At 44.8% G+C, this 140,884-nt stretch overlaps 12 protein-coding genes and 1 pseudogene across 15 annotated transcripts in view; 9 read left to right on the top strand and 4 right to left on the bottom strand.

Annotated features, from left to right (window-relative positions):
- LOC131272460 (transcription factor MafK) overlaps positions 1–1,019 on the top strand; it is a 1,369-nt gene extending 350 nt beyond the window's left edge. For 2 of the 3 annotated variants that reach the window (XM_058274196.1, XM_058274197.1), the window contains exons 2-4: positions 1–181; positions 368–403; positions 522–1,019. The exon at positions 1–181 is cut by the window's left edge and continues 49 nt beyond it. In XM_058274196.1, coding sequence (XP_058130179.1) covers positions 143–181; positions 368–403; positions 522–887 — 441 coding nt within the window. In that variant the 5' untranslated portion in view covers positions 1–142 and the 3' untranslated portion in view covers positions 888–1,019. The remainder of the gene's footprint in view (positions 182–367; positions 404–521) is intronic. The other variant, XM_058274198.1, reaches the window with a different exon arrangement.
- Positions 1,020–2,504: 1,485 nt separating this feature from the next.
- On the top strand, positions 2,505–7,203 carry LOC131264581 (glutathione S-transferase). The gene is made up of 7 exons (XM_058266863.1): positions 2,505–2,628; positions 3,295–3,452; positions 4,548–4,715; positions 5,235–5,377; positions 5,502–5,664; positions 6,434–6,601; positions 6,673–7,203. The coding sequence occupies exons 2-7, from the start codon at positions 3,320–3,322 to the stop codon at positions 6,981–6,983; spliced, it is 1,086 nt and encodes a 361-aa protein (XP_058122846.1). The 5' UTR covers positions 2,505–2,628; positions 3,295–3,319; the 3' UTR covers positions 6,984–7,203.
- A 309-nt stretch (positions 7,204–7,512) lies between these two features.
- On the top strand, positions 7,513–8,616 carry LOC131259411 (enoyl-CoA hydratase domain-containing protein 3, mitochondrial). The gene is made up of 3 exons (XM_058260894.1): positions 7,513–7,597; positions 7,657–8,081; positions 8,141–8,616. The coding sequence occupies exons 1-3, from the start codon at positions 7,568–7,570 to the stop codon at positions 8,520–8,522; spliced, it is 837 nt and encodes a 278-aa protein (XP_058116877.1). The 5' UTR covers positions 7,513–7,567; the 3' UTR covers positions 8,523–8,616.
- Positions 8,617–9,468: 852 nt separating this feature from the next.
- LOC131258573 (trimethylguanosine synthase) lies at positions 9,469–13,701 on the top strand. Its single transcript, XM_058259922.1, has 2 exons — positions 9,469–9,609; positions 9,806–13,701. The coding sequence occupies exon 2, from the start codon at positions 9,834–9,836 to the stop codon at positions 12,975–12,977; it is 3,144 nt and encodes a 1,047-aa protein (XP_058115905.1). The 5' UTR covers positions 9,469–9,609; positions 9,806–9,833; the 3' UTR covers positions 12,978–13,701.
- A 5,595-nt stretch (positions 13,702–19,296) lies between these two features.
- On the bottom strand, positions 19,297–23,097 carry LOC131264570 (uncharacterized protein K02A2.6-like). Its single transcript, XM_058266853.1, has 2 exons — positions 19,632–23,097; positions 19,297–19,581 (listed from the first exon to the last, which is right to left on the bottom strand). Exons 1-2 carry the CDS (start codon positions 22,770–22,772, stop codon positions 19,297–19,299), a joined length of 3,426 nt encoding a protein of 1,141 aa, XP_058122836.1. The 5' UTR covers positions 22,773–23,097.
- Positions 23,098–45,060: 21,963 nt separating this feature from the next.
- On the top strand, positions 45,061–61,282 carry LOC131272880 (probable serine/threonine-protein kinase DDB_G0282963). Its single transcript, XM_058274753.1, has 7 exons — positions 45,061–45,538; positions 53,736–54,055; positions 55,044–55,360; positions 55,434–55,565; positions 55,777–56,250; positions 57,109–59,847; positions 60,611–61,282. Exons 1-7 carry the CDS (start codon positions 45,061–45,063, stop codon positions 60,963–60,965), a joined length of 4,815 nt encoding a protein of 1,604 aa, XP_058130736.1. The 3' UTR covers positions 60,966–61,282.
- Positions 61,283–64,584: 3,302 nt separating this feature from the next.
- On the bottom strand, positions 64,585–67,826 carry LOC131272882 (general transcription factor 3C polypeptide 3). Its single transcript, XM_058274754.1, has 2 exons — positions 66,307–67,826; positions 64,585–66,239 (listed from the first exon to the last, which is right to left on the bottom strand). The coding sequence occupies exons 1-2, from the start codon at positions 67,756–67,758 to the stop codon at positions 65,070–65,072; spliced, it is 2,622 nt and encodes an 873-aa protein (XP_058130737.1). The 5' UTR covers positions 67,759–67,826; the 3' UTR covers positions 64,585–65,069.
- A 476-nt stretch (positions 67,827–68,302) lies between these two features.
- LOC131261299 (serine palmitoyltransferase 1) lies at positions 68,303–75,382 on the top strand. 2 transcript variants are annotated; one of them, XM_058263300.1, is made up of 7 exons: positions 68,303–68,643; positions 72,779–72,873; positions 73,008–73,507; positions 73,585–73,912; positions 73,987–74,222; positions 74,410–74,539; positions 74,605–75,382. In XM_058263300.1, exons 2-7 carry the CDS (start codon positions 72,823–72,825, stop codon positions 74,779–74,781), a joined length of 1,422 nt encoding a protein of 473 aa, XP_058119283.1. In that variant the 5' UTR covers positions 68,303–68,643; positions 72,779–72,822; the 3' UTR covers positions 74,782–75,382. The 2 variants fall into 2 exon arrangements, with proteins under 2 accessions (XP_058119283.1, XP_058119284.1); XM_058263301.1 differs by lacking the exon at positions 68,303–68,643 and adding an exon at positions 68,771–68,965.
- A 993-nt stretch (positions 75,383–76,375) lies between these two features.
- Positions 76,376–80,733, bottom strand: LOC131261298 (1,4-alpha-glucan-branching enzyme). Its single transcript, XM_058263299.1, has 4 exons — positions 80,385–80,733; positions 79,767–79,936; positions 78,508–79,198; positions 76,376–77,735 (listed from the first exon to the last, which is right to left on the bottom strand). Exons 1-4 carry the CDS (start codon positions 80,468–80,470, stop codon positions 76,634–76,636), a joined length of 2,049 nt encoding a protein of 682 aa, XP_058119282.1. The 5' UTR covers positions 80,471–80,733; the 3' UTR covers positions 76,376–76,633.
- Positions 80,734–81,176: 443 nt separating this feature from the next.
- Positions 81,177–85,326, top strand: LOC131260542 (succinate dehydrogenase [ubiquinone] flavoprotein subunit, mitochondrial). Its single transcript, XM_058262293.1, has 4 exons — positions 81,177–81,281; positions 81,697–83,442; positions 83,999–84,383; positions 84,601–85,326. The coding sequence occupies exons 1-3, from the start codon at positions 81,228–81,230 to the stop codon at positions 84,176–84,178; spliced, it is 1,980 nt and encodes a 659-aa protein (XP_058118276.1). The 5' UTR covers positions 81,177–81,227; the 3' UTR covers positions 84,179–84,383; positions 84,601–85,326.
- A 1,109-nt stretch (positions 85,327–86,435) lies between these two features.
- On the bottom strand, positions 86,436–88,772 carry LOC131264549 (sodium channel protein Nach-like). The gene is made up of 6 exons (XM_058266837.1): positions 88,333–88,772; positions 87,814–88,252; positions 87,405–87,750; positions 86,892–87,006; positions 86,701–86,810; positions 86,436–86,635 (listed from the first exon to the last, which is right to left on the bottom strand). The coding sequence occupies exons 1-6, from the start codon at positions 88,770–88,772 to the stop codon at positions 86,436–86,438; spliced, it is 1,650 nt and encodes a 549-aa protein (XP_058122820.1).
- Positions 88,773–107,239: 18,467 nt separating this feature from the next.
- Positions 107,240–108,181, top strand: LOC131264540 (uncharacterized). The gene is made up of 2 exons (XM_058266828.1): positions 107,240–107,245; positions 107,477–108,181. The coding sequence occupies exons 1-2, from the start codon at positions 107,240–107,242 to the stop codon at positions 108,179–108,181; spliced, it is 711 nt and encodes a 236-aa protein (XP_058122811.1).
- Positions 108,182–135,259: 27,078 nt separating this feature from the next.
- Positions 135,260–138,266, top strand: LOC131264511 (histone H4-like; annotated as a pseudogene).
- The last annotated feature ends 2,618 nt before the right edge of the window (positions 138,267–140,884 follow it).

The following is a 140,884-nucleotide window of genomic DNA, read 5'->3' as shown; positions in this document are numbered from 1 at the left end:
GAAAATTTGTCGTGCAGTGTTTCGTGGAACAGCGAACGTCCAATAGCGCAGTTTGAGTGGTCATAGTTTCGGTTTTGGATGCAAGGCGCGACTTCATTCTCTCCTTCTGGATAAACAATTTGAGTGCGAACAGATTACTGCTATGCCACAAGAGATTAAACGTGAACGAAAAAACACTCAGGTAACTATGATCACTAGTCTGAACTGTTGTGCTGCTAGATTCGATACATGATACGCGAACGACCTTCTAAACGAAAACCACTCGCGTGTGTTGTTTAACAGTGAATGCGCAACGCGTCTGCATTTCTGTGTTTTAGTATTAATCACACATCCTTCCCGACCCTTGTCCTCCTTTCTGTATTTGTAGTCAATGATGCGCCCGAAATCAATTCACTGGAATGAAGTAATTATCCGAACCACCGCGACATCCATCGAAAGCGAACCCGGCTGTCTGAGGCCGGGTTCGTCACATCTCTATGGGTCATGCTAATCGCGGTTTATGGTTCAATGTTTGTTTTCAGGCCCCGTTGTCTCCGTGCCCGATACCGGACATCAGTGACGATGAGCTGGTCTCGATTACGGTGCGGGATCTTAACCGCACGCTGAAAATGCGTGGTCTTACACGCGAAGAAATAGTCCGTATGAAGCAACGCCGCCGCACTCTTAAGAATCGGGGCTACGCGGCCAGCTGTCGCATCAAGCGCATCGAGCAGAAGGATGAATTGGAAACGGAAAAGTCGCAGGAATGGCGCGACATGGAGCTGATGCACGAGGAAACTGGCCGGCTGCAGGAAGAGGTCGATTCACTACGCAACAAGTACGAAGCCCTGCGGAAATTTGCCATTTCGAAAAAGATTCCCCTTCCACCAGAGTTGGACGTGCTATGAACCGCGTCAACGTTACCATGGTGGGATTAAATGATGTGATTTGTGTTTATCATTAGTATTTGTATGTATAGATGAAAAAATATTCCTTTAGCTATAAACGTTCATATAACTAATAAAATATGTGAACTTTTAACCCAATCGTTGTCCTCTTGTCGAAGAGTAAATCTTCATAGTGATAAAATCAATTCCGCAAAAACATGATGAACCGGTATTGCACAATGCTAAAGTAGTATATTTTTAATAGATTATGGAACATCTTATGGGTGACGTCACAATATAGTGTTTGTATGGCTCTAGTACCTAAATATAAAACGTTACCTTCTGATATCATGTTGCCTGATATGGTATCAATATATGATAAGCACATCATGCCACACGGCGTGGGGGTGCTTTGAATTTAACTAGCATTACTTTTTTTGCTGAAGGAATGGAGGGCTTCAAGTCTCCCGCAAATAAAATTGCTTCATACGCAAGAACTACGATTACTATTTACTTAGACGTCATTTGTATTATTCAACATATAAATGTCACTGGAAAATTGAATTAAATCAACTGCTCTTTTGGTAATTTCATATTATTAGCTGTATGTAAGCGTATATTACATAATAACACGGCATATTCATCACCGAACTGCGAGTTAGAACTTTGAGCATGAAGATGACCCAGCCACAGCAAAGTCCTAGCAGGCTTTGCTTCGGACTGAGAGTGTGTAAAATGATGTGCAAAAATAAAATACCACAAAAAGCGCAGGATGCGCCTCACGACATGACGTGTGCTAGGATGCGAAATCTGTTTCACGATCATCGCAGCAAGCCGATACGCACAGTCGATGGTCCTATTGGCACAAGAGCTAGTTGGTTTCTTTTTTTTTGTATGTTCGGCTGTGCAAATTTCTTCTGCTTTCTGTTCAGGTCGTGACCGCTTAAACTAACCGACGCCAGCATTCGTACTTCACTATTCGCCGTTCGTATTGAGGTTTGTTTTTTCATCAACCAATGTCGCACGCCGATTCAGATGACTAAAATAGGTCTAGGAAAATGAATAGTTAGTCATTTTTTCGTATCTGCAGAATTTTGTTGGGCATACTGGGGTTCTCGTTCATTTAATAAATCGATAATCTTCAACTTAGTTCAAATGACCAACGAAACATATAATGCTTGTTCGTATTTTTATAATACTTCCAAACACGGCCACGTGACATTTTTCAAATCAATAATATAATTTTTTATTTTTGTTACCTGATGATGTTGATTGTATTAGTTTAGTATTTTATGTTTTAATCGTGCTAAATTTTCAAAATTAATCCATAATAAATATACATGTACTGTAGGCTAAACAAGTTCGTTTAAATTATTGTTTACATTTTACGTCAATTGTTCAACGTAGGATTTAATTCATATTATCATTGAAGCATTATTTCTTTCGTGTAGTAAAACATTATAGTTGCTGATCACGCATCGTGCAAGTACATTGTCCGATAGCTAGAGCAAACAATCAAGAGCTTTCGGTAGGAAGAAGAAGCTACAACACTAGATGATAAGCCGGCCACATACATACATACCGCGCTGGGACGGTTACATCCGCGGGAACATCGTCGTCGTCATCTACGAGTTGCGAGTAAATACCCGAATGCATACGAACACCACGGTCCGCTCGTACCGGTTCCGGACAATATAAATAACCGCGGCGCACGCACGCAATTTTAGTCTGACCGTACTCTTAGCAGAAGTTTGATCAACAGGTAAGTTTGCTCATCATCGCAAGATCATCAACTTGGAAAATACTTGAGGAGGTCCCTGCACATAAGCATACCGGCCGGTGTTTTTCGGTGAAAAGTGCGAGGCGGCAGTGGAGTGAAAATTGTTGGTTGGCTCCATCCGTAGGGCGTACCGTGAATTGGATTCGTGCGTATGTTTTCGTATCGATAGCAAGTTAGCACAAGTGTTTGGTGAACGCCATAACCTAGACTCCATTGGTCAAGTGGAAAAAAGGAATATAAAAATAAGTTTTCATTCAGTGAGCCCGATAGCATGAGAAGCAATGTCCTATAGGGTGTTACTAGCATCAAGCACATATTATATGCTTTTAAACTCCACATGCGTTCTTTGGTGCCGAAATACGTAGTTAGAAAGTTCAAGGTTAAATCAATTTCGTTCTTTGGGGTAATCCGCCCAGTGATAGTTTGTCCATAGCTGGTGTCGTCGATGAAGTTTTATTTTTTTAAATCTGTAATTGTATTAGTATGCCGTTGTAAAATACAACGCGTTTATTTGATTGATAGACACTTATTTAATTTACATGTCAAAATATCCACGCCCAAAATAAGAGAATCAAATACTGTACATAGTGACACATATTCATTTCAATTAAATATTCTCACAAATCAATTATTCTTTCTTTCACATAGCATCTTACTAACCGCCTCCATCAAAATGCCGGACTACAAGGTGTACTACTTCAATGTGAAGGCCCTGGGAGAGCCTCTGCGCTTTCTGCTGTCCTACGGAAATCTTCCCTTCGATGATGTGAGGATCACCCGCGAAGAATGGCCAGCCCTGAAACCAAGTGAGTCCATCTGAAAAAAATATATTACTATCGATCGATAACGATGCTTGCACGAACGCACATCTTGGCGATTTCATGTTTATGTTCACTTGTCTCATAAAAATAATCCAAAATAAAATTACATAATCCAATTTGTTCACCCTACATACTATTCCGCAGAGTATTCTTTCCTCATTGCATGTATACCACTCGTCTCCGCATCCCCAATGTGACGCATAACACGTGCCGGTAACGCCTTCATGATTCCGCCCGACCTGCATACTCGTGATGAAACCACCGATGATTGAATCACGATCTGGTGACCTTCTAACCGAGATAGCTAGAATGTTATCGAAGTGACTCGCGGTCACCGTTGCCGCCATTGTCGTGCATTGAATTGATATAATTTTAGCGATCGATTGATCCGTCTCACCGATCCCTTACCGATGGCGATCATCACGATCACCAACATGCTGATGTTTAAAATAACCGCAGAGATCACGCGGAATGTGATTAACCTGAATTTGTTGTATCTGTCGACATGTGTTTTATGTGCTGTGAGCCTAATACTTCTTTCTCAAATGCAGCAATGAAAACAGTTTATTTTCGATTCATTTTCAATTAAGACGTTTTTACCATTATGAATATTTTTTCAGCGAATGTTATAGATATTTTTAGCTTAAGACTCATTTTTAATTTAATATTGGCTGGATTTTGATCACGACTTTTGGAATAATTTTTTGGCCAAATACGTTTACTCGCACACCCAACTACACACTTTCACGATAAAGCACGACGAATACCACATGACGCAGCTGCATCCGAATCCTTTGCGCTATCCTTGGGGTTGTAGGAAACGAGTGTCGAATGTTTTCTTTTTTCCACCCCTCTATCGAGCTCGCAAAGTGCATCGCTATTATCTATCAATCATTATTATCCTTCTCATTATCGACTGCATACGACTCTTCCATCGTTGGGTCTGCAGCCTATCGCGATTGCAAAGCCTTTTCGTAGCCTATTTCACACGCCCACCATTCGAAACCGCCCTCCGATCGTCCGTCGCGATCGGTTACCATTGCAGTTGCCATGAACAAACCATTCCATCTTTCGTTTCAGCAATGCCGATGGGCCAGATGCCGGTGCTGCAGGTGGACGGCAAAAAAGTCCACCAGTCGGTCGCAATGTCCCGCTATCTGGCCAAGCAGGTCGGATTGGCCGGTGCCGACGATTGGGAGAACTTGATGATCGATACCGTGGTCGATACCGTGAACGATTTCCGTCTAAGTAAGCGTCCACTCGCACGATATCCCTCTTTTGATTTTTGGCCACGGCACGTCGATGCGCTACGGTCCCGTTGGTTCTATCGGCCATATTTTTGCAATCCTTTCACTGCAAGGTTGTCGCCTATATTTAAAATGGGACACTTCGAACTTCGATAATTTATGTTGACGATGATTTCAAAATCAATGATCTATTCGAAAAATCGCTGGTTATGCGTAGAGCATGACATGTGCGATAAAGTATTAGTTCTTGGTAGAGAAGCAAATGAATGCGATAAGGGGTGTCCTGTTCTGAATATAAGCGATTGTAAAATGATATATTGTAAAGGGTGTATGGCACACTTAGTAGAACTGCCAAGCTGGCTAAAAATATAACTTGCTCTAAAGTGAGTTATTTCAATCCTACTCTAAACGAAAAGGATTCAAAAATGTTTGCCGATAGATCCCGGCTTAAAAAACGGGGGGATTTAATCTTGGCATAAACTCTGAGCAGTTCAATAAACCATTGGTTGTAACATTCTAGAGATTGCCGTGGTCTCGTACGAGCCGGACGATGAAATCAAGGAGAAGAAATTGGTTACGTTGAACAACGAGGTCATTCCATTCTATCTGGAGAAGCTGGACGATATTGCGCGCGAAAACAATGGATACCTGGCCAATTCCAAAGTAATATGCTCGTTCCGAATGGATCGTGCCGAAACGCTATCGGCGATCGCCGATGGACAGGCGATAAAGAAACCGGACAACGTTCACCATTATCATATGCTTTCTTGTGTTTAATATTTTCCAGTTGAGCTGGGCCGACGTTTACTTCACCGCCATTCTGGACTATCTGAACTACATGACCAAGACCGATTTGGTTGCCAACACCCCGAACCTGCAGAAGGTGGTCGACAACGTGACGTCGATCGAATCGATTCGTAACTGGATCGACAAACGACCAAAGACTGAAATCTAAACCGGGTGACAAAATCATCTCCCGTACGGTCAAGATTGCGTGACGAAACTTCGACGTTATGTTTAAACGCAAGCGATTACATTCAAACACTCATCGATATCGCTAGTGCACCATCGCAGTTTTCTGAACAGCCGAACAACATCAAAATGAAAAATTATAATAAAAACAGTCCGTGGTAGCACGGAAAAATAATACCAAAAAACTTAATCGCTCTGCTCTCGTGGAGGGCAAATGTCTGCAGAAAAAGAAAAAACATACTCCTGTTTTCCTTGCTGCATCCTAGTCCCAGCCCCCTTTATGCTTGCGTTCATGAAATAATCTTATCTACTAACCATTCAAGTTTAGACAGTTGTGCCAAGTCATACCCCTCCTCTACCTGGGGGGGCGCCAGGAAGTGCTGGCAATATAATGAATGTTTTCCACCGAAGTTGTTGCTGTGTGTTGTTACCGATTGTGTCACCTCCAAACGTTCTTCAAATAACTAAACAGATAACGAACTCTTCTCCAGTTTACTTTTTTGGAGAACCGAGGGCGGCAGATGCAGCTGCTTATCAAAGACCACCCGAACACAAAACCGAAACAAAACCAAAACCTGACCAATGTCGAAACAGTGGAGCAAAATCTCTGTGCCACAAAAAGAAAAGCATAGAAAATTTCCTATCATGCAAATCCAGCTTCTATTAAAATTTAACACAAATGTTTCTCTTTTTTCTCTCCCTCCCCGTCAACCTTATCCCGTGCGTGGTCCACATTTCTCTTTCTAGCAATGCCCATGGGCCAGATGCCGGTGCTGGAGGTCGACGGTAAGCGTGTTCATCAATCGCTAGCCATGTGCCGGTACGTTGCCAAGCAGATTAACCTGGCCGGTGACAATGCGCTCGAGTCACTGCAGATCGATGCCATCGTTGATACGATCAATGACTTCCGTCTAAGTAAGTGTTGATAACGATCGTCTGTTCGAATTTGGATTTAATACTTATCGTTTTTTGTTCCGCCCTGCCAGAAATTGCCATCGTTGCCTACGAACCGGACGATATGGTCAAGGAGAAGAAGATGATCACCCTGAACAATGAGGTGATCCCGTTCTATCTGACCAAATTGAACGTGATCGCAAAGGAGAACAATGGCCATCTGGTGCTGGGTAAGCCAACTTGGGCCGATGTCTACTTTGCCGGAATCCTGGACTATCTGAACTACCTTACCAAGACCAATCTGCTTGAGAACTTCCCCAACTTGCAGGAGGTGGTCAATAAGGTGCTTGACCACGAAAACATCAAGGCGTACATTGCCAAGAGACCTATCACTGAGGTCTAGGTCGTTTTCAAATGCGCGTTTGATATTTGCCTTTTCATTATCGCATGGATACAGTTTCGTACCCTGGTGAATCGATTTTTTCTCCGTGTTATCCGCAATCCGATCGAACATTTGGCTTCTTTCGTTACTAGTTTTTAAGGGTTAACGAACGATTATCACGCGCGCTAGGAGCGCAACGAGTCTTAATTCCTAGTCTGGGGATTAAGTAATTTTGCCATGACTGTCTTTTAATTTCATATTTTCGTAAGTCTCCACTACAACCATTTAAATCATAATAATCGTTTTATACTATAACCTAAACTAAGCTTAACTACGCATAAGAACAATAAACGGTGGTACAGAATATCGGAACGAATGCTGTATTCCAAAGTTGTTTTGCAAACGGGAGAAAGAAAAAAATATATCAGTCGAGGTAACATGCTTAACAGCTATTTTAAATATGACGTGAACGTGTGCGCGTCGTTTGTAAAGTGAAACTCAAATCCAGTGGAGTAAACGTAACTCTGATCAGCTGGTATTGTCGATTCAAGGGCGATGTTTTTTTATTCTAAAATCAACAAAACATACCTGACTACGCTGGCGCAATGATAGCTACGAAATTTGGAGGAGTTCTGGTGAGTTTTGCTGTTGAGTACATTAGATTCCTTGCGTAATACGAAATCTGTGTTTGCAGAAATCATTTGGCGCAGTCGTCAAACCATATAGATTGCTTTCCACCTACTCTCAAAAGGATGGAGTGGGCACTATTTTATTGGACAACGAAAAGACACGCAATTCGCTCTCCATGGAGATGATGAACAGTGTTTTGAAAAACATTGTAGAAAATCAGAAACATGTTGAGTTGCGCTGCATTGTACTAGCAGCTAAAGGACATGTCTTTTCTGCTGGTCACAACTTGAAAGAGCTTACGGCAGAGCACGGTGCGGATCAGCACAAGCAGGTATTTCATAAATGTTCCGAATTGATCGATGCCATCCGATCTGCACCCATTCCAATCATTGCTAAAGTGGACGGGCTGGCAGCTGCAGCAGGATGTCAGCTGGTAGCGTCTTGTGATATGGCTATCTGTAGCGACAACAGTACCTTCTCCACCCCCGGGTATGGTTGACCACATGCATGCATAGAAAGATTCTCTTAAATACCTATTTCCCTCGTAGGGCCAGCTTTGGAATATTCTGCTCGACGCCAGGGATTGCTGTCGTGCGTGCTGTTCCACGAATGAAGGCAGCCTACATGCTCTTTACCGGACTTCCCATTAGTGCTGCGGAGGCATTAGAGGCCGGTCTTGTGAGCAAAGTTGTCCCGAAAGACAGTCTAGATGAGGAACTCGATAAAATTTGCAAAGCAATCGCATCGAAAAGCCGCTCAGTGATTGCATTAGGGAAGAAGTTTTTCTATGAACAAATGGCAATGGATGTTCCTACGGCTTATGCTCGAGGAGAGCAAATTATGGTGGATAATTTAGCTACGATCGACGGACGGGAAGGCATTAAGAGTTTTGTTGAGAAGCGAAAACCATTGTGGAAACATACGGACTGAATATTTCAGTACGCATTTCAAAAACTATTGCAAAAATAAGGCTTGAAAGTATATAATATTGAATTTCAAAATAATGATTTCTGCCATATTTTAATTTCAACTATAAAAATATAAAATTTATTTTTCAATGTTTCTTTTGTTTCAGGTTCATTTCATAGTTAACAAATTGATCTTAAAGTTCGTATTTGATCCTAGTTAGCGCTTCTTAAGCTTTATCATTGTTCATATGACGTAATTACACATTTCAATTGGGTAATGGGCTAATTAATTCTTTGACAAAATCTTTCTCGTAGAGTTTTATCTCTTTCCCCCACACATAATTTTCTCAAAAACCAGAAAGGAAGAAAAATCTTTTTGGCTTTGGAAGAAACACAAATGTGAGTGTTATAAAAAGATTAATTGGTATCGTATACGGAAAAGGTGAATTTTAACGCACGTTTAAAAAAACGTACGTCAAATTTCATCAACCTGGGATTATTTCAAATTATGACCAAGGTATTTGAGGCTTGTTTCATTAGCCTTCATCAAAAGATAAATCTTTAGGCTCCGCCAGACGAACGCAATATTTATTGGCAATGTTGACGTTTACTGTATTCGTACACGATTTCGTTGATAGTGTGGGCAATGTTGATGGCGTTCCACATGACATTCCACAAACTGACCAAACCTATATCATGTACGATCCTGAAGCTGGTAGAATACGAATGTAATGTTTCACTGCAATGAAATAAAATATGACAATGCAGGTGGAATTGACAGTCATTGCATTATTTCTATTTTAAGTCAAATAATAACTTCAACGAACCAGTTACATTTGGGCAAGTATTGGTTAGGTTTTTCTACGATTCCGCTAATTAATTTCACTTGTGTACATACAAGTTACCATTTGTTGTTGCTATCTATGGATACATATTTTACCAAGATAACTATAAGCCATGACAATTATTTAGTAATCTTGAACATTGAGGGAAAAGATTGTCATCGTACGGCAAGGCCTAGTCGAAGCGAGCTCTGGAAGACGAATGTGAAACAAAAATGTCGACTTGAAGAACGAAAACGGAATCCCCTCCCAGTGGAGTTTTTGATGGTAAGTCGAGTTTTCCATGATATATTGCTGGCAATCCCCTAACAACTTTGTGCGGGGGATTTGTAAGTGTAGGATAACTAGTTTTAACACACCATATACTGCTGCAATGCTTCGAGCTTGGCGTACTTGGTATTGTGTGTTGGAAGAGGAGTGATTTAATGCATGTGGATTTTTTCCCTCATTGCTTTCATTGCAGCGCCTAGCACCCCTTGTGCACACGAAACATGATGAGTGCTTCGGAAGGCCACTGGGAACCGCTGGCAGAGATCTATCTGTCGCATCCATCGGTGAAGGATAAGAAAAAGTGCATCTACTGTCTGTGCAGTCGTGTGTTTATCAAAAACTACTACGATGTGTATGTTTCCACACTGGAGCGTGGCGATTCCGTACCCTTGATTTCATCGATGGATCCTGCCGTAGGCACCGAGCAGTTGAACTCTCCGATAGCAATAGGGACGCTAGCCGCCAGTACTGGCACTGTTGCTGTTGATAGTGTTGCTGGAGCTATCGAAAAGCAAACCCAACCTTCGGAAGGAGCTTTCAGCGAAGAACCACTGGACGTGCTGGATCGTGCCGAGGTGGACGATGTGTTCATTGAGGAGCCGTTGGTGAAGCAGCTGAGCTTCGGACGGGATGGTTCACGTAAACTTCCCTCCAAGTGGGGTGTTGAGCGGGATGCAGGGGCATTCAGTGATGCCAGCTGCTACTTCAGCGCCAGCGCTAGCCACTCCGATACCAACTACTGCAGTACGGACGAGCACGAGCATGTATTTTTCGGAACTGGAGGTCAGACTACCTCCGCAGGGGCAGTTGGTGGGGGTTCCGGGGCAGCCATTGCCTCTTCCGGACTGCATTCGAGTGACAGTGGGGCGGACTTGTCGGAACGGATTCACGAGCGAAAATTTTCCTTAAAAGATGAACTGCTGGAAGGTGGAAGAAGCAACAACGATGCCGAAGAACGCAGATGCACGTTGGGTGGTAATTCCGGAACGGCATCGGTCGAACGTAACAACAGTCTTCCGGAGGCGTTCGGTAGGGAAGACTTACATGAAGCATGGGAAACGTACTGGAGTAAGCATGGTGAAGGTATTATATGGGCCTCGTGGATCGAAAAGTACAGCGATTACATAAATCCTAGCTACCTGGAAGCTGAGGACCAAGATCAAGCGACTGGAACGAACACACCGCATGATAAAAGTGAAGCTACGCCCGGGGCAGCCACCGAGGCTGATAAAGATTTTTCCTTCGATAGCGATGCCGTTGCGGCAACGCGCACAGAAATCGTAGTGTCGGCTTGTTCGCCTCATCCGTACACGAAAACGACGTATCAGACGGCATTGTGGCCTCTTCCCGGTCAACAGCCTAGCGGCGATGAGTTGCTGTGGAATACCCATCGATCCGGCAGCTACGAGAATGAAGCTTTGCTTAGTCCCCGGTGTGATTCGGTTACCTCCAGCATCCCGCTAACGATCGGCACAACCGACTCGATGACGAACGTCACGCGTATGACCATTTCCAGCTACGATTTTTGTAGCTCTAAGGTGAGCTCGGAAAGCTCAAACCTTAGCGAAAGCCTGAGCTCGGAAGTTACGAGCGATAGCTCGAACAGTTCCGATCTGCTCGAGACGGAGTATTTGGTCGGAGCGGAAAAGACCAATGCGACGGCTCCAGTACCGCCGGACGAAGAGGCTGCTATGGACGGTGAACAGTACTGGCAAATCCTATGGCAGCAACACTTCCAGGAGCTGTATGCAAAGCACTACCACCATTTCATGGCCGAGCACGAGCATGACGAACCGACAACGACCGGTGGCCACTACCAAGCTGCCGGTGCCAGTGGGGAAGCCAACGTAAAGTATCACAGACGCAAACGGAATAGCAATAATGGTGCCAGCGGCAGCAGTGCAGGTGAATCGTATCACTTCCGTACGGAACAGTTGCCCGCAATGGTTGCAGGATTGCGATTGTCGCAAAGTGGTGGCGAGCCGAGTGGTGAACCACAGGATGGTAACGACGACACGGCCGGGAAAGACACCACAAAGGATTCGAACGCGGACGCGCAATTAGCAATCGAGGACCTATCGGGCATGCTGGAATCGTACGGACTTCCGACGGCGTTCGGAAAGCAGGCGCAGTCTCCGGCGGGCGATGGCGACGATCGGCCACCGCCGAATGACAAACCGGTGAATTTGAAGCGAAGCCACGAGAGCGATACCGAAGAAACACCCAAGGAGCGGTTGAAGGCTGCGTTCGAGCTGATGGGTTACTCGTTCTCCGATCCAGCCAACGATACCGAGTCGATAATCAACATCACCGGCGAGGTGGTGTACCGGAAGAAGCATATACGGTTGCATAATCGAGTACTTAAAATGAAGCACCACAAACCGAAGCACACGTACTTTGACGACGACGGTAATGAGCAGTCCGTCGCCGGTGGTAACGATAAGTCCGACCAGGCAGCGCCAGAAGCTCTGCTGCACAGTTCCTCCGACGAGGACGAGGCCAACGCGGGAGCACCGGCGCGACCGAGTGCCCGATCGAGCACCATTTTGGAGTACAGTCAGCTGCAGATCGGTGCCGGGAAGGAGGTGGAATCGCTCGAGAGTGGTGACGCCGGTCCAGATGGTGCAACCGAGACACCGATTGGTGTAGTTTCCGCTCCCAGTGGTGCTGGGGCGAGTGCGAAGAAGGAAAAGAAAAAGAAACGCAAGACCAAGTTTGTGGCCAGCCTGCCGGCGGACATTGCCAACGACAAATCGCTGCTCAAGTACTGGTACAAGCGATTCTCACTGTTCGCGCTGTTCGATTCGGGCATTCGTCTCGACCGTGAGTCGTGGTTTTCGGTCACCCCGGAAAAGGTGGCCGCCCACACGGCCGAACGGTGCCGTGCGGACGTGATCGTCGATGCGTTCTGCGGCTGCGGTGGAAATACAATACAGTTCGCTTTCACCTGTCAGCGAGTGATCGCAATCGATATCGATCCACGCAAGATCGAGATGGCCAAACACAACGCGGCTGTCTACGGCGTGGCGGATCGGATAGAGTTTATCATTGGGGACTTTATGCAGCTGGTCGACAAGCTGCGAGCGGACACGATATTCCTGTCGCCACCGTGGGGCGGTCCAAGCTACCTGAAGGACGAGGTGTACGACTTGGAGCAGTCCCTGCTGCCCGTCCCTGCCACCGAGCTGATGCGTGCTGCCCAGCGAGTGAGCAAAAATGTGGCAATGTATTTGCCGCGCAACTCCAACACCCAACAGCTGACGATGCTGGCCGGACCGAACGGAGCGGTAGAAATAGAACAAAATTTCCTCGACCGTAAACTTATCGCACTAACGGCCTACTATGGCGATCTGATCAACGAATAGATCGGCTGCCAACGATTGCTAGCAGTGCAATGCGGGACAACTCTATCGCTGCATTCCTCGTTCACCGTAAACAACCGTTCTGTTTCGATTTAGCATCGTAACAGCCAGCATAACTTCCGGACGCACAATGCCCCAATGCTTTGATAAATCCTCATCGAAATCGTTCATTTGCCCCACGGTGCAGTTCGATTTTGTTTCATTGCAATTCTGTCTAGATGTAACGTAAGAGATAGATCAATCATTTGAACGTAACACCACCGTACAACGCCAATGTTGTTCGGAACTCTACCGTAAATGTATGTGACATTGAGTTGAGTGAGATATCGTTAGCGCACAATAGTGCTTACACGTGTGCTCGGGACGTGTCTCCTTCAAACTAGACCATTTTCATTAGGACAATCTTTACTATAATTTAGAATATCAATTTACTGCAACACCAGTTGGCTAGGGGTTTTCATCTACCACCTGAACGTTTGTTGATTGCTACAGCTAGTAATTTGTGTTCGTCTTTTACAATATATTTCAAATGCATTTCAATGAGTTGGACGCGATCGGTTTTAGACCACTACGTAATATTAGCCGGTGTCTTGTGTGCACGATCGAATAGGGGGACATCAACCACTTAAAAATGCGTTCTGGTGTAAGTGATTGAATTAAACAAAAGAATCGTGAAGAAAAACACTTTAACTGCAGAAAATAAAAGTTCGATTTTATTTCAATGTAACCGTTTCACTGAGATTTGTTTTACGAGAGAAAAATGAATGAACAATTGCATTTCATACAAATTTAAATCCAAAACAAAATGCACCATTTCTTTACGAATTAATCAAATTTACAAAATTAAGAAAACAATGAAGATCCTTTTTGAGCTTGGCATAAGCTCTTAGTAAAACATTCACCTTATTTCATGTGTTACATTCAACTAAAAAAAAATAGGAATTGCGATAACAAGTAATACCGCCAAAGTACATGTCAATTTTCGTAGAAAGCGGGGTTATTAAGCACAGTGAAAACAAAATTCTTTTATCATACGATCCGAAAACCCTCATGAATTTTATTTAAATGTAATTTGAAGGGGTGAAATGAATTTCTTGTATCCCCGATAACTTATTAAAGCAATGAAATTGTGCCAAGTAAAGCACGCATGTATGTAATAATTTTTTGATTATTTTTGAAAAAAAAACACACATATTGTAATAGATTTTTATTTCATGATAAAAATAAGAAACTTGTGTGGCACATACTAATATGAAAAATTCAAATAAATCCGTCAACGCACAGTGTTTAAAGCAATCTGATCTATTTTTTGCAAAAACTGCAAATGTTTTATTTTCACAGCATAATAAAATCATAGTTGATAAGACAACATACGTATACATTATGTAAACGCGCTCAGTAAGTTTGTAAAAATATTTTTTTTAAATATCCTAAATTATAAACACGCTAGACTCTACTGCAACAAATGATCATCTGCTTTTTTTTTGGGCAATACCTGCTCTGATAACATTAAAATTCATTCAAACGTTTTATTAATGTAGTAATCCTTCAAAGAAGTACAGATAATTGTAGTTCAATGTTTCCGTTCTAGGCGTCTGGGTGTTGCATGTAGCTTCATGTAGCTTCATGAAGAACAATCAATACCAAGTCAATGGCCTATGCACTGTACATACCTACAGTGAAGTGCTGTTTGATTTTATGTGTCTTATTTCAACATTTAATTTGCAAAACTAACACATCACATCAATGTCCTAACGCCTTGACCTATCTTCTGGTTGCGATTAGTGTTGGCTCTCTCATCCGCCTTGTAAATTCCAGCTTCGGCCATCATTTCTCACTGTGGCGACGGAGTGAAGGAAGTTCATGTTCAAGGTTGTAGGTTTGACGCGGTTTCGAAACAGGTTTTAATCGTTGTCGGCTTCTGTCTTTACAACGACTCGTAGTGGTTTTATTTTTCCTGGCTTATTTACTCACTATGTATCCGACAGCCTCACGTCAGCACAGGTTCTTCACCGATGCCAGGACTTTCCGATGCTGTCTTTTTGTTGATGCTAAATTCCTCCGGGGGTGAGTCTCGGGAAAAAATAAACTAAACCGCAAGATGAAATGTGCAGCCAGGCAGGCCCAGCAATGGGTGGCAATTTACTCAAAATCACCGTGGGCGATATGAATCAATCGCATTCCACAACGTTAATCTCATTAAACGCATCTAGGTTGAGTATTGCTTCAAGCATAGATCGATCGCAATTGTTTCTCTTGTTTATAAAAGGTTAACCCGATACCATTCTACGTTACAAATTTAAATAAAAACTCTACTTCGAAGTATTTTCTAAAGGCACCCGAGAGAATGGCTTGGAACCATGTATGGTTCCATGTGAGAAAAGTATAATTAGTTTTTTTTTTATCAAGAATTGCCTTTAATGCAACAGAGAAGAAGGAAAAAGGCGTATTCTGAATAATATTGCAAACGTTGTTTTAACACTGGCATATATTTTTTTAAAGTGAAAGAGCAAGAACATTTTAAATAACTCAAACTTAACTCGTATCCTCAACCATCCCTCTTAAAATAATAACAATTTGGTCCATTTGTTTTAAACTCTCAGTTTATGAGTATCCTGCCAAATGTGTTCAGCAAAATGTACCACATATGGTATTGTTTAACAAATTTGGTCCATTTGTTTTAAACTCTCAGTTTATGAGTATCCTGCCAAATGTGTTCAGCAAAATGTACCACATATGGTATTGTTTAACAAACTGACGTGTTTTTTGGAGACTTTGACATCTAACCAGAGGCTACAGTTGTTTGTTAGGGGTGAACACGTTGCCATGGCGCACTTTATCCCTTCTACTCGCCAGGGACCGAACGGCAGGGCCCGTTGTGACTGGTGACCCAACACAGGCGCAGATCAAAACGGGTTTTGCCCTCGAACACAGCAAACCACACAACATTCGTGGCGTCCGTGTACGTACAGCAAAAAACTCCAATAAAAAAAAGAATCCGGGCGCAAAACACCACTTTAAGCTCTTCGTGCGTATTGATCAATGGGTCGTGAAAACGTGGACAAGCTCGAGCTGCAAGCCGCTCACGATTGATTTGAGTAGGCCGCGGAGAAGAACCGCTGTTCGAGTGTTCGGTGTCGCTGTGGGCAGCGTTTATTTGCCCGGTGGACGATCTGTTTTGCCAGTCAATGGGACACAGTCGGTGCGACACAGTCCGAGCGTCAGAACTGAATCCGTCCAGTCATTCCGAGTCGGTGTAGTTTCTGTCCGTCATGTAAGTCGGTGTTCATATGGTATGTTTTATGGTTAAATTGTGCAATTTAAGAGGATTCGTTTGGTGCAGAATAAATTAGTGCAAATTTAGGGCACAAACCACACAGAAACTATGAAAAATATGTTTAAAAAAGTTGGAATTGTAAAACGTAGCCAGCGTGTAATGTACAGAAGGATCTAGAACTAAACATCCCGATGATGTTTTGGTTTGTAGTGATTTTTATGATTTTAATTTTCATCAATACTCAGAGCACTTGATTAACATTGTTGTGTTTTAGGATTTTGCGTTTTTATATGCAGCATGTTTATGAATCAGAACTTGTGAAGAGAGTTGAAAATGATTTAAAACTAGTTGTTCGTGTGCTCCATTCAAGGAATGTGTGTTAAATTTTCCGAGTGATTCGAACGGTATGCTAAAATCCATCCTTGTGCCACTGCTGGCATGTTTGGCAGGTGTTAATTTAATTAAAATACCCCACACACACGGGGTGTACCTTTCTCAAATAAAGGTGTGCTTGCCTTCCGTCACCGTGTGTACGCTTTGATGTTGGTCAAACATAAGGCCACTGGAACAAAAAAAAGGTGCACAAACAGAAAATAAAAATCCCACCATGGGTTTGCAGTTTTTGCCAAGTTTTGATCCACCAACTGCACGAGCTCTAGTCCTTTCGGCTGTGCCTAAGGGTACGCGATGTGTTTAGTGGTCAGGCAAGTGCTTTACCGTATAATCGATATTGAGGTCACGAATTCGGCGCAGCTGAAAGTATCGAGGCATTGCTCGTAAAGTAGATCGATTATATGGTACATGGTAATGTTTATGCGACACAAGTCTGCCGGTACCCAAAATGGAAAACAAACCATTTCAATCCATCTTTGTTTCGTGAAACAAAAAACTTATCTACGAGTTCAAGATCTTTTTGATCCTTATTTCTCTCTAAAAAACTCCTTCGCCCGAGAGTAGGTTATTTTTTGGCCTTTTTCTCCTAACTACTATGAAGTAGTCAAGCGATGGTCGTGATAAGCGCTTGAATCACTATCAATCATGATTGACCATGGGCGCTTGTAGATATTGTACATGGAGGACATGAAATTTCAATTACAATTTACCTATGTCTTCTTATTTTGTTTTTGGAACAAATTGTGTTTCATGGCAAACCCAATTCCATTTTTTTTAAATAATGATATTATGTAAAAAAACTCTTACGTGCTAAAACTTTATCAAAACTTATGTGATTGTTAACGAACTGATCCCTGTTCCTTTCTTACGTTCACTACCAAGTATCCTAGTTAGTGATGGAAATCGTTAAAGAGAAAATGTTCGTTGAAAGTGAATACTTTAAAACTTTCTGCTACTTTTCGTGCACACATGCTATAAAATTGTTTATTTACCTTTTTTCATTTTTATGCTTCAACTTTTGTTAGAGCTTTTACCCATTGTTTGAAAGGATACCCTATGAATGGAATCGATCAAACAGGGACTCTTACTGCTTCTGCCTGCCTGTTGCCATGGAACCGTGTTTGAAAAGGTGCGTTCCAGTTATACATAAATTACACCGAACCGTTCGTACTTTTCGTTAAAAAAACGTCAGGTTTTATGTCCAAACAACTTCATCCGTATTTCACTAATAGTGCTTTGTTTCTGTGAAGTGGAAACGTGAATTATTTTCAAGTAACTTTTATGTTCTTTCGTGTAGCTCTGGTCTTTTCAATCAGTACACATAAATTACATAATTAACCATTAGAACTATATTTACTATGACGATCACGTACACTTTAAAAACAGAGGTCCTTGGCCTAAAACTTAACGGTACATAAAACAGACGCCACGCGCGGCTCGTCCGTGCCCGATCCTCTACCGATCCCCAGCCGAAGTCAACTGATCGACGGACGCTGCGCATTGACCCCGATGGATAGCAGGAACCCACATCAGCTGATAACGGCGAGTTATCAGTGAGTGGCCCAAAGCTTATCCATCGGGTCAGGTCCTATCACAACATCTCCCCCTTTTAATTTAGACGATACTCGTCGAGCCTACGTGGGGGTCTTCTAGGCCTAGAAGACCGGCGTGGCTCTTGTATCGGCTACCGTCGTCTGCTAGTCACGAAAGGGACTGGACGTGGAGATGCAACCGTATCCGATGCGATGATTTGCTGCCCTGCAGGAGAAATCAGCCTTGTTTCCTGCGGCGCTGGATCGATGAGCAAATCCAACGGCAATCGGTACGGCTCTACGGTATTACTAGGTGCATTAATTGGCGTGGCAGCACCGCGCTCTCTAAGCTGATTCAGGTGACGGCGATGCACCTTGCGATCCTCGGTCTCCACCTCGAACATCACCGTACCTAGTTCTCGTACAATCCGTGCTGGAACCCACCGCCAAGAGTTTCTAGCATACATCTTGGTATAAACGGCGTCACCGCTACCGAACCGTTTATCACCCACTGGCGGTGCTTCCTTTTCTGCGGAGGGAGGTTTCAATAGTTCTAGGGCGGTCCGAACCTTTCGCCCCAGCATAGCCTCCGCCGGAGTTTGGCCATTTCTTACAACCGGGTTGGGAGTCATCCGATAAGATGCAAGGAAAATATCGAGTGATTCCTCTCGTGTGGCTCCACCTTCGTGGATCTTTTGCATTTTTTCTTTTTAGCGTGTCCACGAAACGCTCAGCTTGCCCATTCGATTGAGGATGAAACGGCGCGGTTTTCACGTGGTCTATGCCGTTTCTACAACAGTAATCCTCAAACTCGGACGATACGAACTGGGGCCCATTATCGCTGACCAACGTTTCGGGATAGCCAAATCTTGCGAAGATGCCCCGCATCATCGCAATAGTAGCCTTTGTCGTAGTGCTACGCGTCCTTACCACCTCTGGCCACTTTGTATGCGCATCAACCATTACCAAAAAGTAATCACCGTCAACTGGACCGGCATAATCGATGTGGATGCGCTCCCAGGGCTTCTTGGTAGCTGGCCAGGAAACGGGTTTCTCACGCGGGGAGGACTTCGATGCTACTGCACAGGCGTGGCATGTTTTCACGTACTCGGCAATGTCTCTATCGATGCTTGGCCAGTACACATAACTGCGAGCCACCGCCTTCATCCTTTGGATCCCTGGATGTCCTTCGTGCAGCTGCTCCAAGCAACGCCGCTGTAGCTTTCTTGGGATGACCACCCTCTCCCCGAACAAAATACTTCCCCGGAACGTGGATAAGGCCTCGCTTCTGTGGAAAAAGCGAGCCAAATCTTCGCCGTATGATTTGTCTCGCGGCCAACCTTCCATAATGTATTTTGTTACTTGCCGCAGTACCGGGTCGGATTCCGTTGCCTTCGCGACATCTCTAAAATGAAGCGGAAATAGGTTAATACAGTTTATTACAACGGAACTCACGTCCTCTTCCAACTCAGCGCTTGCAATGATGTACTCTGGATCTGGTTTTGCGTGCTCCCTTATTAGCCTTGAGAGCACGTCCGCGTTGCCAAATTGATCCGTTTTAACATATTCGATGCTAAAATCGTACAGTTGAAGCTGCAGAGCAAAACGCTGTAACCTGTTGGCTGTGTAAACAGGTATACCCTTGTTGGAGCCGAAAATGCGCAACAGTGGTCGATGATCCGTCTGCAACCGGAAATGGCGTCCGTACAGCATTTTATGGAATTTCTTAACGGCAAAAATGATCGCTAGACCTTCACGATCGATCTGACTGTACCCTGCTTCTGCCTTCGTTAGGGCTCGTGAAGCATGCTGCACCACCTTCATCGATCCATCAGCAAATCTATGGCTGATCGTTGCGCCTAGACCAACCGACGAAGCATCCGCAGAAACCACTATTTCCGCGTTGGGGTCGTAATGCGTCAGGAGCAGGTCGGAGGCCAGTATCTCTTTAAATTTCCGAAAGGCATCTTCGCACTCGCGTGTCCATTCAAATTGTGACTCGTTTTTCAGCAGCACATCCAGAGGGTACCGAAGGTCTCTCATCTTTGGAACGAACTTCCCGTAATAATTCACGGCTCCTAAAAAGGATCGTACTTCACTCACATTCCTTGGCGCCGGCAACTCGTGAATTACTGCTATCTTTTCGGGATTCGGTCTGAGACCCTGGCTATCAACGATGAACCCCAAATACTCAATTTGAGTCATTTTGAATGCACACTTTTCCGCGCGGATGGTAAATCCGTAATCTTCGATGCGCCGGAAAAGGTTTAGCAGGTTCTCATCGTGCTCACGCTCTGTTCTTCCTCCCACGACTACGTCGTCCATGTACCCGGATGTACGATTCAATCCGGCGAGCATTGCATCCATCAGCTGCTGGAATGCCGCTGGTGCAATCTTTATCCCGGGTGGCAGGCGGTTGTAATGGTATAGTCCGCGATGCGTATTTATCGTAAGTAACGGACGATACTGCTCATTTATTTCCACCTGCAGGAACGCGTCCGAAAGGTCAATTTTGCTGAAAAACTGGCACTGAGCAAGTGTTGCAAAAATATCCTCTGGAAGTGGTAGTGGATACTCATGGGACTGGAGAGCTGAGTTCAGGCCAGTTGAATAATCTCCACATATTCTTATACTGCCGTTCTGTTTCCTCACTACCACGATTGGGGCTGCCCAATCCGAATAGTCCGTTCTGGTGATAACACCCAAGTCTTGCAGGCGGTCTAGCTCTTTTTCCACAATAGCTTGCATCGCGTATGCAACCGGACGTTTGGGACAAAATACTGAACGGTGATTATCCTTCAGCCGCAGCTGAATATTTGCCTTAGTGCACAATCCACTTCCACTAAACATTTTAGGGAACTTGCTTTCCCATTTTAGCGCTTCTGTGCTTATCGCGTTACAAAAGTGGTCCATTGGCACCGACCCGAGCTGGAACTGCTCGATCGCATCTGCTCCCAGAAGCTGCAAGTCTGCTTGTATGACGCGAATAACGACGACCTTTGTCCTGTCGCCAATCGTTACCCTTGCCGTAAATTCCCCATCCAGCTGCAGCTGCGAGCCAGACGCTGTCCTCGCGCATACTCCTACCGGCTTCAATGTTGGCCTACCCAACTGGTCCCATGCACTCCGTCCAACCACCGTGATGTCCGAACCGGTGTCGAGCTGCATGCGCACCTTCTTGTTGCCGATCAGAAGGTCGACGAATTTCCTTGCTTGCGTCACCTTGCAGACGTTTATCGTAACAAACCTTGTCTCTACCGGAGTGCGCTTGTTCCATTTCTTGGATTTTCGCCGCTGGCGCCTACCGTTTTGTTGGTTGCAGAAACCCTCTCTATGGCCCGTTTTGTTACAGTCACGGCACTTATGTTGGGCATAAGAACAGTTTCTTGCCCAATGGGTACCTCCGCACAACCAACAAGGCCCAGCCGGCCTGTCGCGAGTTTCTCGATACGCGCCACGTTCTTGCCGCCATTTTCCTCCTTGATCTTGACCAGGCGACTGGTATCGCGGTCCTCTGGCCCTTAGCGCCAGGACGCGATCATTAGTTTTTGCTGCAATCATCGCGCTGTCGACTTTAAGACTTGCGATCCGTTGACATTCCGCGGAAAGCTGCTCCAATGTCACGTCGTTTCGCTCCTCGATTCGAGACAGAAGCCTCGTTCGCACTTCAGCGTCGGCTTCATCTTTCAAGCCGCAAACGAGCATTAAACATTTAAACTGCTCTTCGCTCATTGCGGCAAGTTGAAAGTTCACGCAGGAGCGGTTCACTCTGCAGACAAATGAAACCAAATCCTCGTTCCGCGACTTTGTAAGCTGCAAACACGTGTATCGCTTACTAACCAGCGACTCTGCTTTTCCGAAAAGAGCTGTTAACCTTTTTGTAGTATCGACGAACGACAAGTCACGAGGGACCCTCGGCAAGATAAAACTAGTGTACCGCGCGTACTCGGCGGGTCCCAGCTTGCGTATCAGCAAACGCACTTTAGCTGCATCGTCGAGGCGAGAGGCATCCTGCGCAAACAGATCCTCGTATCGTGCAAACCATGCACCGAAAGTTACGTCCGATTCCGCCTCGTAACGAAACTCCGTGATGCTACTCGATAAAGCATCCATAATCACCTCGGGATTGCTGGGAACACTATTTGTCGGCTGGGAAGGCTGTGATGCGGATTTCGGCTGCTGCAGCAATTGGGCGAATAACTGATGCTGTTGTTGCATCTGCTGCTGCTGTTGTTGCATCTGCTGCTGCATCTGCTGCTGCTGTTGCTGCATTTGCTGCTGCATCATCTGCATCATTTGGGACAGCATCGCAAAATCAAAATTCTGCCCAGGCGCTCCGGATGACGCGGCAAAATTATTCTGCAATGGCTGCGCGGATGCACTTTGCGATGGAGGCTGCGTCCATGGCGCTTGGTTTTCGTTGGCGGGCTGCGCGGATGCGCTTTGCAATGGAGCCTGTGGCCATGGCGCTTGGTTTTCGTTGGCGGGCTGCAAATGATGTTGCCCGGGAACAAAACCACCAGAGCGGATCGCGGATGATCGACGCTCGTCCCCTTCCACTGGAAACTCGGATGCACCGCTTCCGTTAACGCTCATCCTTCGCCTTTTTGCCCGTGGACGCGGAATTTTGTTTTCACTGTGCACGCTCGTACCAAAAGTCTTGTGTCTTTAATGCACACGTTCACACCAAGCGATTTTTTTTTTTTTTTTTTTTTTTTTCACTCGTCGCCACTTTTATGTTCTTTCGTGTAGCTCTGGTCTTTTCAATCAGTACACATAAATTACATAATTAACCATTAGAACTATATTTACTATGACGATCACGTACACTTTAAAAACAGAGGTCCTTGGCCTAAAACTTAACGGTACATAAAACAGACGCCACGCGCGGCTCGTCCGTGCCCGATCCTCTACCGATCCCCAGCCGAAGTCAACTGATCGACGGACGCTGCGCATTGACCCCGATGGATAGCAGGAACCCACATCAGCTGATAACGGCGAGTTATCAGTGAGTGGCCCAAAGCTTATCCATCGGGTCAGGTCCTATCACAACAGTAACAATTACAGAAAAAGCAATGAATGCTAGAACGACAAATGCTCTTTTAAATTTGCTACAAAACTTCGTCATGCAAGGTGAAGCTTTAATCCAAAATCTTTGTCGGCCAAACACTTCCAAATAGAATACGAATTCCAACTTGTTTTACAAGAACGATAACATTTTTTCCTGCTTGAGAAACATCATAAAAATTCCTTTCGATCCATGGTCTATGGAGCAATCAGGAAGAACATTGCTTCGTCGATGGTCCCGTGGTCCGCTGTTGAGATTGGGACTCGGGTTTCAAAAACGCTTCTACACGACGAGAAGTTATGCATTGATCACTCCTTCAGTCCAATACGGCACCTACGCACCTATGCCTTGGGTTAGTTCTTGGGCAGCGTACCGGTGGCTGTGTTTCACTAAACTGCATTCAATAGGGCACCTCGAGCCATTGTAGTTCTAGTAAAGATTTCTCGACGCGTGGGAGTTGAGAGTCCGCGGATCGACCGTTGCGTCGTTGAGCAACCTCCACCGTATGGTGGATTGAGCAAATGGCCCTGTTGTGTCTCTGTGGATGGTTGTGTGCGAGCTTGCGATCGGCCGTATACATCTACCGCCTCCAGGACATGGGCTACGGAGATGGGAACGTGGAGTTTGTGATAGGCGATGATGATATCATAGCGCGCCGCTGGTACCTGTCGCGCATACATGTTTTTTGTTTCGCCCTCTCAGCCAGCGCCACCTTCTGCTTCTTCTTCTTCCTGTCCTGCGTGTGTTTCTCTCCCGAGCGGGGGGTAGGTGTTGGTGGTTGTGATACTGCTCCTCCCTGCTAGCGGCTGGAGTATGTGCACGCCGCGGTCCTCCATACTCAACTCCAACCAGGGGGTTGGCAGGGTAAGTTCGTGTATGCGTGGCTGCCACCTTCTCTGATCGATCCCTCTGGGCAGTACGGAAAAAAATGTGCAAGCAGCCAGAGAGCGAGAGGCGAACAGGGTGCAAACAAAAGGTGGAAGAAAAGGAAAAACGAATGGGCTGAACAAATGGAACGCCTAAACGATAGAGTGTGAACGGGAAGCCGCCAGAGTCGGCCGAGTGAGAAAACGCCATTCAAGACTCGTTTTGTTCGGTGGGGCCAAGTCCGGGGCCGTCACCGTGCTGTTTGACTCGGGCAAACAGACCACCGTCAAACGCGCTTATCCACGGTTCGGTTCGCGATAATAGTACTGAGGTACGGAGAAGTTTATTCTCCTAGCAGCGAAAATTTACAGCAAAATGTACCAAGTGTATTAAACCTCTGGAAATACTTGCAATGAGGCAGTAAGCAAATAAATTTACCATCCATTTGTGTCCCCCGTTAACCAGTTTGAAGTGCAATTGCATTGTGTTTAGTGATAAGTGTGTTTGCAGACGCAAGAAAACGAAAACAAATAAGTTAAAATTATCAATCAAATCGTTACAGTGCATAGAATGAGTAATACCCGAAAAAAAGTCACGAAGAAAGAAAATTTGGCAGCCGCAGTGCATTTGTGAACCGTAAAAGTCGTATAATGTGACAGTCGTGGTCAACTGTGTGGCAACTACACATCGAAAATCAATCGCTTCTTCCTCCGTCCCGACGGTTACTTTTTTGTTATCACAAGTAAACAGAACGACGCAACGCGACGCCAGCATGGATAACGATGCCGATTTCGAACGGCACATCAACAGCGCCATGGACGCCTTGGAGAGTGCCATCGACGAGGACTACGACGGCGACTTCAAGGAACGCTACGATCGTAAGTTTTCACTGTCACTATTATTTGATATCGCTCCCATCGGAAACATAAAAAAAAACCTCTGAGCGTTATTTTAAACTTACCGAGAAGTTTTCTAATGTTAAAACTGCTTCACCTATACCTCTGTACACCGACGTTGGGTTCATGCTTTCGCTTACGCAATCGGCTGATAACACCGAAGGTAAACAATAGTATCGAATCCCTCGTGCAGATTTTTTTGCAAAAACAACAGATAGCGCGAGTTAACAGCCGCTCCGCAATCGGAGCGATGTGTTCGTCGCCATTGAATTCAAATACCCAAAGTAGAAACTTACACGTCGGTTTTACGGTTATTGTGAGAAAGTTGTTCTTCACGATCGCAAACCGCGGTGGTAACCGATATTTCTAAACAGTCGTTAGATAATCGTGCCATGTTTTACTTTTCTCAGATTGAAGCTCAAGTTGGGCTGCATAGTGCTGGAGAGGGAAAATCAAATTTTTGCTCAGTCATAGATTGATGGTAATCGTGGACCGTTCCGTTCAAGTGAAATTTGATTCGATAAAAGTCTTCAAATGTAGATAGAAACCATGGTTGAAGGTTTGTTTGTCAATGTTTCATTTTTTTTAAAAGATTAAATGGTTTTTTTTTTAATGTTCTTTAGTTAGTTAGGTAGCCTTAACAATATTAATAAAAGCATTTAAAGAAATGGTAATGTATATCCTAGTTTATATTCTTTTGACTAGAAAAAAAGTTTTGTTAATTTAAGTTTGTTTTTCCATACCGGTCGGCACCATTCCAACCTGTTTTCTACAAGCCTTGCCTTGGAAGTTCATACGACATTGGCGTACAGTTTGCGTATGTAAGAACATAGAAAAAATATATAGAACTAATCAAAACATGCACCAAATCCAAGTTCGTACGATATTATTCTAGAATTTACAAATAAAAATTTTGGAGAAACCCAAAAATTTTGTAAATATGAAACAAACTAGATGCCTCAAACATGTACAATCATTTCATTGACGCAACAAATTGATTTTAGATTAAATGTAGGTTATACTAGAAGTTTAAAAATTGTTCTATCGCACTTTAGAATACAGCGACAAAAAAGTTTTACACACTTTTCTCTGTTATTTTCATGGCAACATATCGTTGGTACGGTTGCATACATGGTTGTTTTATTTTTTCAATTTAAAGATCAGAAATATATTTTTTTATAATGGCAAAAAAAATGTATGTGTGTTGGAATAGATTAATGATAAAGGGTTGGTGATTTACATCTTCGTGAGGATACATATTCCAAACCCCCAATTTTAACAAATTTATGTAGTTTTTTGTTTTATTCATACCTCGTTTATACAGTAATGATAAAAATACGGAGCACCACGTTAATTATTCAACTTCTATGGTATTTTATGGCAGATTTTGCTTTAGCGAGGTCCTTAAAGTTGAAAGTGAAAATTTGCTTTATCCATTTGAGTACGTATGAAACATATAATTCTATTAAAAAAGGGGTTGTTAATTGTTTCAAATGCAGTTTTGCTTATTATAATACCTATATATGTATTTACAATAATAAGGCTCTTTAGAAAATGCGACAGCACAACGTCTATCTCTCCGTACAATACTAAATTCACATCTTTGGTTTATTCATCTTTGTTTGACAACGATTTCCAGTTAGTTTGCTACCATAACCAGTTAATCTGGCAATTCAAATGGCAGTTAAATGTACCAAACGCTTGGAAGGCTAATCTTTCTAACCGTGTGAAACCATGTCACCTAAGCTTGCCATCTTTCATGGCATGGTTTTCACTTCCAAATGTTTTGTTTACTGTTGCCAAAGGTTATCAGTTTCAAATTAACTATTTGATGGTGCCCAAATTAGTCGGTAAAACAATCCATCATTAGTCCAAGGGGGTCTCATGGCTCCCGGATATCATACGCGCAGAAAAGAACCGACGACTAACCTCGGAGCGCTGGCCAAAATTGGGTAGGCCAAGGATAGCACGCGGACAATGATGAAATCTCCCAAACTTTGTCCGGCGGACCACCGTGCCCGGTCGCTTTTACTGGCGCTGGTGTCCGTCTTATGTCTTGCGCATATCGTGCCTTAGCGTCGGTGTCTCACCAGATGATGCTAAGTAGCATAGAGCTGGCGCTGCGAGGGCCACGCGTACCATAAATGGGTGCAATGTTTGCTTTTCCTAACGATATTGTCCATACGGCGGCTCGCAATGGCCAATGTTCTTTTTTGTAGGCAAAGACGGTGGAACCAACCAGCTTGGACGCTTGGGAGAATGGTGATCGATTCGTGCAAAGTCTTCGAACTGATTGCAAGCGAAACGAAGAGTGAAGAGATCGGGCCGTACTCTCGGTTTAGGGAGGTTGTGTTGGGTTTATTTGATTTGATTAATTCCTACACCACCCCACTCAGTCGACCAGCCAAGTTCACCAACATCTGGGGTAAGCCAGCACCTCATAGCGCACGGTCCTGTTTATTTGCACTTTGGTCATAGTCTTGACGTTAATGCCGCCGAGATCTTGGCTTATTTACTAGCACCCTAGTGTGGAACTGAAACGACCTACATCGCTGTAAACCTATGGGTCGCGAGCGCCACAAACATATGGGTGTGATGTGAAATCTCGTTGGTGTCCTTTCCGAGCTGAGCGCGCCTCCTAAGCCCGAATGCTTTGTCAGAACGGCTTTAGCCATTCTACGGGCAAGACTTGCACAACCCCCGCACAAAACATTGGCAACGGTGTGCAATTGGTGTTCGTATCATGTGTGGTACTTCAAATCTAGGCTGGAATGCCATTCGTTAAGCTAAAACGGGTCACTGGTGTGCAGCGGTGTACAAGCTTGGCTTACGTTTTAAAAACTGTTTTGAAGTTATTTCGCTAACGGAAGAGAGTCAGCTCGAGTGTGGGGGCCCTCGTGTTTTATTCGCCCGGCTAAGTAAACAAACCGGCGCACCTGGGAACACCACAAAGACAAGCGAAGAAACGCCAACCAAGGAAGCTGGTTTCTCGCCCAGGTGGGCGTCAGCTGCGCCAAAGAGGTTCGGGAGTGAAATCCGACGCCCGTTGCGCACAAGATTCCGATCCCGGTACTCCCATTCACGATCACGCAGACTTCGAGACGATCTGACGGTCTCCAAACGCTCGAAACGCTTTTGCCCCGGTGCAGAATCGAGCAACGTCTTAGGCGTAGCGTAAAAGAAAACAATTTTTTTAAAGATAGTTGCTCGGTGTTATATGGCACTAATTTATGCGCGCTGGAAAAGGTTGTGTCCGGTTGGACTAAAATATTTACCATCACTACTGCGCCGGGCGAGCAGATTTGGGAAAGTGGGATCCATTTCGTTATTATTGTATATTTTGCATTTCTGCCATTTGGTTGTTGCTGTTCGGGGCTGGTGACGCCAGGGCGAAACTTTCAATTTATGATCTCTGACACAATGCCGGAGTTGCGGTTTACAGTCTGTGTCTTGTTTGGCTTGTTTTGTAAATTTGTCGCGAAACAATTCGCAACCCGAATGATGACATTTTCGAAATGCTTAAAATAAAAAACTTTCACCACAAAACTTAATAATGAGCTTTGCAAATGTCGTTATCTCTGGCCATCATTATAAGCGAATCTGTTGAGGTGATGAAAGGATTTTTTTAAATTTTATGTATTTTTATGCCTTACGGAAGTCAATGGAAATGATAAGCTTATTTTTTAACGTTATCGATACATACTTTATTTGTTAAGCACACCGAAATGCACTTCCATATAGTAAAAATGATTGAACTTTTGCTCTCACCTTCGAATGATTTTCAGTATTACTCATCTTCCATCGTCATAGAGACAAATTTATATGCACAATCATTTTGTGTAATGGTGTTTTAGTCAGTCGAACGTCGGTTTCTACCTTACTACCACACGAGCTCATCAAGACTCATCACTTTTTATTGCTAACCAAATGTTGAGCGCCGGTTTGTACGACGGACGCGTAGGCAGCGGAAGAAGCAAACTGCGTTCGTACGTTCGCGTAGGTCGAGACCTTCCTTCAGTTTTAAGTTCTTGAGCTTTTTCTACCAAAACAAATTCTCGAGTCCCTCTTGGAATACAGCGTGGTTCGCGAAGCCACAAATTAAGTGAAGTGTAAGCAGATAAGCATCGTACGACCATGGGAAGTGTTTATTTGTTTGCACTTTTCACAAGATAAGATAAATCATCCGCATTCGCTGCAGGATGTTATTGCTGACCCCTCCTACCTATGTCGGCCAATGGTCCAAGAGCGTCGGAGATGTCAGCTGGAGAACTAGTGTTTTCCCCCCAATTGACAGGTTTCAACGATGTGGGGTGTGCTAGCGCACGAGCGGTTGACATTGAAGGATGCCACTCGTTGGAATTAATTGCCAATAATTACTAGCACCGTGTGACATCATCAGTTTAAGCTTTCCAACGAAGCAAGTGCTCTGTAGCTGTGCTTGTATCAAAAGCTCTACTGGTGGATCAAAGTCCGGATATTGAGACATTTTAACCTTAAATTGTTTGACTATCGTTATCAAAGTATATCGGCGTACACACCATCCACACAATTCTTATTGATGTTATGCTGCTCAAATGGACATTTATAGTTTGAAGTAAATAATAAACCAAACGTAAAATTGTTAGGTTCTCAATTCGTTAAGAAACAGGAAGCTGGTATTTTTGAGTATTTCTTCATTCCTCCCATGGCTGGCGTCTTCGGCAAAGAATGTCACCTACCGATCCTCGCGAATTCCTAGAACTCGTTTTTGTTTGGAATACAGACAACTGTGTGGCTGTTGGTTTAACCGCGGTTTATTTGTCCCTCAGTCCGCTAATGCTCTAATGAATATTTCAACAGTAATGTGGCTTGAAATTGAGCCGAAGGCAAAGCGCTTCAACACCGTCGCCTGTCGGAGCGGGTTTTCGCGGGATCGCGTCGTGGAGAATCCAAAACGGAGAAGAAGTACTGCGGACAATCACGTCCATTCATTGACTTCAATCAGAGGAAGACGTTGTTTCTTTTCACAACCATTTCAGTAGACCATTTTTCAACTTCCAACGGAACTCTCAAACGGCGTTTTAATGAATTCGAAATCAAATAGCTCGGGTGGATGCGAAGTGCGAAAAAAACGTGCCTCGCAAAAGAAGGGATGAGGATGTACTGGCACCAAATTGGTGGTAATATTAACGTTTGCCTTGAGGCGACCCATCGTAGTCGGTTCTCCGAACGTGACGCTTGTAGAGATTACAATAAAATGTAATGACGCCCAGTACCCAAGATAAAAACTGGACAAATAAATTAATTAACATCTCATTTTCGATGAAGGTCACATGACAAAAGGCGCAATCTAAGAGGTAACAAGAAGGTGTCTCCTATCCATTGGTTGGTAGGCTGATAACTTGTGAATCGATGGGACAATTCTGAGTCTCTGTACCAACAAAATGTTTTTAGTGTCACCCAACGGTTGTGTATGTGTTTGTAGAAGAGTGTGAAATGTAAATTCGTACGCCTTCGTTTAAATCCTACCTTGGCTGCGTTCAGTGTTTGTTACGTAACGACCTAGAAATACGATAGCTAATTTACCTATCGACGAAGTCGGAAGGTAAATACGAGACAGACTACGTTCGATCTTAGTCAGTAAAGCACGTTGCTCGAAAATTATGATGTCAGTAGTAATTGTCTAGGCCAGGGGTGACAAAACCTTTGCTGCCTAGGACCTCATTCTGCTGATTTTTAATAAACCAGTTTAAGAGTTGTTGAGGCAAAAAGGAACTTTTGTAATCATCTAGTGTTCATGCTCTTAAATCTCAAATAATACTTATTGATTATTAATACCGCAATGAAAAATTAACCAAATTCGTTTCGCGAGCCTCAAAAGTTAGCCAACCCTGTTGGAAGACGATGACGGGCCGCCGACGTTTGCCTTCGGCCGTAAATATCCGTCCGAACGTGCACAGCTAATAATTTCCGCTCACAGAACACCGCGACATGGTTTGCAAATTAGATTAGCTGGAAGAAGAATGTCAATGCTATTGCTATCGAAGGGCTGTTTAAAATGTATCGTTTACAAAATAAGATCAACGACTACTCTGGAAGAAGTTTAGACACTTTCGGTGAAGTAGAAGCCTGTTTTGTGGTGTTTGGGAAAATACATTTAACGACATGCAACAAATTCTAAATACATTTTTCAAAAACTTAACGTCAATAACTATGGTAGTAATGGTTGGGTTTTTATTTTTGGAGTGTGTAATAATCTACAAAGAGTTTTCTATTGTTCCAAAATTTTAATGAATCGTTTATGCGAAAGTTAAGCTCATTTCTTTAATGTAGCTGTAGCTTTCTTCAAGCCATCGAGACTCTGAAGCAGCTGACGTGTGATCGATGTGTGTTCTAAAATTTCCCCTATCCACATTTTAAATAAGTGATTCGGTCTGATACATGTTGGATTTAGGACATAAATATAGATTAGTTGATCGTCCAATTGAATTAATGAACTACGTTCAGAAAGCGCTAATTTAATAAGGACTATCAGAATAACTTATCTTTATATGTTTCTAAATTCAAATTATTTTGTAGTAGTTCCCTATTAATTCTTTAACACGTTGACTGCCAAGCGTTTTTAGCACACTTTTTTAGAACAATCTTGTTTAATATAATTTGCTTATAACATTTATTAAACCAACGATTTTTGAAGGCTAAGCAAAAATTTAGCTTCCCAAATAATTGATATAAAATATTACTATAATTTTTATGATGCATTTTCATTTATTAATGGGTCAAAAACTTTTTAGAACTGAGCTTTGCTGTCACCCACTTTTGGGTGACATGGCAGTCAACGTGTTAACGCAATATAAGTTCAATTTACAATTGTACAGTTTTGGTGATCACAAGTACATAAGTATTACGTACGAATAAAAATGAATTTTCTATACGATTAAAATCGGTACTAACTTTCTCTGTGCACAGCTCTTTCGCTCGATACCGAATTAAGGCTTATGCGTGTGGTCAGCATCCCACGAGTATTAAAGTTCTTGCCGCAACTGCTGGACACTGCCAAGTGTCTGGGAGAAAAGCGGTGATGATCGATGCAACGATATTGGAGCCCGCAGCGTAATAATTGAACCTACGCAATTCGTCGGTTATGGAAAGACCGGTTCTGGCGTTAATAGCCACTCTTCGTCTCCAGAGTAAAAGCAGGGGACCAAATCGGTTAGTCAACTTGCTTGCCGCCACAACCACACGCGTATAGGAGATTGAGGTACCGGTTTTGTGGAGTTCGAAAATTGTTCGTCCATTATGCCCAACTAGCCTACATTTTGCCACCGGTTAAGGAACGACCTACGCCGTTTCCGGTATTTCCGAAATAAGGGTAAGAAGGGTGAAGGATTAGTGGTGCAGGAAGTTGTAAACGAGTCTAATGAGTGTACGATTTTGTACTTGATCTAAGTACGTGATTAGCGGACGATTGAGCCGTTATCGCAAGTTTTTTAGGATCCGCGTGAGATGGCGGAAGTTGGAGATGCTATGCAAAAACACTGTATCTTTTGATAGAACGTCGCAACGATTAATACGACTTTTTCTGCTGGTTATTTATATTTTGTTCTTTATTGTCTACTCTTTCATAGTGCAGGAAACACATGCTAATAAACGCGAAAGAGAAAGAAACTACGCTTATGACGTGTTAGACATTTTCAACGGATTGGCTTGGCTCAACACCCACAGTAACGCCTAAAGAAATCTAGTTTCCAATCTGATAAGATGACCTTTCAACATCGTGTCCTCGGGGTTTGCCAATTTTTAATTATGATTGAAAACCGTGAACACACCCCAACCGAGCTGAGTCGATAATCTAATTTTCCTAACAAACAACCGCTCTAATGTGATCCAGTGTGGTCCGGTGGAGTCTGTCGTGTGGTTTTACTTCCTCCACCTCACACACACACAAACCGCACGTGTTTTAAGCATACGCAGTTCGTGAGACGATTGATTGGACGTTTAAACATTGCGTTGACGTGCTTACTTTGCATTAATCGAACGAGCAACATAGGCTAGGGTCTTTTGGGGTCACAAGTGTGCGTCTGTTTGGCTATCCTGACCGGACTGGAGCCAATTGTGCGCAGCAGCAGGGCTTTTGCGGTAGATCCCCACACACGCAGCCAACCGCAAAGGAAGAAAAAGGTGTGGTGTCGGCGGCCAGCTTTGAAGATTTCGTAACTGCCAACAGCTGGCATAAATGGCTCCTGACAGCTTGCCGAGTCAGTCGGGCGGATTATCGCCATCTCCGATTATGCTTGGTTGGACCGACTCAAACTTCTGCTCACGACGACCGAAGTTGAAGTTGCACGATGCGTAATGTCAAGGCTAAGAAATAATAACGATCCGATCGCGATGGTGATATGGAAATAGAGTTTTTTTTTAGCTTTTAGTTATCAATGACGATCAGTTGACGATGTTGATTTTTTTTTTTCCTCAAGTTGGATGAGAATTGAGTGAAGTGATATAGTAAACGTTCGCAAATGATTGAGTCTTATTAATAGGATAATAATGTATCTACAGTGCACATACGACTTTAAGTACACTGCTATAGAGTTATTATTTTGGAATATTTTTAAGAATTCAAATAACTAAATCAACTAGTTCTCTAAATGACTAAATTTACCTAGTAAAATTTATAGTTTAACATTAATAAAGCAAAGTGCTTACGTACTGCGTAAATTGTGATATTTTTTGCAAATTTTTTTTTTTTATATGTAAAAAAATATAATGGCAACCTATTTTACCGTTTTCTCCAAAAACTGAAACTTCGGTTTTTATCGAATTTTTTTTAACCAAACTACAGTTCAGAACTTTGAAAATGTATTGTATGTACTCAAATGAAACTATGCCACTCGATTTTAATGCTTATTATAATTATGTTATAGGGGGTGCCCATGGCGCAACGGTAGCGCGAGGAAATACCACGCCGTAGGATTTATTTCCAGAATCAAGATCTTTCCATCCTGAAAACAAACCTAACTTATATTTACCTCATATAGATCAAGCGTATCCATGTTCTCTAACATACTGCGGTGCTTTGAAATTGTGGCCCTAATGTTTGAAAACAACATCAAACATAAGGGATCCTCTCAGTTGTGATGGCTTAGCATCGTTCAAAAACGTTACTTAGTCGGAATGAAATATACAATGAATGCGTACCAAAGTTTCCCGATCTTCTTTCTTCTAACGACAAAACACATTCATCTAGTTCAGTGGCTGAAGCGCATTTAAGCTCGGTTATAAATGTAATATACATTAACAATGCGCTCGAACTACAGCTAAACGAACAGCTTCCCATCACTCCCCATGACGGACACACACACTATATGCCGTTGAGGTGAATGCGTGCCGACACATTTCCGGCTTTTCGTTAATTGAGGTCGGTCGTAGAGGGAGGAGAAGATTGACTTTTCCTTCCACGATGATGTTGCGCGTCGAGCTTCATCTTCAAGATTGAATTTTTGCGTACCGTCTTAAAAATATATCGATGGCAACGGAAGTGCTCAGGAAGGTCTTCGATCTATAGATCACTGGCTTTTGTTTTTTTCAACTAGCAAATACCTTTTGTCCCTACAATTGACCATGTGATATACTTTAAAGGTGCAAAAAACGAAATATTCTGAGTGTCACTAAACACGCCCTTTAAATTGTAACGCTTGCAATTGCAATAACATCGAAGTTACTAGCCTTCAATTCAGAAGCATATGTTCTGATGCTTGTACTCTGGTTGTTTAATATATTGCACATGCATTAAGGCCAATTGCAGCAGGGCTGGAGAATTTATTTTATGTGATTTTTAAACGCGAAAAGGTTAATTGGATTGACATTGCGAACCATTGATACTGATTTTAAGCGGGTAATTTTAATTTCATGAAGGTTTTACGATGCCGAGGAAGCATAGGTACCTGCTGTTCAACCGCGTCCACAGCAAAAAGCTACATGGCTTCCAGATTTAGCACACTGGTGCGGCTCAGGGCCAGACAAATCTCATCAGTCCTGTCGAAGGTTTGGCCAACCGAGCCTCGGGTCGGAGCTAATCGTCACCGTTCGCTGCAGCATGTCTGGTGTCCTTCGATGAAGCGCTCTACGGGGAGACTACGTGGGCGGTTAATGAGCACAGTGCACCTAGCGATGCTGGATGCGTTGAAAACGTGCATCATTTCCGCCCACTCAATCAGCGTGCACCGGCCAACATCAAACCGGCGTCGGTCCCGCGGCAATCTGCACCGGATCGGGTGATCCGAAACATTCGGTAATGAGACGTAAGATTGCGCGTTCGGGTACACAAACCCGCTCTAGAACGGAGTTCTATTTTCGGGGTTACCTTTCTCTTGCGTTCTGAAGTGTGCCCAGCTCCTCATATAAGCGCTGTGCACCTTCCCACCCGCCTTCCGGTCGGGGCAAACCGGAGGACACTGCTAGGCGGAAAGTGAGTGCACCCTTGTCAATGGATGGATGGAGAAAGTGTCGTCTTGCGCAACGGGCAAAACATAAACAAAAAGTGACACTTTCCGGAGACTTTCGACGACTGTCACCGAGCGTACCGGAGAGAGACCGAATCCAATTAGTTCACCGCCGGGACTACAAAACGATGACGCCGCACAGAGTGGATGTCAAGCGTCTGTCGCTGGTGTACGCTGGTTTGGGGGTTAAAAATAGAAGCCTTAGGATTTTTTTTCTTCAACCTTTGTTGGCCAAGACCGAACTCCCGAATCGGAGACTTGCGATACTCTCGCGCTGCATTATGGATGCACCCGGTCTGTGCGACCGTAATTAGTCCAGTCCGCTTCACCGGGACCCCGTGCGGAAGGGTTTCGAGTGCCGTAAGGATTGTCAAAACCGTTTTCGAAAGCCATACAATGTTTCTGGGTTTGACTGGTATGTCTTCGAATAATGTAAAGGTACACGGATGAGTCGACGTCAAATGAATCGATTAGAAGGCTGTTGTCTATGAGCAGCCATAAATTGCCTCGCAGGATGGATGGATTTAATGGTCTTTCTGAACTTGTGAAACTCATTGGTCCCTGGAGAGGCGTGGAAGGTTTGTAGTACAGGGATTCTTGAATTCTTCACAACGATTTGTTTTCGACGGATAAAAATTAATAAAAGTTAAATTAGTAATATGAAGTTCCAACAAATAAGCTCCAAATTACCTTTAACCTTTTATCGAGTTTACGAACAAAGAATGTTTAGAATCATCAATTCTGGAAATAAACTGAAAAGTTTGTGAAAGTTGACTTTAAAACCCTTTTTTCCAGAACTCATCTGTTCTTATGATGTTGTTTTAAGTTTTGTCTACGTTTTTGACAAAAAATTAACATACAAATTTGAGCATATTAGCATTTTGAAATAATAGAAGGAAAAAAATAGTCACACTCGCGCTATATAGCAATATTTTAATTAGGCAAAATGTAACTGGGTCGATCCATGGAAATGGAGCATAAAATAAAATCTGTAAGTATCATGTTTTCAATTATTCAGGATTTTTTTTATCTTGAAACAGGTTTGCTCATGATAAATTTTGAATATCATTGTGCATTTGCATTTTATTACTTTCCTTTAGATATTAATAACGATTTTCATAGATACAAGAATAATCATCCTAACATTCAGTGTTGTTTGCTATCTTATTAATTTTAGTGTGAGTGAGAAAGAGTGAGTGAGAAAAGTACTGTTAGTAAGTTTTATTTCGTTCTTTTTTTAAAACTATATCTAAAGATATGATAACTTAAAGCAAATTGCGAAAATTAACAAGAATGTTTGAATTATAATTTGATTTTAATTTAAAAAAAGTTACCACACTTCGAAAGATCCATCCGCAGAAGTTAGGGTTTCTGTTTTCTTCTTCTTCTTCTAATTGGCGTAACGACCGTTTTCACTCGTGCCTGTCCGTTAAGGGATTGCTAGTCTTTTCCCAATGTTTTATTTTATGTTGATTTTGATTAAGTTTTTTTTAATGTATTAAATAAAATAAGTAATTGGTAATCACTAACATTATACTTTTCCTTTTGTTTTCAGATCGTTACGAGGGCAGTTGGTCAGGTAAGCCGATAGGATGAAACACAGCCGTCGTGAGGGGGAAACTTTGAAGCAGAAGTTTGAATTAAACATGAATTGATCACACTTGTACGATTGCGATCGGTTGCGCAGAACGCATGCGGAAGTCGTCGTTACGAGTCGTTACTGCCACCGCACGCCAGTCAACACGTGACGCATAAACAGCACATAAAATCTACTCTAACGACATCCGCACAAAAAGCGGCACCGCATGAATCTCACCCGAACTCCTATGCGGTGGGGAAGGAAGGCTAAGACATCAAGGAGACGAGCTTTGAGGGGGGGGTATTAATAGAAGAACGGCAACGGTTTCAAGCGAGAATAGAATTAGATTCGAAGCCGATTCGAACTGTGTCGCGCTCACCACCAACACACATCGAATGGGGAGTGCGATGAGCTCGGAAAAAGTAGGCCTCCTCAATCCGTCCGAGTATTTATAGACAACGCCTAAGATCGCTCAAGTCCGCGATGCACCAGCGTTGCAATCGTTGCATTGCTGCAAATGCCCATCCAAAAGAAGTGAAACCAACCTCCTCCGGGACATGGAGGAGATTAGCATGCGAGATGCGTGCGACACGTGAGCCCTGCCAGAGCCCACAGCAAGAGAAAAAGGCGAAATGCTCCCCAAACGCGCGGGCTACGGCACGTGAGCTTATCGTGTTGCATGGTCAGTGGTCGTTGTCGGTGGTTGCGATGCGTGGGACCCGTTTCGTAACGCCTTCCGGTGGTGGTGGTGGGGGTTTGTCATAGCTATTGTTTCCGCTTGATCCTTTCTCCTTACACTCGATGTTGGTTTTAGCAGAGCGAGTGGCGGCAAATTGGCGAACGATTTTTCTCACACCCGCGCACAAACCCAACCGAGACCCAACGGATCGGGGTGGGCCGGAATTGGAAGGGCGTAAAAAATTGGGAAGAGCGCTGGTGCTGCGGTGCGTCACTTTTACGGTATCATTAAGACTCCCGACCCCGGCCCCGGCCCCGGCGCTCGCTATTAATCGTTCACATCGGATCGCAGATCCGGTCGCTTCGGGATCGCGCAGCAGAATGGTGAGAAAACTGCCGCTTCCCGGGCTCGCTTTTCCAAGTTCGGTAGCAGGTGAAGCAAGGCCTCTTGGTAAGACTTTCGCCATTGCCACCTCGGTGCGGTAATCGTTCATTGGCGGCCGGCGCAAGGTGAGGTTTAGGTCGAGCCGTGTGAGAAGTGGCGCTGGGTCTTCTGCATTTTTCCAGTTTTGTTTTTGCCTATGTGTACAACCTTCTGTTGCCGTTGACTTCCGACCTACGTTTTTTCCCGCCCGGCCAGGCGCAATGGTAAATATTTACGGTCGGTTTTTTTCCCCCGGTTTTCCTCCGGTGAACTCTTGAACTGCCGACCGGCGGTGGAAAGTCGGTGCGCGGTGCAGATTATTTACCATTCGCGGCACGCAGACTTTCCATTGTGGCTGTTTTTCTTCTCTTGTTAGCTGCTGATCATCGCGGGTGCTTGCTTTGTTACTAAATGTCGATAATTGCGTTACACATGTGCCAGGAAGGGGGCTCCCAGGTCAAGTCAATCTTATGCTAGCTTCCCCGATTCTACCGTGTCAAGTTATGCTGCCAACCCGGACCGTGGCCCGGCCGTGATGTTCGTGGGGCGCCCGTGAAGCGGGAAATGTCGACATTGCAGTTCCGTTAGCCGCGCACCACAAAGCCGAGTGGCGTACTGTAACGAGATACAAAAACAAACAGTAAATGAAACATACCGCACCCGAACGTCCGCTTGTTTGCTTGCAGCCCAACGGCAGCTCCAGCGTGCGCGGACACTCATGCAAATTAATGTGGCATGAACGGAAGAACATGTGTTCTTCGGAGAGGCGATAATTTGTATTCGCTTTCGGGGAACATCTTTCTTCGGTTTGTCTTGTTTTGTGGAGCAACGCAGCACGCAACAAGCAGTTGACAGGTCCGGGAAAACCTGCGCGTGAAAGTGTGTTTAAAAAACACCAGTATGCTCCCTCCTGCATCGTTCCGGGGCACACATATGGCTCCTCATTATGGGTATGATTATTGGGCCGTAAGTTGAGATTTTGAAAACGATTTCTTACAGGCAAACCGACACATGTCTGCAAATGACTATCACTTAGGGTAAAATAGGAGCTTCAATATTCAAAACGAAACCAAAACATTATATCTGAGTGTATGCTGCATTAATCATTCCATGCGTTTATTGTAATTATAATCGAAGCAAAGTTTGGATTAGATTTTTTTTATATTTATCAGTTGTTAGTTGTACAATTATAAATTATGTTTTTCAAGTGAAGAGCTTTATAAGAACCTTCATCCAACTCATTATATAAATATTTCTAAGAACGACCAAATCACAAGTTTTTCTAACTATTTCATAGTTTATTTAGGAATTTTGGCTGTTAGGGGTTAAAGATTTTTGTTTATTACGTATTTATAACATGTTTATTATTTCGGCGGGAACCGAATTATTTCACTTTTCATTTCAAGTTTATAGAAAACAGCATACAAGGTTTTCCGTGCAACGGTTGAAACACCAATTTGAATAATTTTGAAATAATTAAAAGAAAACATTGGACTATGTAGAGTAAGTTTCTGAAGCCACGGAGCATAGATTTAGAGATTGTTCTACGAACTGAACTGTAAAGCCGGAAGGTATAATCGAAAATACATCGATAAAACTTGATTCGTTACTTAAAATACTAAGGCGACAAAAAACCAAAAAAAATAATTGGAAGGCGACTCATTTGTTGACTATTGTTTTCATGTAAGTTATTAACATAAATGTAGGAAAATATTTCAATATTTTTCATTTTTTATTTAATTATATTCACTTTTTGTGCGATAAACGAATCTAAACCGCATCCGATTTGAACAGTTTTCCAAATGTTGTTTAACATGAAAAATATTATAAATCAAATTTCGCTTACAAACCTTCTTTTCTTAAATCGATTTGCCATGAGGAAGATTTATTATCCTCTTTTAAACTATTAGCGTGCCAATCCTGTTTGTGCTCGCGCGGTACATAGAACATTTCACTATCCATGTTCCATCCAGTTATGTTACGTAAGTTCAGTAAGTCCAATCGGCGGTAGGGAGTATAAATTGTGCAATAAACTGGTACCAATACTTTGGCATTGTGCTGAAGGCACCGTCGAGCCTGAACCGCTACCGAGACGTCCACTTTGCGGTCCCGGTCAATAGGTCCGGCAGAAAGATTCGCAATCAGTAAGTTATGTGTTCCGCTTTCCGGTCACAGTTCGCTGGCGTGGAGCAGCGGTATCGAGTCGTTCGGTGGATCGCTGACGTTGGAGGTCGTTAGTTCTAGACTCTTTCCTACGGTTCCTCTCGAAGGAAGGTGTGATGCCATCGAAGTGCCTGCTTTTTTGCTGTCTGTCTTTTGCAACACCCAATGGTATTACGCCTCAAACGGGTATTTCGAGACGGTTGACGATGGTCCGGGGGTTCAGGTCAGCGCCATAATTCGAGTTATGATGTTCGTCGATCACGTTCCCGTTCGAGTCGAGTTGAGCGAACTACCCAGAGGCCATGTTCCATGGGGCGGTAAACCGACGCCTCCGCAGAGAACGAAGATTATTGCACTGTTTTTGGCCGTGCTGTGGCCGTTCTATTTCTGTGGCCATGGCTGTGGAACGAGTCCAACAGGGCGCAGGGCACGGTAATGTCATGGGATGCACCGTTTCCCAGAGCCGTACGTCAATCGTCCGGTGCCACTCTCGTGGGCAACACACTTCGAAGCGTAGGAGCGGAGTTGCGCGCTCGCGTGGACTAGAATTTCTTGCAGTACTGGCCTTTTTTATCCTCATCCTCCTCCCCAAAGCGGTGGTAATCCCCCGAGCACGGTTTGTTCTTGGGCTGACGAACGGCAAAATTAACGGGAGACAGGAAAATCAAAACACAACATAAACAAACGAGTCGCAGCATCAGCGTTGCATCGTGGAAATGCCGAAGTTGCGACTAACGGCGCGTAGCGATGTGAGTGAATGCCGGTTTGTCGGAAATAAAACACGATCATCAAGCCTCTAGTGGTAGTGTCACAAGGCAAGCGACGGGTTTTCGAGCCGAGATCTATCTTCGTGAGCAGAAGCAGCGTCTCCAAAAAATGATTTCGATCCGTAATGAGGTGTAATCTGATTTGTTTAACATCTTTCCTGAGTCTTGTTTATAGTTCATGGATAAAAGTGTTTGCGGTTGACACAACGTTTGGGAGTGTCGGTAGGCAAACGAAAACCGAATGATTTCTTTAAACATTAATATATTACACGACGCTCAGCATAATGGTGAATCAAAATGTTACATCGCTTATAATCCCATCCAAAAAAAAAAAGCAAACTTCTTTAGCAGTCAATATCAAAAGTACAATGCATCCGCGCCCGACTGTTGACTAATGTATCGTCCTGCGCCCTCTACATCGTCTCCAAGTGGTGAGATGTGGGAGAACAAACTGGCGAGACGGCGGATCGTGTGTTACGAGTGTTTTATTTACATCAGTCAAACGGAAGACGAACCAAAGTCGAACTGCGGCAAGAAGCTGGGCTGCTCGAGAAGGGCAACGTGTCTAGCATCTTGTAGACCGAAATTCTCAGCGCGCACTTTGAAACATCAAACCCCGTTTCCCATGCTCCGGTTCGACCATCTACAGCACGTGAGAGCGGAACGAAAAACGACGGATGTGTTTTACATCCTGCGCGAATAGTTGATGCCATCACACGAGATCCCGAGTCGCTTTCCGCTGGGGACACGGCCCCATGTTTGAGCATGCAAATCGATAATAAAGACTTCGATTCATCAACTTGTGCACATGTACCGCAACGCAAGAAATGGCAGATAGCCTTGGCATAGGCAGATAGCAGTCTGATCGCGCAATTAAATCAGCAGATGGGGTGAATAAGCACATTGATTATGGAACGACTTAAAAACCACGGTAAGAAAAATCGAACGTACGCAGTTGTGAAATATTCTCTAATTCGCTCCCTGCTCTTGTCTTGTTCCATTTCAGCACTATCGAACCTAACGGGTTTGCGGGCCCCATCCATGACGGGAAGGGTGTTCATCAATTAGATGTCGGATTCAGGAGTTGGTCAAAAAATGCATAAATAATGATACGAATACATAAAACATCAGCACCGCATCAACAAGCAAGAACAGCGTCTCTAAATGCGTCCTGCCTCAGGCGAGAGACGGTCGTGGAACGGAGAAAGCAACACAACATCCATTCGGGTGGCGGGTTATTTTCTTCTTCAGCGCACACACAAAGCCCGCGGGAGTGTCCCGAGGCGAAGATCACCCCTCCGAGCGGATCGGCTCTGGTGCCGCGGCTTCGCGACCGCGAGATTCAGTTGCTGAAGTGCGTGCGCCGCTGCCGGCAGCATAAGATACCCTCCCGGGCCGGACCCGGGTGTAGGATTTCCGTGGATTGGAGAGAAGTCATAGTCGGGCGCATACGTACGTACGTTCAACCGTGGCCGCGAGAGAGCGCGAGATAACGGCACCGAAGTGGATTCGTCCATTTTAGTAACATCGTGACTTTGACGGCGTCAAGATCACCGAGATACGGACTCTCGGAAGCAGCAACCGTAGCGTCAGAATTCAAATGCTGCCGCATTTTGGTGAAGCATGCGCCAACTTATTAATGTTTGAAGTAACCTGCGTGGAGTGTTTTTCTTAAGTTCATATAGAAAATGATACGGTGTATAAAAGCGTTCAGCTGATGAGGTGTGAGAAATGATATGGTTTGTTAGGAACTACCACCATTTGTGCAACCTTATCCAATCACGGAAGTATAGTGCTTGGTTGCCTAACCGGGTGGACATATTGTATCATGTTCTCTCGTCCACATTGGAGTCGTTTGCATAGGAGTCCAAAGACGGAAATAAACATAATACCTGTGAGAAAAAAGTGCAATGCACCAACAGACTGGCCACCGACGATCAATTGTTGAACGTACAGTGTTGAGTGTTGAATATCATTTAGCTGGCTCTGGCCAGACGATGGTTGGGCCCTCGCCGTGCTGCACTCGCCGGAATGTCGGAAGAAGGGGCGCCACAGTACAATGCCATTCATGCAGCGAGTGATTGATGTCTCAGTCCGGCATGAATATTACAGTGATTAGGTACTCCTGCACAGGAATTAAGTTTTCCGAGGTGAAGTTTTTTAGCAACGGGTAAAAGCGTCGAGCGAAAAGGTGGAAAAATTACAGTGAAACGCAAAATTTTCAGAGGTGACCGTTTGGGTTCCAACGCGACCTGGAGAGACTGTGACGTTAGGGATTAAACTTTCCTAACGACTGAACCACTCGACTTAAAACTTGTGCAACGAAATTTCCCTACTGGCGGCGTCCGTGCTAATGCGTGCCGCTGGACAGCGCGGATTTGTGGACATGATCAGACGGCGTTAAACGCCTTTATGAGCGCCAGCGCATCTCGTTGATGGATGGTCGTTAGTGGTGGCTTCCCTTTCGTACACAGTCTCGTTTGTGTGGCTCGGTGTAACCGGCCGCAGCGGATATTGCTTGGCATCCATCAGCACCGAAAATGGAATGCCCTTTCGTGGGATCTCGTGTGCGCTCCCGACGACGTGTCTATGCTTACCGCGTCGCATAATGGCCACGGCCGAAGGGCTGCTAATGCTAAACGAGCGCGAAGTGTTGATGAGACATGATCGCACAACTGCGACGAATTGCCAGAAGAGAAAATATGTTTTTAAATAGGTGCCGTTGGAGTAGCTGCAAAGCAAAAGGACTGACAAAAACAAACACAGTGCAGCTGAAAAATTGACGATCTTGTTCCAAAGCCAACGCCGGCCAACTTGCAGCCTCCGAACAATCGTTGCCCTAGCGATTTGGTTTATCCCATCTCCTTCCTGTCCTTGTGCCAACGAATTACATCGTTCCAAAATAGATGCATATTTAGGGACAATTTCCAATTGTTTTACGCTCGACCATGCAGCGAAACCGATACCGAAATTTCCCTTCACTCGCACTTCGAAAGCATGACGAGATAGCTCATTGCTTTCTACGGCCGTGGTCCGTTTAGTCGTTTAATGGAAATAGGAAAGGAAGCGAAAATTTTCTATTAAGCCGGACCGCAAAAACCCATAAGGAAATTGATTGAAAATTGTGTGCTATAAAGTTTTGGATGAGGTCTACTGGTGTGTGGTGGGTTTTTTTTTCACCCTCCGCTCTTAAAGAGAGGTTTAAAGAACTATGTGTGCGCGCGTTACTGATCAGAGATGGGCGACGGCATCTGGCGGTCGGTGGTGATTTCTCTATCCGCTTCCGAAATCGAAAAACGAAATGAAGGGTGAAATGAGCTGAAAGTAAAGGGAAACGGTTCGGTTTTCGGTGGAGTCGGCGGCGGTGGCGCTCCGGTGCAACATGATTGAAGAAAGGGAAAGGGTGTTGGCTAAGAGCGAGTGAAGGGGAAACGGCATCACGGTTGGATTTTTCGAAACAGTGCTTAATTACCAATTTATTGGTGACAGGTGCCATCGGGTGCGTGACCTTTACCACCGGCCCCGGCAGGAACTTGATAACAAGCTACATTCGGAAAGTAATGTCCGAAAACGTTAGGCTATCCTTAGGGAACAGGGATTTCGTTGGTGTTAGCTAAGATAAAGAATGTGCTCGCAACGTTCAGTTTTTATTGTTTGTTGTGCTTTTCTAAATAGCTCTCGCTTTGTTTCTAATTGGATCCAGGAAAACATGGCCGCTTTAGCAATGTAAATGTTAAACGAGTGAAACGAATCGAATTTTCAACGAAACCGAAAGTGACCGCTGCGAATTTCCCCGTGCATTGCACCGTGCAATACGCGCCGGGTGGAACCGTGTCGAGAAGTCTGAAACAGTGAACGCACACTCCGAAAAGAGCGGATCTGGAGCTGGGACAGCAGTGAAACCGAAAAGATCGCCTGGAGAAAATTTAATCCGACGCCTGACACAAACTAGCCGAAAACCATGTGGAACAAACTGTTCAAAAGCAAATCGAAATCATCGAAAAACCTCTCCAACCGGTCTTGCTCCGGTACGGGATTGTCGGTTGCGGATCCGGCGGCGGCGGGTGGACCGAGCAGCAGCGTCGCCCAGTACGAACAGTATGGCAGCAGCGTTGGGGTGGCACCAGAGCCCGTCCGGATGCGATCGCGGTCTGCCGTGCGTGATCCGGATGCGCTCGATCTGGCCACTTCAGCGGCCGCCAGTCACCGGGACTCGATCGGCGTGCAGATGTGCGGCATTCCGATGCGCCGATCGAAGCTGTCCAGTGCGTTCAAAAGCCTCAGTCTGAAGCGCAGCGCCTCGAAGAGTCGACTGAAGTTGGCACCGCAGGGTTCTACGGGACCCGATGGGTCCAGGCCCCCTGCCGTACCGCTGCTTGCCGACGAGTACGACGTTCTCGTGGCCGGCAAGCGGGCCTCGCTGCGACCTTGCAAATCAGGTACGAATCAGGACCGTACTTCGGGAGCTGTTGGAAGAAGAAGACGGGAACGTGCGCGAGCACGGGCTTTCTACGGAAAAATTAAGACTTCTGCAACCAAGAGGCGGTGTAGAAGAAAGGGAAAATTTAATGATTGCGTAGCAAGATTGGGCATAAAAGCCCGGGCAGATGTGTGCGGAAAGTAACTGTCCATTACCGGAGGAGAAAGCTCATCGGTAGCGACTCCTAAAACCCATCAATCACGCAGTAATTGCTGCGCGGTACTTCATTTGCTTGTGGGTCCAATGAATGGCCTAGCCACGGGAGGATTCCACTGGCTGCCTGGCATTCCGACTCAACATTCAAATCATTTTGCAGGACGCACGAAACGGACGTTCCTAATCCGCGGGTTGATTGGGCGCGCAAAAAATTGCTTCCAATTGAATTCGAGAGTGAGATGGGAAATTTCTAGACTTAGTCATCATAGCGCAACAAAAAATTTAATTAAAATAAAGAGTGACATCAATTCCGTGGGTTTATCAGCTTGCGGTGTCGCGAATGTGACACGCACATGTAGCAGAACTGAGCTCATCGAGTTTTGAAAACGCAAAAACAAACTACATGGCTCGCAAACCGTTGGTCATTTGTGCGCCGTGCTGTTATTTCGCCCGAGATCGAAAATTCCCTCACAATTTCAAATCAATGAAACATTCATATGGCTTCATTGAACGAGCCTGTCTCTCCTTCATAATCACGCCATTGGAACAGGTTGCAGTCGGGGCAGGAGTAATAAAAGGGCCACATTCGTTTGCCGTCCGTAGGGAGACCTTTTTGTACTACTTTAATCTTACCGCCACCTCGCGGACGGCATTGACGGCGGTGTATGCACTATCAAAGGGCACACGGTTTGTGCACGTGTAGAGTAAAGTGGAGCATGGATGTGTATTTAGCGGTGGACGTGAAAAATTACTGAAAACTTTTATTCCTTTAGGTGCTCTTTGCCCGACTTGATACGCTACGGGAAAAAATGTGGAATGTAGAAAAATTTGAGCACTTATCAACTGTGTGGACTTTTGGCTATTAGTCAAATAACCCGGATTTTTGTTAATCATTCCCGATGGTGGAAACTTTTACGCTTAATCATTACTATAGAAGTATTTGCAACTTATGTTGCCATGTTCTCAGCAAGTTTTTAAACCTTCTACAGTTACGTCCACATCCATATCGGATCATTGGGGCAAAGATTCTGATCAATTAAAAATCATGAACCTATTCTCATTTACCGAATAAAAATCAAAAACATATTTTGAAACATATTATAGAAATATTAGATCAAATATTATTAATTTTTTTAATTTTTTTTTTGAAAACAACATTCAAAATTCGTACGCTTTAGTATGTTTTATTTAGCTGAAAATGTATTTATTCTTTGAACAGTTGTCAAAAGTCGTTTTGTCATTGATCTGAACCGACGTACCAAAGAGTGGATCTAGATATAAACACAAATAACCACTATCTCATTGTTGGATTCGAGTTTCCTATAAAAACTTTAACTCTTGCATCAAAAATATAAGAACGTTCCTAAAATATTATCTCTTGAATTCTTTAAAAATAAATGGTGCTCGGGCGAAAATTCACAAAAAAAATCTTTTAGTTACATGATATTTTCAATATTTTCTGCATAGAATCTATCTATCCCTCATTATCTTCATCATCATCATCATCGTCATCTCTTTTAAAAAACCGACGAACAAATACTATGGCACAAGCTCGAGAATTGCACCTCTCATTTGGAATGCTACAAGAAAACTATCAGTGCTCATTTTTGCTCCAGCTTACTCTTTTGCGTTCTCTTTTTTGTTTTCTGTTCAGCTTCCATTCTTAATCGAATTGCAATAATGTGCAAGGTGAAAAGCACGCGAACACGCCAAGTTTTGCCCGAGGATTGCATGAGACATGAAGGCAAATGGGCACGACAGGCCCTCTGTCCTGCGGCACCAGAGCAAGAGGGACAAAGAGATTTAAATTGTAATGGACTCGAAAAAGGTTATGAGGATAAATCAATACCAGTGAACATGCTCCTTTGGATGCGGGATCGCCCAAAAACGCATTACAGGGTCCCGGTGCCGTAAACGGTGCCGAAGGGAATAAAAATCAACACGCTCCGATTAAAAGCCGCTCCCCTGTGCCAGTGGAGTCCTTTGAAGTAATGGGAAGATTGTGCGGAATAAAAACCATTTCCAAAACCCACACAAACACAACGAACCGATTCGGCGGCCAACGAAATGTTCGGCGCCACATGGTGCATTGGACGAGGGCATCATCATTGGGCCACATGCAGCCACATGAGTTGGTTTAAGAACGCGTCGTGAGTGAAGAAGTCAACGGCGCAGAAAACAGTACGAAAACGTGTTTGTTTGTCTGATTATCATGGACCCACCGTTGGACGACGGCCACGACCTCGAGGTTAATGTGAAAAACAGGTTGATATTTGATTGTAGCAAATTGTGGAACAGGAGAAATGTTTCAACAGCAACCAAACAACCATAGGCATAATCAACTGTGGAGCTTAAACCTGCGGTTTGTTGTTACTTAATCCTCCCGGGATGAGATCCGCCTCAAAATATTCCTTTCCATTTCTGCAGATCGGAATCGCTGTTCAATGTTGTTTACTGCCTTTCTGCGATCGTTCAAAAACTGGAACCGATCCGAATTATTGTAATATGCAGATAAGGAAACAAACTCGAGTCGATGTTAATTTAAATACCGCCATGGTCGGTGATATTCACAGAAAGGTAAATGATTCGACTAGCCTCACTTCAACCGGTTTGCTGAAATTTAACCACACATAACGAAGTCTGACACATAATGAGTTTTTTGCTTTACCCCTTCGCAGACGTTGGGGGGCTATGCCTCAAAAAGGGACACTGCTTCACGAACGCCACGACAGCTTATCAGAATGGAAAACAAGATTGTCTCATATTAGCATAATGTATGTTTACGGAGGAGAAAAAAAAATCTTTACGATACCACTTAATTGGGGATATTTTTTGCGACATTCCTCGATGGCATTTAAGCCGATTGGAGATATATTTTTCATTGGATCGGAGCATAGCACAGCATCGATAATATTTACTGATTAGTAAGCATGACAGACAAACGAAAAATTATTGCAGATTAAATTGTAATAATGTGATCAAGAAATGTTGTTGAAAAGTCGTTTCAGTATCAAGTAAATGCACCAAATTTAACTGATTAAGAATTGAGGTAAATGTTTTGTTGGCAACCCTCTTGTTAAGGCGCCAAAGTCGCCGAACCTTTGTGGCCTGCAAACGTAGAAAAACGTCGGTTTCTCGTTCTACGGTATTTCGTAATTGCCCGGGGTGAATGCGTACGGCGCGAACCGGTTAGCCCGTTGCAATGCCAAATAGCTGGAAGTTGCCGTAGCCATAATGTCGCTTTCGTCCATCATCCTCCGCCCCGAGAGCGCGCGATTTCTTGCCGCCGGCCAAAAAAACTCCCCGAAGGAGCGCGCGACGTCGCCTATCCATATTTGATTGACCACTACGCGAATGGTTTTTGTAATTTAAAACTGTAACCCGCGCCGGCTCTGCGCTGCACATGTGTCAGATGTCCACCATGGCCAGCACCCCTCTGTAGCAGGTGACCAGAATGAGACGGGAGCTGGGGCCGATGTTTACGGTCAATTCTGAAACGGGTGGAAAAGGTGAAAAAGGGATAAAAGATGCTAAACTCCCGCGCCGATAAGCGGAGAACCGGCGGGCTGTGGTTGCGGTGATGAAGAAATCTCCCGCGATGGTTGGCGACTGCGAGTCTTTTTCGAGGGTGACATGATGAATTCCGTCGCCTATGCTTCAGTTCTCGCTGAAGTTACGAGCACCGCGGACCAAGTTCCCGTCGAAGGAAGCTTCATCTGTTCAGTTTGTTACAGTTTAATACACCGGGACGTATTCGTGAACAGTTTTTGTTTTCATCAAATGGTATTCTCCGCTGAATTCTTGTGAATAGTGCATGTCAGGTGATGTTTGTGCTGTTGCTACCCATCGTCGTTCCTAATAAGCATTGAAAGAGTACACACCTAAATAAATATCCGCCAGAATCGATTACTCCGAGCCAATGGTGATAACGTGCGAGCCATCATGAAACCGAAAGTTTGAAATTGACGTGTGACTTGACCTAACAGTCGCTTTGTTCTGGAATCCACCAGCACCGATCGACTGATGTCTGTGTTTACGCTGGCACAACCGTTTGTTTCCGTAGCTCCCACGCCAGGGACCCGTGGGTGGCTTACGTGCCTCCTGTGACACATATGCAATCGGCAGAACGACCGAACGAAACAAAGCCAGACAGAGCAAAATGGAGTAATTTGATGTTATTAAAAATGTATCGCCTTCATGTTGTCGCCCGCTTTCCCGCACCCAGTGCGGTCGGGTTTAAGGAGTGTAATTTGAACCTCGTAGATGGTTGTTACTAGCGATGACTTCATTCTCGGCATCGCCACCGTATGGTACTTTGTAGAGTCACTGCAATGGCAGGATGATTCGTTCTTATTCGTTCGGTTGAGCTTCTTCAGGGTTCGGCTACAGCAAAAATCGTATGGAAAATGTATCCCGTCAACACAACTCTCCCGATGGAAACGAATATACGAAACTATGGATGTCGTTGCGCATGCATGCATGCTGTGTGTTAAAAAGAAAAATACTTTTATGGCCTGCGATGTTTGCCAAAGTTGTTTGATCTTTGACAGAGCGGTTGCAGCGACGATCTTCACCCGGATCCGTATGTGAGAAATAGCATTTAAATTAACACGCGCGTATGTGCTGACGATGCTGGGTGGAGGGAGGAATAGAATTCAATTCCAATATTTATTGTTATTGTTCTGTATACGTTGGGGCAGCGAAACTTGCAGATTGGAAAAAGCCGTCAATTTGAGAAACGAAGTAAAAATGAGATGGCAAAAATGCTTATTTAAACATTATTTTTCCAAAATTTTTCTTACTACAAAACCACATATCGTCGAGCGCTTTAGACACGAGAAGGGGACGTTCGCCGTCAAGTCTACATTTATTCGAGCTCATTTTTTCGTTGAGGGATGTTGCGGTCCTGGAAGCTGTGGTTTTTTATGGGATTATCTCAAATATTTCTCTAAAAATGCAAAACTGGTTCTCTGCAATAGCTAAACAGACGCAAGCCACGCCATCGATAGCATGCCTATGGATATGCTTGTAAGAGTACAGTAAAATGTAAAAAACAGTTCGAGTCGTGTTTGTTTATTGGGGACCTCTTGCCTAAATATCATTTTCAAACCGTTCACGTACGTTTTCATCCCACGAAAAAATAAGAACTAATATGACTTTTCAAATCATCAAATTTCTCTGCCTATGATAGTTGAAAGGGTGTTTTCAATACAATGAATGCGCTTTTTAAAGCTAATCTTAGCTGCCATGTTGTCATGGTAAAATTTTTTTTCTAGTTATGTAAGTACAAATTGTTCCGCAGACGAAAACTACATTTATAAATTAAATTGTTTTCCTGTTCATTACTGTTGTAATGAACATGCGATTGAGATAGAAAAAAATTCTTTTAGTCAGTATTATCATTAACAATTTACACAAGAACAATTTACGATCTATAATTCTAAATGATCCTTTCTGAACCCCTGATAGAACAGATCCGTTCGTGGTACTGGCATAATCGACCCTCGTAAATGTGTGTGCTTGTGTACGTACGTGTGTTTGAACTTTTAATGATCCGGCTCCAGTTTGCAGGATGATGTCAGCCGGTAAACATTCGCTGCAACTGTGCGACGAATATGACCATGTTGGAGGCGAGAGAAAACAACGCCTCAGCAAACAGAAGTATGAGCCTTCGTTGTTGGCGACAGAATAATGCCCTCCTCCAGTGCCGCACCGTGAACAATACTGGATCAAGTCTCCAGATGAACTCAAGTTCAAGCGAAGGTTTTTTTGTGTACGGCTGGAAACTCCTCGGCTGTAAAACACTAGCGAAAAAAACCAAGCGGGCGGCACGGCACTAAAAATAACACATTCGGAATATCAATCAGGCGCAGCTCGAAACATGTGACCCAGTGGTTCGAATTCGAGGGCGCACGTGCCCGGAAAATCGGTTGTTGTTCGCCGAGCGGAACCGTCGAGCCTTGCTGACGGCCAACTTGCAGGCAAATCGAATCGGAACCTAATGAACACTAAGCTTACGACGCTCCAGCGACGCCTCACCACTCCCGGGAGCCACATTTGTCTAAGGCCGTGTAAACACTTGTGTTTTCTTGCCATTATACAGTTTTGAGGAAAACGTAGTTTAGCGGTCCGCCGGCCCAATCGTTTGAGTTATTGATTTAAACTACCACATTTTAGCCGCTAATGTGGAACCAACGCCACGCTAATGGTAGCTTATTTGCACAACGTCACGTTGACCATAGGGTGAGGAAAATGATTTACGAACTCAGTTTTGATCAAGTGATGCCAGTATGGAAACATTGTTGAAGTCATGCCTTAATTCGGGAGCCAATTTGCTATATTAATGTATAATAAAAATATATTGCTTGGCATGCGAGAAATGGCGGGTTTATACTTGCTATTAAACTTATTGAGGTTATGGTTCCGAAAGAAGAAAATTAAATGGGCATATCTGATGCACCACACCGAGGGCATTGACCTGTTTTACATTAATTTATGGACAAAGAATAATTAATAAGGTGTAACGTCGACTATAAAACGCGTTAAAGTCTTACATTTCTCTAACGGGTAAGTAAAAACGGCGAGGATTTCTGATTTGTAAAAAGCAGCTTTGCTGTTTTTGCAGTTTCAAAAAACTGTTTTTTTAACATTTCAACATAAATGTAAACATAAAAAGTGTTAATTTACTATGACATGTACGCTTGAAGCTTAACAATCGTAAATAGGTTATGATAGCGATAGTCGTGTTGGACAATCATTTGACCTGTAGATAAAACTTGACACACTTTTCGTCAGGTTCGATAGCAACTGTTGCTTGTCGCTAATGTTATATTCACTGAAACAAGCTGTATTTTTATCTTCAACCTACGACATTGCATAATTCCAAACGAAACAGGCAGATTTTATTGAAGGGATTAGGAGGAAAGATAATTAATCTTAATCATTGGCTTTCATGAAGACCGTATTTTCCAGCGAATGGCGTAAGCAATTACGGGCCAGTCCAACTGAGCGAAGCTTGAAGACGAACCAGTACCAGACTAACGTCTACCGAAGTCGCAAACCAACGACCGGTTCCACGCCTGGCTACTGGATTTGGTCGATCTCCCACAGGCGGCGCGGCCGGTTCCATCCAATTGTAAGGCATCGGATAGCTATATCTTGTCTCAGATTTTAGCCATCCGATACCCAACACCCGCTTTTTGTCTGTCCGCAATAGTCGAACGTTGTTGGCAGGGGCTGGACCCTGCCCGATTTACGGACCGAGACTACGACTGCGATGTCCGACATGGTTGACTGATGTTTTAATCATTTGCACTGAGATCGGCTGGTTTGATTAATAATTCTAGCAACGACGCGCCATAGCCTACATCTCATTCTTCTCCTTCCCGGAGCTTATTAACGGTCTCTTTGGAAGCGGACACCATGCGCCGACAGATGGAAATGCAACGACCCGATGGGGGCTATTTTAAGATCCGCCGCCAGGGTGGTAGTGAATTTGTCAAATGAGATGAAAGTGATTCAGATTTATCTACGTGTGTCCCGATGGTACGTCGGGGGATTTTATGGCACGATCCCAGCTTGGTGGCAGAGTTGGGTGAAATCAAATGTCATCCTCTGACCGCTGTTTCCGCTTCAAACCTTTAGCGATGACTTGTTTTCTTCTATTTTACGTGGGAATATGTTCGCCCCAATCAAGTATGGGTCCATTTGTGGGGGCAATAAATCGTAAGGTACAAGATATGTCCATAAACCTGTGCGCGGTTATTGGAATGATCCATAATTCACTTTCACTTGGTTGGCATACGATTAAAAATATGTAACGGAACTCATACACACCAAGGTTTCAAACTCCTCTGGTGTGCCAATAAACTTCCTGGCTCATGTCGCCTTAAATAATGTAACAAACCCCTCCCTCAAATTGGGCACCATTATCGAATGCTGTTCTTTCCATTGCTTAATTAGCATTAATCATTATCGTCCCCCTTTTTGGATGCTTGCAGATAACAATCTCAACGAAAAGCAGCAGTACACCGAGGCCGAAAAGGAGGAACCGGTCTACATCGAAGAGTGCAAGCCGTACGAACCGTTTGAGGTGTCCAGCGAACCACCGCCGAACCTTGAACTGCAGCCATGCCCCATCTGCTCGCGGAAGTTTGCACCAGCCTCGCTGGCCAAGCACATCGGTATCTGTGAGCGGGTGCAGGCGAAGAAACGGAAACCGTTCGATTCCTCCCGCCAGCGACGGGAGGGCACGGAGCTGGCGTCCTATCTGCCGAAGAACTTTGGGCTTCCTCAAAAGACGGTAAGCAGCTCGAGCGAGGTGAGTTTTGTGGTTTCATTTTTTACTTTGGCAACTCACAACTATACGCTGGACAATTTTACTAAAACAAGGACATTCGTCGAACCCGTTTTACATCGTTTGAAAAGGGTCGTGTAAAATTGTAACACGATGCTTTTACGTGAAAGTGAGACCAGCAGGAGTAAAAATATAAAAAAATATTATTAAATGCCAAAATAAGATCAGCAGGTATATTGTTACGTTTGAATGTGAGAGTATTAAGTTTATGCATCATATTTATTTCCTTTTCATTAGGCTACTTTCAGATCAATTTATAATGTTAGTTTTTGTGGTAACTTGCATGTTTCACAACATTCATTTTATTTTGTACATCAGCAATGATTGAATGAGAAATTAAAAAATCTTTGCATGCTTAACCTTTTATTAATTGCAACGTTTAACCAATGATCTTACATTTTGTGGCGAATTTTGTTTGTGGCGGTTGTTTTATAATATAAAATTTATACGAATAATCAATCTATTTTTACATTAAAGGAACATAAAAATTACACGTTTCAAGTCGCAAATCATGTTTGTGTGCTGTTTTCACATATTTAAACGATTGTTAGAAAAAATTATTATTTTGGTTTACAATTGCTAAAAATGACTTACTAGTTATCTTTACAGCGCTTTTTCATAACATATGGTAGTGTATTGTCGTATGTCAAAAAACTTTCAAAGGTTCTATTTTTTTTTCAAAATACAATACACCTAACATATCTATGAAATGTTTAAGATTTAAATTGAAAAATGTGATTAATAAGAACAAGCATCTTAAAAAAACACCGTTGCATGTTACAAACCATCAACATTTCCCTTTTTGCCCATTGGTTAGCATGGTTCATAAAGACAATATCTTTGTTGTTATAGTTTACCTGCTCATCAACTTTACATTTTGTGACCTAACAGAAACAAACAGCATATTACAAAACGTACCATTCCTAAACTTATGAATACTATTATTTTTCAGGCGATCCCTGTTCGAAAGCTAAGCCTCAGCAAAACACCAACGTTTGAGCGGAAAGAGTTCAGCCCAACGGCGGCCATGTCAACGTCCATGCCGAGCGCCGCAAGTACACCGAAACCAGTGCTAAAGCGCAGTATGTCGCAGCAAAACGAACCCTGTCCGTACTGCGAGCGATGCTTTGGCATGAAGGCATACGACCGCCATGTCGAGTGGTGTCGGGAAAAGGCCCTCTTAAGCAAAAACGCCGGTAACAATCACAGTATTTCGGCTGCCAAGGAACGTCTCCAGGCTAGAATTCAGTACAAAGCCCCCCAAATACGGTACGGATGTCCGGATGGCAATCGGCCGATGGCCCTTAGATTCACGTCTGATCTGCTTACCTTGGAATTTCAGATCGAAACGTGCCTTAAATCGAGAGAAATACTCTGGCAGCTTGAGCTGCGGTGGGTCCACTAACAGTCTCGCGGAACTGGATCTGCATATGCCCCGTCACAACTCCATGAGCTCGTCCGTTTCGAGCGATAAGTAAGTAGGGAATATACGAAGCGGGAATCAACCTTGCTTTAGCTCGCATAAGAACTCTTCCAGAAGATCGCATCCCGCGCAAAGACTAAAACGAGCCGTGCTTTTCTACTCTCTACATTTAACGACTAATATGCATTTCCCATTTTCATCGCTTCTATCTCCTCTCCAAACTGTCCAAACATCCTTTGCCCTGGTAATGCATCGTCCCCAGTAGAAAGCCCCATCCATCATCAACTTCATTGCAGCAACTCTCCTTGAGCATCGGCACTAACGTCGCCAAGGAACCGAAAGCTAACACCAAACGGGAAGAGACGAGGAAAGTCACGAAACGGACCAAGACGTTTACGCTTAGTAGCGACCGACTGCAAAGTGATTCGAACAATAATCATAAACAGACTAATAGTCCTAGTAACACCAACCAAAACGGCAACAACGGCAATAAGCATTTATACCACCCGGCGGCCAGCAGCAACCGCAATGAACTCAGCTGCCGAACACAGTCTAAAACGTTGCTGAGTCGGTCCACCATAGACAACGCGACCGCTGGGCAACGGCAGGACAAAAGTCGACCTACCGAACAGCAACTGAAGGTGGAAAAGTTTGAAATCATCGGCCATGGTCATAGCGAACGGTTGACCCAGCGGCCAGTCCTCACGCAAACCGTGCGATGCACGATGAGCAACAGGTTCGTTGGTCGTTTATCTGTTTCCATGGCCAGGGTTCGTAAGCGAATGTAGTAACTGGCTACGGAGCGCCCGCCATGGCGCCTTCGTGGGTTGTATTGGGGTAGCGTCGTGTTTTGGTTCATTTTGTTTCTAGTGGTTTTATTCCATTGTTCTTGTGATAGTAAGCCAGTGTGTACAATGGAAATTGTATGGTGTTACTTAGTGGTTTGATGGCGGAGTGATAGATGGTCATTATTTCATGATTTAGTCAGAGGATACATTGTCTACCAACGCACGTAGTCCTGTAAAGATGCACCGTTTTCTGCACACCTTGCACCGACGTTTGGATATTGTAACGCCAACAGTTGCTTTTTAAAGAAGACCTAGATGCTACCTTCGGTAATATCAACATTTTATGCTACAATAATTGTGTTACATTTTTGTTTTTGATTAAAACATCCATTATTATAGCTCTGCTAGATTATGAACGATGTTTTTTTTAACACAAAGGACGGTTCCTTATTTACTTGTTTTTTAACAACAGACTAATCGACTGGTAAATTTGTTTCATGAAAACAGAGAACTAATAATTCTTATTCACACTCATTGTATATTCAATAATTTTCCCATGTAGAGCATACCCGTTGATAATATAATGTTGTACGAAATTCTAACAAAAAACTATGCCTATCTGCAACTCAGCACAGAAGCTTTCATTCCAGTACTCGGTGAATGTTGTACAAAATGTTCTATCTTGGCATCTTCTGTTCGATAAAATTATCTAATTTCCCTAATTTTCCTCTTAATCGGCGGAAGTGAGGCATCCTTGACACTACGACTTTGTTTGTTCTCTTTCTTTTGCGCTCGTGCATCACCAGTGGATATAGCCCTGACCGGTATGATCCATTCCTGTCCGCCCGGAGACAGCTTGAGGAGCTGTTTTCGCCGGCCACATCCCTCATCCACGCGAGCTCCCCGGTAACCACGTCCACCAGCACGTCTCGGCTCAACCAAATGGCGTTGAGCGCTGCTACGAACGAGGGCCACAAAGCTTCCAACGACGGTGCCAGCAGAACATCGCCCCACAACTCCAACTTTCGGCGGGCCTACTCGCTCCGGATGCCTCGGAAAGTATCCCGTCCGATGTACGTCGAGAAAGCGAAATCCAACATACAGAAGGGCATCACCGACGATGGGCCAGTGTCGCCCAATTTCCTCAAGTCGTCCGAGTACGACGAGCTACCGATCAAATCGACCTTCAATGCGCTGCAAATGGCAGAACCGAAACCGAAGCTGCGCGATTCGAGCACGGTCCGGAAGAATCTCAAGCTGGACATTAAGGATCCGAATCACCCGGCGGCCGGAGCGGGTGATTTACCACTCTCGAAAACGGACTCTTTGGCCGTGTTCTTGAAGTATGAAACTGAGCTAGCACTGAGCGAGAAGGATATGAAGGACAAAAGCAACAGCCTCAGTAAACGGACGTCCTCTCTCTGCGTGGAAACTGCTAGCCAACAAAGAAAGCAGGAACCGCTGAGCGTGAATCATCCACCGGTGAAAAAACCCGAAACGCCGGTACACGAACTAGAGCCAACGGTCGATCGAACAATGCCAAGCGCCGAAGAGACGAACGTTGCGAAGAAGCAACCCCAAAAGCTGATACCGATCAAACTGGAACCGATCAACATCACCTACAATGGGAACACTGGTACGGAAAGTTCCGCGACCAACAAACCGGTGGTTATATCGCTCGACGCGATCATTGGCAAATCAAGCTGCACGAAACCGAGAGATACGCAGTACGACAAAGAAAATCGCTCCGATAACAATTACATCGATCCAAAGCTTATAAACAAATGTGATAACCTACCGATAAATCTCCTCAAAACGACAACAATGGATATCGACTTAAGCGGCAGCACTAGGACCAGCAGCAGCAGCGATACCCTGGGCAACGGCCCGTTGGTAACGGAGGGCAAGCAACTGTTGATTAAGTCGGTTGAACCGGAGGAAGATCGAACTGTTCCTCCACCGCCTCCTCCTCGTACATCGAAAAGAGTGTTTCAAAAACCACTGGAACAGAAGAACAACATGGCAAAGAGCGGTGACTCTCAGATAAGCCAGGGCGATAGGACGCAAAGTGGCTCCAGCAATGCAAGCAGCCTTGCGTCAAGCCACTCTAGCAGTCCGGTGGATAATAGAACTACCGAAGATAGTACAAAGGGTGACAAACGGCCGCCGCTCACGCGCCAAGATCGGGAGGATTCGGGCTACCGGACCGGGCAGGACTCACTTCCCGATTCTGGAGAGCGGGAAAAGCAGGAACAAACCGGAAAACCGTCACCAAAAAGTGCGCTAAAGACAACTTCGAGCAGTGCGAACAACAATTACAACCGTCCTACATCATCGCCTCCATCCACGGCCAATGAAAGCCAACCGCTGGGAACCATACGATCGCCCATTTCTACTGGTCCTACCACCCCTCGGAGCAGCACCAATGGCGGAGAAGAACAAAGGCGCCGACCGCCCATAGTCTCTGCGTTGGAAGACTTCGACGTCGACGAGTTCATGCAATCCCTGGACGATTTGCACCGACGGTCACCGGCCAGCGCGAAAGACTTCAAGCAGTCCCTATTTGGGCGCACACAGAGCACCGTCACTAGCCGCAGTGTGTCCGCCGGGCAAACGACCATCGCTAGTAGCAAGCGAAGCAATAGTCTCGACAGTAGCAACAGCAACACGATTCTCAGCACCAATCACCACCACAACGAGCGCACCGACCAGACCAGTAGCGGCGTGCCGAGAGTGGATGTGCGTGTGCGGAATGGTAGCGGCACCGCCAGTACCCATAACAGTAGCAATAGTAGTAGTAGCATTAGTAGCCCTAGCCATTACAGCAGACACTTCACCAGTAACATTTACAACCATAGCAACTCAAACAATAATAACAACAGTCTACATAACCACAGCGGCAGCAAGGGCGTAACTGAGACGAGAACAACGGCATCGCCAGACGCCGCCCATCCATTGGCGCAGCGGTTGAACCATGCGCGAAATTCGCCACTCGTCGCTCGTCGACGCCCGAGTGAAGAATCTAACATCTTTTCGCTTCCCTCCGTACCTCCGTCACCTTCCGGTGGTGGACTCAGCACCAACTCTACTGTACAAAATCTCCCGAACATTCACCAAACGATGGGCGACCCCTGGCGGAATGGAAATGGCAACACTGTCCAGCCTAAGCACCATCACCATCAGGCCGGCAACGTCCATGTCCCGGCACGGTCGTACTTCTCGTCGCCGAGTCCTGTGAATGGACGAAACGGGGGATACATTAATAACAACCCACACCATGCCGCTAGCCACACCGGCACACCGACATCTTCGACCTCTTCGAGTCACTGGCCAGCTTCCTTCCACGATCCCCGGTTTCCGGCGGAATCGTTCGATCATCTCGAGCGCGATCTGCTCAAGAGCGTGCAAGAGCTGGACCGAATGTGCGGTTCGTCGTCGTCGGTCTGCTCGATCGATTCCGAGGAACTGTACAGTGTGGACGAATATCCGCTTGACAAGCGCTCCTCAGAGCGCTCGCAGGCCAGTGCGGACTCGGCGTACCGAAGGTAGGTAGGAGAAGGAGTGGATACACGCCATTATCAAGGGGGACACTCGCAAGCCGAGTATTTTGGGAGGATAATAATACTTAGCCTATACATTTAATTTCGCCTGATCAGGTACGGAGAGCCATCTTCAAACTAAACAGTTTCTTTGAGGTTTTGATGATTCAGATCTTAACACTGAAATCTAAAGCAATGTATTCTAGTGGTAAAACAACATTGATATTAACACGTTCCCACATTTTTAAATATTTAAACATGAATTTAAGTACACGATATAGTAACTAAGTTCAGGTTAGGAAAACTGATGTTAGTAATTTTTCTTATTTTTTAATTGTTTCAAATGTTTTGCAAAATTACTATGTACCATAACTTGATCTACAGTCCTCTTACATGTTATCTAAACTAACAACGTTAATGAAATAATAATGAAAGAAGGCAAATTATTGTGCAAAGGACCTACCTATCATTTAGTGGGAAGTCAAAAGAACGTTTTAGATTAACGACATCTTTTACAATTTTGAGATTAAGATTCACACCCATAGTAAACTGCGGTATCCAAAGCAGGAAAGTAGAACATTTAAGAAACTAGGTTCATACAATTTTCTTTATGATATTAACTGGGAAGTATCATATGGAAATAACGAAATTACATAATGATACAATTGTCGCATGTGCACATGCTATTTAATAAATAATAACGGTCGCTGCCTGACTAACCGCTTCCAATTATATCCACCCTTCTTCCCTCCACGACGTCGGTTGTTAGCAGTCTCTCCACGCAATCACCACCGGACTACGCACCGCCGGTGCCATTACGCCAGGGCCGGCCAAGTTCCCGTTCCAGCTCCACAGCCAGCCAGAAGAACCATCAGGCGGACCCGCCGGAAAGCACATTCAATGCCCTCCCTTCGCACACATCCCTTCCGCCATTGACCAGCAGCACGCTGAAGGGTCACCAGGTCGAAATGTACCCAAACAAAGACGGCATGACGGATAGTTCTGGCCCAAATCTAATCCTGAATCCAATGTCCAAATTTTGTCATGAGTGCGGCGCACGGTTTATGATTAGCAGCGCTAAATTCTGTATGTCCTGCGGTGTGAGAAGAATTATGATGGAGTAGGTTTTCGAGTTGGTTTTGTTTTTTTGTTTTACTATAACTTTTGTTTGTATAATGTTTCTACTTTTACGCGGCGATCGAGAGTGGTTCGCTCAAGTCCCAAAATGTATTTAGATTTTTTTTATATCGTTTAACGCAAACGGCAAACAAGCATTAAACTAGAACGTTTATGTTACCAGTGAACAAAGCAAAATACAAGTAACAAACTCACTCATACTGGTAAACCCTTAATACATGAAACAAATAGTAATAGAAACCGATAACGCACCGCATATTAACAAAGACTGAAAGCTGATCCTGAATACATTTGAGGGGGGAGGGGAGCAACAGTGAGGTGTGACGATAATCTTCCCATCTCCGCATTCTCCTTGGGGATTTTAACCAGCCAGCGATTTCTTGGATTATTGCTCAGCCTGATCCGGATGTGCCGTTTGTTTTTTATGAGCCGCGTACGCGTTCCGCACTATCTGCTCAGTTTGCCGATGGAATGCACCGTAGCGGACTATTCCAACTAAACTGCTGCTCCAACACTTCTGGGCGAGTGCTTGATTTGATTTTTGCAAATAGTGTCGTCGCCTCAGCCTGCTCGCCGGTAACCACCTGCAGTACCCCTCTCCTTCCAGTGGATGACTATCATCCTCCGCTTGAGGTGGTGTTCTCGGTTCCTCGTCCGGACTTGGTTGTTCCTGCGCCAACACCTTGTCTCAATTACGCGCGGACCGACGTGGGCAAGCTCTCTGCGCTCATCTCTTCGTTTGCGGCCGACTTCGAGTGCACGAACTATGCTTCCCTTGACCTCGCTGTCGATGGATTTGCTTCATTTATGGTGTCCGCGCTTAATGAATGCACGCCGTTAAAGCGCCCGAAACGTGGTCCTCCCTGGAGTGACCGGACTCTGCAAAGGTTGAAGACGGCCAGGGCTGCCGCCTATCGCATTTATCGATCCCGAGGTTGCCAAACGTCGCGAGGCAATTTCAACGTTGCTCACACTCTACATCGACGATACAATAAATTCCGCTACCAAGGTCACGTACGACGCCTAGGCACGCGTTCACGCCAAAACCCTCGTGCTCTCTGGAATTTCGTGAATGCCAGACGGAAATCCACCGGTTTTCCTGGATGTGTCAGCTACAACGGACGAAGCGGCAACACCCCGTCTGCTGTTTGTGACGTTTTCGCAGAGCGCTTCGCTGACACGTTCCTTCCGGACATTGACGACCATAGTCGGATACTTGATGCGCTCGTTAACGTACCACAGGACGCCATGGCCCCGAACCTGCCATCGGTAGATGTTGAGTCCGTGACTAAAGGGATCAAGCGATTGAAGCCATCCACTTCGCCTGGACCTGATGGGATTCCGTCGCTTATCCTGAAACGCTGCGCTGCTGCCGTGGCCCCAATCTTGGTCGCAATTTTCCGCGAGTCGTTTCGGTCGGGAATTTACCCTGCGACTTGGAAAGCTTCGTGGCTGGTCCCAGTGCACAAAAAAGGGGACAAAAGCAACGCTGCGAATTATCGTGGCATCACATCGCTAAGCGCCTGCGCCAAAGTGTTCGAGCTTCTCGTCTATGAGCCGCTTCTTGTCGCCGCTTCGAACTACGTCAGCTCGGCTCAGCATGGGTTCACCCCAAAACGCTCTACAATTACCAACCTTGTCGAGTTTGTCAGCAGCTGCCATAAAGTGATTGATGCCGGCTCCCAGGTCGATGCCATCTACACGGACATCAAAGCTGCTTTTGATAGCGTTCCGCACTCCTTGCTGCTCGCCAAGCTTCGTGTCCTGGGACTGCCCAACTGCCTGTTGGACTGGATGCGGTCCTACCTCAGCGACCGTTCTTATTGCGTCAGATGTGCATCGCACACGTCGCGCAGCATCAGTGCCACCTCGGGGGTGCCGCAAGGAAGCAACCTGGGGCCGCTTCTTTTCGTGCTGTTCATCAACGACGTCACGCTAGTACTACCCCCTGGCAGCCACCTCCTCTATGCTGACGACGCGAAGCTGTTCCTCCCGATACGAAGCCAAGCCGACCAGGTCCAACTCCAGGCCGTCCTGCTGACCTTCCAGTCGTGGTGTACCCTGAATGGTCTCGAGCTTTGCGCCAACAAATGCTCCATTATTTCGTTCGCTAGAAGCCGTAGACCATTAGTTCATGGGTACTCACTGAACGGCGCTGTTCTGGAGCGGAAAAGCTGTGTCCGGGACTTAGGAGTGCTCCTTGACGAAAAGTTGAGCTTCCACGACCACCTGGAACATGTCGTCGCGAAGGGCAACCAGCTGATTGGTCTGCTGAGGCAACTTACACGCGAGCTCGACGATCCCGCCTCCATAAAGATGCTGTACTGCTCGTTAGTACGGTCTGTCGTGGAGTACGCTTCTGTGGTATGGTGGCCGTCGGGCTCGCGTCCACAGGCGCGCCTCGAGTCGATCCAGCGAAAGGCTACGCGGCTGGCCTTACGCTCCTGGAGTGTCCCGGTCGACTATAATGGACGATGCGCGTTACTTGGCCTCGACTCGCTCAGTCAACGTAACTGTACCGCGCAGAGATTGTTTGTTGCAGGCCTACTTGACCACCATATTGACGCGCCGGAACTTCTCTCGGGGCTCTGTTTATACGTCCCTGCGAGAACACTCCGTGCTAGAACGCTACTTGACGTTGAGGTTCGTCGTACCCGCTTTGGATCCTCAGACCCGTTTCTTGTCATGTGCCGTGAATTTAATGCTGTCTGTGATCGTTTTGAACCTGACATGTCTAGATCCGCGTTTTTGTTTTCTATTCGTGGGGTGCAACCGGTCACCCGTTAGATGTAAATAGTATTAAGCTATGTATTGTTCTAACTTAAACGCTTCAAGGGGGCCAAATATGGTCCGTTGAATTTAAATAAAAATTACAAATTACAAATTTACTACCAAACGCTAACAAATACTACTTCCCTATGTTTTATCACTCGAAAAGCATCCTTCTCCGTGTATTTTAATAAGTTTAGCTTAGCGTGTAAGGTGAAGAAAGGCAGATTGGAATCACATTGGAGTATTTGCTTGACTTTTCAATTTCACGATGAAGAAGTACATCCCTGGGTTGGTTTGAATTGATTTTAACTAAGTCATCAAAAAGAATAACACATAACATTAGAAAGAGGGATATTTGTGTAAGAACTGCAACTCTCTGTTTTTGCCCTAATTCCACAATAATAATGCGTTTGAGACAGTATCACATATTGGATGCACGTAAAAGATGCACTGTTGAGAAACATATTAGACACGCTTCGCACGGGACCTATAGCGGAATGGATTTGAATACACTAAGATCGAATGATCATCAATCTTGCGTGGGATGTTGTAGAATAGTGGAAAAACGGTATGAATAAATGAGAGAAGGATTGTGATCGCAAACGACTCAGTCGAAGGGAAGGATATAATTTGCATATAATGGCTTCGATAACGTAATGCATTGGTCATGAGCAACATTCTTGAAGGAATTGAAAAGTATACCGCAAAATGCGAAGCTTTCTGATCGGTAGTTGTTTAAAGTGTTAACCTTTTAACAGAGTCAATAAAATAACTTGAAACGACACTGCTTGTGTTCAATCATTTAAGTTTAAGTGTTAGTTGCTATTGTGCAAAAAGTTTAATAAATAAATAGATCGACAGATTTACATTTTCTATTGATTTTCCTGATCAAAAGTTGCACAAAACACGGACATAACTGTAAACTCCGATTTAAACATTGAACTGCAACGAATCGTTAAGCCTTCGAAAATGTTTTCAAATTTTTTTAAATTATAATATTTTGTAATATTTTTTTATAAATCTCTTTCGGGTAAAACTGCGATTCGTGACTGATTTAAAGAATGTGCATAATGCAAATGTGAACCAGTAGGAACACGGGGATCGAGGCCGGGGTCGCATTTACCCTTTTACCGATTTAAATATTTACAAGAAAAAGAATAATAACTCGTAGACAATTGTTCACTAGAAAGTCATATTTCTGACGCTACCAATCTCAAAATAGCGTCCTCCAAATTACGCTAAACCTAATTATTCAATCATCCGAAATTTGAAAACGAACAAAATTAAATTTATATTCACCGCTTTGCTGCATGTACTGCTTATACTTGCAAATAATCATACATATATTTGCGAGCCAGCATCAAGTTTCCACTCTGCTTATAGATGGAACACAAATTATACGCCGCTTCCGCTTTCAGACACAAATGTTGAGGATTTTCACGCACCACCTCACTGTCGAAGTGCAGCACCCGTTTGTAGTAATCGGTCGCCAGGTGATATATGCCCAGCTGATGGTACAACCGGCCGTAGTTGTACCACACCTCGTGTTGTAACTCATTTGGACGGCCCTGGCGGTACTTCTCCATGTAGACGTTCGCTTGTGCCAGCAGTGAATGTTTTTTGGTCGAGTACTTTTGACTCGCGATTTGCAGCAGCGTCACGGCAATCAACATCGCAATCAACGGATCTTTGGTCTTGTTGTAGATCTTGTTGTACTCGTTCAGCGCGTACTTGTAGGTCGTCGAGTTGAGGTGGTAGTTGGCGAGCAGCGTCTTGGGATAAATGCCGATACCCGGCACCCGCTTAAATAGTCGCGACAGGTATCGTTGATAGCGTGCATCACCGCTGATCAGAATGACCAAATTGAACAGGTTCCACAGGTGCGATTGGTTGAGCTTTGCCGACTGCGTCCCTGCGACGATCGCACGAATCTGGTCCCGTATGATGTTGAGGCCGAAAGTGGGGTCACGGTTGTAGATGCAAGCGGTTAAGGCAAGCTGCTGCAGCTCGTTCCGGTACCGTTCGAACCGTTTAGACGTTCGTAGGGTGAACACAAGTTTCATGAAAAAAGTGTAGTCCCGTAAGATGTCGGCCGCCTTCACCAGACGTAGCACTAGATCCCATTCGGTTTCCAAGGACAAGTCGTTCGATGTACTGAAGGCGGGGGCACCTTCGCCAATAGATCGATTTTTAAGATCGCCCAATCTGGAAGTGTACATTCGAAAGCCCAGCACAACGGTATCCATTTCATAGCGATTCTTAAGTTCATAACAATGGCGTGCGAGAAGCATAAATCCTTCCACCAGAAATTCCTGATAATGACCGACTTCTTCGAGCAACAGGCAGCGTTCGTACAGAACCTCTGGATCGAGGTATTCTACGTCTGGATCTTGTTTAAGCGCCTCCAGTGCTTCGTCGTGATCCCCTCGTTTCTTCAACAGTGCGGCCAACGCAAGCCTTGCGTCCAGATGCTGCGCAAGGGACACCACCTACCAAAAACAAGATTGCAATAAATTACAGGTACTTAAACACCGACATAAGTTGAATGCTCCGTACCTTCCTGTAGGCTGCAATTGCCTCTTCATTTGCTTCAACATGACGGCAGCAATCTGCGTATCGCAGCCAAACAGCAGCCAGAGAGAATTTCTTACTTCTTATGAGTGGCTCAAGCATCCGCAAAGCAAATCGATAGTATTGTTCTTTCATCAATGCTTCGGCAATGTCTAGGTAGCAGTCACCATCGCTTTCTGGATCGATGTACATTACGATATCTTCGATGAGATGCTCGAACAAATGCTCGTACTTCAAGTGAACCACCACAACGGCCAGTTTGGTACGGAAGTCCAGCATTATGTCATCCGAAATAGTAATCATCACCATAGGTTTCGGTTCTTCGCGGCTCACCACGTCCGAACCGGTCTCGACGACCTCTACACCCGCGTGCATGGAGAGAATATCAAGCGCCCGTCGGTACAAACCGTTTGCAATCATCAGTTCCAATAGTACATTGATGTCTTCGGTGGAAAATTTATCTGGCACCGTACTGTACGCGATCTGCATGGCATCCAACGCCGCACCGATGTTTGTTTCTTCGTGAAACTTTTTGGCTACCTTTTTGGCGGTACTGATCATGAGATCCCCCTGCTCCTGCGGTATGTACGGTAGCATCCCGTAGTAGTACCGGTACGCTTGTTTCACATCGCCACGGCTTTCTGCCAGCTGCGCTCGTTTCAGGCGAATTTCGATATTTTTGGGATCCGTTTTAAGCGCGCGTGTGTAACAAGTTAAAGCCAGATCGACTTTGCCACGCTCCACACACAGTTCGGCTACCTGCGTCCACTGGCCCACGTCTGTCGGATTCAGGTGGGCCGCAATTAATGAGTAATGCAGATACTGTTCTGGATCATCGGTTTCGTAAATCTGTGCCAGGGTAATGAAAGGTTCGTGGGCCAACGGTACCTGGCGAATGATTTCCAAGCAAAGATCTTTTGCCGTTTTCATGTCACCGCGTGCAAAGCAAAGATTCGCCTCACCCATCAAGCCTTGTAGTGCCGGTGGAAGATTTTTCCTTCGGCGTCTTTTGTTTTCCGTTGGCGATGAACCCTGTAGATTACCCCGGAATGCATCCATCCGCGCCGTTGCATAATCATTCTCATAGTTAGCTCTTTTTTGCTGCTTTGCTAGCTCCAGATAGCCATCTTCCTCATCCAACTCGTCATCTGGCAAGCGTTCCTGGTATTCCGAATACGTTATCTCACGAGCAACGAGCTTTTTCAATAGTGTCTCCCGCTGCTGTATTCGTTCGTCGTCTGTATCCGACTCTGACGCCGTGGTGCAGCGTGCTTTGGCCGTGGAAGTTGAAGGGCCCCCACCCGCCTTTGGTAACTTCGCTAAAGTCTCACCTCCTAGCTCGATAAACTCTGTCAGGTCGGATACGTCCACTTCATCGACCTCGAACTCCTCAATTTCCACGTTGGACGAATCGTAATCCGAATTATTAAAAGACATGTTTTATCATTGATTGATATCACTGTGCGGATTACAACTTCGATGCGTGCTTTTTCTACACGAAAAGTGCGGCGTTTGAAGAAAACTACTTTTTTGTTGATAAACAAAATCATCGGTCAAGCATTGTTTGACAGCAACTGACAATCAAGATGGATAGCGAAAAGCTATTCCAGACTTGTCCAGCATGTAGAAATGTTAATTCTAGAGATGTACAACATTTGGAAAAGTAACGAGCGTTGCTCGAAGACCTATTCTACATTGCACACCTTATGGAAGGTATTTTACAGTTATATTTAAGATTAAACATTGTTCTAGAATCTAGATGTCATGGCATGTTTAACATTGAGGGAAAACCACACAAGAAAATAATCAAATCGAAAAAAATGTTTTTTCTCAATGTTGTTGTCCTGTTCGATGTTATTGTTATGTCAATTTCAACCCAGATAACTGTCAAAAAGCTCTAAATCTGTTAAACCTGGAATTGTAAGCGACGTAGACCGACGAAAACATCCGACTACATTTTTCTTTCGTTCGCCGACCGCAGTCTGGTGTGGCCGCTTTGCTCGCACGGATTTTCTGTGTGCGACGATTTTGGGATACATTTGAGGCTGCCCGTAAAACTCCCGTACCCTGCAGAAGTGCATATCAACTGTATTAATAGTGCACTATAGCTGGGTAATGTTTTGAGAAAGCATATCCGAGTATGCGAACGCCGGCACTGCGATTTCCCAAAATCTTGATCGACCGCATCCTGCAGTGAAGTGTGTGGTATTATTGTGTGGTGTGCAGAGCAAAGTATGAAAGTTACGCCGACTGCGGGTACTGTCACTATTGAGTCATATTTCAACTAGTATCGGAGCTCTACTAGACAGTCAGGTGAAATTGGTAAGCTAGATTCTTCCGTTGGTTAAATTTATTCAACATGCTGTCCTGATAAGTACCTGAAGTGGCGAATCAAAGTAGATGTGCTTAACCGGTATATGTGAGTGGGATAGTGCCAAGAGTGAACAAATGATAAACGAATGGTTCCAGTGTGCACGAAGTGCTGTTATCAGTTTATTCGGTTGAATTTTTGGTGAATCATTCTATTGGAGATTGAACGAAATAAAAAAGGCGCCTGATCAAAGTTTCCAATGCAAAGAAGCATGAAAACTTGATGAAAATCTCCCGGAGACGATTGACTTGACAACATCGCTAGATTTGACAGGTTAGCAGAGCATATTTCGTCCACAAAAAATCCTACAATTTCACAATCCAAAGTTGTTCGTCGAAGCCGTACATGCACGAAGCTGTGCTGTGGGGTGGGGTTATACCGTCAGCCAACGGGGTTTCACGTGCTTATCGTGCTTATGGTGCGGGATCGGCGCGTCGAGCGCAGCTCATCATCGTACGAGAAAATGATTCATGGCCAAACGGGTGGGGGTTTGATAACATTTCGGTAAGGTACACTGCAAAAACCGTGCTTCGAACTCCGCGTGCTTCGCGCAGATTACCGCATTCCGTCTAGAAAGTACTACGGCTCTCATAGGGTACCACTGCAAAGGTTTTAGGGACTGTGTATTACCAATGCTAACACGAACAGTTTTTCGAATTGGTCGGATGACCTTAATTCATCGCCATTTGGATTGGTAGTTTTGGCGGACAATTTCAACAGCAAAGAATAACTTCGAAAGGTGTTTCTCATAGGTCATGTGTTCAGTAAAAAGTCGTGTATAATGTCCGCCTTAGCTAATGGTATGCTAATAATATTCCCAAGAGGAAGCACTCTATTTGGACCTTAGATAAAATGACCTGATTTTTTTAAGTGTTTTTAACATTTATCGAAACGTTTATCAAATGTAGTTTTTATGAAATTCTCCCATAGGAAACTGGCGATCAACAGTTATTTCGCTATTTCTTGTCTATCTATATCTGACCCTGTTGTTTACAGGGGTATCAAATGAAGGAGCTTTCATTTCAAGGGACGTAACAATACGCGAAAAGGAAACTCCTAAAGACTTTCACCATGATTATTTCTCGTAACAGCTAGTTAATTTGCCGCCAACTATGTTGGAAGCTTGATGAGGCACGAAAACTGCATAACGACAAAATAAAACCCAACATTCTGTTAAGTATCTTATCTGAGCGGACCTAATAATGGCCTTAATTGAGACCATGTGGCATTTGTCTGCATCTAATTTTAGTGCGCATTCAATTTAAAAATCATTGCAAAAATTTTCAGCAATAACCGCATCCTAATGCAAGAACGACGTGATGAAGAGAATAGTCTTGCTAAATGTTGGATCTTTGTCACACTTAAAATTCTCCGCTACTTGGATTCAAGTTCAAGTGCAAAGTAGAATTGCTTGTCTTACGTACAGCCTCCTTGTGCACAGACACAATGAAAATAAACGACAGTTCATTGCTGTTCTTTGCAACAAATATATTACTCAATAATTGTTTTGAACCATTTATTTAAATGTTTTCTGCGTATTGATTGATAAGGATTGAGTTTATAAACAAATTTAATAAGCAATATGAATTTGTGTTAATATATGATGATGTGTTCGTTCATTTCAGCCGTGATTTGTGGTTCAAATATTAACGGGTATTGATTCTTTCGCTTGTCCCATACCCCAATCATCCTGATCGTTGGTGCGTAGATTGTACGTTTTTAGCCCTATTTATTATTTACGTTTGACTACACTCTCTATTAGCGAACATTTGGATACAGCTTTACAGAATGTTATGTTATGACCCAAGTCATTAAGCCTGTATGAACTGCAACATACCATAGGCCTAGATACAATTGGCGTAGAGGTTTACGTCAACGACGAGGCTTTGAACGTATTACAATTTGCACAATTGAAGGTGCTATTCGGAGTAAAAGATAAATTTTCTGTATCCCAACCGCTAACACTCAATAGGGGAGAAGGCATGTGGCATGTTTATTTTCTACAAAGGATTATCGCCTCGAACGGTCTTTAGCATGGGGGTAGTAAAGAAATACAATTCACATGTTCCACGGCCCGGATCTTTACAAAGAGACCGGAAGAACCAAAATGCGAAAGAAAACCACTGCTCTTTCCAGATAAGCACAGCCACTCTAAGCATGTTTGGTACATTTTGCTTTCTGTTTGTTTTTTTTCTCATTTTTTGACTGGAAACACATTTGAAATAAATCTTAACGGAACGTGATTCTACGACCATTTCTTATTAAAACGTTAAATTTACAAAAACATATCATAACCGTTATTTACAACTTGATCTTTAGCTTTGTTTCGAACTTTCAACTAACTACGCACCCATTGCAAATTTTTCTTGGAAAACCTTCAAGTAGACCATACATTTTTTTCTATGGGTGGTCTATTTTCTCATCAATTATCATTTATAATGCAAAACGGCATCCACATTATGATGAGTTCTGCCTCGAAGCTTAGATCTAGTCCACGGATGTCTTTTACAAACGAGGTAGAAGAGATACAGAAAAGTAAATTTACCATGTTCAAACATGATGCGAAGTTTTTATTAATAGTTTATCATGTTTCTTGTTGATGTTGTATGGTAATATACAATAACTTGTAACATTGTATGTTGAAATGGCTCAAAAATTATCAATATTTTGTGGTCAATATGATTGAAAACAACTTCGTTTGACTTTTTGGTTTTGGATCGGTTGGCCGTAGTAAGAAGTGAAAAAAGAAACACTTTTCAATCCCTAATTTAAACACAGCCAACGTTATTGTTTCATAACGAATAATTTCACGGCTTAAGAAGCAAATGTGGCCGTATTTTAAAAGAATCTCCTCAAGGCTTCTCAATAGTTCTTTCAACTTTTGAAAAATAAAATAAAATGGAAGAGTTTAAACATTAATTAGTCCAAATTACAAACGCTTTCACAGTTTAAAAAAAAAAACAAAATATTATTATACTGTATGTTAGAGGGTATTGAAGTAAGCTTTTCACTTAATCTGGGTAAATTTTGTACCAGAGGGAAATATAGCTGTCGAAGCACATCTTCAAATAGCTTGTAGATCTCGATGATTGCACTTCCGGGCAATGTTTTGTAACGATAATATCGTTGTCGATGACAACAAACTCACGCTAAGCTAATGGAAACCGATGGCGATTATTTCAATGTGAAAGCTGGACATACATGGCAGAGTACGGTGCATCAATTTTCGTCACGTTGCACTGTGAAAAGCCGATCCCTTCGTTTATTAAACGATCCACTGGAACGTATGTAGTCAACGTATAGTATTGTACCGAGCAAATTATAAGGGTGTGTGAAATTGTTACATATTGTTACTTCAATTTCCCCAGATAACCTGCGATATCGTGCCTTCTTATCCACTGATAACGACCCAAAAAACGTTTAAAACCAACGCATTGTGGTCGGGAGGAGGGCGATCCGGAAAAATTGGCCGTTTGACGCGCTGAGGCTTGGTCGGTTTGTATGGTGGCCTTATTGAGTATTGACCTGTTACGTCATGCTAGTCTCTTCCCCGTGTAGCTGATAGGCTGGTAAACGTAATATCAGTAAACAGGCGCGAAAACGTATAAGAAGTCTATCAGACCACTGAGAATGATAGGTGAAAAAATGGTCGTGCGATCGATCAGGGTCATAATATTGGGCAATTAAATTCTTTTCCTGCTGATACCAACCATCTAGCTCTCTTCGGTTAGGTACGATGTTATGTAAAGAAACAAAAATGATGTACTTCAACGATTATTTTTCAACATTTCTACACGATCCAGACGGTACAATCGCTCTGAATAAAAATAGTAAATAGAAAAAAAGATTCGCTTTGAATGGTGGAATGATGCATACCATTATTGTTGAACTTTGAATTTTCTATTCCAAGTTTTTCGATTTTCAAACTACCCATTAACAGAAGGGTCTCTTGTCTAACATCACGAGTGGTGAACATTAAAATCCGCATCTACTTTCAATTATTTACATTTCATTTGTCCATAAGTAGCAGAGTTAACAACCAGTCAATGTCTTTATGTAAAAAATATCTTCTTTTTCCCATTACAGAGCTAGAAACACCATTACACCAGTATTAAAAGCATTCAAGCAAGATGATGAACACACCATACATATTTAACGAAATCTATTACATCCTTCAAAAGGTAATAAACCACATTCAATCAATTCAACCTTCAACAACTCGCCACTTGGATGTTTGGGGAAGAGTTTTTGTGGCACGATCTTGCCAGAGGTTAAATATCATCATTAAACATATTGTTTCTCTATCATCACACAGTCTTCACCGTTCGAACTGACGCTGGAGGCGCTTTTGGCGCTCGGCTTGATATGCATAGTATTCTACAAGCGCACCACGAAAAAGATACGCCATCTCGCCCCGACGGCCGAGGAAGATGTGGTGGCGAAATGGGTCCCAGAGCCACTGGTAGCCGACGTGCCAGACGATCATCCGGCGCTGAAGACGAGGGTCGTGTCCGGTCCGGTCGGTAAGACGGTAACAGTGGACGGCAACGAATGCATTAACATGGCCACGCACAACTATCTTGGGCTGGCGGAAGATGACGACATCAAGCAGGCGGCAGTGAAAAGTTTACGCAAGTACGGGGTGGGGTCATGTGGGCCCCGTGGCTTCTATGGCACGGTGGATGTGCACCTGGAGCTGGAGGAACGACTGGCCAAGTTTATGGAAGCGGAGGAAGCTGTGGTATATTCTTATGCCTTCTCTACGATCGCCAGCGCCATTCCGGCGTACGCCAAGCGGGGAGATTTGGTGTTTGTGTAAGTCTTATGGTACCTAGGTTGCACCTTTTGTTGTTTTTTTAAATAACTTTTCTTTTTCTCTATAACTTCGATAGTGATGAATGCGCGAATTTCGCCATCCAAAAGGGACTTGACGCATCACGCAGTAAGATTTTCTACTACAAACACAACGATATGGACGATCTGGAGCGGTTGCTTGCTAAGCAGCAAGCTGAGGACAAGCGCAACCCGGCCAAAGCGAAAAAGACGCGCCGTTTCCTGGTAGCCGAAGCAATCTATATCAACACCGGTGAAGTTTGCCCGCTGCCTCGGCTCGTTGAGCTTCGAGAGCGCTACAAGCTGCGGCTATTCCTGGATGAGAGTGTTTCGTTCGGTGTGCTGGGAGAAAGTGGACGTGGATTGATCGAACATTTTAATGTTGATGTAAGTAGCTTTACTCATTTTAGTAATTTTTAGAATTAGCCAATGATTTTACCTTCATGATAACATTTCTTCAGAAAACTCAAGTTGATCTGGTATCGGCCGGGCTGGAATGGTCCGCCGCCACCATCGGTGGCTTTTGTGCCGGTTCTTCCTTTATCGTCGAACACCAGCGCCTGTCTGGGCTTGGGTACTGCTTTTCCGCCTCCTTACCGCCACTCCTCGCCCAGGCGGCCATCAGTGCGCTGGACCGCTTTGAAGCTGAGCCACGGATATTCGAGGAATTGCGTAGTCGCTGTCGAACCGTTTCAGAGTAAGTAGGAGTAGGAGGATAAAGTAGCGCCAGTCAATTTTCCCTTCGACATTTTACACAAACAAAAAGTTTGTTTTTTTCGCATGCTTTCCATTTTTTGACTCTTTTCTTTTTTTACAAGACGGGTTGAAAGGGATCAACTAATTGCAATGTGTATTTTTTCTTCCCTTCATTATACGACTTGCAGAAAGCTTCCTACCCTAACACACTTTCAGTCGCGAGGAGATCCTCTATCACCAGTGAAGCATTTATACCTGAAGAGCAGCTATGATAGCTGGACCAAGGAGAAAATGCTCCTAGATAACATCGCTACTCAGGTACATGAATTTTTTTTCCCGCAAGATATCGTTTCACTAACACTGATCTACCCCTTTCTGCGCAGTGCATTGAAAATGGCCTTGCAGTAGTTGCAGCTGAGTACCTGGAAGCAATGGAGAAAAACTGTCCCCGACCAAGCATACGATTGACCGTTAGCCGTTTACTGACGGAAAAAGACATCGACGACGCCTTCCGGATTCTGGAGCGGGTGTCGGAAAAGATTCTCGCCAGTGCCGGTTAAGTACGGGAGTAGCTTTTCCGATCACGGTCCGATCACTATTGCAGTCTCTTTAAATGCACGGGCATTAACGTTTCTCTCGGGAGAAGTTCATTAAAACTCTTAACGGAAGCTTGCTTGAATCAGTAGAGAGGGAAGAGAAACAGCTAGCGTCATTTTTAACTTATCCCGGGTTCGAAAATGCAAGTTCAATCCCTTGTGCCCTAGTTGCACGGTCAGGTGCGTAATTCTTCCTATACTGCAGTCATGATACTAAGTAGCAGCATATGAGTGTCACTTCCTTGAAAAAAAAAGAAAAACTTGTTTCGCTTTTGTGGCACTCTGCAAACCGCCGCTGTAGCTAGTATACATAGTAGTTAGGGCCCATCACTGCTCTAGGGTTAACACAGAGAAAGGAAAGTATTGTATAATTCGATTGTATTATAATGAACGTTTACTTTGATGTCTGTTTTAAGCTAAATCGCGGTAATGATCGATACGCTACTATCAGGTTTTTTTTCCAGTATGCGGCATTAGCGTAACACACAACGCGCTACTAGCGTAAGGTTAGTGTAAGTGAGTTATGTTGCATTTCATATTTTACACTATGGGTTCTTTGGAATCAGCAATACAAAGGATTTTTTTGGTCTTTCAAATCATCTTTATATGTGTCCATGTTTCTTACGCTTCGAGACCGACTCAACAAAAACTCAACACTTTTTGGCGCAGTCGGATATGCGGAGGCGGGAACTATCAATACTTTTTTTCTTTTTTTGATTTTTACAGCATCGACTTTCGTTGGGGATGATTCCAAAAATATACTTATCATTAGAACGACACTACTATTGCGAGTTTGTGTGTGCATAATCAAGTACAACTAAATTAGGGTCGCGCAAAAAACTGTCAGTTGATATCAGATCTACAGCGAACTTACGATCATACGTGAATCGAAGGAAGTCGTTAATTATATAGTTTGATTCAACCAAACGAAGGTAAACAAAAGAGACATGGCCATCAGAGATCCAGTAGTGACTGTATTGGTAAGCGACGATCAACCTGGAACAAACTGACCAAACAAAGGGACGTGGTTAAAATAAAAAAAAAAATGATAAGGAATATAAGATAAAAAGATTTAGCGTCAACTAAAAGTAGCAGGATTGCAGCGTTTCCGAACAAACAAATAGGGCCTTAACGCTTCAGAAGCAATCACCGGTTATATGCGTTTAGATAAGGTACTTGAGCTGCCGTGTGACGAACTCAGCTACTTATTACATTTTAAAAGGGTGTTTTTTCTGTCCACAACGGTGAACACATTCTCTCTCTTCACCAGTGCCGCTTCTTGAGTTTTGCATTTCGATAGAACGGTATTTTTCAACTAAAAGAGCGCATCAAAGTAAAAACCTTAGGGCGGCCCTCCTTGATTCAAAAAATGCTCTTGTTTCATAGGTAAATTTTATGATTATCTTAGAGGGAAGAGAGAGACGTTGGAACTATCAGATTAACTACGCTTTATGGAAGGTATATAGACACTAGTGCTTTAACACTTTCGCAATCACGAGGTAAATTCCGAGATAAGAATTCTTATAAAATGGAAATAAAGAATGGCTAATTTGAAAGTCCAAATGTGTATATATTCCATTTCATGCAGCTTTTCCTTTTATTACAATTGTTTCTAAGCATATTCCTTTATTGCCTTTGTTTTGTGTCTATCTCTAAATAACAGTATATCCCACAGTAGTTTTGAACTACTCATTGGTAGCTTGTAAACGAACTCTCCGTAAGAAGGATAACAATATAAAGTTGGTACACATTGGTTCCCCTTCGGGAGCAGTCATTCTATCGCGCCACGCCAAAAATTCACATTTCCAACCGCGCGTTACTGCGCTGCCAGAATGCAGGCTGTTCTGCAGGGCACATAGAGCTGCAAATAGTTGCGTCGGCCGGACCAACCCTCCGGGAATGTTAGATGGTCAACGTTCTTGTCGATGCGATTGAAGCCTCCGAACTCGCTATCGTCCGAGCTCAGCACCACCCGATACTTCCCGGGCAGGTCGACGCCGATGCGATAGTCGGTGAAGCTCTTGCTATTGTGGAAGTTGAACACAAACAGCAGATTGTTGCGCTCGAAAGCGATCACCTTGTCGTCCTCGTGCTTGCAGCTGACGTACGCCGGCAGACAGTCGAGCCAGTGGTACCTTTCTTCGGTGTGGTGCATGGCACGATCGAATTCGTTCAGGAACCGGTACTTCAGCAGCTGATCGTCCACCAGGTGCCACTGACGGCGGGCGTAATGGTACGACTCAGCGTTGCCTACGCGCGGAAAGTCGAGCCACTCCGGGTGCCCAAACTCGTTGCCCATGAAGTTGAGGTAGGCTTCCCCGCCCAGCGCGTGCGTGATCAACCGTATCATCTTGTGCAGGGCGATGCCCCGGTCGATGATAAGGTTCGGCTCGGAAACTGTCGACATATGCGTATACATCTCCTTGTCCATCAGCCAGAAGGCAATCGTTTTGTCGCCCACGAGCGCCTGATCGTGCGATTCGGTATAAGCGACCGTGGCCTCCTTCCACCGGCGATTGGTAAGCGTATGCACAATGTTGCCAATGTTCCACTCCTCGTCAGTTTTCGTCTTCAGCATCTCGATCCATTTGTCCGGGATGGCCATACCGAGGCGGTAGTCGAACCCGATGCCACCCTCCTCGGTGGGGCGACAGAGCGTGGGCATGCCGCTCACGTCCTCCGCAATCGTGACCACATTCGGGTCCATTTCGTGCAAGAAGTAGTTGGCAATCGCAAGGTAGATGAGTGCCTCCGTGTCCACGTTCAAACCGAAGTACTCGTTGTAATCGCCGGAAAAGCCTTCAGCGCCTCGCGAGTGGTACAACATCGAGGTGACACCGTCAAACCGATACCCATCGAAGTTGTACTCGTCGTGCCACCAGCGAAGATTTGACAGCAAGAATCGCAGCACCTCGTACCTATGGAAAGGATAAATTACAGGATATTGCAAAATGTTCTAAAAATTTATTCAACATTTACACTATTTTCAAAAGTACCGAAAATAACGTAATACTATTTAACTCTCCACAATGCACTCTGGAGGTGTATCACAATCCTACTCTATTTCTATTTGTTTGTTTTTACTTCAAGATACATAATTTGCAGATGACTCAAAATCAAATCAAATCAACGGGGTTCCCTGTGCGAGAGGATTGACCATCCACGTACATAAAGGGGAAAGTTTAGTAAACCCTTAAATTAAAAAAAAAGACAGGTATAACCGATGTCTGTCCTTACGCCATGAAGAAGCATTTGCAATGTTTTAACAACCGGTGGTCAAAAACATGAAAAGAACAATACAAAATTAGTACTTTGATATGCAGAAAAAATTATAAAATCCTTATAGTTGTTGGGAACAATTATTATCACTTAATTAAATCCATTAATGACCTGTGCTCCCTATTGATATAATAACTCAATAATATATTTCAATGACAATGCAATTCCAACGGATCTCTCCACAAATACTCGGGATTTATACATTGTATGAAACAACCTTGCAATCAACCTCTCTTCAACATTTGATATTTGATTGATTTAAAGCAAAATGAGAATTCCCAATATAGAATTACAACACATGAACTTCCAAGCAAACGGATATATCAGAAATCAACATTTAATTGTGTGTGTGTTCCAGTAAGTGAAGTGAAGAGGGAAGAAAAATCGTTTAAAATGAAATTCAATACTTACTCCGAGTAGTTGAACAGACGACTACCCCAAGCCGGATGATCGCCCCGCGATCCATCGTGGAAGTAGCAAGCGTTAGTACCGTCGAACTGGTTCAAGCCATCTTGTGTGTTTTTGCTCGCATGGGAATGGACCACGTCGAGCAGCACTAACAAACCGTGCTCGTGCGCCTTGTCCACCAAGTACTTCAGCTCTTCCGGTGTGCCAGAGCGGCTCGAGGCGGCAAAGAAGCTGGTAACTTGATACCCGAAGCTAGCATAGTACGCGTGCTCCATGATAGCCATAACCTGGATAGTGTTGTAACCGAGCTTCGCTATGCGCGGTACGATGTTGTCCGCAAAGCTCCGGTACGTACCAACACTGTACTCTTCGGTACCAATGCCGACGTGACATTCGTAGATACGTAGCGCCCGCGGACGATTGGGTCTGCGGTGGCGGAACATATGCTTCTCATGTGCTGGAGGATGCCAAACGCGCTGCTGATAGTTGACACCCAGCTCTTTCGGTGGCGACACTACATATTTAGCCCAAGGCGATAGACGGTCGACAAGGGCACCATCCTGCTTACGAATGATCACCTTAATCTCCGACAGATGCTTGATCACACAGGAACCGTCCGGGTTGGGTGGGATTTTGAGCTCCCACTTGCCAAAGGGCAGCTTCTCGTACGGCGTCGCCAGCCATTGCCAGTTGTCTGTTAGTAGTCGAAAATGGGGAAAAAACAACAATTTTAATCGGAACAGGAGAAAAACACAGCCGCTTTTGACTGTGGTTCAACATTTTTTATCCTCGTCCAGTTAAGAAAGCAACATTTCTATCATTCGATTTTACAGAGTACGAATGAAGGGCATTCTTTGTTTATGGAATCACAAAAAAAGGTACTCAATTAATAAATATATAATTTTCTAACGACGGATGACGGATGCGAAAATCTTGGATCTTGTTATAATCTAACATAGCGCTTACGGCTACACTACAGTTGATAAGAGATAATGATGCGTTGAGTATCTGTTTGTTGACAATTTGATTCTTTGAAAGGTCGTACGAACGGCCGCTGATATAATATGCCTCAACGAAGGTCATGTTCGCTTTATTTAATATTACAAAAATGATGCAATGCAAGGACAAATGGATTTACAGAACATTCATGAATAGTGAAATGCTGGGTCCACCATTTTGGGTAATGGCAAATGAAGTGTGTGTGAGTCTAACTGTACAAGGGAAACGGTGAAAGTAAGTAAAGTTAGTTATTTTCTACTCACTGAAATCGCCCGTTAAGTAAACCTCCTTTGCTCCTGGAGCCCATTCGCGAGCAACGACGCTATTGTCGTGGGCAATGTGCAAACCGTAGTACTTGTATCCTTGGGTGAACTCATCCAGGCCACCTTCCAGGTCATTCAATCGTTTGATCCATCCACGGAATTCGGTGTTCCTGTGGGGGATCGTTCGTAGAGCGAAAAATATGTGTTATATTGTTGTTTCACCAAAAAAATGATAGAGGCTTCTTCTGTTCTCATGATTAACGACGGCGCTGTATGGTCGCTGTAACAGCTGATAATGCCTTGCCGGTATCCCGGTACACCGCTTCAAGTTGACCTTATCTACAGTATTGTATGATCGCATAAGAAGCGCATCCGCATCGTTGTCGTACGTTCTAGCGGCAATGACCTTGGCTTGACATTGATGTAAGCGAAGCGTTAGGAAAAGCAAATTTGGTTTGATTTTCCGGAAATCCTTCCACATGAAAAGTATCTTGGAACACAGGATTTTGACAGGAACTGAATTTTCTTTTGCTTCATGATGCACTTTTTTGTTACTTTCTTTACGTTGAAATACATACAATTTTTGTCCCTACTTTGTAACCCTCTATTGAAACTTACCTACGGCGGATTTCTTGCTCGTGTGACTTCAGGTATGGATCCAGCTCCAAAAGCTTTTCCACGTTAAACTTCGGTTCTTTTGCCATGATCCTTTTTTACTGCTTGTCGGATACGCAATCAGACACTTGATAAGTGAAAAGTACTACCGCACTTGAATGCTACGATGGCCGGTACAAACGTTGTAGCTACGAGTGGAGCGGCTGTCGAAACACCTCCGATCTGCTATGCAATGACGGACGAACTGTGTGTGGCTAAGTGATGCGCGTCGCCATCGTAGCGCGAAAGGTTGAAAAGATCAGAGCAGAAAAATAACGACGAGAGGAATCGGCCGATCAAGTGCTCTTCTTTGCATTCAACCTGAATGGAAAGAAGTGAAATGATAAACAAAACATTGCAACGCCGGGAGCTGTCAAAACTTCATGGGATGCACATAACGCAGTGGTCTAGCATTCAACCGACGGAAAGCAAATTTGCAGTTTCTAAAATCGAAAAATAAACATTTAACGATTTATGCTGCATAGTGAAACAGAGTTTGTCTGTAAAGAGGCTCTTTTATTCAAGTACGATAGATTTAGCGTTGGCTTGTAGTCTGTTGATAAAATGTTTGTGTAGTTTAGTCAGGTCATCCCGTTTCATCGCTTGTTATTTGTGAAACTTTGAACCACTGATGTTATAAACAGAACACCCAACACCATCGAGTTTGACGTGAGTTTTTTTTTCTTTTCAAAACTGTCTCATGAAAATCGCGATGTCAAACAGCAGATAAAATTAGCAGTTTTCATACCGTCGGCAAGGACGGCGGTGCTGGTCGTGTGATTGCCTCAGTTCCTCAGATCGTTCGAGATGAGCGGAATGATACGACTTCCAACGGTGCTGGCAAAGAACGCCCTTTCAGCGGTAAGTGATTGTGATACAATCGTGCAGTGTTTGAATGGTTTCCGATTTTCCATTACAAATGGCCAAAACCGTAATTTTACACAAGCTTTTCCAGATAGCTTTCTGGTGTTAGAAAAAGATTACACAACGTTGTGCAAAATCGGCTACTCTGTGTCGTTTCTCTCGAATACTTGTCGAGTGTCGTTATGTAATGCGTGTGGATAAATAATTAGATAGAATCTGCGAGTTGTAAAATACGTTCCATGGCAAAGTTTATTGGAGATGGTGAATGGAATTTTTCATTTATCACACAAAAGCCAGAGTACGAGAATTGATTTTATTTTGTCAATATAATGCTTTGGAGGTTATGTGTGTTGATTGCTCTCAATTGCGTAGAAGAAAGGTGTAATCGTGTCCCTATTTTTTTTTGCTACAGGTCCGTGGGCTGTCTGCCGGTGCTTCACAACGAAATTTACACTTTACCGTTGGGCAGAATACTGCCAAATCGAACCCAGATGCCATTTCTCGTGAGTATCCGGTAGTGGACCACACTTACGATGCCGTGGTGGTCGGCGCAGGTGGAGCTGGATTGCGTGCCGCCTTCGGTTTGGTTGCGGAAGGGTTCAAGACGGCTGTCATCACGAAACTATTCCCCACCCGTTCCCACACGGTGGCGGCGCAGGGCGGAATCAATGCTGCTCTGGGAAATATGGAGGAAGACGACTGGAAGTGGCACATGTACGATACGGTGAAAGGTTCCGACTGGTTGGGAGACCAGGATGCTATCCACTACATGACCCGCGAGGCACCGAAGGCCGTCATTGAGCTGGAAAACTACGGTATGCCGTTTTCTCGCACGCCCGACGGTAAGATCTACCAGCGCGCGTTCGGTGGACAGAGCTTGAAGTACGGCAAGGGAGGTCAGGCGCATCGATGCTGTTGTGTTGCCGATCGTACCGGACACTCGTTGTTGCATACGCTGTATGGACAGTCGCTTAGCTACGATTGCAATTACTTCATCGAGTACTTTGCCATGGATTTGTTAATGCAAAACGGTGAATGTGTTGGTGTGATCGCGATGAACCTGGAAGACGGCAGCATCCATAGGTTCCGGGCGAAGAATACTGTGCTGGCCACGGGTGGGTATGGACGTGCATACTTTTCTTGCACCTCGGCCCATACCTGTACCGGAGACGGTACGGCCATGGTTGCCCGCGCTGGTCTACCCTCGGAGGATTTGGAATTCGTACAGTTCCACCCGACCGGCATCTACGGAGCAGGTTGTTTGATCACCGAAGGCTGCCGTGGAGAGGGTGGCTATCTTATTAACTCACAAGGCGAACGTTTCATGGAGCGTTACGCACCGGTAGCAAAGGATCTTGCATCTCGTGATGTCGTGTCACGTTCGATGACCATTGAAATCCGCGAAGGACGTGGTTGTGGACCCGAGAAGGATCACGTTTACCTGCAGCTGCATCATCTACCCCCAGAGCAGTTGGCCCAGCGTCTGCCGGGTATCTCCGAGACGGCCATGATTTTCGCCGGTGTCGACGTCACTCGTGAACCGATTCCTGTGCTTCCGACCGTGCACTACAATATGGGTGGTGTGCCGACGAACTACAAGGGTCAAGTGTTGACCTCCGTCAGCGGAGCCGATCAGGTTGTCCCGGGGCTGTACGCGTGCGGTGAATCCGCCTGCTCGTCGGTGCACGGTGCAAACCGACTGGGAGCTAACTCCTTGCTCGATTTGGTCGTTTTTGGTCGAGCCTGTGCCAAGACAATCGCACAAGAGAACCGCCCGGGCGAAAAAGTGCAGGATCTCAAGCCAAACGCTGGAGAAGCTTCGGTCGCTAACCTGGATTGGGTACGAAATGCGAACGGTTCGGTGCCGACGTCGACGTTGCGTTTGAACATGCAGAAGACCATGCAGACGCACGCGGCCGTTTTCCGCGAGGAGAAAACGCTCCAGGAAGGCGTGCGCAAAATGGACGACATTTACAAAACTATCAAAGACGTTAAGGTGTCAGATCGCTCTTTGGTTTGGAACTCGGATCTCGTGGAAACGCTCGAGCTGCAGAATCTACTGCTGAATGCAAATATGACGATCGTTGCCGCGGAAAACCGAAAGGAATCGCGCGGTGCTCACGCACGCGAGGACTATAAACAGCGTATCGATGAATATGTAAGTATCGTCTTTCTATTTTACGGTGCTTATTGGTATATTAGATGATCGTTACACTCATAATTTCAAAACAAAGTAGGTACAAATTTATTTAAATCGAAACAGCACCTCAACTTAAATGTAATTGCTTATTCTTTTATTAAGGTTGGAGGCAATTAATTTTCTTACATCAACAATCTGACACTACATCATACAATTAAAATATTTGTCTTTCCGTTTTGATTTTGATTTGTGGCCTTGTTTTAACAGGTCAACGTTTTTGATAGTACGATGGATATGATTCCAAAGATTTACCTCGTATTAGTTTATTTATCATACTACTATTGCACAAATTGTAAATATAATATCGAATCGAATTTGTTTTAAAAGTTCTGTATCTAGCACAAGAAACAAGAAAAAGTAGTAAATATGTTGTACTGCTGTACTGCTTTGTATGCAGCACAAAAAAAGTTAAATCCTACATTACGCTTGAATTTCGCCACTAATAGCAACCATGCTTACGCTATACGCACATGTTTTAATTATTGTTATTGTTATTTTTATTTCATACCCACAGGACTTCAGCAAACCCCTTGAAGGACAGCAGAAGAAACCGGTTGAAGAGCACTGGCGTAAACACACGCTGACGTGGATCGACCCGGCGACCGGCAACGTGACCATCGACTACCGCCCGGTCATCGATGAGACACTGAGCGACGAATGCGCTACCGTCCCACCGGCTATTCGTTCGTATTAAGCAACGACGACTGTTCGGCGGCGTTGTTGTACGTGTGATCTATTTATGGGGACCGTTGCTATACAACTACAGCAAACACGAGAAACTCTGCCATCATCGAGCGCTTCGCCCACAGTTTCAAAGCAAAACAAATTCTCTCGGCACTAAGCGAGAAGTGTTTTGCTATGGTCACGAAATGCTGACCATTGAAAGTATTATTGAAAATGTAAGTTTTGGCGAAATTATTACGCAACGCACCGGGAACACTTATCGGAATTTGACCGTGACCTTGCCTTGCCACAGTTGCTTTTGTTTACACGAACAAAAGTTAATGAGGCAGTTAATCAGCGAACCGATAAGAATTCGCATGCTAAGCTTTCCCTGGGTGCGCAGAACCGTTCATCTAATCTCTGATTTGTTTTCATAATTTCTCTCCCTTGCAGTAACAGCGAAGCCTAAGATCACATCGTCACTGATTTATTTATTATATCATGAATGTCGACATTTTACGTAGGGCAGAAAGAACGGGTGCTGCTGGCCATCCCTGCCGTGATCTCCGTCATTGCACAACCTGCACTGGATTACCATTGTTCCAACGGAATCCCAAACTTAAACATCTATTCGACAACTAACCAGTGAGCGATTTGTCGTACCGAAACGACACAAAGCGACGTGAAGCATGCGAGAGAAGCTTGCAACGAAGGAAAATCATAAACGAAGATATGTTAGCTTGAGCATTCTGGCTTGGTGTATTTATGCTTATTTGATTTGTTTCACGTAGGACATTTGATACCAAAACGGAACTTATTTAGTGTACTTCATTAGTTCTTAGTTTGGAAATTTAGAAAAGCAGCAAGCGGCACTGTAATTGGAATGTTTAAATTAAACCAAAAATATAAAACATAAAAAAAGAGAGGGCTTGTGTCTAAGAGCTTCAAGTGAAATATTTAACAAGCAGTCCGTTCATTGGCCTTTCCAAGATATGTCCGATTTTTATAATTTTCACAGATGCCTGTTCTATGTACTGGAAATTTCCCTATACTTTAGAATTAATCTATTCTCTGAATACAATAAAGCAATCTTTATTGCAATACTTTAAATTAACTGGTTTACAACATCAAGCTGAACGTGAAATTCAAATAAACTACACAATACCTCATTCTAGGCAATTGAAACAAGAGAAGGCTTCTGATGTATTGAAAGTAGCGTCGAAAAAGTTGAGAAAAATATTTATTTTATTGTATTTAACGACCTGGTGTTTTATCCTAAGCAACCGTCATTGGTTTGGATATCTAAGGTAATGTGAGCCAAAATGCATACCTTAAAACGTCGACTGCCAAACCCTTGAACCCACGCCGTCGAGCTGGTGAGCCCCGGCGCTAATGGGCCGATTTTCTAACCGGCGCTACCGCTCGGCTGTCGCGGACCCCCATGTATAAAATCAACGGTATTTGAAAACCAAGCAAAACAAATCTTAAGAAAAAAAGTTTCTATAATTGCTTCGGCTTTTAGTTGCATTTTTATTTATTTATGGAGCAAAACTTCTTCAGAACTTAACGTTCCAGGCAAAAACATCGTTAGATTATATATTCGCTCTTCCAACTACTATATCGCGGAACGAATTTATTTGATGTTGAGAAATATTTCCTGTCCGCCGAACTCAGCTGATTTGGGTTTTGACTATTTTGTTAGTTATGGAGAAAGGTTTCCAAAATCATTTGGAAGCCTTGGTCTGGCCAAAGTTACGATGCCATATGCTAAATGCGTTCCATATCGAAGCTTGATACCGAGTGGCATTTTATTACCATTTACATTATAGAAAATGTATGAACATTATAAAAAATGAAAATGACATCCGATGTTATAGGAAATGTATGAAATCATAAACGATTCCATTGAATTTACAGTTTTGCGGAAGTGTACATTTTACATCTCTTTTCCTTGAAAAGTTTTACGTAGGGTCAGAACATTACCTAACAGTGGGTTAGTACGCACAAAATGTTTTTCTATTTCTTTTGTATATGCGGTGCCAAGCGTCAGCATTGTGAATGTGAGAAGAACTTTCCATTTATGACTATTCGTTGATTGCCGCGATTTTTCTTAATGCGTCAGAGTCTTAAAGGACTTGAAAAGTTATAAAAGGTGTCTGGCTTAATCAAGATGTGACCTGCGTATTGTTTCCCGTAGAGGTATTTTGCCATCGTCTTATGTGTGACCGATGGCAAATAGGAGAAGCGGCAATGAATCAGTTAACTATGAGGCACATATGACGAATTAATTATTTTATGATTGTTGATTTCACCGGCAGTTCGAATCGTTGCAGACGGGCCAACGGTGCAACGACTTTTATCTGTTGCTCTTGTTGATGCTTTAATTTGAAGTATACTTTCCGGAACCGAAATAACATGAAAAAAAGTACCTCGCATAGCGAAAGAACGCTTATTCCGAGACACAAACTGAATGCACCACCAAGATTAGCTGCAGAAATAGAGTAATCGCAAATGAGTCACAGGGGATGCATTTTGTATTTCCACGTTACTTACAAAGCAGTGAAATCCAAGACACAACGACGATTCTTCTGTTGGCTGCGACGACTTGGTTGCTCATGAAGATATGAAAAATAAACTCAAATTTAGTCAGATTGGTTTCCTTGCTGTGCAAAAATGAGAAAAAGGACGTATTGCATTAGCTTGAACTAAACATTCTGCGGCTCTAAATGTTGTGGTGTTCTTACTAGAATGGATTGATGGTAAAATTATGGGCGGAAAAATCGGACACAACCGATGCCGTCTTATAAGTTACGTCGCTGCATGCCGGCAAGCAGTTACATTTTAATCGTTTGAACATATCTGCGAACGATATCGGACAAAATACGTAAAATCAGTAAAGCATACTGCGTAAACTAAATTAAACTTCAAATGGTTTAATCGACTAGACGATCTCATAACAATGAAAAGTTGTAGCTCTAACTCTCCTGAAATTCAGGACGGGAGAACATTTTACAAGACAATTTTATAAAATTGAAATGATATCTTGAAATGAAACTTGTGAACTATTTACATGAAACTTCGAATTTGATGAATCCATAATAATATCATAAAACTAAGATTGAAGCAAAGTGTGTTGACAAAACTGCGATGAAATTAAATTTTTTATAGTCAACTATAATGGATTTTAATAACAGACAGTAACAGTATTCTACACTGAGGACTCGAACTTGGTTGTCATATATGGTTTGAGTACTTACAGTAATTTTCTACAAAACAAATCGAATCGAAGATAGTACAGTTTCGTATGCCCCGTCCATTAGCCATACCTACCGGTCGAGGCAAATGGAACGGATGGCAGCCGCATTTCCGGTACACTTCGTTTCGTAGGCATTCCAGTGTGCAGGCCGGCTGGCGATAGTTTTCCACCGGTGGATTAAAGTCGCTGCCGACGATGCAGTCCCGTTGGCTCTGGGGCAGCGATAGCACCTGCTCGGAGCAGCGTGAATCCGTTGGTAGGACATTGACGAACGTTTCCTTCCCGAGCCGCAGAAGTGTCAGTGGAGACGCCTCGACGGCGAAGTCGTGCGGATGGTGTATCATGAGCTAAAGTGTAACGGTTGGGGGTGCTGAATGCCCATACTATAATGCCTCAGTTGCATGACTCACCATGAAACCTTCGGAGTAGAGTGCTCCCGATTTGCCATCCGATGCCTGAGGGTATCCAGTCCCAATGACACTGAGTCCACCATGGATGCCGTATGTGTTAACGGCGAAGGGTGTTCTGCTGCTACCGCGCACATTCGGATGATAGTTGTACGAGCAGCACGCCCCGTAATGGCTGGTCGAGCCGATCCACCCAAGGAAGGAGTGCTTCCCGAAGCAGGGAAACTTCTTACCGGCCCAGTAGCACACGACTATAAAGTCCTGGCAGATCATGCCGAGCTCATCGATCGCCCGCTCGATGGTGTAGTTGTTCAGTTGCAGCACCTTATCGATCATCTTCAGGTCCTGTGGTCGCGGGTACGTCCACTGGTGCTCGGTGAAGTAGCCGAGCGATGGCAGACCCTTCAAGATGGACTCCTTGGTGGCTCCGAGTGGAAATTTGCTGGTGGATGAAAGACGCAGCGGTTAGGAAACGATTGAGTGAGTGTTGCGAAACCGAACGCAAACCCTCTTGTGCCATACATTTTCTCTACGAACTGTGCCGCCTTGTAGTCTACCACACTCTGCGGATGACACAGGGTGACGCCCGGGAATGGCACCTGCATAATCTTCATCTCGGACGCGATGGTCATGCGGGTAGGTGAATCGATAAACTTTTGCCACAACAGAAATATGAGCGCCACGCCGAACCCAAAAAAGACCACTATGATCACGATCCACAGTAAACGCACCAGGCCACTCGTAGCTTGCCGCTGCAGATAGTACATGCCGTGTACTTTTGAAATGGATGCAAAATCGTAGAACGTATCCTTAACGGCTTGCCACACGAGGGGGATGGTGCGCATGCGAGGAACGGTTCTGCCATAGTTGGGCGCTGCCTTCGAACGCTGCTGGTAGTTTGTTAACTGCGAAACGCGAACAGGTTTCGGTTGAAAAATATCTGGTACCTGGTGGATTTCCATGATGAAAACGACTGCACAACTGCTTCTGGTATGTTGACGATGGAACGGTTTCCAAACGCCTTATATACCAATGGTGTTATGTTGGTGCGACTATTAAACGCTAATTGCACTAATCAATGGAACAAGCTACTGCCATGCATAATAGAAGCACCAAGAAATAATGTGCAGTCGTCATGCCTTGTTATAAGCATAGAAAGGAAAGAAACCTACCAAGTAAATTCATCTACAGCCCTGTTTACACAAGGTTTACTCTAGTCCTCTTGACCGGCTAAAAATCAGGCTAATAATGCACTTGCTTGTGATTGATGTAAATTCCTGGCTTGTGTCTAATTGAATTTCCATGTTTGCCGGTAGCTTCAAATAAATATTTTAACTATTGCTTTTACTCCGTAAACTGCGCGTACATTAATTCCCACGTACTCTTACAAAAGCGTTAATCAGGTCTCGGCTAAATATTTTTCGTCTTAATTGTGCACATTGGAAGAAAAATGTATATGAAACCAGTAACACAGATTGTCAACGCACACGAACGACGACAAAACAAAGCGCATTATCGGGAGGAGTTTAGTATCATACGGACGATTCTGTTCAACGATACATGAATTTACTTTTTATGTACATTCGCACTTAGATAACATAACTTAGTTATCGACAGTGTATGAAAGGGTAAAAATATGTTGTTGGTATGGCCAATTTCCAAATAATTATAGCGATATGCACTCCTGACAAAAGCTACTGGTCGATTGTGAGACTAAGGTACTTGCCCTCAGAAAACCCCTGTATTGAAGTACCACTTGGTAGTTGGTTTACCTTTGGTTTGAGGAGATCCTTGCGGAACAGAAGTGCTAAGGTGATCGCCTGGGGTTTTACCTGGTTGATCTTAATTTTCCAAGACTCCGCATACCTCACCACGATGTCGAGGCTTCGTTGCGCTCTGCTTTTCAGCTCCGCTAGGGTTGGGATGTCTGCAGTGAAGATGACGTACAGCAGCGCACCCAGTACGCTTCCCTGAGGGACTCCGGCCAATACTCTGGATGTGCTGGATGGTGTCGATCCCACGACTACACGAAAGTTCGACCCATCAGGTAGCTCTGGATCAGTTTGGTGAGGTGGTCACCAAAGCCATACCGTCATTCCACACGTTGTCAAACGCCTTCTCGACATCCAAGAGAACCATTGCGGTTGTCTCGACGTCCAAGAGAACCAGGGCGGCTCCGCCACGAGGTTGGAGATAGTGTTGGAGACCCCACTCTCGTGGGGCTCTGGAGGTCGTCACCGAGCCGATGGGCAGCAGCAAACTGGGCCGCAAAGGCGTCGAATCTCCCCCCTAGGACGAGCAGAGTTTGCCCTGCTATTACCAGGGGAGGGATGGGCCGGGGCTACCGCTTGAGTACTTTGGCCATTTTCCAGAAGGCAGGAGAACGATCGTCCATTCCTTCCACTACCTGGCCAAACTTTTTGCTTCCACTAAATTCCTGACCAAATTTCCGAATCTCATCAACGTGCAGAGTTTTCTCTCTCCAGGCGAGCTGCCTGTTGTTTGAGCAGCACTTCCTCCGTCCTCTGAAACTGCTGCCTCAAGGTGTTCCGCTGCCAGATCAGATGGCGGGTGTACTGGTCCAGCTGCTGGACGTCCCCTCTGATTCGGACCTCCGGAACGGACTCCAGTTCAGTCGCTTTAGTGATGTTCTCCAGCATGGCCCACTCGATGGTCTGAGACGACGCAACCTCCATGTTTGGTATGCTGCTATCAACCAGGCGTTGAAACCGCTCCCAGTTGGCCTTGTGATAATTTTTGCGCCGTGCCAGTGGAAGTGGTCCGAGTTGAGCACACACAGTGGCTGGCCGCATGATTACCACGTTCGCGAGGAAGAGGTCGATGGTGCAGGGAGAGCCACGTGCTGGGATGTGGGTTGGACGGTTCGGGAAGCCTACGGTGAAGAAGCCGAGCTGAGTAAAATCCGTCAGGAGTATTCCATTCGAGTTGCCTCGAAGGTTTCCCCACAACTGGTGTCTCACGTTGAGATCTCCCCCGAGAACGAAGCGCGAGCGGGATTGTGTGAGTCGCCGGAGGTCCTGCTGGAATGCTGCTGCAAGGCCGCTGCGTTGGGAGCACTGCCGGGGGCAGTTGGCCGCAATCAGGTGCAGAGTGCCAGTGCTGGTCATGACCTCGACCCCGATGGCCTCTACGATGGTGGTTCCGTAGTGTGGGAGTAGCTTGTGGCGTAGGCCCCGGCGGATGGCAATGGCTACCCCACCTCCGGAGCGATCTCCGAGGCGGTCAAGGCGATGGATGGAGTAATCGCCCAGGTAGAAACTCTGGTTGGCCTTCAGTCCCGTCTCAACCAACAGGGCGACGTCGATGTTTTGTCTGGTAAGAAGGTCCCCCAGCGGAATGGCTTTCGCTCGAACCGAGCGTGCGTTCCACGTGACTATTTTCAGCTTATCCATATCGGATGAGTATGGACGCAATGGCGTTTAGTTGCTCCAGTCGAGTGCGACAGCTCCGAAGACTTTGGGTCATTTCCGCTAGAATAAGCAGCAGCGTGTCCGCATCGTAGAGGTCCGACGGGCCTGGTGCGGGGGCTGCTACCTCTCTAGGGGGAACCTTCTTGGCCGCTGGTGGGACAGAGGGCTTGAGGGTGTTCGACTTCGCGGCCCAGGACGGAAGTACGGGAGCCTCGGAGTTGGTGAAAGGTGCTGGGGGGAATTCCTCAGCTGAGTTCAGGCTAGGCGGAGGAGGAGCCACTGGTTGGGCCTTGGCAGTTTTGACTTGGTTTTGCCGGCCTCGATTGCTGGCTTGTTTGCGTATGTCCAGGTACATAGAGCGCTTGGGGCACTCTGGACTGTCAGCTTTGTGCTCACCCTGGCAGTTAGCACATTTAATGCTCTCGAGATTGGGACACTCCGCCGTAGGGTGTCCACCGGCACAGACGGAACAGCGGGGATGCATGTTGCAGTTTCGTGAGCCGTGTCCGAACTGCAGACAGCGCATGTATTGTGTGGGCCCCCGGCGCCCGCCTCGATAAGGCTCCCACCTTATAATCACCGATTGTATGGTGCGTATGGCCCTGAGGGCCTGGATCGTTGACGTGCCGCGCTTCAGCGACACAATGTATAGTTGGTTGTGGTACGAACGTTCCTGCTCGTCCCGTCGCTTGATGCGTTGCACGTCCACGACTTGGAGGCCGTGCTGCACCTGGAGTTCGCTGGTAATCTCATCAATTTCCATCAGTGGCAGACCGTAGACCACCACCTTGAACGGACGCTCGCTTTTGACGTCGTGTGTGAAGTACTCCGCTTTTTCATTCGTCAGAAACTTAATGAGCTTTGTCATCTCCGGGCGAGAATTGACAAAGACTTTAGTGCCGATGCCCGAAAGCTGGAACGTGACACTTATTGCTCTGGCTTTCAAAGCCGAGCGGATGGTGTGAAGAGGGAGACTTCTCACAACCACCGGAGGGAGCTTCGTCGGAGCAGACGAAGCGGAGGTGGACCCTGCGGCTGGGACAGGAATTTGGTTGGACGCTGGCTGGGAGGCAGCATCCGACTTTGGTTTGCGTCTCTTTGAGCTGACGGTGGTGAAACCAGAGGACGAGCTGGTTTCCGTCGATCCAGAGTCGTCGGTGGAGTCGCTCGAGGTCTCCATGGACGACTCGTTTTCGGGAGAGTCGGATAAACTCACTCTCATCTTAGATGGCTTCGATCCGTTGCTTGAGGCTACAGAGAGAAACTCCGAGCGCTCATCAGAGGCCTTTGACTTGGTTTTCTTTTTCTTTTTCTTCGTCATCGTTTTGTCACTCATTCGCCTCTTTACTGTTGGTGGTGGCTAGTTCTTCTTCTTCTTCTTCTTGGCGTAACGACCTTTTGGTCATGCCGTAAGGGCTTACGAGACTTTTTTCCCTGTTGTACGTGGATACTCAGTCCTCTCGTACAGGGGAGGGTCCGGTCTCGGTTAGTTTCTTCTGTTGGTTGCTGTCCGGTGAGAGGATGCTGTCGATGTTGGTTTCTAGTTGGCAGCTCGTACGCTGGGCTGAGTATCCGTGGCAGGTGGTGAGGATGTGATGAACGGTGATGACCACTCCGCAGAAGCTGCATAGTGGTGGGCTGGATTTGTCGGTGATGTATCCATGGGTCAGACGGGTGTGACCGATGCGAAAACGGGATAGTTTTCTCTGATCTTCATGGGATGGAGGGTCTTCCCATGGCATGGTTGTCGCTTTGATGAGCCGCAGGGATGAGGTGGTGCTTCTCAACCAAGTGGTGTTCCAGTTGTTTGCGATGATGGTTTTGCTCCATTGGATGTAGTCACGGCGCGAAAGCTTGTTGTCGTAGCTTGGTGTATAGTTTGGTCCTTCGTTGGCTAGACGATCGGCTTTTTCGTTTCCATGGATGCCAGTGTGACCAGGGATCCAGCAGAACGAGACCTTCGGTGATTGTGGTGTGTTGGACAGATGCTGGATGTAAGGGTCTCTGGTGGTTCCGGATTCTAGCGCCTGAAGGACGCTAGCGCTGTCGGTGAAGATGACGTTGGGTTTGTCGTGTTGTAGGCTTTCTTCGATGGCGATGAGCATGGCTATCGCTTCGGCTGAGTAGATGGAGGTGTGGTCTGGTAGTCGGATGGCGCAGTTGTGCCGTTCGCAACCTGAAAAGATTGATTCGGGAGGAGTGTGAGTTGAAAGTGAGATGCTGGTCAAAAGTACCGCCTAAAAAGTCTGCTTTACTAACGTTTGGTATTGTCGAGTTTTTGTATTTGATGGACTTTAGGCTGTGGTAGATGCTATTGCACATATGAAGTATTTTGGATTTGTTATGGGGAATTTCGTAACCAGTCCAGGGTGACCATTGTTTGACTTTATCAATGCCCGCTTGTAGGTTTTTACGGGCTTCTGATATAAGATTGGAGGCGGATATGAGAATGATATCATCTGCATATACGAAGCACTTGATATTGTAGGGGATGGATCAGAAAAGACGTTCGATGCTGATGAGAAAGAGGGTGTGGGACAGTATGGCCCCTTGAGAGACACCATTCGCTTGAATGTGTAGGTTGGAAGCTTCTGTACCGATTAAAACTTTGAAAGTGCGATTGGAGAGGAAACTTTGAAGGTAGGTAACGAGACGTCCTCCAAAGCCCCATCTATTTAGCTGTTCGAGGATTGAGTAGCGCCAGGTTCTATCGAAAGCTTTAGACAGGTCTATAATTCCGCAGTGTATGTGATGGTTTTTGGGATAACGTTTTTCTATGATGTCGTATAGTTAGGCAAAGTATTTTTCGGTTCCTTTTCCACTTCTGAAAGCGTGTTGGTCGGTGCTGAGTAGTTTGCGGTCTTCAAGTTTTTGTGTCAGTCTTTTATTTACCATTCTCTCCATGATCTTGTCTATGCAATTCAGGAGGGAGATGGGTCGGTAGCTGTCTATGTCTTGAGTGGGTTTGTTGGGCTTGGGCTTGGGGATGGGGATTGTGTAGCTTGTTTTCCAGATCAGATATTATTGTAAATCTGTAGGAGAACTGTTTTGGCATTAGAAATAAGGTTTTGTATAAGTGGGTAGCCTATGTTGTTCGGACCGGATGATTTGCCACGGTATTGATGAAGGGCCCAATGGAGTTCATATGGGGGTCCGCGACAGCCGAGCGGTAGCGCCGGTTAGAAAATCTGCCCATGAGCGCCGGGGCTTACCACCTCGACGGCGTGGGTTCGATTCCCAACCGAGACCGGACCCTCCCCTGTACGAGAGGACTGACTATCCACGTACAATAGGGAAACAAGTCTCGTAAGCCCTTAACGGGCAGGCATGACCAAGAGGTCGTTACGCCAAGAAGAAGAAGAAGAAGAAGAAAAAGAAGAAGGAGAAGAACGGAGTTCATCTATGGAGAAGAACCTGTTATATTTACTGTTTGAGGCGGTGATATTGTGTAGAGGTATTGATTCCGATAATGCTTTGTGGGTTTGAAAGTTAGAAGGGAAGTTGTGGGTGGCTGATGTGTCGGAGAAGTGTTTGGCCAGTGTTTCGGGAACTTCGATTGGTGGAATGACTGTATTGCCTGTTTTAAGAATGATTGGTGTAGGGTTGTGTTTTTTGCCGAAGAGAATGGCGACTCATTTGTATATTTCTTTAGAGGTCATGGTTGGGTTTATGTCGTTTGAAAAGATGTTCCAACCTCCCTAATGGAGATATCATCTATTTGGTTGGCTTTCAGTAAGTTGTAGATAACTTGGTTTCTGACACATAGTTGTTGTACAGAAGAGTTAAGAAGTTCAATTTGCTTCATTAAGTCTTCGTTTTGTTTTTTAAGTATTGCCATTTCTTCGTCTATTGGGTCTGGTTTTGGTGTTTGGATTTGAGTTCCGTTAGTAGTAGTTTGTACATATGTTTGTTTTTGTTGAGTTGTGCTTTGTGTTTTGTTGTTTTGGGTTTCGATTTGCTTACGTGCTTCGGTGAAAGAAACATTGTTGTCGATTTTGTAGCGAATGATATCTTGCTCCATTACGTATTTAGGGCAAGATTTGTCAAAGGGGTTGTGGTTTCCTTGGCAGTTGATGCAGTTGGCTGGGGAAGAGCATTCACCGTGCGCCGGGATTCCGCAGTTGCGGCATGCCGGGGAAGACTTGCATCTCAGCCGGGAGTGACCGTAGCGAACGCATTGAAGACAGATCATGGTCTTCGGGTAATAAACACGCGGAGTAACTTGGAGAGGGCCAAGTCTTATAGTGGATCTTAGTAGCAGTAGTAGGGGTGGATGGGGTAATACGCACCCCTTAAGGAAAACTATAAAATTTTCTAACAACTTGGCTCTTGATTGTTGATTTTATCACTGAATAGGATTCATAAAGGTTCAAACTAGTTACCAGTTCAGTAATGTTTGCTTTTTTTGCTAAGAAAAACGTAATTTTTGCAGTTTTGAAAAAGTTCAATTTTTGATCGATCTGTATCTGGTTGAGGCAAAACGCACCTTTGCTAGGGGTAATACGCACCACAACAAAGGGGCAATACGCACCACAACAAAGGGGCAATACGCACCATAACAAAGAGGCAATACGCACCACAACAAAGAGGCAACATCCACTGTCAAATAAAGATAGTTTGTGTACAAACTGGTGCATTTTACCCCGACATAGTGGGTGCATATTGCCCCCATTCATAGTTGAACACATTTTTAACTAAAATATGAGCAAATCTGCATACTTTCCGAAATTTTCATGAACAGTCTCAAGCACTGATTCTCAATTCACTAAATTTCGTATTCCTCGTGGGTAAATATAGGTTTTTGCACATAATATTCCTTAGCGGAATAGTAAGTCACATTATAACAAAAATTGTCTGAGCTGAGAATGATTTAGTTTTGCGTTTCTTTCGCGTTTCTCTTGATGTAGAGCTATCAAACTCACAGGGTGACCATATTTCAGTTTGATCTTACAGGGTGACTACTTTTTACGCGTTGAAAACTCGTTTTTCAAGGGAAATGGGAAAGGGTGCGTATTGCCTCAGGGGTGCGTATTACCCCAGCCACCCCTATGTAGTAGGAAAGAGTTGGTCGGAACAATGTCATTGTTGACTTTACGTGAAAATCGTCGGACTTGGGCTACGTTTTGGTCTTTCAGGTTGTTTAGGGTTTCTTCGTCAGATATGTCTTTAAGGTCGGGGGAAAAGATAACGCGGTGAGGATCTGTTGGTCACGTGGTTTCGGTGGGTCATTCCATGGTAGTGTGGTTGGTTTGCGAAGGAGGTCCCTCTTTGGGAAGGGTGTCTCGATGGTGTCCGATTTCGCTCGACCTTCGTTCGCCAATCGGTCAGCGGCTTCGTTTCCAGCGATTCCCATGTGACTCGGTATCCAGCAAAAGGTGATGTTCCGGGTGGCTAGGTGTTCGTCTATGGATTGGATATAGGGATGTCTAGATGTTCCTTTTTGTATTGCTTGAAGTGCGCTTGCGGAATCTGTAAATATAACGTTAGGTTTGTTGTCTATTGTGGCCTCATCGGCCGCTATTAGGAGGGCTAAAGCTTCTGTGGAAAAAATAGATAGATTATTATTGAGTTTAAGACTGCTAGATGTAGTTTCAGACTATATTCCACATCCGGTTTCATTCGCTTGAACGGAACCGTCTGTGTAGATGTGGTGATGTGTTTTGTACTTGCCATTGATGAGCTGCTGGAAGAGTTGTTGAGCAATGGTGGGGCTGTAGTTGTCCTTTTTAATGTCTTTCTTTGTTCAGTCTATGTTGGGTTTTGTTGCGTTCCAGGGTCTGTCTTTAAGTTTGCGTTTTAAGGTTGAGTTTTTCTATTGCTCCTTCTCGGCTCTTTCTTTTCATTTTTGTAACTTCCGTTACCATCTGCTTCGTTAACCCTTCTAATACTTCCTCTTCACTCAAGAAGAGAAGATTTTCGCATCTGATTATCCCTTTGACCACGTTTAGCGTAGGGTGTTCCCTTACGCTCACCGTGACGTTTTCGTTGCCATGCGGGATCGAGCTTATCTTCATAAGTTTGAGCGCCTGCCTTTTAGACTTTACCCTGATCAGCATTTTACCGTCTCTCAAACGTCGTGCTTCAATAGGTTTGTCGTCTAGTACTTTGTCAAATATTTTTGCCAGGATAAAGGGATTTGCGTTAGTTAGGTCCTTGCCAGGTGTCGTAGATTCCATAAGCATAAACTGTTCGTTCTCGTACACAGATTCATCAACGCTGATGTGTAATGCCTGTTTCCTTTTTTTCTTTTCCTTTGTTGGCTCTGCCAATAAGGCATAGCCGTTTTTTAGGAGGGCCCCCCCTCCGGTCCTCCACCTCCATCTCCTTCCCCGGTCACCCACTGAAATCGATCGCTCTACCGCTTGTCTCTCGTACTTTTTGTCCTCTCAACCCTCGCCCACGCGTCCAAAACGTCCTTTTGTCTAATCGTCTAGAAACCCCATTGTCCACTATCCGATAACTCTTTATACACGGCCGGTCGCTTTGAAGTTCTCCTGTCGACTGGGAATTGACACTTGTAAACAAAAACACTGCGTAAGCCATTATGGCAATTACGGTCATAATTAATTTATGGGGTCGAACCCGTCATGATCAAAAAGGGGAACTAAACAGAGTTAGGAAAAATGTTATAAAGGCTAGTTAGAATAAAAGAAAAAGAAAAAGAAAAAATCTCTATCTTCTATCAAAAAACCACCCGGGGTAACTATACATCGTAGCAGGAACAATCCGAAATTATCCCGAAAGAACATTGGTGCCGTGACCAGTATAACTTTAAAAACGAACTTTGGTGAATTTAATCGTCGCGATTTCGGGACGTTTCATTACGAGATACTATAAACGCTTAAAAAACGATCCTTCTCGTTTCGCTTAGCCGGTACGAAAGCTTCGTTCGCGATTTTCAACAAGACCGTTGAAGTAGAAGCACGAATATCGAAGTTTGAAAGATTGAGTGAAGATCTGGAAAGGCTGCAGCAGCAGCTTGAGGACGGAGCTACAACCGAAGAGGAAGTCAAGCAAAATGAAGCACTTCGCGCCGATTTTGAACCTCGTTTGACACTGGTGGAAGCACAACTTAAGGCAAAAATACCCTCACAAGGCTCGCCAGTTAATGCCACCGGTAATTCCTTGGCTGGTTTTAAACTTCCGACCATATCACTGCCTCACTTTCATGGAGATTACATGGAATGGCTTACGTTTCGGGACACGTTCGAGTGCCTTATTCACGACAACCGTGATCTTCCCGCCATCCAAAAGTTCCATGACTTGCGCGCAGCGATTAACCGTTACCCGTTCAACCGCCCACGTATCGTCATGAAACTTTTAGAATGCCTAGAAAAACTCATTTTCTATCGTTTTGCTAAGGAAAAAAAAAATTCCAAAGAATTTAAATAATAATTATTCGCGTTTTTCGGTTGATACCCCTCAAACGTTCAACCGGACTACCCGGGTAGTCCATACATTTTGTATGGGAGACTCCGTTTTCCTGTACATCAGACAAAATAACTTTTTATCTAGACGTCGGATCGATCTAAAATTTTCAGTGAAGATACTTGAGGGTGTTTCCCAAAATATTGTATAACTTTTATAATTTTAAAAATTCATTAAGTATGTTAATTTGAGGTTCCAAAAAATGTTACCCATCATATCTATGACCCAAACCTGTGTAGCTCCAACATTTTAGATAAGAGTTTGCATTTTCTGTATTTTAGTACTGATATATTTGCTCTTAGATACTCAACTACTTGAAATGTTGTAGAAAGTTACATAAAATATTGTAAAAATTAATAAACTTTCAATCGCTTCATGCTATCTTCGTGCTTCAACTGGGAACAGAGTTTTGGCCGTTATTTTATTCTTTTGTCGTCGGAAATGCTGTTCCTAGTAGTTCTTCTATGTGTCTGTTCGGTTTTATCTATTCTAAGGATTGAGTTTTTCCATAAATCTCACTTTTACTTAGCTTTTGTTGTACCTCGAATCACACACATAGTCGAATAGAAGTGGATTATAACCGTGTTTGTGGCGCATTTTCTCAACAAAATGATGTGTAGCATTCTTGTATTTAATAGTAGATTAGAGATGTTAAGACCTTAACGTAAGGCATATATGTTTAAACTATAGAATTCGTGTTTCCGAATGAAGCAATTCTATTTGAACATTTAACATTTCTGAAACATTTTTGGAAAAAAAATTAAATAAAGTCTTGAAAATTTCCAGCAATTCAGTTTCAGTGATCTAAGATAGGTATACTGAAATACAGAGAATGCAAACTCTTATCTAAAATGTTGGAGCTACACAGATTTGGGTCATAGATGTGAAGGGTGAATTTTTTTGGAACCTCAAATTAACATACTTAGTAAATTGTTAAAATTATAAAAATTATACAATATTTCGGGAAACACCCTCAAGTATCTTCACTGAAAATTTCAAATCGATCCGACGTCTAGATAAAGTTATTTAGTCTGAAGTATAGGATAATGGAGTCTCCCATACAAAATGTATGGACTACCCGGGTAGTCCGGTTGAACGTCTACGAAGGTAACTTTGGTTGAACGGGTGACGGTTAAGGGTGAAGCGGCACAAGAGATAGAAGAGATCACTATTAGCGCGGCAAATTATGAGATAGCATGGCAGGCATTAACGGTGCGCTACTCAAACGAATATCCACTCATAAAACGGCATTTGCAAGCACTATTCCCTATGACGCTCGCGAAAAGGAAAACCGCGACCGCACTGCACGGCGCAAGAAAACCCTTGACCATCTTGGGGAAAGTACGGATGTTCCCAAATAAGGTTTTTAATGTTCTTGCACTCTTCGAAATAATTAGATTTGGACAGGTTTTGATCTCGAGCATAGGTTGTTTTATTCACTCAACTGATTTTATTCCTTGATCGTACCGATAAAACTTTTGTCCTTTTACGTCCGCTTCTGACTTGCTACTGGCTTGCTTATTTCCACTCCTTCCGGCAACTCCGTTGTCAATTCCGCTCCTGGGTTCGAACCTAGCCAGCTATTATGGTAACTATTTTGTATGGTTCGAACGGCTCGAGCAGTTCGAGTACTTTTAAAGTGGACGTTCGTAACACTCCCCCCCAGTACGACAATCCTAATTGTCTTACTCTGTATTCGGGAGAACGTCCAATACTGCAAGCTTAGTAGCCGGGCGCTCGTATAAGGCGCCGGAACTTGCCCGCACCGTAGCAACGCGCACCTGTCCATCCTTGCCGGTCTTGATCTTCACCACACGTCCTTTGAGCCAACAGTTACGTGGCAGAGTAGCGTCGACGATGACAACCAAATCATCCACTGCGATAGGTTTTGGCTTCTCGAACCACTTTGATCGCCGCGTGATCTCTGGTAAATAATCCGTTACCCATCGCTTCCAAAATTGGTTTGCCATGATCTGCGATGTGCTCCAATTCTGCTTCATAGTCAGGCCACAGTCATCTAACGTTACCAAGGGTTTTACTCCATTAGATGATCCGAGTAAGAAATGGTTGGGTGTCAGCGCTGGTGAAGAATCTGCGTCTACGGGTACGTGTGTCAGGGGTCGAGAGTTTACCACATTCTCAACTTCGTTTAATAGATTGGTAAGTACCTCGTCCGTGAGGCTTTTGAAGGAACAAACTGCCGATAAATTCGTCTTCACGGTTCTTACTAGTCGCTCCCATGACCCGCCCATGTGAGGCGTAAGTGGAGGATTAAATACCCAGTCCGTCTCTGAGTCGATGAATTCGGTGGCTAGTCCATTCAGGTCGATTTGTTCTGCGAGTCTAATCAGTTCACGTTGCGCTCCTATAAAATTGGTTCCTCGGTCGCTGTAGAACTTGCGGGGACGCCCTCGTCTGGTGATGAAATTTCTAATCGCCATGATGCAGGAACTGGTTGTCAATGAATTCACCTTTTCCATGTGGATCGCCCGTGTAGTGAGACACGTTGCTAGCATTATCCAACGCTTTTGGTTGCTTCGGCCTACAACTACCTCGATTGGTCCAAAATAATCGACGCCGGTGTGCGTAAATGGCGGGGAAAATGCAGCTAGTCGACCGGGTGGTAAATCGCTCATCATCGGTGGCTTTGGCACTGCTCTCTCATTTTTACATTGTTGACATTTGCTCCGGATCGTAGAAAGACGTGAACGCAAGTGACTGATTTGATATTTTTGACGAATTTCGTTGATGACCGGGTTTTTAGCTTCTTCGGTGGCATAGCTATACGCTGTGATTCTGGTTCTCATACGCATGACGCCATTCCGATCGATCCACGGAAGAAGTTTGTACAATGCGCTCGTTTTATAGGTGAGCATGTCGCTCTGGATGTCCCACCACATTCCCAATACTTTTTCCATCGATGGTTCTGAGGAAAGATCTAGATATTTGTTGACGGGACTGCTCTTTTGAACCGCTGATATGACCTCTGTGGAATTTGAGATCCAATTCCTGATCTCAAAACCCCCTGCTGCATGTACCAGGCCTACGTCGTTGATCAGCTTCGCCGCCTCTGCCTCCGTTTTAACACTTATCAGCAAGTCATCCACGTAATGAGACTTTACGATAGCACTCCAGGCCTCTGGATGACTAGCTTGATACTGATCTGCGTTGAGGTTCTTGATGTATTGTGCCGTACATGGCGAGCAGCAAGCTCCAAAGGTCATGACTTTCATTGCGTACACTGCTGGTTTCCCATCGTCCTTTGTCCACAAAAAACACTGGTACCGTTGGTCCTCGTCGATGATGCCAATTTGATGGAACATCTCGCGGATATCTCCGGCTATACCAATGCGACGAACCCGGAAACGAAGTAGGATGTCGAACAATGGAGTGACGAGATCAGGTCCTTTCAATAACATAGAATTCAGGGATAGCCCTTGGTAAGTTTTGGCAGCTGCATCCCACACTATTCTGACTTTCCCAGGTTTGTTAGGGTTAACGACGGGAAAAATGGGAAGGTACCACTTGACGTCTGCTTGTCCGATTGTGGAAAGTTCACATATGTAGTCCTTCCGACAATAATCCGCTATGGTTTGCTTGAGCACACGAGCAAGCTCTGGGTCCTTTTCCATACGTCTCTCTAGGTTTTGATGTCTGCGCAGCGCCATATCTTTGTTTGGTGGCAAGTTAACGTTATCAAAACGCCAGAGTAGTCCTGTCTCATAACGCGTTCCGTTGAAACTGGTGCGGGTTTGAAGAATGTTCATCGCGCGTTCGTCATCGGCGGCCATCAGCGGTTTTGCAGGTTTTGTTACGCCCATATTTTCTAGCGAGAAATACTCCAACAGGGCACGGTGCATATCTGCGTCTACGTTGTCCTCATAGCGATGAATGTATAACGATGGTGGACTCGATGATTCACCCGTGTTACCTCCTACTGGACCGTATACTGTCCAGCCTAGGCTCGTTTTTGCTGCTAGTGGCTCCCCGTAGCGTCCTTCTTTTATTTTCCGTGCTGCTGCTATTTGGGGATGACTCGCACCGATGAGTACCCGCGGTGTAGCATTCTCGTAAGACACTAACGGCAAGCCTTTAAGATGTTGGTATCGATCAGCCAGATGAGTCATATTTGCGGTCTGAGGTGTGAGCTTGAGATGAGCTACTGTTCTAGCCTTCTTCAAAGTGAACTTTCGCCCTGCAGCAACAATCTGAATGTTTACCATTTGCGACTTTGGTTCCGTCCTGATCGTGCCATCGGACCACTTGACGCTGAGCGGGTTGAGCTTTCCATTCAGTTCCATCTCGTCGACTAACGCTTGATCGATGAGCGTTAATTCCGATCCTTCGTCCAGGAGTGCAAACGTATCGATCTGCTTCCCCGCACCTACAACCGTTATTGGTACGTATTTCAACAACACCGACCCGGATACCGATAGGTGGGTGTTGTGGGACACGTTTAGATTTGGATCGATGCGAGGCTGTTGCAACGACGGGTTGGTTCGTTGATGCTCGTTGTGTAGCAGCTGATGATGTTTCCGCACGCATCCGTGTTTTCCACACAGTTGAAAACTGCAGCACGCTTCGGGTGGGCCTTTGTATTGCTGCAGGCAACTCCTACAAAGCGCGTTCCGGTTCACCACCTCCCAACGCTCCTGACGTGTCATTTGCTGAAAAGTTTTGCATTCAGTTAATAACTTGCAGTTCTTATTGCAAACGACACAACATTGTCCTGTTTCGGTACTCCGTCGTCTAGGTATGTCTACAGTGTGCGAATTTACTCGCCTGCCTCGTCTGTCAGACATCTGGGGCACGCTCGGCTTCTTCTGATCCATCTCCGTTGTCGACGGTATTATAACGCCACTAACCGCTTCGGCTAAAGTGAACAACCAGTCACTAAAAGACGAGAGGTTAGCTTCGGGTAAAGTGGCTTTATGTTGTGCCCACTGGAGCTTTACTGTGGGGGGAAGCTTTCCGACTAACTGGTGCAGTAGTGTAACATTGTATAGGTAGTCCGGAATGTCGCACGCCTCCACAGTTGCACAGTAATTTTGCACTGCCACCGCAAAATCCACTAGTGTTTCCAGTCTGTCTTCTTTGGGGGTGGGAAGAGCGCCTATCTTCAAAGTCAGTTGATGGATTATACGCTCGGGTTGTCCGTATAACACCCTCAATGTATTTATTATCCGGGCATTGTTGCTTGGGTACATCAACAGACTGCGCACAGCTTCCAGCGCTTTCCCGATGAGGCCGTTTTGCAACCGTATCAAATTCTCCTCCTCGGTAAAGCCACACATTTCAGTGGTGCGGTTGTAGGTTGCAATGAATAGCGGCCAATTTTCAGCGTTCCCATCGAATTTTGGAAGTTCTCGGGAAATTGCCTTACGTGCTGCTACTTTCTCCTTATTCAGCCCAGAGTGTGTTTTAGATTCGGCGATCGTATGCGACCCCGACGGAGCATGGCTTTGCTTAATTGGTGCCTCTGCACTAGTTTGGCGGCTACTAGTCTTACTGGATCGGCTGTAGAGGGAGCAGGCATCCTGGTCTTGTTCTGCTGCTAGGGACAATAACGCATACTTTTTTGCAATATATGCCTGCTCGATGTTTTTTTCTTCTTCCAATTTCCTCAACGAAAGCTCCAGCTCACGAACACGCACTGATGACGCTTGCGAACTATGGGAGGAAAGCGCAGACATGGCCCGCTCCGACTTGATGGCCTTTGCGAGAACAATATTTCCAGATCGCTCACCTATCAACATATCTTTTTGTTCCGTGGCACACACTGACGTACCAGGAACTTTCGGCTCACGCACGTGCTTCGCCATAACCTCTTCTGTGGTTGCCGCTGTGGTTATGTTTCCCGAACTTTCTATGGCTACTATACCACACAATGGCTCACTTGTTGGCTTTTCTCCTTTATCCATGGTGCACACTGACGCTCCAGGAGAATCGATAATCGGCGTACGCACGTGCTTCGCCGAAACCGTGTCTGCACCCACGATCATACTGCTTCCTGAAGCTTCTGGATTTGTCGGGTTCTCCGCATGCTCGGGTTTCGATGTGGGTTTCGGTGTTCGCGTTATTCTTGGCATGTTCAGTCCTCAATTTCACCAAAGGCACGTTTTTTTTACTTTTACTATGAGTAGCAAGTCCAAGATACACGATAGTGCGAAAAAAGTTTTATAATGTTCCCAAATAAGGTTTTTAATGTTCTTGCACTCTTCGAAATAATTAGATTTGGACAGGTTTTGATCTCGAGCATAGGTTGTTTTATTCACTCAACTGATTTTATTCCTTGATCGTACCGATAAAACTTTTGTCCTTTTACGTCCGCTTCTGACTTGCTACTGGCTTGCTTATTTCCACTCCTTCCGGCAACTCCGTTGTCAATTCCGCTCCTGGGTTCGAACCTAGCCAGCTATTATGGTAACTATTTTGTATGGTTCGAACGGCTCGAGCAGTTCGAGTACTTTTAAAGTGGACGTTCGTAACAACGGAGACTTCGGGTGTTTTGCTCGAACACTTGTTGTGCACCAAGTTGCCAACAAGCACACTGAGGAACTGGGAGGAGCACGCATCAAACGAAGAAAGCCCCACGTATGCTAGCTTGATTGTTTTCTTGCAGCGCCGTATGCGAGTGCTTGAAAAACTAGCGGTAAACAAGGAGCAGGATGCCAGTTTTAGCGAAGCGCAGCAGCATACAAAACGGATGCCACGCGGCTCGGAAGCTTTGCAGCGGCATCAAATGCTGTACGCAAATGCTCTCTATGCGATTCAGAGCATTTTATTGCAAAATGATCCTGATTCGTTGCAATGAGCCCGAACGAACGCCATCGCACCGTAATGAACGCACGATTATGTTTAAATTGCCTTCGAGACAATCACCGCGCCCGCGACTGCACTTCACAGTATAAATGCCGCCACTGTAATCCACAACACCACACTATGTTGTACTTACACACGTCACAGGATCACTCTGCCGGAACATTCTCCACTGCCATGCCAGCTGCGAGCATTGGACCAGCCACTAAAGATCACACGGCCAATCTTCAGCGAACATACACATTACTTATAAATGGATTCGGATGGGTCGTCACTGGCTCGATTCGATCGCCAGAGCCTTCGGACGGCACTTCTAATGTCGCTCACATGACAGCTGTAATTTGTATGACAACATTAGAAGAATCAATCGAGCGGTTTTGGAAGTCAGAAGAATTATGGTTCAACGTTGGCTATTCGCCCGAAGAACGCCAATGTGAGGCTATTTACCGAAACACAACCCAGCGGGATCCATCGGGTCGATACATAGTTCGTCTTCGGAAGCAACCAGATTTCTTCGACAAACTTGGACTGTCAAGGGACATGGCTTTGAACCGCTTCACACTTCTCGAAAGAAGACCCCAACGTGATCCACACCTAAAAGAAGAATACCACAAGTTCATGAAAGAGTACTTGGAACTGGGGCACATGGCTCCAACGTCTCCAGCAGACAATTACCACGGGTATTACTTACCGCACCATCCCGTTTTGAAAGAATCCAGTACGACGACAAAGCTCCTGGTCGTTTTCGACAGATCAGCGAGACATCTACTAGATATTTATCAAACGATGCATTGCGTGTCGGTCCAGTAGTGCAAGACCAGTTGCTGGATATAATTCTTTGTTTTCGCACCTACAAAGTATAGCTCGTTGGTGACGCGAAAATGTACAGGCAGATAGAAGTACATCCTGATGACCGTTGGTTTCAACGCGTGCTTTTTCACAGCATCTACAAAAAGTGGGCATCCATTAAATCCGACTGGCCAATTATTTCCGGTTATAAAAGTGATCGCTACGCTCTCTTACCTGATTCTCGCGTTCAGTTACATACGTTTTGTGATGCATCCGAAGCCGCGTTCGGCGCATGTATTTAATCGCGTTGTGAAAACAAACAAGGCAATACCGCGATTGGAACTTAATGCGGCCGTAACGTAAGCACATTTATACGATCGTGTAAAGCAGGCGATGGGACACGAATCAACGAAGTCATATTTTTGGTCCGACTCGACAGTTACGCTGCATTGGCTGAGCTCACCGCCCAACAATTGGAAAACATATGTAGGCAATCACGTCGCGAAGGTGCAAGCCTACTCACATCTCCATCCCTGGAAACACATTGTGGGATGTTCGAATTCTGCTGATTTAGTATCACGAGGCGTAACCGCAGCAGATTTCGTGAAAAGTGCACTGTGGAGCAGCGGTCCAGAGTGGTTAATTCGTCCAGCGTCTGAATGGCCAAATTCAACACCAAAGGTTGCGGATGGTGCAGAGCTAGAGATTCGTCAAGGGAGTGCAGCGGTTACCGTCATCGTAACAGTGCATCCTTGGTTCAAACGGTACTCATCATACACCAAGCTTCTACGCGTCATTGGCTATCTCTCCGGACCTCATGGAAGCTGCTAAAACTGTGCTGTACAAGCTGGCATAGCAAAATGGATTTCCAACGGAGCTCGAGCGGTTGAGGAAGCGTGAGGTAGATTCCAAAGCGCTCATCACTTAGACGTCTAAACCCGTCCATCGATAACGAAGGAGTAATGAGAGTAGGAGGACGTCTCAAGCTCTCACAACTGCCTTATCAATCGAAACATCCAATTCTTCTGCCCAAGAAGCACATCTTCGCACGCCGCATCGCAGAACACCTTCATAGAGAGCTGATACATGGTGGCGGAAAATTGCTGCTTTCCTAGATTCGTGAAGAATATTGGCCACTCGACGGACGACATCTGGTGAAAAGCGTCGTTAGGCACTGCTTACGATGCATTCGCCAACAGCCCGTACTTGTACAGCAACAAATCGGGCAGTTACCATCATCGCGGATCACACCGAATCGACCGTTCGCGACCATCGGAGTGGACTATGCTGGACCGATCTATCTACGACCGATCCACAAACGTGCAGAGCCCGCCAAAGCATACCTCTGCGTATTTATTTGCTTTGCCACGAAGGCTGTTCACCTGGAACTAGTGGGACGTGAAAACCAGCATCCTATCATCACGATCACGATCCTTCGACGATTTGCATCGCGCCGAGGACGTCCGTCACACATCTACTCGGCCAACGGTAAAAACTTCGAAGGCGCAGCCCGGGAACTTATTGAGCTATTCGAGATGCTCCATGATGAGAAGCAAAACAACATCATCGTCTCGACTTGCGCAGATATGGGCATCACTTGGCACTTCAGTCCACCAAGGGCTCTACACTTTGGCGGATTGTGGGAAGCTGCAGTGAACACCGCCAAAAGACACATGTTTCGCCAGCTGGGCAGCACGAGACTGCCTTACGAGGGATACATTACTGTTCTGCACCAAATAGAGTCGGATGACCCCAACGAATTAGCCGCATTAACACCTGCACATTGTCTTATAGGCACATCGATGAACGCCATCCCCGAGCCGGACTATTCAACCCGAAAGGCATACACCCTGAGCGAGTGGCCGAAGTGGCAACTGATCGTACAGTGCTTCTGGAAACATTAGACCAGCGAATACCTACAAGAAATGCAAAGGGATACGATGAAGACCTGCAGCAATACGGATTTCGCACCTGGCAGACTGGCAATCCTGATGGACGAGGCTCTTCCTGCAACACAATGGCCACTCGCGCGGATAATTGAAACGCACCCCGGCACGGATAATTTGACACGTGTAGTAACATTAAGAACTGCCAAAGGAATTTCGGTTAGGGCAATCGCTAAAATTTGCTTGCTACCGGAGGCAACAAACTTAAACTTATCACCACGTGGAAAGTAATTGTTGACGAGCGTCAAGGGGGTGGAGCATGATCAGGCAGGAATTGACACTTGTAAACAAAAACACTGCGTAAGCCATTATGGCAATTACGACCATAATTGATTTATGAGGCCGAACCCGTCATGATCAAAAAGGGGAACTAAACAGAGTTAGGAAAAATGTTATAAAGGCTAGTTAGAATAAAAAAATCTCTCTCTTCTACCAAAAAACCACCCGGGGTAACTATTCATCGTAGCAAGAACAATCCGAAATTATCCCGAAAGAAACTCGCGCAAGAACACGCACTACGATCCTAAAGCCAAAATTATTGTATCCGCAGACGCTTCATCGATCGATCTCGGCGGGACCATAAGTCACCAATTTCCAGACGGTTCGATAAAAGTGATCCAACACGCGTCTAGAGCACAGGCAAAAGCCGAGACAAACTACAATCAAATTGATCGAGAAGGTCTCGCAATCGTTTACGCCGTTACAAAGTTTCACAAAATGCTTCACGGCAGGCGGTTTTTGCTGCAATGCGATCACAAACCTCTGCTCCATATATTTGGGTCAAAGAAAGGCATCCCGCCGTACACAGTCAACAGATTGCAACGATTCGCGTTAACTTTGCAATCATACGTTTTTTAAATCGAGTATGTACCGCCGGGTTCATTCGGAAATGAGGACGTACTATCCCACTTGATAAAAAATCACGTAAAGCAGGGATGTCAAACATACGGCCCGCGGGCCACATGCGGCCCGCAAGCACATCGGATCCGGCCCGCGACCCCTTTGAAGGAATACATCGAAAGTTTGGATCTTTGAATATTAGCTATTGTTTGAATAGTAAAATGTTTTTTGTTAAATTGAATGAATTGCAAGAGAACTGAACGAACGTCAATTTCAACAATTTCTATAAGAAAGTGATATACAGTCGATGTCCGACTTACGCGGATAATAGGGACCAGAGAAATCCGCGTATCTCGAATATTGCTTGACACATAGCTTATACTAGGAGTTAAGAGATTGAGTTGTTGTGTACATGTATCATAGAATATTCAAAATTTTACTTTATCTATTAATATGCATGCAATGCAAGCGTATTCAAACAACATAAATTGCAATAAACGAAATAAAAAGCGTAAGTTATGCAAATGTGTAATTTACATATTTATTCGTGTGGGTGTACATCTAAGGAATTTACATCGATGTTATAAACCCAATCTACTGTCAAATTTTGAAAACCGCGTATCTCCGAATCCGCGTATGTCGAGTACCGCGTATGTCGGATATCTACTGTACAACTTTGATCCACATCACGCCGATGATATTGCGGTTGACAAGAGCAAAGATTTCACACCGATTTTCGTGACAAGCGCATAGTATTAATACAAAACAAACGTTATGAACTACAAGAGCATTCTAAATAAAATAACAGATGTGGAGCAATAAGTTAGCTGTAGTAATAATGCACATTTACTTTTTTTTAAATCTTTACCAAAATGCACAATAGTGTTAAAGAAAATTTATCTTTTACTGACAATTGTATTTTACGAGAAGTAATGTTATAAGTAATATAATATTTAAAAAATTTGAAGGTGTTAATTACGATTGACTGTTTGGATCAAATCACACTGATAAGAACACATTTTCATCAATCCAATCAATTTTACGCTTTGGCCCGCGAACCTATTTTGGGGCGAAATGTGGCCCGCGAGGTCAAACGAGTTTGACATCACTGACGTAAAGGCTGATTCGCTCGTGGGCAAGTGCAAGTGGCAAGTAAGCAGGCAAGTGGCAAGTAGCCGTTCGCACTGTAGCAAATACTTGCTGGTAACTTAACCACTGACACAAGTAAACAGAAAGTTATGAAATTTAATTTACCATTATTTGATATTCAATAAATAAAAAGATCGATCATTGATGCAATAAAATAATATTTCTGTAACATAAGTCGTAAGTTATCCTCTAAAAATGAGTAGCTACTTGCCACTTGCTACTTGCTAGGTCCTGATTCGCACGGGGTAGGTACGCGGCAACTTGCCACTTGCACTTGCCACTTGTCGACGTGTTCAGTTCGCCTCAAGCATTGGTCGAGAACGGACGTGTTTAGTTTAGTGTCCCGTGACAGAAGTGTTTGGCATTTTTCTACAAGTGTGGTTTGTGCCTGGAGGCGAAAGCGAAGACAAAGCGGACGAAGCATCGAGGAGAAAAAAAAAGTGAGAACGAGGGGAGAAGGTTGCTCCTGTCGCAAGAGCTAGCGCAAGCGCAGGCGGAAGTGCTTTGTGTTCTTGTGGTAGATGGTGGAGGTGGTGGACTTGCTGCGTCGCGGACTTTAAACTTTTAGAACTTTTTCGCGCACATGAGTCGCGGGCGGACTCTGCTGACCGGACAGCATGGAAACACTGAAGGTGTTTCCCAAATACACGGTACGGAACGTTGGGAAGCGTCGGGCCTTACCTCGGGTAGGGGGACTTCGACGTTCCGGGAGAAATCAATAAATAGACACGAGGTTTAATTTATCATTATCTCCGATGAACTGGCTCTTTTGTCCATTGATTGATTGATTGAAAATTTCATTTTTATTTCTGTCTCCTTTGTTACAAGTTTGGTGGTTTGCGAGATACAATGATTGTTCATTTTTCAGCGCTAACTGATATAGCCTTTGGCTAGATGTTGGTGTAGTAATTGATAATGTTTTTGGCCCGGTGAGGCACTGAGTGGATGAAACTTATATACTACTTACTAGCTACTTAGATACTATCTTACATACTACTTACTACTAACTGTACAACATTATCGATATAATTGCCGAATGTAGGCAAATTCAGAGAGTTGCGACTTGCGCATGAGTTCTTGTGAGGTCGCTATATACATTTGTTCTATAGATATGGTACCTATTATTTCATAAAGTTCAGTAATTCTAATGTATCTTGAGGCGTTAACGATCATACGCATGATCCTGTTTAGCGCAATCTGGATTTTCTTCTTGTGGGTATTGGCGCATTGTCCCCAGACGGGGAGACCGTAGGTAACCGTAGGAAGTATAATAGCCTTATAAAGGTCTATTTTGTTTGGAATTGAAAGTTTTGACTGGCGCTTTATCAAGGGGTAAAGATATTGAGATAGTATGGCCAGTTTTTGAGTTAGTAGATTACTATGGGTTCGAAATAGTAGTTTCTGATCGATTGTTAGTCCGAGGTGCTTGACCTCGGATGACCATTGTAGAGGGGTGCCGTTAACCATTACATTCGCCGTCGGGTTGAGGAGCTCTCTGCGGAACCGATGAGGTAGTGTGATCGCCTGGGTTTTCGCCTGATTGATCTTGATCTTGCAAGACTTGGAGTACTGGAAGACGGCGTCAAGGCTTTTCTGGGCGCGGTTTCGAAGTTCTGCTACGGTTCGCCCCTTTACCGTGATAGCAGTGTCGTCCGCGAACAGGAACAGCTCGGCTCCGGCGGGCAGGGTTGGCATGTCGCTTGTATACAAAACATACAGCAGGGGACCCAGGACGCTTCCCTGAGGGACTCCGGCCGATGCTTCGGAAACGCAGGATGGTGTTGTTCCCAGAACGACGCGGAAGGTTCGTCCCTGCAGGTAGCTCTGGATCAGTTTGGTGAGATGGCGGGGAAGGCCGAACGTTGCCATCTTGTGGATGAGACCGTCGTGCCAAACGTTGTCGAACGCCTTCTCGACATCCAAGAGAACCATCGCGGTTGTCTTGGATACAGCCCGATGGTGTTGGATGGTGTTCCGAAGGCGGACGAGTTGGTGGGTGGTGGAGTGTCCCGGACGGAAGCCAAACTGCTCCGGCTTAATGATCCCACGTTCATCGACTGCGTCCCTCAGCCGACGATGGAGTAGCCTCTCGAACACCTTACTCAGGGACGACAGGAGACTGATGGGCCTGTAGCTGACTGGGAGCGTAGGGTCCTTCCCTGGTTTTAGGATGGGCAGGACCCTGCTAGATTTCCAGGTGTTGGGGAAATGACCCAGCTCCATGCACTTGTTGAAGATGTTGACGATTAGTGCTAAGGCTTTCTCACCGAGGTGTTTAAGGAGGATGTTCATGATGTTGTCGAAACCGGGAGCTTTGATATTTTTAAGCCTTTTCACCGAGGCCCGGAGTTCGGCCACGGTAATCCGGTCTCCAGGCGGCGAGGGTGGCTCCGACGCAAGGTTGGTGATGGTGTTGGAGACCGCGACCTCGTGGGGGCTCTGAAGATCGTCGCCGAGCCGATGGGCAGCAGCAAACTGGGCCGCGAAGGCGTCCGCTTTTCCCCCTGGGGCGAGCAGAGTTTGCCCTGCTGTCACCAGGGGAGGGATGGGCCGGGGCTTTCGCTTGAGCACTTTGGCCATTTTCCAGAAGGCGGGAGAACAATCATTTAATCCTTCCACCATCTGGCCAAACTTTTCGTTCCGTATGTCCTCGACTCGTAGCGAGATTACTCTCTCCAGCCGAGCTGCCTGCTGTTTGAGTAGTACGTTCCCCATCCTCTGGAACTGCCGCCTCAAGGTGTTCCGCTGCCCTATCAGCTGACGGGTGTGTTGGTCGAGCTGCAGGACGGCACCCCTAACTTGAACCTCGGGAACGGTCTCCAGCTCCGCCGCTTTGATGATGTTCTCTAGCATGACGATGGCACTCTCGATGGTCTGAGGCGACTCGATCGTCATGTCTGGGATGCTTCTATCCACGATTCGTCGGAACTGCTCCCAGTTGGCCTCGTGGTAATTTTTGCGCCGCGCTAGTGGAACTCGGGTGGCACTACAGACCACTTCCGTAACGACGGGGAAGTGGTCAGAGTTGAGCTCGCACAGCGTGACTGGCCGCTTTATCACCACGTTCACAAGGAAGAGGTCGATGGTGCTGGGAGAGCCACGAGCTGGGATGTGCGTTGGGCGATCCGGGTAGTCCACGGTGAAGAACCCGTGCTGGGCGAGATCCGCCAGGAGGATGCCGTTCGAGTTGCCTCGAAAGTTTCCCCATTGCTGATGTCTCGCGTTGAGATCGCCCCCGAGAACGAAGCGCGAGCGGGTTTGGGTGAGTCGCCGGAGGTCCTGCTGGAATTCTGCTGCAAGGCCGCTGCGTTGGGAGCACTGCCGAGGGCAGTATGCCGCAATCAGGTGCAGAGTGCCGGTGCTGGTCATGACCTCGACCCCGATGGCCTCTATGATGGTGGTTCCGTAGTGTGGGAGTAGCTTGTGGCGTAGGCCCCGGCGGATGGCAATGGCTACCCCACCTCCGGAGCGACCTCCGGGGCGGTCAAGGCGATGGATGGTATAATCGCCCAGGAAGAAACTCTGGCTGGCCTTGAGTCTCGTCTCAACCAGCAGGGCGACGTCGAGGTTCTGTCCGCAAAGAAGGTCCCCCAGCGGTATAGCTTTGGCTCGAACCGAGCATGCGTTCCACGTGACAATTTTGAGCTTATCCATATCTAATGAGTATGGACGCAATGGCGTTTAGCTGTTCCAGACGAGTACGACAGCTCCGGAGACTTTGTGTCATTTCCGCTAGAATAAGCAGCAACGTGTCCGCATCGTAGAGGTCCGACGGGCCTGGTGTGGGGGTTGCTGCCTCCCTAGGAGGAACCTTCTTGCCCGCTGGTGGGACAGAGGGCTTTACGGTGTTCGTCTTCGCGACCCAGGACGGAAGTTCGGGAGCCTCGGAGTTGGTGAAGGGTGCTGGGGGGAATTCCGCAGCTGAGGTTAGTGTAGGCGGTGGAGGAGCCACTGGTTGAGCCTTGGGGTTTTTGGCTTTGTTTTGCCGGTCTCGATTGCTGGCTTGTTTTCGAATGTCCAGGTACATCGAGCGCTTGGGGCACTCTGGACTGTCGGCTTTGTGCTCGCCCTGGCAGTTAGCGCATTTAATGTTTTCGACATTGGGACACTCCGCCGTAGGGTGTCCACCAGCACAGACGGAGCAACGGGGATGCATGCTGCAGTTCCGTGAGCCGTGCCCAAACTGCAGACAGCGCATGCACTGTGTAGGTCCCCGGCGTCCGCCCCGATACGGCTCCCACCGTATTATCACCGATTGTACGGTGCGTATGGCCCGGAGGGCCTGGATCGATGACCTGCCGCGTTTCAGCGACACAATATAAAGCTGATTGTGGTACGAGCGTACCTGCTCGTCCCTACGCTTGATGCGTTGCACGTCCACAACATGGAGGCCGTGCTGCACCTGGAGTTCGTTGGTGATCTCTTCATTGTCCATCGCGGACCACCACCTTGAATGGACGGTCGCTCTTGACGTCGTGCGTGAAGTACTCCGCTTTTGCGTCAGTCAAAAACTTGATGAGCTTTGTCAACTCCGGGCGAGAGTTGACAAAGACTTTGGTGCCGATGCCCGAGAGTTGGAATGTGGCACTTATTGCTCTGGCTTTTAAAGCCAAGCGGATGGTGAGAAGAGGGAGACTTCTCACGACCACTGGAGGGAGCTTCGTCGGAGCGGACGAAGCGGAGGTGGACCCTGCGGCTGGGGCAGGAATTTGGTTGGACGCTGGCTGGGAGGCAGCATCCGGCTTTGGTTTGCGTCTCTTTGAACTGACGGTGGTGAAACCAGAGGACGCGCTGGTTTCCGTCGATCCAGAGTCGTCGGTGGAGTCGCCCGAGGTCTCCATGGACGACTCGTTCTCGGGAGAGCCGGCTGAGCTCACGCTCATCTTGGATCTCTTCGATCCGCTGCTTGAAGCAACTGAGAGAGTATCCGAACTCTCATCAGAGACCACCGGTTTGGTCTTCTTTTTCTTCTTCTTCGTCGTCGTCGACGCTTTCTCACTCATCACTACTAACTTGCACTCACTAGTGTACGATCACTGGTTGCGGGATGCTAGAAACGGAAAGTGGTCCAGCTCGCTCGGAGGCTGGATGCTGACTTGAACCTCTCTTTTGTCCAACTATCGGTTCTTTATTTATACCAACTTTTTAAACGATTTTACACGGTTTTTAGGAAAGTGTTTGTGACGGTTGCCGAAATAGCTGACTCGGCTAGATGATGTCAACTTGTGTTATAATTGGTCAAAGTGGTAAAGGGTGGCATTCCGGTGCGAGCTAGTACATAGCCTACGCTGCACGTTGAGTGCGTTTACCTCTTGTTTACCAGCTAGCTTGTTGGTAAACCCTTCGTATGCTAACCAATTGGTTAGCGCCTGTTGTTTATGCAATAATATGCATAGGTGAGGTGATTCTATCACACCTCCCTTCCTAAAAGAATTTCGTAACGCAAAATTTTGAAATGAATTTTTGATTTTGTGTACTGTTTGAATCGTTCCTAAATCGTTTTCGATTACTAAATTTGTACCTTCTATTTGTTTAACTTTATAGGGTCCTTTGTAAATAGGATCTAATTTTTTGCGATTTTCGTTGGTAATGGCTATTTGGTCGTCTATATAGAATGTTACAGGGTTTAGGTAATTCTGTTTTTCAATTCTTTTGAGTTTTTCCTTATCGATTTATTTCCTTGTTCGTTCATGTGCCATGAGTAATCTGGTATTTAGCTCTTTAACGTAATTTTCGGTGTTATATAATGATATTTTAGCATTGAAATAATCAATGATTGATTTTTTCATTTCTTCCAAAGACTAATTCAAATGGTGTATAACAGTGTTCTAAATTTGGGGTTGTGTTGAGTTTACCCATTCATCCCAATCATCGTTATGTTCATTTGAGAAAATTCTTAGATATTCGTTTAGACATTTGTGGTTTCGTTTAAGTGCACCTCTAGTGTCTGTGGATGATAAGGTGTGGAAAATTTGTGCTTATAGTTGAGTATTTTTGCAATATTGTCGAATAGTTCGTTTTTATATTCTGTTCCCATATCTGTTCGTACTTCTGAAATATTTGTTCCAAATATCAATGTGAATTTTTCTACGAATGCTTTAGCTACTGTTTTAGCTTCTTTTTTTGGTATCGGTATAACTGTTATATGTTTGGTTAAATTGCACTGTATTGTGACTGCATATCTGTTATTATTTATTGTTTTTTGAAATGGTCCAACTGTATCTATAAAAATAATTTGAAATGGTTTTTCAGGAGTGTCTGTTTTTTCGAAATAGATTGTCTATGGTGGTTGTTTAGTTTACAAAGTCTATTTCAGTCAAAGAATTGCTTGATTGTATCTTTCATGTTCTTCCACGCAAATTCTCTTCTTAACTTCTTATACATTTTACATTGACCTAGATGTCCTCCATTGGGGGGTGCCCATGGCGCAGCGGTAGCGCGAGGAAACACCACACCACAGGTGTGGGATCGAATCTCGAGTCTGGCACCCTCCGGTATTACGAACGGCTGACCACCGATCTATAATATACCGTCTTTCGGTCACACAAACTCTCTTCGGAGGGAGGCCTTGTCCCACTAGGGGATGTCGTGCCACTTAAAAAAAAAAAAAGATGTCCTCCAGTTGGGGTGTTGTGTGTTTTCTGCAGAATCTCGGAGATTTATTCTGGTCTTGTTATAACTTTTTGTTGTTCGTATACTAGTATTTTCGTTTGTTTTAGCGCTTCATTGGCTGCCTTTTTCACTGCCTCAGCAGGAATTTTCTTGAATATATCTTGGCCTTTAGATATACACTGGGCCCAAAGTTAATCCGGACACTCAAAAAATGAGCATGCATCCGACTTTGTGGTCGATTTTAGAGTACTTAGAACTGATAACAATGATTTTTGTTCATTGCATCTTCTTGGTGCACCTTCCTACGAAACGGTTAAAAAAAATCGTACCCAAGCGGCGCAATAAACAATAGAGTGGAAAAAGTCAGAATTTTGACGGCGAATCGCAAAGTCAGATAGTTATATTTCATCGTATTTTTGTTAGCTAAAGTGATGTGTAACTTAGTTTCGACACTTGATATTTGTTATTATCGATGCTGACGACTCTTGGGCATCTTTAGTAGTACTCGCATGATTCGATTTATTATATTATTGAAGTTTTTATTGAAATATGCGTCACACTACTTTGTTGGAACGAAACGGCATAGCAGCAGCCAGGCCACGCGAAACGAGACCAGACGTAGATTGTGCAGGAGCGCAATTTTGCGGTCTGGCCTCAGTGAGGAAGAGAAACGGACCGGTTACTCGATGTTTAAGATGCTTTGGGGAGGGATGCACCGGGGGTGCTCCTAGGCAGTACCAATCCATCGCTGATCATATTCTTGGACACCAGTCACGTTCAGGGCCTGGCACAAGACCAGCCAGGCCAAGGAATAGCACCAGCGGGTGCAGAACGTGGATACCCGGCACGTAGACTGAGCAGGAGCTTGGTTTTGCGGGCCGACGATTAAGATCAAGAGGTGTCAGAACCTAATGTGGTACCCGGCACGTAGACTGAGCAGGAGCTTGGTTTTGCGGGTCGACGATCAAGTGTCAGAACCTACCGTAAGTCCACTCACGGGTTTTAAGGTGGTAGTGCTGTCAGATAAGTCAGCTGTCGGATCGATCTCCTGAGCCGCTTAAGTTTGCATTGCACCGAGTCCATTGCTTTAGGCTTGGGAAATAGCCCCTGGTAGTCTGAGTAGTACCTGTTAGACCTTTAGCAACACGCGCTTTTATCCTTCAAGAGTTAGTTGCGTGCCACAGCGTCCGTGAACTGTGATTTTAGCCCACGGAGAGGCCTCTTCCATCATTGCTTCTACAATGTAGGTGCATAGCGTCATAGAAGGTGAAAAGCAAGAGGAGGGAGTAAGGTTGGTCGTGGTCTCAGGGGGCTACGTCCAATCTGAACCCTCGTCCAAAACAAAAACAAAAATACGATTAAATATAACTGTCCGACTTTGATTTTTTTCATCGTTCTTTTTGCACGTACTTCGTAGGAAGGTGCACCAAGAAGATGCAATGAACAAAAATCATTGTTATCAACTCTAAGAACTCCAAAATCGACCACAAAGTCAGACGCATGCTCATTTTTTGAGCGTCCGGATTAACTTTGGGCCCAGTGTATTTTTGTGCGATCCCAGATACGGAAATCTTCAGATTGTTTTCTTTACCAGTGCACTATGAAGCGAAAAGAGCAAATTGCCGGGATAAAAATCGGAACAATTTTTTTGTGATTATTTCATTGTAATATTGTGTAATACTATTATATTACACGAAATTATGATGTTTCTGGACAATCCCGCCAGGTGGCGCTGCAAAAACCTAATTTTTTTACTTTTCTATCGGTGCATTATTTTTTCAATCTTTTTTTTTACATTAACTTAAGATTTTTTTTAGTTTGATATAAAACAAACTCCGTCATACCACAATAAAAAAAAAAACTTTCATTCAAAATATTGTCATCTGGAAAATAATTGATATTTAAAGCATCTAACGCGGACGTAACGTCTCCTAACGAAGAGCTACTATCTGAATATTCTGAACTTGTACCATTATCTTCTTGGCTTTGAATTTACAAGGAACTATTACTATTTGAGGAGGTGTAATTGTAATGATATATGTAAAACATGTATGTGTCTTTGCAATATAGTCTAATAGTTTTTGGACTTACAGGCTGTGAACAGTTGATGGTTATTAAAATAGTACGAAACCTTTTTATAACTTCGGTTTCTAATTGCAAAATATCGCTCAATTTTTCTATGTTTGAAAAATCCCGACGGCAAACATTTCTCGTCGTATTATTTCCACCCATTTGCCTTGGTTCATCTACTTTAACACCAAATTCCTTGTACATCTTTTCCAATACAATTTTTTTTCGATCATTGTACATGTTTTATAATTTTTAGTAACCTTCCATTTTTTAAATTCAATTCTGTACGAATTGTGAAGCAAGCATTCGAAAAATCTCATCCAACAGTGCAGTGGAGATATTCCATAAGATAAATTCTCGGGATTTGGAATAAATCCATTTTATAAGTGCTCTACACTGTTCATTTCTGTTGGTTTTGTACCATATATACAACATGTTTGCGTATACATAGTGTCGGTTAAATATGCCAAAATTTTTCCCTCAATTCAACTCATGTAAAATGAATAATTTACCGTCACATAACTTGTTTCATTTAGTTAAATTGTATAAGGAACTAACCTGGTTATTTGACTTTTGATTTCGTCTACTGTTTGTATAACTTTTTCTTTTGAATCTTTCGCAAACTTGATCACAATTGGCCTGCAGAACCAACACTTGGGGCATCAAGTTTATCCAGATGATATCTGAATTGTCACTGTCGAACGAAAGACGGATAGGAGTTAATGCCGATACTAGTAAATCACTGTCTGACGCAGTACTTTCTCAGGAACCATGAAACAGTTGATTGTAAATGCTGTGTCCACTAGATCCGTCAATGCCCCACGAGCGCAATAATACGACGTTTAGTGAATCGCACAAAGAAGATGAAAGGTGCCGCAAGATTTCTGCTCTTTGCATCTCAATTATTCTACACGCAGTGTGATTCACCAACTCTTGAAGATTAACTTCAACTTTTACAGGTAAGGGTAAAAACAGAAAAAATGTTAGTGTAGGGTACATTATTAATTGGAATTTTGGGTATAAAAAGATGGGATTGTGAGCTGTAGAACAAGAAAACCTAATACATTCAAAGCAAACCAAACCAAATTTCATTCTTTGCCATTGACTTGGCTTGTCTTTCCTCTTTTACGTGATGTTCAACCACTACCCTGCTTCACATTTTTACGATACGATCATCGACCTATATTTCATTTAATGAGAATTTCATATATTTCTTACCACACATGATGCTGCATATGGCATGATGGAGACGCCTAGTAGGTGATAAACTAAAAGCTTCACATATAAAATTCAGAATAACGTAAAGATGCGCGCGTATGCGCAAAAAAAAACTCATTTATCATTTATTGTTACAAAACATTCTAGACTATAAGTGGGTATGCATCATATTACAATCTTTCACAATCCTTAGCGATGGCGTAAGGTTAAAAACAGAAAATTGAAAAAAATTTCAGGAGTTTTGCGAAACAATGCTTAATATTTTGTGACATTTAATTTCAATTTACTTAAACTGTCAACAGTTTTAAAGCATGATAATATACCTTTCCAAAACTGTGCTTGAATTTAGATTCCGGCCATTATTATATGAGTTGCAGACCTTCAAAGTTGATGGATTTTTTTCAATTTTTCACGCAATATTTTCACAAATCTTGACATTGACGGGCTGTTTCTCACAACCTGGAAGAATAGAGGCTCTAGTTTTTGGGTCATTTCTTAGTTTCATCTTGTAGTTTAAGGAAACATATCTCATTTTTCTGAAATCCAAAAATGGATTTTTGATTTTTATCCCGGCTTCGCTCCATCGTGCAGTGTTGGAATTGAAGCCCAGAAGCTGAAGAAGAGGAGAGACAGAGATCAGGAGGGTAAATTTGAGCCTGGCGCAAGCGCAAGCTTAACCGCAAGCGGAAGCGCAGCGAATAAGTACACGGAACGTATATCCGTCTCGCTCTGAGTGGAAAGTTTTTGGCTAAATCTTGTGAAACAAATGCAAGCGAAGGATCGTTGAGAATATATCCGTCCCGCTCTGCAATGGAAAATTTTTGGTAAAATTTTTTCGAAGACGGACAAGAAAAGGACAATAAAAGTGCACTTTTGAACAAGCGGAAGTGGAAAGGAAGACTTAGTCTTTTCCACGTGTGTATATATCTGTTTTTGAATTTGAAGGTTTTTGAAAATCTTTGGAATTTTTGAAGAGCTGGTGTACATAGAAATCATTTTAAAGTTAGTGATAGTTTTTGTGTTTTGTTTGATAGTTTTTGTGTAAATATCAGTGGCGTCTCGTGACAAAATGAGATGGTTATGCACCTTTAAAAGAAGTAATACCTACTTAGGTAAACCATATAACGTGATTTATTAGAACCAGAACGACACGACACACGACGACGAAGTTGGTCAGGATGTTAAGTGGAAGAATAGTTTGAGGAACCGTGAATGGTCTATTTAGTTCTGCTATGTTTGATTGCTACTAAATGAATCTTCCTGAAAAACGAATTTAACAGCTCATGCACAAATTGACCGGTAATTTCACGCTAAATAGACCAATTGCATGAAAAATCTTTCGAATGAAAGTGTGTGAACCCGCAATATTACCCTGTCCAGCGTGCCTGGTTAAACATTTTTTAATTAGCTTTAAATTGTTGGCTGTATTTCGTTTCCTCGATTTTATTCCATAGTTTTATTTTCTTCCAAATTCACTTCACGGACGTCAATATCTACTCGATAAATATATTCGCGGTTAGTCAATGTCTGTGAATCAAATTCTTATTTGGCAAGTCAAACTCACCTCAGGTCCAACCTGGGTACAATCTAATGTGCACAGGAAAGCCACCTATACATTGACAATTTCACATGGACGCATTCAACACATGCACGAGAGAACTAATGTGTACATATACGATTGGCTAGTGCACTGGCAGAAGTGCCCACCCGTAAACAAAACTGATCGACTTTCCAACTGGATTTTGACTCTTGCTAATAAGAAAACTAGCGCTTCTTCCCCGTTCGTAATGCTCGTTTGTAGCAGCGGTGCACCAGCAGAAGTGCCCAGCGCAACGTTGTAAAGCGTTAAGTAGATTTTGAACGCAACTATTGCGGGTGGAATTTACAATACCATAACTAAACAAATAGTTTTGTGATTCTTTCTATAAATTCATGACTGTGCAGTGCACAGGTTGCTCAGGTGGACGAGACGCCACTGGTAAATATAATTCTTGGTGTACATAATAAATCTAAAATCGAGCCAATTGTAGTAGGCTCATAATCATGGAGGGGCCTTCCCCTGCTAGGAGAGACCCTCCTTCCGATCCTGGCAGCAGGACTAAAGAGCTTCCGGAATGGATGGACAAGGATGGAATGAGAGGAGACCTAAAATTTCTGATATTGCAAGCAGAAGAGGGATACACTCTACCAAAGAATCCATTTATTGTGAGCAAAAGCCTAACCCAACATGCTGGACACAACTAAACCTTCCTGGAACTAGTTTTGACAACGGTAGCAAAATCTTGTTAAAAACAAGATCATCCACGCCATTTGAGAGGCTGCAAACTTTAAAAAAACTGATTGACGGGACACACGATAGTAATAACACCGCACACCTCCCTCAACTTCGTACAGTGTGTCATTTTCAGCCCGGATTTAAGAGACGCAGAAAACTTGTTAGAACTAGAGGCTAAAAATGTAAAAAATGTTCGATGTTTTTGGCGGAAAGTGGGCGATACTTTGATCTCTACAAATTCATTTTTATTAAAAATCGAAGCACCAAGAATTCCAACTTACATACGGCTTGGCTTTCTCCAAGTAAAAACACGGGCTTATTATTCTCGCCACATGATCTGCCACAACTGTGGTAAATACGGGCACACCAGAACGAAATGCCGAGCAGAATCTATCTGCTTAAACTGCGGGTCAAAAGCCCATGGGGAGTGTGAGAAAGAGAAGAAATGTCTTCACTGCAAAGAACCACACAACCTGCTCAACAGAAGCTGTGCTTATTACAAGAAAGAAGAGGAGATCATCGTGTATAAAACGGATTATCAGGTATCATACACCGAAGCTCGCAAAGCTGTAATTGGAACAAGCTCAAATAACCAACAAAACACTAGCACTTTTGCACAAATAACCGGAGCCACTCAAGCAGACAAAGACAGGATTATATTGGAATAATCTAACACGGTCAACATTCTTAATGAGCAAATTCAGAATCTAAACCAATTAATGGCAACTCTTAACAAGAAACTGAAAATCCAGGACAATTTAATAAACACGCTCCGGCAACAAAACACTATGGAAATCGACACTGAAACGGTTATAAACACGGACTCATCATCATCGACCTGCACAACGCCTCGAAAACGTACCCTGAAGACCGGCTCCAGCTCATCTGAGGAGGAAACTAAGCTACGGGAAAAGAAAGTTAGTAAAACTTCAAGCTCTTCTACTACTGCCTCGTCCCAAGAAACCCAATCCTCCTCTTCAAATTCCTCTAACCTCTCTCCTTCTACAAACAAAAACAAAAAAAACCGATCAAAAGCACCTTGACAGCCTATCAAAGCAAACGTATTACCTCTTTTTTACCTTGAAATTTTATGCGAAATTCTTTTTATTTTTTCAAGTTCGACTCGATTAACAGATTAACGGATTTAACAAGCATATTTGCCATATCTTGGAATATAAGAGGTATTAGGAACAACCTAGACAATCTTAAATTACTCTTAATAAAATACAATCCATCATTTATTTCATTACAAGAATCTTACCAGCAACACATTCCTAATAGTTATCCATTTAATTTATATCAATGGACACACTCTCCTGCATCCACTACTTTACATTACAGTGTTTGCATTGGAGTTCACAACTGCATTCCATTTCAAACATGCGCGCTTTCTAGCCCCATTCCTACAGTTGCAGATAACATTAAGGCTCTTATCGATGCCACAATAGTGTCTATTTACCTTTTACGTACACAATTTAACAATAGGGAAAGAGAAGAATACTTTACAGACCTGACATCACAAATTTCATCATCGTCTATTATAATGAGCGATTAAAACGCAAGCCACACTCAATGGGGGAACCCCATAACCACCAGCCGTGGTCAAGTTTTGAAAAACATCTTGGATTGTTTGGACATACAGCCCATTTTTAACTCCACTTCCACGCGTTTTTGCTATGCACGCTATTTTAGACCATTGCATAGTCCCTTCAGAAATGGTAGCTTCTGTTAGGCTGAGGGTGGAAACCGACGCCTACGGTAGCGACCATTTTCCCCTTATCATTCAACACGACCTTAATATTCCGATTCCACGCACTCGTCCGCGTTGGAAATACACTGAAGCAGATTGGGACAAATATAAATCAGAATTTATTATTCTCACATTCAATATCGAATCCCCTGATGCCGAGGAGCTTTGCTATGCTATCGAAAACGCCGCCTCCGTTAGCATCCCTCGAACCAAAGGAACCCCAGGAAAGCGATATGCTCCCTGGTGGAACCAAACGGTCGGGCTTGCAATAAAAAACAGGAGAAAAGCTTTGAGAAAGTTTCGAAAAGCAAGCTTAATCATCGGAAACCCACAAATCCCCATACTTGCTGAACAATACCGAACCGCTAATCGCACGGCGAAAAAAGCGATATACACTGCTAAAACAGACTCATTCGACAAATTTGTTTCCGAGATAGATCCTTCCTTATCTACCAAAAAAATTTGGAGACGAGTGCGCGCTTTGTCTGGAAATAAAAAGAAATCCAATAGCTCAATCATTCTTCATCAAAATTCGCAATATTTCACACACCCCAAGCAAGTTGCCAACATTTTTGCAAAACAATTTTACGACACGTCTTCTACAGAAAACTATCCAACTAGATTCCGATCCCATAAGCTGGCTTCCGAACTTTCTCCTCTTGAATTTCTTTCTTGTGAAGAGGAAGAATATAACAAAACTTTTTTGTTATCTGAGCTTTCATGGGCATTAAATAAGTGCACCGGAGGCTCTGCAGGCCCCGATGGTATTGGGTAAACACTTTTGAAAAATCTTCCATGTATTGGCAAATCATTCCTGTTAAATATATTCAACGATATCTGGAGTAAAGGAGAAATTCCTACCCACTGGGAAAATAGCCTTATTATTATACTCTAAAACTTCTCACCCCGGACCAACACGCGTTTCGAAGTGGAAGAGGCACAGAAACGTACTTTGCCACATTCGAGCAATTTCTCACCGAGAGAAGAACATTAAACCTACCTGTCGATTTATCGAAAGCTTTCGACCGAACCTGGCGCCAAGGTATACTCGACCAATTTGCCCGTTGGGGCTTTGGGGGTAGACTTATGGCCTTCATCAAAGATTTTTTAACAAACAGAAGTTTCCAGGTGATTGTAGGAGCTGATTGCTCAGACAGTCGGATTTTGGAAAATGGGGTACCTCAAGGTGCCATTCTTTCGCCAACATTGTTCCTAGTCAGCATCGAATCACTCATTTTGTCCATACCAGATCACACTCGGCTTTTCCTCTATGCTGATGATGTGATTCTCACCACATCTGCACACACCTCTACACAGACCAGGAAAAACCTCCAAGCTCCATGGACAAGGTCCAACAATGGTGTCGCTGGACGGGCTTCGAGGTAGCTCCCGAAAAATGCAAAGTTCTTCGAATTTGGGCTCCAAACACAGTACTCAAGAAACGTTTAAACTCCATTAAATATAATAACTCCAATATCCCAGACGTTCGATCCGCAAAAATACTCGGAATCATTGTTGACTCCAACCTTAACTTTTTCAAACACAGTATTTACATCAAAAACACCTCCAAACCAAGATTAAACTTATTCAGATTGTTAGGATGCGGCAAGCATAGGGCTACCCGTTCTACCATGTTACAAATTTTAAACTCATGGCTCGTTCCCAAACTTCTATATGGGATAGAGTTTGTTAGTATGGAACGAGAACGTTTTGAAAGAATAATTGCTCCTCTATATCACACTGCAATACGTCTCTGTTCAGGTGTTTTTGTAAGCCCTATCCAAAGTATCCTTTCTGAATCCGGTCTTCTTCCCTTTACCCATGTAATTACCAACAAAGTAGTAGCAGCAGCCGTTCGTCAACTCGAAAGAGGCATTAAAGCAGAAAGTCCTGTAAAAAGAGCGAACGAAGCTTTGACGGCCCTTACCAGTCAATCCATCCCGCACATCTATAAACTCTGCAGAAACAGTACTCGGCCATGGAACGCACCACCTCCAAACATAGACTGGTCCATCAAAAACAAGATCCAAGCCGGATGCAATAGTACAATAGCAATTCAACAACACCACTGGCTAATACAACAACGATACCGAAACCACACGCACATCTATACCGATGGTTCGGTTCTACAAGATAATGCCGGATGTGGCATCCCCTCAGCAACAGAAACCTGCTCCATAAAATTACCGCAACACACCTCAATTTTTTCCGCCGAAGCAATAGCTCTATGTATCGCAACAGAAGAAGCAACTACAAACCATAAACCAAATATCATCTTCAGCGACAGCGCCAGCGTGTTATCAGCTTTTGAAGCAGGAAACTTGATCAACCCTCACATACAACAACTGGATGAGCTTCGGCTGGGACGAAGAATCACTTACTGTTGGATCCCTAGCCATACAGGGATTAAGGGCAACGAAATTGCTGACCGACTAGCAAATGAGGCTCGGCTTCTTCCGGATCCGGTGAGTGGGTCGGTTTCCAAAGCTGACGCCCTCAGATGGGTGGGAAAACTGGTTGCCGATCCATGGAAGAAGACATGGCACGATAACAACACCCGTTTTTTACGAATTATCAAACCCAACACAACATCATGGAAAGATTTACCCAACGCAAGAGACCAACAAATTTTATCCAGACTCCGTATCGGCCACACCAACATCACCCACAGTTACCTCTGCGAAAAATCGTCACCACCACTCAGCCAGTTTTGTGGAGTGACCATCACTGTCCAACATCTTCTAGCAGACTATTTCGGTTTCTTAGATGAGAGAGCACAATGCGATATCGGACACGATATTGTAACTACTCTATCAAATAATTTAGCACAACAAACCAAACTTTTACACTTCCTCCGATTGACTAACCTGTACAACAAAATATAAAAAAAAAGATTGATAGATTGATGGCATTCATCATTGATTGATAGATGATATCCAGATCATTGACATTGCTTGATTCGACTGGAGAAGTTCAACAAGTAAACACGTCGTGAGAGTGGTAATAGTGAATAAAGTGAGTTAAAAATAAAAAAGTGAACCCTAACCTCCTTCGGCCCTAGTATGCCGAAGAAAGGTGAGGAGAATAAACGAGGAAGGAAGGTCTCGAGCGAAAGTTCTTCGGACTCGATTGTTTCAAAACGCTCGAAAACATCTAAAACATCGGCCCAGAAGGAAGATGTCAGTGAAATGAGCACTGAAACATGCACCGGCAGCTCCAGCACCTACAGTTCTGAGACCACCAGCGTCGCATCAGACAACGAAAGTGATTTCATTGAAGTGAAGAAAAAGAAGAAAAAGACTAGCACAGTAAAAGAAATGAAAAACAAAGCTTCAGCAGCATCAAATGTCCGTTCGTTGGAAAACCCACCTGCAAATTCTGCCGCTACAATGGCAGGTAAAAATGCTAAAAAGCCCCCGGGCCCAGCTAGCAAACCACCACCCGTTGTCGTAAAGACAATATCCATTTCTGAGCTTCGCCCGGAACTCCAGGCTCGCGGTCTCACGCCGGAGTGCCGAATTAGTGGTGTAGGCACCTCCATCATCTCGCGAACCCTGGCAGAACGTGAGGGTGTGATTGCTTACCTTAATAATCGAAAGGCGGAATATTTCTCCTATGCTTCCAAGGACCAGCGGCCATTTAAAGTGGCACTCCGTGGTCTTCCTGAAACGCCGCTAGAAGAAATTGTCGAGGAACTCCGCTCAAGATACCAGCTTGAAGTCATCGAGGCTTTTGAGATGAAAAGACGTGCCTAGGGCATCCATTCAAGGTTGTACCTCGTACAATTTAAACGCGGGACCTGCTCCCTGAAGACACTAGAGGCTGTCAGATCCATCCAGCAGGTTATTGTGAGGTGGGAGGCCTATCGTGAAGGCAAAAAAGGCTCAACCCAGTGTCAACAATGCCAGCAGTTTGGACATGGTACACGCCACTGTAAAATAAATCCACGATGTGCTAAGTGTGCTGGACAACACACTACTGATACCTGCCCGTCAATGGATGAACAACACGAGGTGAAGTGCTCAAACTGCATGGGGACCCACCGAGCCGACTTTCCTGACTGTCCACAACGTGCCAAATATGTGGAAGTGAGAAACCTGGCAAGGAAAAACCGCCAAAAACATCATCCGCAGACTCCCGTTCAGCGCCAGACTACAAATAAGCCACAAGCCACAGCACCAGTGACATCGGTTTCCACAGCGACCCCGCCCTCTGTCCCAAGCAGTACCGTGTCGCCTTGGCTTCCTACACCTGGCTCCATCACCTTGGCACAGCGACTAGCCAACGCTAGAAACGCCTCGGATACACCCACTCCCGCTTCAGAAGGTGAACTGTTTACGATGGAAGAGCTTTTCAGCATCTTCACAAAAATGATGGCGAAAATCCGCCTATGCCACAATAAGGCAGATCAACTCGCCGTTATCGGAGAACTGCTGATGCTCAATGGGTAATCTACGAGCAGTCACGCTCAGTCCGTGAGGCCGCAATAAGGCAGATCAACTCGCCGTTATCGGAGAACTGCTGATGCTCAATGGGTAATCTACGAGCGTCACATGGAACGCTCAGTCCGTGAGGGCTAAAAAGATCCAACTGACCGATTTCCTAAGACTACATCGCATCGACATCGCGCTCATCGTGGAGACCCATTTGAAGCCGGACATCAGCTTCTACATCGATGAGTTCTCCATCCATCGCCTTGACAGAGTCGGAGCACGTGGTGGCGGGGTAGCCATAGTTATTCGTCGAGGCATCAAACATCAGTTGCTTCCACACTTCAATACCACCATCATTGAAGCAGTCGGCATTAAGGTCTTCACCAGCTCCGGGGAACTGCGCATTATATCTGTGTACTGCCCTCGACAGTGCACGGGTGGATCTGGAGGCGGTTTTTCGTCGCGATATAAACATCATCGCTTGCAACAATTTCCGCGCGGTTATCGGAGGGGACCTGAACGCCCGTCATCGCTTGTGGGGAAATTGGCGCCAAAACAAAAATGGAAACATCTTGGCAGAGGTCACCCAGCACGGACAGTTCATCATAGAATATCCTGATGAACCTACCGTTATTCCCAGCCGTGGCTTCCCTTCAATTTTAGATCTGTTCCTAACCAACCTCGAGATCTCCAAACCCACAACCCTGGATGAGCTTACCTCGGATCATTTCCCTGTCCTAACGAAGGTTCACCTTGACGCCAACAGAGCTCCGCCTGTTAGGAGGAAAAATTACCACTGCGTCGACTGGGCCCGCTTTGGAAGACTGGTTGACCAGCAAATCAACACCACCGAGATTTCACTGTTGTCAGCTTCTATTGAATCAGCTATAACGAACGTTGTGGAGGCTATCCGTTCGGCAGAAGCGGAGTGTGTTCCAGAGGTGTCCGTACGTGGGGAGGTGATTGTCCTTGACGACCACACTCGGCATCTCATCTCCCGTCGAAACATGCTGCGGCGTCAATACCAGCGCTCCGGGGATCAGCTTTGTAAACAGCAGGCAGCACAACTTTCCCGCATCATCCAGGATCGTGTCGAGAAAATCCGGAACAAAAACTTTGAGCGCATGGTTCAGCGGCTCCATCCTAATGCCAACGCTTTCTGGAATGTAGCTAAGACCCTCCGCTCGAAACCTAGGCCGATTCCTCCACTACTCGCAGCTGACAACGCAGTTTTACTTGACCGTGACAACAACTTGAAATTCGGATTGGAATTTTTCCCAATTGGCGGTGTCATATTTCCACCTCGCCCTGAGGCGCGGTAGTGGAGGTATAGAGTGGGAGGAGATGAGAAGAGGGTAGTGGTCACTGCCATGTGAGTCGGAGTCTATTGTGAGTTGGAAATTTTGATATGAGTCGGTGGGGAGAACGAAATGGTCCAGCGTGGAGCCAGAACCAGTCCGGGAGCAGAATCTTGTAGCAGTTGCGTTTTGGAAGGTTGAGTAACTGCCTGTATTAAAGATATCATTAATGATTCTTCCACGGGAGTTAGTGTTTCTATTGCCCCAATCCACGTGGGAGGCATTTAGGTCCCCGGTAAGGAAGGTTGGGGTAGGGAGTTGAGAGAGAAGGTTTGGAAGGTGTTCATGGACGTCTGCATTAGAAAGGGAATTTGGAGGAAGGTAGATGGAGACGAAGGTGGCAGGAAAAGGGGTGCTAATTTTGGCTGCGGAGAAGGGAAGTGGGGATTGAAATTGGCAAGGAGAGGACGGTATGTCTTTCGAAACTCCGATAGCTGTGCTTTGGTGTGGATTTGTAGTGGAAAAAGAAGTGAACCAATTGTATTTGTTTAGAGGAAAAGAATGAGGGATAGATGGAGAAAGCGTTTCCTGGAGGGAGACGATAGTTGGGTTGTGTTTGGAGATCAGGAGTTTCAGGTTTTCAATGTTACTTTTCAGGCTGCGAATATTCCAAGATAGTAGAAAGGTAGCGGTTGCGTTTGGTAAGGTCGTATTGGGATCCATTTGGGGAAAAAAGGTTTGATAAGATAGTGGTGTTTTTCCGAGATATCAGTGGGGGTTTATTTGGAGTTTTTCTTATTTTTTTTCTTTGGAGCTTTGGTTTTCGGGGGCGATGTGGCGGTCGGATTTTTCAGGTAAATCGAGGGGTTGGTCTTGTTCATAGCGGTGAGGTCTTCTTCAGAGGAGGGGCTGCTAATCGTTCTCTTCCGGGAGTTTGCGGAAGCGATCGTGGACATAGAGGCGTCCGAGCCATGTTGGGAAGCGGAGTCGGAATCATTTTCAGTGTCTGGGTAAGAGCTGTAGGTATTTACTGAGGTTTCATTGCCTTGAGTTACGGAGTTATTTGTTGGGGTTGTGGTTGTGGCTTTTTGTTCCTCTTTGTTTGTAATTAGTTTTTTGAGAAGTTGGTGTTGCTTCTCTACTTTTGCACTCATCTCCTTTAATTGGGAGGTTAGGATTGTGATAGTTTTATTAGCTTCTGCTAGTGCAGCTTCCAATGCGGATGTATTGTTTACCATTACTTGATTGGATGTAGCTTGCGCGTAGGTAATCCGGGATTGCACTGTGCTCTTGTGCAGATTGCTTTTAACAGCTATTCTTGCTTCCCCGAACGAGACATTGTGATCTACTTTGTATTTAATAACTTCAGTTTCATTTTGGTATATGGGGCAAATCCGTGAGTAGCTACTGTGGTTACCCTTACAGTTTTTGCACAAAAATTCCTCGGTGCAGGTTCCGTGTGCAGGGGAGCCGCAGGTGTAGCAAGTGTGTCCGCTTTTGCATCTCAGTCTGGTGTGGCCAAAACTGGAGCAATTGAAGCATTGCATCGGCTTAGGGTAGTACGGTCGGGTAGCGATTTGAATCGGGCCGACGCGGATGTGGCTCGGGACACGGGTAGCAGTGATCCGAAGTAGTATGGAGTTTGTGGGAACGTAATTATCATTTACCTTACGGGTAAATCTTTTGACAAAGGTTACGTTCTGCTCTTTTAAGTTTGAAAGGATGGTCTCGTCGTTAAGCTCTTTGAGCTCAGGGGCGAAAATTACACACTGTATACTGTTGAGCGTTTTGTGGTGTGCTATTTGCACGGGGGTACCATCGATAAGCTTTCTCAAGGATAGAAGCTTTGCACATTGATTCTTGTTCCGGATTTTCAGGAGATACTGCTCCCCTCCATTGAGGCACTTACCTGCTTCCGTTAACTTACCTGCACAATTCTCCAGAGACTTGCCGATGATGAATGGATTTTTAGGAAGGGAAGCGCCTTCGGCTGCTTCTAGAACTAAAAACGTGAAGTCATCCGATAGGGATCCGAACCAATCCGGAGGAGTATTATCCCTACCCGAAGGGGGAGAGGGGTCCCCCCTGTCAGTAGGAGGGTCCGGCATGTTGCCGGGTTAGCCTAAACTAACACTAACCTAAATAACAAAATTACAATAGGGCACTACGATAGAATAATTCGGTACTTAAGTAATAATATTAAAAAACACTAGAATTCTAACGAAAGCGGGTGAAACACGGGTAAATTCGATCGAGGTGATCTTTTCAACACTGGTTGGGTCAAAACCCTTTGTTTTCACATCCAGCGAAAGCGCAAAGCGCAAAACGCAAAAAGCCGGATTGCTCCGACCGAGCGTTTCTTGCTTGAGCCTGTTCGCACTGTCGCTTGGTTATACACTTGAACTCACTCACACTTGTATGAAATGGGAAAGATTGTATTCAACACTCTTCAGCTCGCTTGCTGGAACGACCACTAGGTAGGTGTTGCTTCGTCAAATGTTCGACCAAGGAAAAATAATACAAAACTGTAATACAAAACTGATGATGATGATTTAATAATTTATAGAGGTTTTGAGCCGGGAGGCTTCTTTCACCTCTTTTCTGTAAAAAAACAAAACTATATCTCTTGCATCAAATTAGACATTTTTAGAAATTTAATTAGTTTCACTTCATTTTGCGTTGTAGGAGATAAAATGATATCGATATTGTTTGAAAGGTTGCAGGCAATTCTCTGTGTAGAGTAGCCGTGGCAGTCGGTAAGAAGATGTTTAGTGGTGATTGTGATTCCGCAGAACTGACAGAGAGGAGGAGGAGATTTTTCTATTTTATGTAAGTGGGTAAGCCTAGTATGGCCGATTCTCAGCCGGGTAAGGATCCTTTGCACTTTACTGCATTGGTTGTCCCTCCACGGTGAGATATCGGTTTTAATGTATCGTAGAAAAGTGGTTTGCTGCTGAGTCCATGTTCTTTGCCATGAATTTTTAATCAAATCGGTAAGCCGGGTATTGAAATCTCTTTTTGAGAGTAGATCGTTATTAGATGGCGGTGATCGTCTGCCTATGTTTGCCAGCTCATCAGCCAACTCGTTACCGCGGATACCTACGTGCCCCGGGATCCAGCAGAGGGTGACCTGGATGTTATTTGTTCTATGAGAGGAGGCTATTTCTGTAATGGATTGGATGATTGGATCTCTACAAGTACCATTTTCAAGTGCTTGTAGGACGCTGGCACTGTCGGAAAAGATGATGTTGGGGATGTCGGGGCGGATACTTTCCTCTAGCGCTATATTCAGGGCTATGGCTTCGGCAGTAAATATGGATGTGTAATCAGGGAGTTTGATCGAACAGTTATCTATGGATGAGTGGATACCACAGCCGGCTGCCTCACTGAGGACAGATCCGTCGGTGAAAATATGGTGACGATTACTGTATTTGGTATTGATTAAGTTGAGGAAGGTAGCGGAGGCAATGGAGCTATTGCAGCCAGCTTTTAGCTGATCTTTTATGGACCAGTCAATTTTTGGAGGAAGTTGGTTCCAAGCACGGGAGTTTAGATTAATTAGTTTTGAAATATTTGGAATGGAATTACCAGAAAGAGAAATTAATTCGTTATTTGCTCTAGCTGTAAAAGCGGTTGCATTAATACCTTTTTCTAGGATCCGGGCAGCTGCTGAAACTATTTTGTGGGTGATAATGTGTTTTAGAGGGAGAGTTCCGCTTTCGCAAAGAAGAGAATTGGTAGGGCTGGTTCTAAACGCACCAGAGGAGGCTCTGATGGCGTCGTGATAGAGAGGAGAGATTTTTTTAATGAAAAATTCTGATTCTACCGAGACAATTTCGATACCATATAAAAGTTTGGGCAACAGCCAGTTATTAATGATTTTAGTTAGGGTAGCACGGGAAGCTCTATGGGTTCCCGAGCCAAGCATCCTGAAAAGATTAATTTTAGGTTTAGCATTTTTTGCTAAACTATTTATGTGAGGTTTAAATGTTAGTTTTTTATCAAAAATAACTCCAAGTATCTTAGCTTGAGGGACGTCCGGGATAGCATTGGTTCCAAAGTGAATGGGTGATTTGCGATGGAAGAAACTATTGCAGATGTGCAGGATTTTGCATTTCTCGTGCGATACCTCAAAACCTGTCCATCTGGCCCATTGTTTCACCTTGTCCATTCCCGCTTGGAGGTTTTTCCTGCATATGGATGGAGAGGAGTGGTTGGAAATGAGTATGACGTCGTCTGCATAGACTAGTGGAGTGATGTTCGTAGGGATGGATAAGAAGAGGGATTCTAGACTAATGAGGAAAAGAGTAGGAGATAAGATGGCTCCCTGCGGGACCCCGTTTTCGAGAGAGTGAATTTCCGAGGAGTTGGACCCAATAACAACCTGGAAAGTTCGTTCCGAAAGGAAGGATTGGAGATAATTTGTTAGGTTACCACCAAAACTCCATCTCTGTAGTTGTTCTAAGATAGAGTATCTCCAGGTTCGGTCGAAAGCTTTTGCAAGGTCTATGATGGCGAGATCAATATGTTGTCCATTTTTAACTTCCGATAGATGTTCCTCGAGTGTGGCAAAGTATGTTTCCGTACCAAGGCCACTTCGGAAAGCATGCTGTCTGGGGTCCAGGAGTCCACGGTCTTCCAACTCTTGGGTCAACCTACGGTTAACCATCCTCTCCATAATCTTTCCTATGCAGTTTAATAGTGATATGGGTCTGTAGCTGTCTATGGAATGGGGTGGTTTATCGGGCTTTGGGATCGGTACAATAAAACTGTTTTTCCAGTGGGGAGGGATAGTTCCAGATGACCATATGTTGTTGTAGATGGAGAGCAGGGAGTACTTACCAATAGGAGGTAGATTTTTAAGAAGGGGGTATCCAATATTATCAGGGCCGGCCGACTTACCTTTGCACTTGTTAAGCGCCCAGTGGAGTTCAGATAGGGTGAAAGGTTTATTGTACGGAAGGTTTGGGTCACTGTTGAAATGTAGGGGAATAAGTTCGGTGTTGGCTTTATGTTTTAGGAAATTTGTGGGGAAGTTTTCAGAAGCGGAAATTTCGGCAAAATGGGTGGCGAAAGCTTCCGGGGTATCTTCCGCCGGGAGGAAGGAATCATTGGATTTAATGTGAATGGTATGCGGATTTTTATACCTACCTGATAGGATACTAACTCTTCTCCACAGCTCGGCACTTGACATGGTAGGGTTAATATCTTCCACAAAGCTTGCCCAACACTTGTCTTTTTCGGCTTTTACTAAGTCTTTGGCTATTGTGTTTAGGATTTTGTATCTTTCACTTAGCTCATCCACGGGTAAGTTTCTTTGACTGGCTCTGCGGAGCATTCTGAGAGCCTTGCGACGATTTTTAATAGCAAGCGCTACCTCTTGGTTCCACCATGGCACATTTCGGCGGCCTGGGGTTCCCTTGGTGAGTTTTATGGACCGCTTTGCTGCCTCCAGAATAGCCTCACAGAGCTGTTTTTCGTTAACCGGATTATTTCGGGGAAGTAATTTTTGAAATTCGGATTGGAATTTTTCCCAATTGGCGGTGTCATATTTCCACCTCGCCCTGAGGCGCGGTGGTGGGGGTATAGAGTGGGAGGAGATGAGAAGAGGGTAGTGGTCACTGCCATGTGAGTCGGAGTCTATTGTGAGTTGGAAATTTTGATATGAGTCGGTGGGGAGAACGAAATGGTCCAGCGTGGAGCCAGAACCAGTCCGGGAGCAGAATCTTGTAGCAGTTGCGTTTTGGAAGGTTGAGTAACTGGCTGTATTAAAGATATCATTAATGATTCTTCCACGGGAATTAGTGTTTCTATTGCCCCAATCCACGTGGGAGGCATTTAGGTCCCCGGTAAGGAAGGTTGGGGTAGGGAGTTGAGAGAGAAGGTTTGGAAGGTGTTCATGGACGTCTGCATTAGAAAGGGAATTTGGAGGAAGGTAGATGGAGACGAAGGTGGCAGGAAAAGGGGTGCTAATTTTGGCTGCGGAGAAGGGAAGTGGGGATTGAAATTGGCAAGGAGAGGACGGTATGGTTTTTGAAATTCCGATCGCTGTGCTTTGGTGTGAATTTAAGGAGGAAAAGGAGGTGTACCAGTTATATTTGTTCAGCGGAAAGGATTGAGGGATAGAAGGAGAGAGCGTTTCTTGGAGGGAGATGACAGTAGGGTTGTGCTTGTTGATCAGGATTTTAAGGTTGTCAATGTTACTTTTCAGGCTGCGAATATTCCAAGATAGTAGAAAGGTAGCGGTTGCGTTTGGTAAGGTCGTATTGGGATCCATTTGGGGAAAAAAGGTTTGATAAGATAGTGGTGTTTTTCCGAGATATCAGTGGGGGTTTATTTGGAGTTTTTCTTATTTTTTTTCTTTGGAGCTTTGGTTTTCGGGGGCGATGTGGCGGTCGGATTTTTCAGGTAAATCGAGGGGTTGGTCTTGTTCATAGCGGTGAGGTCTTCTTCAGAGGAGGGGCTGCTAATCGTTCTCTTCCGGGAGTTTGCGGAAGCGATCGTGGACATAGAGGCGTCCGAGCCATGTTGGGAAGCGGAGTCGGAATCATTTTCAGTGTCTGGGTCAGAGCTGTAGGTATTTACTGAGGTTTCATGGCCTTGAGTTACGGAGTTATTTGTTGGGGTTGTGGTTGTGGCTTTTTGTTCCTCTTTGTTTGTAATTAGTTTTTTGAGAAGTTGGTGTTGCTTCTCTACTTTTGCACTCATCTCCTTTAATTGGGAGGTTAGGATTGTGATAGTTTTATTAGCTTCTGCTAGTGCAGCTTCCAATGCGGATGTATTGTTTACCATTACTTGATTGGATGTAGCTTGCGCGTAGGTAATCCGGGATTGCACTGTGCTCTTGTGCAGATTGCTTTTAACAGCTATTCTTGCTTCCCCGAACGAGACATTGTGATCTACTTTGTATTTAATAACTTCAGTTTCATGTTGGTAAATGGGGCCAATCCGTGAGTAGCTACTGTGGTTACCCTTACAGTTTTTGCACAAAAATTCCTCGGTGCAGGTTCCGTGTGCAGGGGAGCCGCAGGTGTAGCAAGTGTGTCCGTTTTTGCATCTCAGTCTGGTGTGGCCAAAGCTGGAGCAATTGAAGCATTGCATCGGCTTAGGGTAGTACGGTCGGGTAGCGATTTGAATCGGGCCGACGCGGATGTGGCTCGGGACACGGGTAGCAGTGATCCGAAGTAGTATGGAGTTTGTGGGAACGTAATTTTCATTTACCTTACGGGTAAATCTTTTGACAAAGGTTACGTTCTGCTCTTTTAAGTTTGAAAGGATGGTCTCGTCGTTAAGCTCTTTGAGCTCAGGGGCGAAAATTACACACTGTATACTGTTGAGCGTTTTGTGGTGTGCAATTTGCACGGAGGTTCCATCGATAAGCTTTCTCAGGGATAGAAGCTTTGCGCATTGATTCTTGTTCCGGATTTTCAGGAGATACTGCTCTCCTCCATTGAGGCACTTACCTGCTTCCGTTAACTTACCTGCACAATTCTCCAGAGACTTGCCGATGATGAATGGATTTTTAGGTAGGGAAGCGCCTTCGGCTGCTTCTAGAACTAAAAACGTGAAGTCATCCGATAGGGATCCGAACCAATCCGGAGGAGTATTATCCCTACCCGAAGGGGGAGAGGGGTCCCCCCTGTCAGTAGGAGGGTCCGGCATGTTGCCGGGTTAGCCTAAACTAACACTAACCTAAATAACAAAATTACAATAGGGCACTACGATAGAATAATTCGGTACTTAAGTAATAATATTAAAAAACACTACAATTCTAACGAAAGCGGGAGAAACACGGGTAAATTCGATCGAGGTGAACTTTTCAACACTGGTTGGGTCAAAACCCTTTGTTTTCACATCCAGCGAAAGCGCAAAGCGAAAAACGCAAAAAGCCGTAATACAAAACTGGGCCGAACCGCGCCGTGAAACCGCGTTTATATAGTTTCGGGTCCCTCTTCGGGTGCTCACGATCGGGCGGGTCGGGTCAATAAAAACCGTGTTTCACTGCCGAAACCATCGCAGTTCGTCGAAACCGTTCGTTCAGTTTGCATCGTGTCAACAACAACCAATTGTGTAAAGCAGCAGCATCATGACCGGCCGTGGAAAAGGAGGCAAGGGACTGGGCAAAGGAGGTGCCAAGCGTCATCGCAAAGTGCTGCGTGATAACATCCAGGGAATCACGAAACCGGCCATCCGCCGTCTGGCTCGCCGTGGCGGTGTGAAGCGTATTTCCGGCCTGATCTACGAAGAAACTCGCGGTGTGCTGAAAGTGTTCCTCGAGAACGTGATCCGTGATGCCGTGACGTACACCGAGCACGCCAAGCGCAAGACCGTCACCGCCATGGACGTCGTGTACGCCCTGAAACGCCAGGGACGCACCCTGTACGGTTTCGGAGGTTAAGCTGCGCGAACAGCCCCGCTTGTTGGCAAACACAAAAATCGGTCCTTTTCAGGACCACCAAAACTGTTCCGGAAAGATATATTTCCTGCTCATTCGTATCAAACTAAGCTTTTGTGGCTCTCCCGACGCCCCGGCACATTTGCCGCCAAAAACGCCAGAGAAAACAAAACAAAAAAAAAAATGCGACTTGACTACTCCTCTCCTTCTTACCCCATTCCCCATGCCCGAAACGATATCCGATGGCATCCACAGCGAGTGGTACGGTGTACCGCGCATAGTGGTGGTGGTGGTAGTGGTGATGCGCGATACACTACCGACGGTTCTGATTCTCGGATATGTGACCGATTCGTTTTTTAACACGACGACCCACTGAGAGTTCGTAGAAAGGCACCGGTCTACCTCACGGGGCTCGGTGTGGCATACGGGGAAGTAGTAGTAGTAAAATTTCTTTTATTGATTTGTATAATTCATTACATTTTGGTGTTTTGCGAGATTTAGCGATCGCACGCATTTCATTCGCTACATGAGAATTTTGCCTAAGAGGCAGTTTGATCTTGCATAAGTTTTCAGGTGTTATGCCAATGGCAATGGGAGTGTTAACCTTAATCTTATCTTAACCTATTCCTAACCTAATATTAACCTATTATTAACCTACTATTTACACCAAGCCTCTAATCAGTTCATGGGGTGAGGCTTGCATGGTGGATCTCAGTCGATCCGTTACTTCAAATGCTATTACGTCTAGCGCTTTCGTGTCTGTTACATTATAAAGCTCCTCTAGACGCGTTCTAGGAGGAGCATTTAATATTAGTACAAGAAATCTATTCAGTGCCGTTTGTACGCGTTTCAGGTTAGTGGCGGCACAGGAGCTCCAAACTGAGATTGCATATGTGGCCGCAGGCAGAACAATTTGTTTGTAGACCGCAATTTTGTTCTGTTTGTGCAGGGTCGATTTCCGATTTATCAGCGGGTACAGCAGCTTAAGCAAAACTGCAATACGGTTCGCAAGTTGGCGCGTGTGGTGGTGGAATAGAAGCCGATTGTCGATCGTGACGCCCAAGTACCGAACCGACTGCTGCCATGGTACTGGTGTTGAGCCCACTTTGAGACGGGATTGCTCCGGAGGTTGCAGCAGGTTTTTCCTCAGACGATACGGGATGACCATCGCTTGCGTCTTCTCGTTGTTAAGCTTTATCTTCCAGCTTGCGGCGTATTGCTGGAAGATGTCGAGAGCCCGTTGACCGCTGTTCCTCAACTCTGCTGGAGTGCGACCCTTGGTGGTGATGGCAGTGTCATCAGCGTAGAGGTATATTTCCGAACCCCTTGGTAACTCTGGAAGATCCGCCGTAAACAGAGTGTACAGCAAGGGGCCCAGGATGCTGCCCTGTGGGACGCCTGCCGCGATGTTGGTTGGGCTGGATGACACTGATCCCAGGGTCACCCGGAAGGTTCGTTGCCGCAGGTAGTTGCTGGTCAGCTTTACAAGATATAGAGGAAGCCGGAAGGAGAGCATTTTGTGCACAAGCCCATCATGCCAAACGCTGTCGAAAGCCTTCTCCACATCCAGCATGACGACCGCAGTGGACTTACCGACCCTCTTGTTCTTTTCAATGTTGGTTTTTAGCCTCAGGAGTTGATGTGCTGTTGAGTGTCCTGATCTAAAGCCGAACTGCTGAGGAGGCAATATTTGGGGATCTTCCATCGCATCTCGAAGCCTCCAACATATTAGCCTCTCAAAAAGCTTTCCAAGAATGCTCAGCAGGCTGATAGGGCGATAGCTGGAGGCCCTCGTTGGATCTTTGCCAGGTTTCAGTATAGGTTTCACCTTTGCCGTCTTCCAACTCTGCGGATAGTGTTGCAGTTCGAGGCAGCAGTTTACGATGTTCGTGAGGAGGGAGAGGGCTCGGAGTCGGAGATGTTTGAGAAGGATGCCCAGAATGCCATCAAAGCCAGGGGCTTTCATGTTCCTCATCATCCTTAGGGCATGACACACCTCCTCGACGGTGATGCGATCCTCTGGTGGCAGGGTTGGCTGTTCAGAGTTAACTCTGGCCACTGATGAAGCCGCCTCGGCCTCATGAGGGCTGGACATACTAAGGCCAATCCGATGAGCATCCTCGAAGTGTTGGGCGAGGGCACCAGTCTTCTCCGTAGGAGTAAGTAAAACTGCGTTGTCAGCTGCGAGTAGTGGAGGAATCGGCCTGGGTTTAGTGCGGAGGGTCTTAGCTACTTTCCAGAAAGCGTTGGCGTTGGGATGGAGCCGCCGCACCATGCGCTCAAAGTTTTTGTTCCTGATTTTCTCGACACGATCCTGGATGATGCGGGAAAGTTGAGCTGCCTGCTGTTTACAAAGCTGATCCCCGGTGCGCTGGTATTGACGCCGCAGCATGTTTCGACGGGAGATGAGATGTCGAGTGTGATCGTCTAGGACAATTACCTCTCCCCGTGCGGACACCTCTGGAACACACTCCGCCTCTGCCGAACGGATAGCCTCCACCACGTTCGTTATAGCTGATTCAATAGAAGCTGGAGACAGTGAAATCTCGGTGGTGGTGATTTGCTGGTCAACCAGTCTTCCAAAGCGGGCCCAGTCGACACAGTGGTAGTTTTTCCTCCTA

The sequence above is a fragment of the Anopheles coustani genome, chromosome 3 (assembly GCF_943734705.1).
Source record: "Anopheles coustani chromosome 3, idAnoCousDA_361_x.2, whole genome shotgun sequence".
Classification (NCBI taxonomy): domain Eukaryota; kingdom Metazoa; phylum Arthropoda; class Insecta; order Diptera; family Culicidae; genus Anopheles; species Anopheles coustani.
Note: the sequence above shows the minus strand (reverse complement) of the source record. Positions and strands in the feature narration are given on the sequence as shown.

Excerpts from the sequence above, each read along its gene's own strand:
- LOC131264581 (XM_058266863.1), top strand. The coding sequence starts at position 3,320 with ATGCCGGACTACAAGGTGTACTACTTCAATGTGAAGGCCCTGGGAGAG. Across the intron at positions 5,378-5,501 it reads GATACCTGGCCAATTCCAAA|TTGAGCTGGGCCGACGTTTA; the intron begins GTAATATGCTCG and ends AATATTTTCCAG. Across the intron at positions 5,665-6,433 it reads CAAACGACCAAAGACTGAAA|CAATGCCCATGGGCCAGATG; the intron begins TCTAAACCGGGT and ends TTCTCTTTCTAG.
- LOC131259411 (XM_058260894.1), top strand. The coding sequence starts at position 7,568 with ATGATAGCTACGAAATTTGGAGGAGTTCTG. Across the intron at positions 7,598-7,656 it reads CGAAATTTGGAGGAGTTCTG|AAATCATTTGGCGCAGTCGT; the intron begins GTGAGTTTTGCT and ends CTGTGTTTGCAG. Across the intron at positions 8,082-8,140 it reads AGTACCTTCTCCACCCCCGG|GGCCAGCTTTGGAATATTCT; the intron begins GTATGGTTGACC and ends TTTCCCTCGTAG.
- LOC131258573 (XM_058259922.1), top strand. The coding sequence starts at position 9,834 with ATGATGAGTGCTTCGGAAGGCCACTGGGAACCGCTGGCAGAGATCTAT.
- LOC131264570 (XM_058266853.1), bottom strand. The coding sequence starts at position 22,772 with ATGAGCGTTAACGGAAGCGGTGCATCCGAGTTTCCAGTGGAAGGGGAC. Across the intron at positions 19,582-19,631 it reads GCGCTGAGTTGGAAGAGGAC|AGATGTCGCGAAGGCAACGG; the intron begins GTGAGTTCCGTT and ends GCTTCATTTTAG.
- LOC131272880 (XM_058274753.1), top strand. The coding sequence starts at position 45,061 with ATGTGGAACAAACTGTTCAAAAGCAAATCGAAATCATCGAAAAACCTC. Across the intron at positions 54,056-55,043 it reads CGGTAAGCAGCTCGAGCGAG|GCGATCCCTGTTCGAAAGCT; the intron begins GTGAGTTTTGTG and ends ATTATTTTTCAG. Across the intron at positions 55,361-55,433 it reads TACAAAGCCCCCCAAATACG|ATCGAAACGTGCCTTAAATC; the intron begins GTACGGATGTCC and ends TTGGAATTTCAG.
- LOC131272882 (XM_058274754.1), bottom strand. The coding sequence starts at position 67,758 with ATGTCTTTTAATAATTCGGATTACGATTCGTCCAACGTGGAAATTGAG. Across the intron at positions 66,240-66,306 it reads CAATTGCAGCCTACAGGAAG|GTGGTGTCCCTTGCGCAGCA; the intron begins GTACGGAGCATT and ends TGTTTTTGGTAG.
- LOC131261299 (XM_058263300.1), top strand. The coding sequence starts at position 72,823 with ATGATGAACACACCATACATATTTAACGAAATCTATTACATCCTTCAA. Across the intron at positions 73,508-73,584 it reads CGGGGAGATTTGGTGTTTGT|TGATGAATGCGCGAATTTCG; the intron begins GTAAGTCTTATG and ends TAACTTCGATAG. Across the intron at positions 74,223-74,409 it reads CGCTGTCGAACCGTTTCAGA|AAAGCTTCCTACCCTAACAC; the intron begins GTAAGTAGGAGT and ends TACGACTTGCAG.
- LOC131261298 (XM_058263299.1), bottom strand. The coding sequence starts at position 80,470 with ATGGCAAAAGAACCGAAGTTTAACGTGGAAAAGCTTTTGGAGCTGGAT. Across the intron at positions 79,199-79,766 it reads TTACTTAACGGGCGATTTCA|ACAACTGGCAATGGCTGGCG; the intron begins GTGAGTAGAAAA and ends GACTACTAACAG. Across the intron at positions 77,736-78,507 it reads CGTCTGTTCAACTACTCGGA|GTACGAGGTGCTGCGATTCT; the intron begins GTAAGTATTGAA and ends TCCTTTCCATAG.
- LOC131260542 (XM_058262293.1), top strand. The coding sequence starts at position 81,228 with ATGAGCGGAATGATACGACTTCCAACGGTGCTGGCAAAGAACGCCCTT. Across the intron at positions 81,282-81,696 it reads CAAAGAACGCCCTTTCAGCG|GTCCGTGGGCTGTCTGCCGG; the intron begins GTAAGTGATTGT and ends TTTTTGCTACAG. Across the intron at positions 83,443-83,998 it reads AACAGCGTATCGATGAATAT|GACTTCAGCAAACCCCTTGA; the intron begins GTAAGTATCGTC and ends TCATACCCACAG.
- LOC131264549 (XM_058266837.1), bottom strand. The coding sequence starts at position 88,772 with ATGGAAATCCACCAGGTACCAGATATTTTTCAACCGAAACCTGTTCGC. Across the intron at positions 86,811-86,891 it reads TTTACCATCAATCCATTCTA|CAAGGAAACCAATCTGACTA; the intron begins GTAAGAACACCA and ends ATTTTTGCACAG. Across the intron at positions 86,636-86,700 it reads GTCTTGGATTTCACTGCTTT|CTAATCTTGGTGGTGCATTC; the intron begins GTAAGTAACGTG and ends CTATTTCTGCAG.